Source organism: Balaenoptera musculus, chromosome 1 (genome assembly GCF_009873245.2).
Source record: "Balaenoptera musculus isolate JJ_BM4_2016_0621 chromosome 1, mBalMus1.pri.v3, whole genome shotgun sequence".
In the NCBI taxonomy this organism is placed as follows: Eukaryota; Metazoa; Chordata; class Mammalia; order Artiodactyla; family Balaenopteridae; genus Balaenoptera; species Balaenoptera musculus.
Genome location: NC_045785.1, coordinates 25522456 through 25663622, shown reverse-complemented (window position 1 = coordinate 25663622; position 141167 = coordinate 25522456). Strand labels below are relative to the sequence as shown.

Sequence of the window (141167 nt, the reverse complement as noted above, 5' to 3'; positions counted from 1 at the left end):
CTTTCTGGTAGCTAACAAGTTATTGAGTACTGTCTGATGTTACAAGTCTGCTTCTGTCAAGAAGTTGACCTCTTTCTGGAGTGCTGCAAAGGATACCTTCATGAAGACCTCTAGTGGTTATGGACAAACTGTGAAGACCCACAAGGTAACTTTTGCTCTATAAAAAAGGAAAAAAACAAATCCCCTACCCCTGACATCAGGACATATTCTGGCCTGATGGTGCCCTGTGGAAGCACTTGCTCCATCTGGATGGAGGGTCAGTGTCACGATGCCAGCCAGTTGCAAGTACCCAGTGGGGCAAGTACTTGACCCAATGTCCCAAGATCAGACATTGTAGACATTGACCCAGGTTCGGTCCTCACCGAACCACAACAGTCCTCCCACTAATACATGCACAGCGCCAGGGACCTTGTGCTTTACCCAGATGGGTGCCAAGTAGGGTGAGGAGCAGACTCCCTTTTAACGCATGTCAATGCTTTGCATAAAAACAGAGTAGGAGAGAAATGTGTGATGCCTCTTTTTCTGACCTGTGAGTATTCCTCAGGTGATGCCTGGTTAGGAATTATCAGCTGGCTAAAAACAACACTTTTCCTACCCTAAGTGGCCCAATCCATAGGCTGTGAAAAAGAGGTTTCTAAAAAGGTGGCATTCTATGATGATACCCAGCAGGCTTCTTCCCCAGGTCCCTTCCAGCTGCTTGCCTTCTCTATGGATGTTCAATTTCAAGGTGTTCAGTTTCCCAACTTGGTGCCATATGTATTGTGGATAGAGATGTACAGGGACCAACAGACGGATGCCTAGAGCTTGGGTACAATGAAATCACTGAACAGAGTCATAATAGGACAATATATATTCTCCCCAGACTGAATAAAGAATGACAATCATGGCTGCATGTTTAAGACCATGGAGTCCATATGGACATATCCAACTACCAGATTGTATACGTTAACTATATTTGATTTCTGTTTTGGGAAGATGGAAAAAGGCTATTTACTTTTTATTACAGAGATTTTTTGTTTTTTGGGTTTTTTTGGCCTCACCGTGGGTTTGTGGGATCTTAGTTCTCTGACCAGAGATTGAACCTGGGCCCTCAGCAGTTAAAGCGTGGATTCCTAACCACTGGACCGCCAGGGAATTTCCTGGAGAATTTTAATATACAAAGTACATTTGTTGTAAATATCCTGTATGGGATAAAGGAAGTTCCCTAATGGGAAGGAAATAGGACCTGCAACCCATTCCCTCTTTCTCCTGGGATCTAGGGGGAAAGAAATGTCTCTGGTCAAATCTTGTAAACATGCTAATAACTCATGCTCTTGGTAAACACATTAATAGTACTTACTAGCAGAAAAATAACAGAGAATCCTTATCTATGAAATGTTTTTAATAGGATATACCTGCCCTGTCTAAACTGCTTACCGTATATAACCCTGGAATTTATGAATTTATGGGGAGCGTGGAGAATGGGAATATAAGCAGTGTAATTAATCAGATATAAGATGGAGGTGTTCCAGAACCAAAATAATCCCCTCTGTGTAAGCAATGGCTTCCTACACATTGCTCAGAACAAACCTCACCTGTTAAATCTGAAACTAGGACACAGCTTATTGTTAGAGAGGAGGGACACTCTCTCTAAACAGGGAGCTGCATCTGACAGTATTGGACTTCTCCAAGGGAAGAATACTTTGCCTATGCTTTGTAATTGCTTTTATCCTTTAGATCATTAGTCTAGCATAGGGTAAGAGCTATGACTTATGTGAGTCTGATTCAACAATTCAATTCCTCTTATTACCACTCTTCAGTTTTTTTTTTTTAAATCATGAATAGATGTTGAACTTTACACTTCTTCTACCTTTATTGAGGTGAATGTATGCTTTTTCTCATTTAATTTGCAAATTAAATGAATTATATTAATTGATTTTTTAAATTGTCAAATGCATCTTGCATTCCTGGGATAAAATTAACTTGGTCATGATTTATTTCCTTTTTCGTAAATTGCTGGACTTGACTTGCTAGTATCTTTTTTTTTAATCTTTTCTTAAAAAATATTTATTTACTTATTTACTTATTTACTTACTTACTTACTTACTTACTTGGCTGCGCCGGGTCTTAGTTGTGGCATGCAGGATCTTCGTTGCCGCGTGTGAGATCTTCATTGTGGCATGCGAACCCTTAGTTGTGGCATGTGGGATCTAGTTCCCTGACCAGGGATGAAACCTAGGACCCCTGCATTAGGAGCGTGGAGTCTTAGCCACTGGACTACCAGGGAAGTCCCTTGACTTGCTAATATCTTGTTTAGGATTTTTGCATTCATATTTATGATTGAGATGGATCTTTAATTTTTATTCTTGTCCTATCCTCAGTTTTGGTTTCATGGTAATGTCAACTTCATAAAATGCCTTGGAGAATGTTCCCACTTTTTCTCTTCTCTGGAAGAACTTATGTAGGATGGTAATTACTCCGTCTCTGCACAGTCCACCTCTTTAGATACCAACATCTACACTCATTCTTCTTCCCAAACATCAAATATGCTCATCTCCTCCCTGACAGACCACCTAAAGTCCCATCCAGTTACTGCATCTCACTGAAAGTCTCTGTGTGATGTGCAGTCTTCTCTATCAAGTCCAGATGCAGAAAACATGATCTGCCTGTCATTCAACACTCCCAATATACAATGATAGAGAAGAAACAGGAAACCTGCAATTAAAAAAAAAACAACTATCGTTCAAAAAGAAGAGATTGTGAACCCCCAGAAGTCATGGCAATTGTCCAAGGCATTTATTGAAAGCTCTGGGGCAGGAATAGTGAGAATTCCCTGCACAGTCAATATTGTAAATTCTTGATGAGCTCATCAGCCAGCCAGCACCTGGATCTCTTCTCTGGAAGGATCTTCTTAGTCCATTGTTTTCTGTGTCCACATCTGAGGTGGGCATTGGAGAAAATGTCCTTCTTGGCAGCTGCCCAGCTTTTATTTTTGAAGTCTCTCGGCTTCAAACCCACCCTCAAAGCTCTGCTTCGTAATGCCAGAGCTGAGACTCCTGGAAAACACAGTTCTTTTTTGCCAGCTGCCAATAGCGGATCCCAGAGGGAGACTGCAGTTCTGGAACAGGGTGAAGGTGTATCCTTCTTCCTGTCTACTTCTTATTCCCTCCAGCATCACCCCAGCAATGATTTTTCACTCTGGCAGCTGCAGTTTGTTCCAGTAGCGGCGGTTGATTTGGGTTTGTACTTTTCTAACATTCAAGAATCTATTTCAGGGCTTCCCTGGTGGCACAGTGGTTGAGAATCTGCCTGCCAATGCAGGGCACACGGGTTTGAGCCCTGGTCTGGGAGGATCCCACATGCCACGGAGCAACTAGGCCCGTGAGCCACAACTACTGAGCCTGCGCGTCTGGAGCCTGTGCCCTGCAACAAGTGAGGCCGCGATAGTGAAAGGCCCGTGCACCGCGATGAAGAGTGGCCCCCGCACCGCGATGAAGAGTGGCCCCCAGCTTGCCACAACTAGAGAAAGCCCTCGCACGAAACGAAGACCCAACACAGCCAAAAATAAATAAATAAATAAATAATCCTTCCCTCTAAAAAAAAAAACTTAAAAAAAAAAAAAAAAGAATCTATTTCATTGTCCCCCTCTCAGATACCAGTGACTGCAAGTAGCTCCTCTTCTCAGAGGTCTGGGTTCCAGCCAGGGTTGCCAGACTTCACAAAGAAAAACACTGAACAGCAGAGAAATTTGAATTTCCGATAAACTACGAATAATTTTTAGTATATGTATGTCCCCTGTGATATTTGGGACATATTTACATATAAAATAATTCATTGTTTATTTGAAATTCAGATTTAACTGGTGTTTGGTGTTTTTCTTTGCAAAATCTGGCCACCCTAGTTCCAGCTTCTAAATTGAAATGATTCCACACTCTTCCCTGTGATGCCACAGCGGTATGGGTGGTAACTGCTTCTTCTTTTTTTTTTTTCAATTTATTTATCTATTTTATTTCTTTTTGGCTACATTGGGTCTTCGTTGCTGCACGCGGGCTGGGCTCTCTCTAGTTGCGCCGAGCGGGGGCTACTCTTCGTTGCGGTGCGCAGGTTTCTCATTGCAGTGGCTTCTCTTGTTGCGGAGCACAGGTTCCAGGTGGGCGGGCTTCAGTAGTTGTGGCGCACAGGCTCAGTAGTTGTGGCTCGCAGGCTCTAGAGCGCACGCTCAGTAGTTGTGGCGCACGGGCTTAGTTGCTCCGCTGCATGTGGGATCTTCCCGGACCAGGGCTCGAACCCATGTCCCCTGCATTGGAAGGCTGATTCTTAACCACTGCACCACCAGGGAAGCCCCGGTAACTGCTTCTTGAAGTTACTCTTTTTATGATACTTTAATTTCTTTTTGCCTTTTTGGTTCTCTAACATCTGCTTAACAATTATTTATATTAAATGCTCTCTTTTAAAATAACTGATATGTTTTCTGTCTCCAGATTGGATCCTAACTGATAGACCAGTGCAGCCCACTTCCTGGTGATGTAGATTCCAGGACCCAGGAATGGCCTCAAATACAATCCCTCAAAAACTTAGTAGCTTCTAGTCTCTTTGCTTCCGGTAAGGTTGCTTCCATATGTAAACAAACAACTACAGCCCAAACTCTCCTCTAGAGTTGTTGGCTCTTTATTGCTGACCTCTGAGCTCTGCCCATCAACCCCTCTCTTAACTTAATGGCCACTGTCATAGAAACAATAGATGAGCTCATTTGTGAGGGCTGGTAGGTGAAAGATGCTTTAAAAAGGCCTTTAAGCCACAGTCTTATCTCCTTCTGAGGTAACCACTTTGCTGGCACCACCAATGGCCTGTCCAATTTGAGATACAGAAGCAGATGGCTTTTTCAGCTGTGCAAGGGATCAAATTATGGGGTTCTAGTCAATTTAGATTTCAGGCTTTAGGCAGAGTTCCTTCCTTAGTAAAGCTATGCTCCAATCATCTCTTCTTGCAAACTGGCTGGCTCTACTGTGAGTTCCTCTTTTCATCAAAGAAACACACCAACAATCTGAATTTTCCTACCACTGCCCCTAAAGCTACTGCCTCAGTTGGTTTATGATCTGCTCTCCAAGATAAGACAGGCAACATTGGGAATAAATATTTCACTTCTGTCACTTTATTTTTTTTTTAATTTTATTGAAGTATAGTTGATTTACAATGTTGTGTTAATTTCTTCTGTACAGCAAAATGACTCAGTTATACATATATATATTTCACTTCTGTATTAAAAAGTTCACCTTGGGAATTCCTTGTGACAGTCCAGTGGTTAGGACTCCACACTTTCAGTGCTGACGGCCTGGGTTCAGTCCCTGATGGGAAAACTTAAGATCCCACAAACGCACGACGTGGCCAAAAAAAAAAAAAAAATCACGTTTTCCAGCCTGCAAAAATCTGTTTCTTCACTGCCCCAGACCCTAACTCCTCCCTGATTCCACCTTCTCTAGGTTCTGTTTCCTGCAACAACAGATATGAAATTCTGATTAAAGTAGGAATTGTTATGTAATAGAGATCTGAAAAATCTATAACTTAAATTCTGGATTTAATTTTTCTAATGAAAAGAGAAGTCCAGAGGTAGGCAGCCAGGGCTGTGTAGTTCCATAAAATCATCAGGGACTCAGGTTCCTTCTGTTCTCCTGTCTGTCATCTAGCACACAGCTTTCATATTTAAGATTCCCTCAGAGGCCATAGGATAACTGCTGGAGCTCCAGTCATTAAAGCCAACCTCCAGGAAGGAAGAAGGGGAATGTAAAAGGGCAAAAGATATATACTAACTGAGCTAGCCCATCTTGTAAAGGAGTTTTCCTGGAAGACCTACCCAATAATTCCTACTTAGATTTTGTTAGCCAGAATGTAGTCACATGCCCACTCCTGTCTCCAGGAGAGGCTGGAGAATATAATTTCTTAGCTGGGAATATTGCTATCTCAGGATGGTGTTAGTAAGAAAGAAAGTGGGAAATGAATATTGGTAAGTACATCTCAGCTGGTGGGATCAGCATTGACAGGGGATACTAGAGTGTAGCCCACAAGCTACAAGCATCCCTCATGCTGTGGGCATCAGTAAGTATGTTTAAAGAAAGCATGGACAACCCACAAAAATCTGTTTTGATTCTATATACCAGCAATGAGCAATCTGAAAGGAAATCAAGAAAACAATTCCATTTACAATAGCGTCCAAAAGAATAAAATACCTAGGAATAAATGTAATCAAGAAGATGAAAAACTTGTACTCTGAAAACTAGAAAATATTGCTGAAATTAAAGAAGACCTAGTATAGCAGAAAGTAACACAACATTGTAAATCAACTCTACTCCAATAAAAATTTTTAAAAAATCATATTGTGGCTGTATTTTTTAAAAAAAGAAGACCTAAATAAACCAAAAGACATTCCATGTTTACAGATTAGAAGATTTAATATTATTATGATAACAATACTCCCCACAGCAGTCTACAGATTCAACACAATCCCTACTAAAATTACAATGGCCTTTTTTACAGAAATAGAAAAGCTGATTCTCAAATTCATGCAGAACTGCAAGGGGCTCTGAATAGTCAAAACAATATCGACAAAGAAAAACAAAGTTGGAGAACACAGACTTTGTGATCTCAAAACTTACTACAAAGCTACAATAATCAAAACAGTGTGGTACTGGCATAAGGATAGACATATAGACCAATGGAATAGAATTGAGAGTCCAGAGGTAAACCCAAACATCTATGACCAATTGACTTTCAGCAAGGGAGCCAAGACCAATAGGAAAAGAATAGTCTTTTCAACAAATAATTGGTAATTGGAACAACTGGACAACCATGTGCAGAAGAATGATGTTGGATCCCTACCTCACTCTGTATACAAACATTAACTAAAGTGGATCAATGACCCAAATATAAGATCTAAAACTATAAAACCCTTAGAAAAAAACATAGGGGTAAATCTTCATGACCTCAAATTTGACAATGGAGTTTTAGATTTGACACCAAAAGCCCAAACAACAAAAGAAAACATAGTTTGCACTTCAAAAAATTTAAAATTTTTGTTTTATTAAGAATGTGAAAGCAGGGAGTTCCCTGGTGGTCCAATGGTTAGGACTCAGCACTTCACTGTCTTGGCCTGGGTTCAATCCCTGGTCAGGGAACTAAGATCCTGCAAGCCTCATGGCACGGCCAAAAAAAAAAAAAAAAAAAAAAAAAAAGAATGTGAAAGCAACCTAAAGAACTCTTAACAACTCAACAACGAAAGGACAAACAACCCAATTTTAAAATGGGCAAAGGAATTAAATACATATTTCTTCAAAGAAGATATACACGTATGTCCAGCACACACATGAAAAGATGCTCCACATCATTGGTCATTAAGGAAATGCAAAATCAAAACCACAATGAGATGGGAAGCAGCAGCATAGCACAGGGAGATCAGCTTGGTGATTTGCGATGACCTATGACCTAGAGACGTGGGATAGGGAGGGTGGGAGGGAGGCTCAAGAGGGAGGGGATATGGGGTATATGTATACATATGGCTGATTCACTCTGGTGTACAACAGAAACTAACACAGTATTGTGAAGCAATTATACTCCAATAAAGATTTATTATTAAAAAAAAACCACAATGAGATACCACTTCACATCCACTAATATGTCTTTAATGAAAAAGACAGATAATGTAATAACAAGGATAACAAGTATATGGAGAAATAGAACACTTGTACATTGCTGGTGGGAATGGTATAGCTACTGTACCATTTGAAAAGAGTTTGATGAGTTCCTCAAAAAGTTATAGATAGGATTACTATATGACCCAGAAATTCCACTCTTAGGAATATACCCAGAGAAATGAAAACATATGTCTACAGAGAAACTTGTACACAAATATTTTTAGCAGCATTATTCATAATAGCCAAAAAGTAGAAACAATGCAAACGTCCATCAGCAGATACATGGATAAGTAAAATGTGGTATATACACACAATGGAATATTATTCAGGCGGAAGAAGGAACAAAGTACTAATATATGTTACAAGTTGCATGAACCTCAGAAACATGCCAAGTGAAAGAAGCCAGACACAAAAGGTCATATTTTGTTTGATTCCCTTTTATATGATATATCCAAAATAGGCAAACACATAGAGACAGAAAGCAGATTAGTAATTACCAGATAATGGGGGGAGGGGAAAATAAGGATATGAGGTGTTTTTCTGGGGGGATGAAAAAGTTGAAACTAGAGAGAGGTGGTAGTTGTACAACATTGTGAAAATAATAAATGCCATTGAATTTTTTTTTTTTTTTTTTGCCCGTGCCACAGGACTTGCAGGATCTTAGTTCCCCAACCAGGGATTGAACCCAGGCCACGGCAATGAAAGCACCGAGTCCCAACCACTGGACCTCCAGGGAACTCCCTGAAGAGTATATTTTTAAACTGTGAATTCTACCTTATGTGAATTTTACTGCAATTTTGTTTAAAAGCATGGAGAAAACAACTGGTCACAGAGAGTATAAGTTAAGCAAGCAAGTTAGTTAAGTATAGGTCAATTAAGAGAGGTTCTTCGGGCTTCCCTGGTGGCACAGTGGTTAAGAATCCGCCTGCCAACGCAGGAGACACGGGTTCGAGCCCTGGTCCGGGAAGATCTCACATGCCACGGAGCAACTAAGCCCATGCGCCACAACTACCAAGCCTGCGCTCTAGAGCCCGTGAGCCACAACTACTGAGCCCACGAACCGCAACTACTGAAGCCCGCGCACCTAAAGCCTGTGCTCCGCAACAAGAGAAGCCACCACAATGAGAAGCCCACGCACCGCAACAAAGACCCAACGCAGCCAAAAATAAATAAATAAATAAATAAAATAAATTATAAAAACAAAAACAATTGTTTAAAAAAAAAAAGAGAGGGCTTCCCTGGTGGCGCAGTGGTTGAGAATCTGCCTGCCAATGCAGGGGACACGGGTTCGAGCCCTGGTCTGGGAGGATCCCACATGCCGCGGAGCAACTAGGTCCGTGAGCCACAACTACTGAGCCTGCGCGTCTGGAGCCTGTGCTGCCAACAAGAGAGGCCGCGATAGTGAGAGGCCCGCGCACCGCGATGAAGAGTGGCCCCCGCTTGCCGCAACTAGAGAAAGCCCTCGCACAGAAACGAAGACCCAACACAGCCAAAAATAAATTAATTAATTTAAAAAAAAAAAGAGATATTCTTCTAGGGACTTCCCAGGCAGTCCAGCAGTTAAGACTTCGCCTTCCAATGCAGGGGGTGTGGGTTCGATCCCTGGTAGGGGAGCTAAGATCCCATGTGCCTCGGGGCCAAAAAACCCAAACATAAAACAGAAGCAATATTGTAACAAATTCAATAAAAACTTTAAAAATGGTCTGCATCAAAAAAAAAAGAATCTTAAAAAAAGAAAAAGAGAGGTTCTTCTAATACATTTAATCCAAGTTGTGAGACTGGACTAAATTTCTTAGCAGGAGTGTAGAGGGTTGTCTACTGAGCCACAAGGAAGCTTTCTCTCTTCCCTTGCCTGAAGGTTTTCATCCTCCCTTAATTGATAAGACTGAACCCTCATTGCTGGAAAAAACTTAAGTCCCTTCTTGCCCTCTGGCCAGAACCAAAGTCCAAACCTAACACATCTTATAGGATGAAAAACAGACAAAAAAATAGGGAAGAGGAGGTCCACCAAAAGAAAAAATTGCAGCAATTTGCTATTTTATATAATGAAAAAGCAGGAGACTATTTATGGAGGTGGATTTGGAGGGTACTTAAGGAAAGCCTGAATATAATTTCAGATCAAAATGAGTGTATTGATCTGAGTGTACTTACTGGAGAGTCTGCATTCAATGTGCTCCCTCTGACAGCTTGCAGCTGTTATTCTAGCAATTTGAAGTGTTGGTTTATGCAAACGTGGATACAATACTGACCCATCATTAATTTGTATGACAGTAGAAAACTCTTGGCAGAAACCAGAGGAAGGAATTCAAAGATCTCAAGAGGCAGGATGATTTATTGAATTTATATATGCATCTTGCTGACCAAGCCAATATTATATTCCTTAAAAAGGCCCAAATTTCACCTCCTTTACCAAAGCTAAAGGACAACTGATGAGGGAAATGCCAAAATCATTAAAAAGCACTCTCCTGACAGTACTCTGTAAGCCAGGAATGGTGGTAGATGGGTCTACAATTGAAATAGACTCTCATCTCAAGGACGATAGGAGGATTCTAGGGTGGTAGAGCCCAGGTGGTGGCAGTTACCCACCAAATACAAAGTGGGAAGGGTTACCAATAAGGAGCAGAGTGGGCATGAAATCAGAGTGGTTTGATCCACAGAAGTCTTTGGCAACAACTAATCATAAACAGCCTACTAAGTTCCCAGTTAGTTTTTATAACACTAACAGAAAAAAAAAAATACTTCTGTGTCTAGTGAACAAAGGCCTCTATTGACATAATAGACAAATTTGATCTTTCATCCAATCCCCATACCCTAATTAATTTACAAGTGCACTGACCACTGAGAAAAAAGAAAGTTAAGGATCCTTAAGGAAAGATACAACAAAAATACCATAAGACCATACTGTGAGTCTTTCTCCTTGTCCAAAGAATTTATGCTCAGACACTGGCCACACTTATTCCTAGGCACCCACAATGCCTCTGTGCTGCAAAAGAGTGTGGGCTTATGAAAATGTGTGAATCAGTACCCAGTTAGGAAAACAGAGACCACCCTACGTATTTCAAGAAGAGAGGAATTTAATTCAGGGATTGGTCACAAATATAGTGGAAATGCTAGGAGCTAGGGGTAAAGGGTGGCATTCCCCAGAGCCCAGGAAGTTGCTACCACCCTTGGGCTGATGCCTGCAACCCCACACTGACTACTGACAATGCCAGAGGACCCACTGCTGCCAAAGACAAGGCACCTCCTGAAGCAGAAAGAGTTTCTCCCTTCCCCCCAGCTTCAAACATAACCAAGGGCCTCCCATTGGCAGAACCTAACTGGGACCCAGCTAGCAATGGAGTCTGGGAAATGGAGTTGCAGGCTTCTAGCCCTGGCTGCACAGAGGAGATGACAAAGGTACGGATGAGAGACTAAGTACCAAGAGACAATATGAAGTCTAGGGAGTCAGGCCGTAAACGGAGTTTTGACCAAAGTCCACTTAGGGATAGATCTAGGTCCCAATCCATGTACTAGTTTTTGTGCTCATTTGTATAATTGGAATAGATATCTTAAACCACTGACAGAATGCTACATTGGCTCCCAGACCACAGGTTAAAAGCTTTTACTACAAGAAAAATGAAGTAGATGTTATTGAAGTTCATCATTCCCACCAATATGTAAATTAAAATGAAAAATCCTGAGAGCATTGCAAAGATTAATGCCACCATTAACAACTGTAAATATGCAGACATGGTGAAATTTGTAACATCATTATCCATTCTTCAGACAGTGGAAAAGACAGATGGTCATGAAGAATAATATGTAGACTTAATCAAACAGTGGCTCTAATTGCAAATGCTGTTCCAGATGTGGATTTTGGGGGGGAGTGTATCAGCACAACCCCCAAAACTTGATCAGAAAAAAAATGTATTTTTTCCATTGTGCCAGAGAATATAAGAAGCAATTAGCTTTATAATCTTGCTCCAGAGAAAAGCAAACCCCTCTGCTCCATGCCCTAATTTAGCCTGCAAGAATCTTGATTCTGGGCTTCCCTGGTGGCGCAGTGGTTAAGAGTCTGCCTGCCAATGCAGAGAATACGGGTTCGAGCCCTGGTCTGGGACGATCCCACATGCCGCGGAGCAGCTGGGCCCGTGAGCCACAATTGCTGAGCCTGCGCGTCTGGAGCCTGTGCTCCGCAACAAGAGAGGCCGCGATAGTGAGAGGCCCGCGCACCGCGATGAAGAATGGCCCCCACTTGCCGCAACTGGAGAAAGCCCTCGCACAGAAACAAAGACCCAACACAGCCATAAAAATAAATAAATAAATAAACCCAAAGTTAAAAAAAAAAATTTAAAAAAAAAAAAGAATCTTGATTCTGCCACCGTCTAGATAAGACAGCTCAATGTAGGAAACAGAAACCACTCCAGGTATTTCAAGCAGATCTTGCTTGCCAGTAGCCACTCCTGCAGAAAGATGTCTTCTGCCTCACTTCTGTTTTCCTAAATCTCATCTAGAACGTTAGCTGCAAGGGAGTCTGGGAAATGTTTTTAGCTTTACAACGCCTCAAATAGAAGGATGGTGGAACAGAGGTCAAGAGCCAATCCAAGTATCTATCACTTCATCCCACATGCAGTCACACTGGAGGCCCCATATGGACAGAACACAAAAAGTAGAAAATAGCAGGTACCAAAGGGTACAAGATGAATCCAGTGAAAATATAGCATCATGACACTTCATTAAAATTCTAGAGTCATATGGCCTGAAACACGTCAGGACATTAGCTCCAAAGCAAAGAACAGGGCTGCTGCACTTTAGACTTCCTTCCTCATAGAAGGAGTCCCAATGCTTGGTGGATCGCTTTGGATTTGGGAGGAAACAATACAGCATGCTTGGTCCACTAGTCCTACCCGTCTGCCAGTTACCCGCTTTGAGTAAGGCATAGACAAAGAGAGGCAAGAGAGGCTTCTCCAGCTGTCCAGGCCGCAGTGCAAGTAGCTCAGCCTTTTGGCCCTGATGACCGAACAGATCCACGGCTCACAGTGCCAGGTAAATTAGAATGCTCTATGGAGCCTATTGCAAACACTGATAGAGGGATCTCTGTAGACAGGCCCTTAGCGTTTAGGGGTAAAGCCATGCTTTATTCATAAGAGAGTATTTTTCTTTTGTGAACTAGCTCCTGGAGTTTTAATGGGCTCTGATAGATTGTACACCTGACCATAGGGCTCCAGATGACCTTGTAATCTGAGCTTCCCAACATGAACTGGATGTTTTCTGACCCCTATGCCTGCAGTTCTCAAGGGGAAATGGTCCATGTAAAACCTGGCCCAAACAGCCCTGAAGAGGCAATAAGCAGGTTGTCCTCACTCCCAGTGTGTCCACTCCTGCAACACTGTTACGACTAGTTAGACCCAGGTGATTGGGAAGGAAAAAATGTAGAACTGCTTTACGCATGGCTCTGTACAATGTGCAGGTACCAGCCAGAAATGGAGACTGCTGTGGCTTGAGCACCCCACTCAAGATGACCCTGAAGGAGAGCAGAGGAAGGAAATCGTCCTGGTGGCAGAACATGGAGCGGGGCATATGGTTTTCCACTTTGTCTCGAAGGAGAGATGGCCTGAAATCAGGATCGACACTGAATCCCAGGAAGTGGTTACTGAAGAAACAAGATGAGAGGCTTGGGAACAAAAGTTGGGGACAGAGGCACAAGGACAGACCTGCTGGAATAGGCCCAGACCATTATGTTCACAGCTATGGGATGATTGCACCAAGGCTCCCTGTAAAAGAAAAACTATTAGAGCTTGGTTTTCAGATGGCAGACTCTGAAAGAGCAAGAAATGGTTTTATAGAAATGGTTATGGGGGCTTCCCTGGTGGCACAGTGGTTGAGAATCCGCCTGCCAATGCAGGGGACACGGGTTCGAGCCCTGGTCCAGGAGGATCCCCACATGCCGCGGAGCAACTAGGCCCGTGCGCCACAACTACTGAGCCTGTGCTCTAGGGCCCGCGAGCCACAACTACTGAAGCCCGCGTACCTAGAGCCCGTGCTCCGCAACAAGAGAAGCCACCGCAATGAGAAGCCCGCGCACCACAGCGAAGAGTGGCCCCCACTTACCTCAACTAGTGAAAGCCGTGTGCAGCAACAAAGACCCAGTGCAGCCAAAAATAAATAATAAATAATTAAAAAAAAAAAAAAGAAATGGTTATGTGGCCACAAAGACTAGTGAAGAAAGAAATCCCTCAGCAGGTAAAACTGTAAGCAGTATATCTCATTGTCCACTTTGCCTAGAAGGAGAGAAGGCCTGAGGTCAGGGTCTGTACCAGGTCATGGCCAGCGACTAATGATGTGAGCAGCTCAGTCATAAAGATTGGAAGTTCATGAGAAAGAGGTTTGCAAAAGATGGAGTTCTAGAATGATCCTAGATCATAAGACAGCAGATATGCCATCTGAATGCTCACCTTGGGCCTCCACTGGGGGGAAGCTTTTAATAACCAGCAAATAACATGCTCTGTGGATGTTAACTTGATGGCCTTTTCCCCCAGCTAGTCCAGCTCTTGTTCAATGGGTTCATGGACAAAGGACCATGATGACAGGGGTGGAGATTAGGCATGGGCTCAAGAACAGGGATATCCCCTTACCAAGGCCAATAGGGCAACCACCAGGACTGATACCCAGTTTGCCCAAAGCAGCTAACAGCCCTGGACTCTTGATTTGGTGTCACACCTTAAGGGAACCAGCCAGCTGCTTGGGCAGATTGATTATATAGGACCCCCATGATGGAGGCAGGAATTTGTCTCACTAGAAGAGGCACTTATTCTGGATTTGGATTTGTTTTCCTTGTCTCATATGCCTCTGCCAGAACCTCCACCTGTGGACTAAGTACACAGTCTTGGTATCCCACACAATATTGTTTCTGACCACGGAACTCACTTCACAAGAAAAGAAATGAGACAGTGAGCTGACATCCATAGGAATCACTGGTCTTACCATGTGCTCCATTAGTCAGCCTTCTAGAATGGCAGAAAGGCATATTGAAGGTCCAGATAAAGTACCAGCTGTTAGACAACATTTTGGGAGATAGAGAGCCATCTGCAAGATGCAGTAATGCTATGAACTGTTTCTCCTTTAGCCAGACAAAGAGTTCAAGAACCAAGGGGCTGGATGTAGGGTTGGCTTCCTCTAACAATGCAATTTTTTTTACTCACTCAAAAATTATCTGCTTCTTGGGGACTTCCCTGGTGGCGCAGTGGTTAAGACTCCACACTCCCAATGCAGGGGGCCCGGGTTTGATCCCTGGTCAGGGAACTAGCTCCCACATGCCTGCCGCAACTAAGAGTTCGTATGCCACAACAAAGAAGGCTGCATGCCGCAACTAAGGAGCCAGCAAGCCACAACAAAGGAGCCCGCATGCTGCAACTAAGGAGCCCACATGCTGCAACTAAGGAGCTGGCAAGCTGCAACTAAAGGAGCTCTCGAGCCGCAATTAAGGAGCCCACCTGCTGCAACTTAGGACCCCACGTGCCACAACTAAGGAGCCAGTGAGCCACAACTAAGGAGCCCGAGAGCCACAACTAAGGAGCCCGCCTGCTGCAACTAAGACCTGGCGCACAGGGGACATGGGTTCAAGCCCTGGTCTGGGAAGATCCCACATGCCACAGAGCAACTAAGCCCGTGCACCACAACTACTGAGCCCAAGCACCACAACTACTGAAGCCCACGCACCTAGAGCCCGTGCTCCACAACAAGAGAAGCCACCGCAATGAGAAGTCCACGCACCGCAATGAAGAGTAGCCCCCGCTCGCCGCAACTAGGGAAAAGCCCACACGCAGTGATGAAGACCCAACGCAGCCAAAAAAAAAAAAAGAAAAAGAAAAAAAAGGGACCTGGTGCAACCAAATAAATAAACAAACAAATAAATAAATAAATAATCTGCTTCTTGACCCCATGACTGCAGGGAGGGGAGGTATGTTAAAAGCTTCTAGTGTCCAAAGGGGGAATGCCTCCACCAAGTGATGCAATTTTCCCACGATACTGGAAGTTGAAACTGCCACTCAACCATTTTGAGTACCTCGTGCTGCTGAAAGACAAGCAAAAAAAGAAATCAAGGTATTTTCTGGGGTTCAAAACCTTGCCTATCAAGGAGAAATAAGTTGTTACCACAATGGGTGTAGGAGGCTTAGGGATAGACTCACCTGTATTCCCTAAGGATCATAGTCCTACTACAAATCCTGTGATCAAAGTTACTGCAAGACTACAGCAATTCTGTACAAGAGGATCTGGCTCTTCCATGGAAAAAGAACTTGACCATCTATTGCTGACTGAAGGCAGAAGGAATCTGGGATAGTGAAGAAGGAAAGTCATAAATATAAGATTAGCTTTAGAATAATTCAAGGAGGTGAAGATTACAGCCTCTACTTGAACTTCCTTCCGTGTATATATTTAACATATTTTAAATACATTTTCTTCTCTTTTTTTTGTGGTTTTTTTTTTTGTTTGTTTGTAATTTATTTATTTACTTTTGGCTGTGTTGGGTCTTCGTTTCTGTGCGAGGGCTTTCTCTAGTTGTGGCGAGTGGGGGCCACTCTTCATCGCGGTGCGCGGGCCTCTCACTATCACGGCCTCTCTTGTTGCGGAGCACAGGCTCCAGACGCGCAGGCTCAGTATTTGTGGCTCACGGGCCCAGTTGCTCCGCGGCATGTGGGATTCTCCCAGACCAGGGCTCGAACCCGTGTCCCCTGCATTGGCAGGCAGATTCTCAACCACTGCGCCACCAGGGAAGCCCCTCTTTCTTCTCTCTTTTCCCTACTATTGTCTCTTTGTGGTTGTATATGGAGACTATCTTCACCATTCGGTCATAGATTACAGCTTTTTGAGAAGGGATTCAGAGAAAGCTACAGGGGGAACATCAAGGCATTGGGGTGCCTTTCCTGGGGGGTTAAGGGTATTTTTAATTACAGGAGTGATAGCCGCTTTCTACTCATTGGGAAGCAAGTCTAAGTTTGGGACACAGGGTATATATGTTTGGCAGCAAATGGGGTACATAGACAGTTAATGTTTGGGCCATCCACATTGTAGGGAAGGAAAGACTTTCCCTCTACTTCCCAGGTTCCATAGCTGGGCCCATGAAATAAACTGATACCAGGCAGATTAACAGGAGAAAAGGTATACAAATTTATTCCTTTTTAATATTATGTGCATGGGACATCGCAGGAAAAAAAAAAGTAAATACCAAAAAAAGTGGTGAGATTTGAAAGATTATATACTGCCTTAATAGGAAGAAGGGAGGGAAGAAGTAAGGCACTTAGGGGAGAGAGTAAATGATTTTTTGGGGGAAAGATGAATGGGCCCTTAGGAGAATATATGGTAGATATGACAGTTTATGACAGTTTGTCTGGGTGTGGGGTCAACTTCTAGTCTCCCTATGAGAAAAGTTTATCTTCCCTGGTTAACGAAACTCCAGGGGAGGGAATTTATGATAACTGAGTTCCTTTTGGAGGATTTGTCCCCAAGCAGATGAGGGAGGTTCAGAGAAAGCCTCTCCCTGAATTTGCTGTTTTTCAAGTGCCTTCAGTGCAAAATAATCAATGTATCAAGGCAACATATTTTGGGCTGACATTTCCTGTACTCCTTCAGCATCCAACCGCAGTCTCCCTTTTGGGAAAAACCCTCACTGTCTGTTGTCACAGTAGGAAGGAAATGCTAGTTCTCACCTCGCACCGCTAGGTCCTACAGAAGCAGAGCGGGCTAGCTCTTTCCTCTACCCACTCTCAGATACAGCCATGGAGCAAGCTTATGACGTACAGGTTCCAAGAACAATGCTTGGAAGCAGCTGGAAATATATTACTATTATTGTTATTGTTGTTGTTGTTCTCATTTTCCAACGCAAAAAAAAGAGGCACAGAAAGGTAACGTGGCTTGCTTCCCTGAAGTCGGTCCACAGCGCCACCTTCTGGGAGCCTTGGTGACAGCCACCCTGGGAGCCAAAGTCATCAGCTCTTCTGCAGAAATATCCTTTGCTCTTTGGACCACAATAATCTACCTCCTGAATTGCTGTAAGAGTTACATGAGACAACAGTACCCCTCACAGAAAGGATGCCCTCCTTTTGTAAATTATAAAGTGATGCATAGACTTATCAGAGGCTGGAAGGAACAGGGCTCTGCCCAAGATCGTACAACACAGCGTGTTAGAAGTACAACGAGGACCAGGGGTGCACTGAGAAAAGTTTAACAACTGGCTTGGGGGCGGGGGACATGATTTGTCGTGTTTGTAGATTTGATGATGTAAACACTCCCACCTTCATTGATTTTGAACTACCAATGTGACATCATCTAATGCAGAGTTGGGAAGAGATTACAGTAAGTAACACACCATTATATAGTATTTCTTACATATAGATACAAAAAAATGTAAGTTATTTCAAAAGCATAGATGATAGTGAAATGTATAAAAATATGAGTTTGGGGTATTTATTACCTTTTGTTTTTATGTTATTTAATTGTAAGTTTTTATAATTTACAGTTTTGTAATGGCTGTGTTCAACAATCAGCTCATAAAATTCCCGAAGTTCTAATAGTCAGCTCTAGAAGGCTGAACTAGAACCATTCTGCTGACTTTTAGATATTTCCTGTGCTGCTTCCACCAGCAACTTAGGCATTTTCATTTTGCACTGGGTCCTACAATTTATGTAGTTTGTCCTGCTGCCAACTCTATGCTGGAATTTCCACTGCAGAACCAGGGCGGGCTTTGGAAACTTCACCTCCTAGGATCATCCCGGGCCTGGCTGCCTTCCACTGAGGAAGCCCAGCCTCTCCAGAGGAACCAGAAGGGCATCCTAGGACCGCTCCCGTCAGCCCGGCTGGAGACTAGACGCCAGCTTCGCTTGAATGAGTCCATAGCACCATCTGGTGGCAGCTGGGTGTTAGTGTTCCCTGGGAGCCACAGCTAGAAGGATCCTGGGAAAAGAATTGTTGGCCAGGAGGAATCCAACAATGCAGGAGAGGAGATGTGGGTCAAAGGAGGGTCTGAGGGTCAGGGACGGGATAAAATGATGCATTCATACTTCACCTTAGAGCTAGAAGAGAACTTGGAGGTCCTAAGGATGGTGAAAAAACAGTGCAAGAGAGAAAAAATGATCAATGCCCATAACCCAGGATTAAAATCTACCTCTGCTGACTCCCAATGTAGTGATGTTTCAACATAACATATAATTCAACAGATGCTTATAAATCCTCTACCAGTGCCTAGGACAGGGGTAAGGGGCTAAGACAATAATAATTATCACATTAAGGACTTTATGCCATAAGATATGTTGGGTGTTTTACTTTTTTTTTCTTTTTGGCAGAACTGCGTGGCTTGTGGGAACTTAGTTCCCGGACCAGGGATTGAACCCGGGCCCTACAGCAATGAGAGCATGGAGTCCTAACCACTGGACTGCCAGCGAATTCCCTGTGTTTTACTTATTTTACTTAATTCTCACAACTACCAGGAGTGGTATCCCCATTTTAATGATGAAGACACTAAAGCCAGGGGAAGTTAACTTGCCCAAGGCCACGTTGCTGGGAAGTGGCTGAGCTGGGATTTGAATCCAGATCTGCCTGATGCCATTGAAGGGAGCCAAGGGTCAAGGTGCAGGGATGAACAGATAGAGAAGACCAAAGAGATCCAACGAGAGTCCTACTCAGTCCACACACACTGAGGACCTCATGGGCAAGCACTGTGCTAGGCCTGGAGGTGAGGGAATGAGGCAAGGTGAGTAGAGAGAAGGAGAGGATGCAGTCCTTGTCTGTCTGCAGCTTGTGGCTGGGTGGGGAGGCAGGACATGAGACTGGACGAAGTTAAGGCACACGCTATGTGCAGAAACTTGATTTTATCAGAAAGCCTTGGATTCAAATCAGAGTTCTGCCATTTCCCAGCTGTGTGACCTTGGAAAAAGTCATTCACTCCATCTCTCTGAATCTCTCAATCTCTCTGAATCTCGGCTTCTCCCACTACAAACGGAGATCAGAAATAGTTCCTACCACATAGGACTATTGGGAAGATTACACAAGGTACACTGTGTAAAATGATCACCTGATTAATAAATGGCACCATTAGTGCGTGGTCACTAGGTCACATCACCTTCACAGCACAAGTCACTTCCTTATTCAAAAACCACTGGTGACTCTGCTCTGTCCATGGATTAAGTTTGAATTTTTAGTTCTTCATCCAAGGTTCTCAGGAATCTAGATGTTAATGACCTTTACAGCCTCACCTCCATCTTCTCTTTTCCCTTTTCATTTTAGCCACTCCAGCTTGCTCCCAATTAGACTTGTCTTTGTCCTTACTCTCCTTACATTTATTATTTCACTTGCTCAACAAATATTCTATTCCAGGTACTGTTCTAGGTGCTAGGGGTAGACAGGTAAACAAGATAAATAAAAATCCCTGCCTTCACAGAGGTCATATTTCTAGTTATAGCGGGGCAGACAATTTTTTAAAAAGTAAAAAGTGTAGTACATCAGATGGTGATAAATTGTGTGGAGAAAAAAATTAAGCAGGGGAGAGGAATGGGAATGCTGGGGTTACAAGTTGCAATTTTAAATAATGTGGTCAGGGTGGATAAGAAGATGATATTTGAATCAAGACTTGAAGGAGGTGAAGGTTTGAAGCACATGAATGTCTGGGGGAAGAGTATTCTAAGCAGAGGGAAGAGCAAACTCAAAGGCCCTGAGTCAGGAGAGTGCTGGGAATTTTCAAGGAACATCAAAGTGGCCAGTATGGCTGGAGCAGAGGGAATGAGAGGCCTAGTAGGTCAAGGTCAGATCAACTATGTAGGGTCTTAAAGGAAACTGTGAGGCTTTAGTGGCTTTTCCTCTGAGTGAAATAAGAAGACACTAGAGAATTCTGAGCAGAGGAAGATTGTGATCTGATTTACATACATATTTTTTATCGTGGTGAAATTAATACAACATAAAATTTACCACTTTAACTTTTTTTTTTAATTTATTTAATTTATTTATTTTTGGCTGCTTTGGGTCTTTGTTGCTGCGCACAGGCTTTCTCTAGTTGCAGCGAGCAGGGGCTACTCATTGTTGTGGCACGCGGGCTTCTCATTGCAGTGGGGCTTCTCTTGTTGCGGAGCACGGGCTCTAGGTGCGCGGGCTTCAGTAGTTGTGGCACGCGGGCTCAGTAGTTGTGGCTCGCGGGCTCTAGAGCGCAGGCTCAGTAGTTGTGGCGCACGGGCTTAGTTGCTTTGCGGCATGTGGGATCTTCCTGGACGACGGCTTGAACCCATGTCCCCTGCATTGGCAGGCAGATTCTTAACCACTGCGCCATCAGGGAAGCCCCACTTTAACTATTTTTAAGTGTACAGTTCAGTGGCATTAAGTACATTCACATTGCTGTGCAGCCATAACCACCATCTAGCTCCAGAAAATTTTCACCTTCCCAAACTCAAACTCTGAATCCATTGAACAGTAACTCCCCATTCCCATCTCCCCACAACCCCTGGTAACCACCATTCTATTATCTGTCTCTATGAATTTGACTATTTTAGGCATCTCATATAAGTAGAATATTACAATACTTGTCCTTTTGTGACTGGCTTATTTTACTTGGTATAATGTCTTCATGGTTCTTACATGTTGTAGCATGTGTCAGAATTTCCTTCCTTTTTAAGGTTAAATAATATTCCAACATATGTATATACCACATTTGTTTATCCATTCATCTGTCAACAAACACTTGGGTTGCTTCCACTTCTTGGCTATTGTGAACAATGCAGCTATGAACATGGGTGTACAAATACCTGTTTGAGTTTCTGCTTTCAATTCTTTTGGGTATATACCTGGAAGTGGAATTTCTGGTCATATGGTAGTTCTGTGTTTAATTTTTTGAGGAATCACCATACTGTTTTCCACAGCAGCAGCACCATTTCACATTCCCACTGTCTTATGCTTTTTAAAAGATTACTTTCAGGATGAATTAAGACTAGACTAATGGGGGACTTCCCTGGTGGCACAGTGGTTAAGAATCCGCCTGCCAATGCAGGGGACACAGGTTCGATCCCTGGTCGGGGAAGATCCCACATGCCATGGAGCAACTAAGCCCGTGCACCACAACTACTGAGCCTGCGTGCTGCAACTACTGAAGCCCGCGTGCCTAGAGGTCATGCTCTGCAACAAGAGAAGCCACCGCAATGAGAAGCCCGTGCACCACAACAAACAGTAGCCCCCGCTCTCCACAACTAGAGAAAGCCCACACACAGCAACAGAGATCTAACACAGCCAAAAATAGATAAATAAATAAATTAAAAAAAAAAAAAAAGACTACACTAACGAAGGCAAGAGTGGGGACGCAGAGATACCAGTTACCCACGTGAGAGATGATGGTGGCTTGGACCTGCATAGTAGCAGTGGAGGTGGTGAGAAGCGACGGGATTCTGGTTTTGTTTTAAAGGTAGCACCAACTAGATTTGCCAAGGAATTAGCTTTGGAGTATGAAAAAAGTGAGGAATCGAATTGTGTCCCAGGTTTTTGGTTTGAGCAACTGGAGGGATAGGGTTGCCATTTACAGCTTTGGGGAAGTTTGCAGGAAGTTGAGGTGGATACATCAGGAATTTGGGGACATGTTAAATTTAATATGTCTATTACACAACCAAATAGAGATAATGATCCTGGTGTTCAGAGAAGATGTGTGGGTTGGAGAGAAAATTTGAGAGTTGCCAGTGTATAGATGGCATTTAAAATCATGAGACCTGATGACATCATCTGGGGAATGATTACAGACATCGAAAAGGAGAGGGTCAAGGGCTGAGCCCTAGGACATTCTAGAGACAAGAAGTGGGTGTGAAAAGAAAACAGCAAAGAACACTGAGAAGGAGATGCCAGTGAGGTAGGAGGAAAGTCAGAAGAGCAAGATGTCCTGGAAGCCATGTGAAGAAAGTGTGTGAAGGAGAAGGAAAGTGATCAATAGTGTTAAATAAGATACTGATGGTTCACGTAAGATAAGAACTGCAGGGAATTCCCTATCGGTCCAGTGGTTAAGACTCCAAGTTCTCACTGCCGAGGGTCTGAGTTCAATCCCTGCTTGGGGAACTAAGATCCCCACAAGCTGGGCACTGCAGCCAGAAAGAAAAAAAAAAAGAATTGCAAATTGGCCATTGCTCTCGGCACCCTACCAAAATTGATTCAAAGGACCGTGGGGAGGCAAAAACCTCAGCGAAGTGAGGTCAAGAGAGAATGGAGACAGTGAGTATAGGGAATTCTTTCAGGAGTTTTGCTGTAAAGGGGCGTAGGGAAATAGTGACAGATTAAGAGAGGGTGAGTTTTTGTTTGCTTGCTATTAAGATGCGAGAAATAACAGCATGCATGATGACAGAAATAACCCTGTGGGCTTCCCTGGTGACGCAGTGGTTAAGGACCCGCCTGCCAATACAGGGGACATGGGTTCGAGCCCTGGTCAGGGAAGATCCCACATGCCGCGGAGCAACTAAGCCTGTGCGCCACAACTACTGAGCCCGCGCTCTAGAGCCCGCGAGCCACAACTACTGAAGCCCACGCACCTAGAGCCCACGCTCCACAACAAGAGAAGACACTGCAGTGAGAAGCCTGAGCACCACAATGAAGAGTAGCTCCTGCTCACCGCAACTAGAGAAAGCCCGCGCACAGCAACAAAGACCCAATGCAGCCAAAAATAAATAAATAAATTTATTTAAAAAAAAAAAAAAAGAAAGAATCCTGGAAAGAGGGAAAACAAAATGGCGGGGGGGGGAGAATTACTAAAGCTACACCCATAGACAAGGGATGATAGATAACTAATAAGGACCTACTGTAGAGCACAAGAAACGCTTCTCAATACCCTGTAATGACCTATATGGGAAAAGAATCTAAAAAAGACTGGATATGTATGTATGTATAACTGAGTCACTTTGCTGTACAGCAGAAACTAACATAGCATTGTAAATCAACTGTACTCCAATAAAAATTTAAAAAAGAGAGAGAGACAATGGGATCTAGGCCAAAGTATGAGGGCGCAGATGCAGGCAGGTAGCAGATGAGGCAGTAAGAGCAGGGGAGGCCTCCTCCGGAAAATCTCTGCCTCTCTCTCTCTCTCACACACACACACACACACTCAATCCCCCCTCTCTCTCTCTCTCACACACACACACAAACACTCAATCCTCCTCCTCCAGACTGTCTCAGGATTCCTCCAGACCACATCCAGCTCACGTTGTTTTGAGCTGGGTCGCCAAGAGCTGAGGTAACTAAATGTGTCTCTCCCATTTCCTGAGAGCCCCCCCCCAGAGGCTGCATCGAAGTCACCTCTGAATTTTCCTCCACACACCTCCAAACCCCGGCCCAGAGCTCCGCAGACTGCGCTTGCTGAATTAGCCCGAAGAGACCCCAGGCAACTGCTACGTGGCGGGTTTCATAAAGGGAGGCGGTCCTAGCCCTGCGCTCAGGGACGCAGACATTCGAGCTCCAGGCCGGCTCGTTCCCTTCCTCCCCTCTACTCCCAGCAATCCGAGCCCCCAGTCGCAGGGCTGATCTTGACCCAAAGCGGCCACCATATCGGATGTCAGGGGATACCGAGAGAGGTTCGAAGTTGGTGGGGGTGGGGCTAACACTTGGGGTGGGGCCTGAAGACAGTACTGGGTGAGGATTGGACCGAGCGTTCAGGAGCCGAGTTTCAAGTCCGAACTCTGGACCGAGACTGGACCTAGTTTAAGGAGGCGGAGCCTAATGAGGGAACGGGGTGGAGATTGGGCTGAGGGCGGTGTCGGCGCGAGGATTGGGCCGCGCGCTCGGGGGCGGTGCTTGAGGGGCGGTGCCGTGTCGGAAGTCAAAGGTCAGTAAATAGTGGTGATGTCATGCGGGCAAGATGGCGGAAGGGTGAGCCAGTCATCCAGTTCTCGGGCGTTGGGCCCTGAATTCTCCCAGGGCTGGGGTGCTGGGCCAGGGTCCCCGCGGGGAACAGGAGGCTAGCGCGGGCCTGGACGGAGCTGAAAGGACGGGGTGGAGTCTCAGCATGAGGGGGTGGGGAAGCGGCCTGCGAAGTCTCGGCCCGCGGGCCACATCTAAGGAGGAAACTGAGACCCGATCCTTGCGCGGGCGAGAGTCGCGCTGGGGGGCCGCCAGATGTGTCTGTCTTCCACAGGGAGGACGTGGGATGGTGGCGGAGCTGGCTGCAGCAGAGCTACCAGGCAGTCAAAGAGAAGGTAAGCCGGGCCGGCGCCCTTCCTCCGGCAAGGCCCCGCGCCGCCTCACTGCAGCCTGGTCCGAGCCGTCCCGCCGGACCCGTGTGGGCGCCGGGCCTCAGGGATGAGGCCGACTTGGGCCCTACGGGTAGACAGACCCCAACTTAGACCAGTGTGACTCTAGCTACAGTGAAATAAATACGGTCTTAAAGGCTGCAGCGACCCTGTGGTAGGAATCCGTGGGAAGGAGCGGTTTATGTCCGCTTGGGAAATTCACAACTTCGTAGAAGAGAGAACATTTGATCTCGGCCTTGAAGAAAAAGGATTCTAGCGATAGAAACTTTCTCCTCTAGTCATTTAAATATTAGAGTATATGCCACAGCCAGCACTGTCTGACTCTGTGGTCCTGAGGATACCGACGTTAGCCAAGCAGGTGCAATCCTGGACCTCCCAAAACTCACAGTCTAGTGGGGAAACAGCAGTCCCTGTGGGACGAGTGAGGCTTGGCTCTGCCAGTGGGCAATGCCATTGTGTGTTGCTGTTTCAGTCCATGCTACTTTGTCAAAACCAACCCAACTGAATTCTGGAAAAAGTTAATTACTGTTTAGCTCAAGCAGCTGGGTTGAGTCCTGCTTCAGGGCAGACTCCAAGAGGCTTCTGGCTTCAGTTAAATCAATCCTCTACTCTGGGAGCATTTGTAGTGTAGCATCACTACAGCCCAGCAAAATCTGAGAATGACCTGAGCTGTTTATGTTGTTGATGAAGACTCAGAGAATTTCAAACTGAGGTTTAATAGAAGAGACCCCAAAGGAGCTTGCTTTTCGTTGAGCAGTCTACTGGAAGGAGAGTCTGACGTTCATTTAGCAAATGTTGTGTGAGGGCCTCCTATGTGTTACCTTTAACGTTGGTCTTACCATAACTCACGAAAAATAGGTAGTTGATTAGCCTTCCATCTTTGTTCTCTCATTTGAAGCAAGGGGAATGGGTGTTGTTTCTGCCTTTGACAGTTCCCTGTTTGGAAAGAGAAGACTTAAATTGCCTACTCTTATATGAACCTAGGCAAGATATTTAACCTCTCAAAGCCTCAGTTCCTCATCTGTAAAGTGGGAATACTAATAATACCTACCTGCTAGGATTGTTGTGAGGATTAAATGATAATATATGTAAAGCACTAAGAACAATATCTAGCATACAGTAAGTACTAAATAAGTACTTTTTTTTTTTAATATTTATTTATTTATTTATTTTTGGCTGTGTTGGGTCTTCGTTTCTGTGCGAGGGCTTTCTCTAGTTGCGGCAAGTGGGGACCACTCTTCATCGCGGTGCACGGGCCTCTCATTATCGCGGCCTCTCTTATTGCGGAGCACAGGCTCCAGACGCGCAGGCTCAGTAGTTGTGGCTCACGGGCCGAGTTGCTCCGCGGCATGTGGGATCTTCCCAGACCAGGGCTCGAACCCGTGTCCCATGCATTGGCAGGCAGGTTCTCAACCACTGCGCCACCAGGGAAGCCCTAAGTACTTATTTTTATTATTAAGTATTGAGAGCCACAGGGAAACCTCTTAAATACCTGCAGTCCATTTTTCCTTCCATTTTGTTCTTGGTCTTTCAGTACTTTCCTGGCCTTGCTTCCTTCCCTCCCTATGCTGGCTCTGTCTGGACCACTCAATTCCCAGCACCCCCAATTCTCTTGCACCCCATAGCGTATATTGCCCCAGAAAATACAGCCCTTGGTGCTGTGATCTGCCTCCCTCTGCCCCTTCATTCCTCTGGGTGTGTGTGTGTGTGTTTGCTTGCCCATGGACACTAGTAGGGAAAGTCACGATGCTCTTTGGCCCACCGCAGATTCCCCAAACTCTCTGGGCTTGGGCCCCTCACCCTCCACCCCTGCCCCAGCAACTTTTTTCAATCTCATATTTGCTTCTCCCCTTGCCTTCAGAAACTTTCCCCAAAGCTAACTCTTCCTCAAGTCCCCTGTCCAACCACTTCCTCTTTTACTTCCAGGAGACAAGCTCACCTCCTACTTTTTTTTTTTTAATTTTATTTATTTATTTATTTATTTATGGCTGTGTTGGGTCTTCGCTTCCGTGCGAGGGCTTTCTCTAGTTGAGGCAAGTGGGGGCCGCTCTTCATTGCGGTGCGCAGGCCTCTCACTATCGCGGCCTCTCTTGTTGCGGAGCACAGGCTCCAGAGGCGCAGGCTCAGTAATTGTGGCTCACGGTCCCAGTTGCTCCGCGGCATGCGGGATCCTCCCAGACCAGGGCTCAAACCCGTGTCCCCTGCATTGGCAGGCAGACCCTCAACCACTGCGCCACCAGGGAAGCCCTCACCTCCTACTTTTTAAAATTTGAAGTCAACAACATGATCTCTCTTAACTCCCTCCCCACCCCTGAAGCCACTACACATAGACTTATCTATATAAACACTCAGCTTCACCTACCACTTGCCAAATCCAGTGGTGTTTTTCAGGTCTTATCTTTCTGGACCTTTCTGCTGCATTAGACACTAGTGATCACTCTCTCTTTCCTGAAACTCTACTCCCTTGGCTTTTGTGGCATGATTCTCTCTCAGTTCTCCACATAACTTCTCCAGGCTTTCCTTTCCTGTTTCACGAATTCCTCTTCCTCTGCCTGCCCCTTAAAGGTGGTGTTTGAGGAACCTTATCCTCACACATTGCTCTGTTCACTCAACAAACTCTTTCATTTTAGGAAGACTCCTAATCCTTTTCTGTGAGATTTAGTATTTGAGAAGAGCTCCGGCTGGCCGGGTGTCCCAGATATCCCACAGTCACTGCAGATACTACATACCAAAATCATTGTCACCGTCTTCTCTATAAACCCGCTCCCCCTTCAGCATTTTCTTCCTCAGCTGGCAGCACTGCAACCACGCAGTCACCTAGTTTAGTTGCCAGTAGCTCTTCCCGACTCTTTCTTGTCCTGAGTCAAAACATCTATTTAATCACCAAATCCACCTTTTTTGCCTAGTATTTCTTGAACCAGTCCCATCTTCTCATCCTGACCAGCACTGTCCTTGTTCATTTTCTTCTATTTCCTTTCCTGGGCTATTGCAACAGCCTCCTGACTGGTCTTCCTCCATTTCTGATCTTGTCATTCTTGGACCTATAGTCCATGCCAGTCTCTGGAGTGACCTGTCAAAAACGCAAGTCTCATCATGTCCCACCTGCTTCAGACTTTGGTGGTTCCCCGTCACCAGCAGGGCTGACCAGGCCCTCCAAGGTTGCCGTCTCAAGCTTTATCCCTCACCACTTCTGCGTTACCCTTTATTTTCATTAGGACTGAAGTGCTTGTAGGCCTCAGTAAACCCCAGGCCTCACCACGCCCAGGCTTCCTTATGACTCCTGCTCATTCTTTAAGGCTCAGTCCAGGCCTGTCAACAAGTCTTTCCAACCTCCCCACAATACACCGGTCACTGCTCTGCCCTTGCACATCAGCACTGTTACGTGAGCATTTTCCCCAGTAGACTGTGACCTGGAGGGCTGGCACCATATCTGTTCATATTGGTCCCCTCAGAGCTCACAGTCTTGTGAGGGAGACAACCATTCATCAAATAATCATGTAAATGGTTATATAATTAAAATTGCCCTGGTACGTACCAGTCTAACAAGCACACATTTTTTGAGTGCCTACTTTATGCCAGGCTCTATGTCAGACACTGGGAGAGCATCAGTGAACAAAAAACAAAGGTTCTATGTTTACAGAGCTCACAGTTTATCCAGGAGGATAGACACGAACAGGTAATCATAAATCTAAAGGACAGTAAATGTTAAAGAAGAGAACGTGCAGGTGCCCATGAGCAGGGGAGCCAACCTACATCTGAAGAAAGTGACATGTAAACATAGCCAGGTGAGAGGGTTTGTTCATTGTGTTTGTTCGCTTGTTTTGAAGAGTTAGAACTATGTGTCAAGGAGAGGGAATGATGTGTTCAGATACCCTGAGTTAGGGAAGATGGTAGAACATTTGGGAAACTTTTTGAGGAAGGCCAGCTGGAGCTCAGTGAGGGGCATCGTGGGAGGGGAAGAGAGTCTGCCAGAGGTGGGATTATATGGGCCTTGTAAGTGAAGGTAAAGATTTTATACTTGCCATAGGATACCGTGTAATCACTGAAGAATGTAAAGCAGGGGCATCGTGGTCTGCTCTGACTTACAAAGCTCCCACTGGTGTCAGGAGGAGAAGGTAATAGAGGTATCTGATGCAACCTGGGAAAGGAGTCCGGTTGAAAGAGCAGGTTGGCCTGGACTAAGGTGGTGGCGGTGTGGATGGAGAGAGAATTAATAAATGACTCTTCCACTCCAATTAAGGAGTCCTGAATCTGAAATGGAGGCATTCCCACTCGCAGGGAAGCCTCTGGCTGATAGGTGAGACTGTCCCATTCAGAGACTTCCCAGGATGATGAAAACTAGGCATGCTCTTCTGCAAAGAAAAAATTACCAGAACATTCAAAAACATGCTTTTAAAATGCAGGTGATTATCCCTGTGTAAAATGAAAGGGCTTGAAGGGGTGAGCACAGTGATAGTCCAGGAACGTGTCTTAGAGTGGGTGAGGATGAAGCAAGACAAGGTAAGGCTTAGACAAGAGCTGAGGGCCTGCAGTCTCACACTGGGTTTGAGTGCAGAGTGAGAGTCAGACCGGTCCGACAAGCAAGTATCAATTCTGCCCAAAGGAGCTCTATGGATGAACAGAACCTTGGGGAATGGTGGAACTAAGGCGGCCTAGGAGAGAATCCGATCCAGTATTTCTTTTCACACCCCCTTTGTTGAATGTAAAAAAATCACACACCTTTTTCACTGGTGTTGTCAAAAATTGCTCATAAAAGCTTTCTAAACTATTGCTGTTACCAGTACAACATACTTATAAAACCTTTCACACAAATAATTTCACCTACTGTTTCATGTTTCAACTGAATTTCCCTGTAACAAAAAAAGTAAAAATAGAAAACACTTTCCTTTGATTAAAAAAAAAACACACACACACACCTTCTCTTCGTGTTTGAAATTGGAAACAAAGGTCATGACTTACAGCATAGCAGAGTGATGCATCAAAGTCTGTTTTGTTTTCAGACTGCGTGTGCCCCCTTCCCCATTCTGCTCATGAGAACTACTGATCTCTTCCACCTCCCTCATTTCCCAGGAGAAAACCGAGGGCTAGATGAGAGTTCCTCCTGGCCACATAACTTATAAGTGTCTGGGCTGAGCTCAGTCCCTGTTCTCAGAGCAGCAGGAAGTTCCTCTGTGCTCTCTGCTGTTGGGTAATCCCAGGTCATGGAATTGGGACAAGTAAGCATTGTTTCTGAGCCCAGGCTTCCCATGTCACTGAGTTTTCCATGTTTCTGTCTGATACTAAAGCACAGGGAATAGGAACAAAGGGTGGTGGCACCAGCTGGCTCTGTCATTCCTCTCTGTCTTCCCTTAGTCCTCCGAAGCCTTGGAGTTCATGAAGCGGGACCTGACAGAGTTCACCCAGGTGGTGCAGCACGACACAGCCTGCACCATTGCAGCCACTGCCAGCGTGGTCAAGGAGAAGCTGGCTGTGAGTACCACCTACACCCTCCAAGTGACTTTCCCCCATAGCCTGACCTGCCTGGGACCCTGGTGGGAGCTCCCAACCTTTCTACCGTTAAGTGATTGTTTTTTCCCATAGGCTCCCATTTTGAAAATTATGTCTGTCAAGCAAACAAGCTACATATGTTAAGTAATAATAAGCTTTCCCACTTCTGTATTGTTTTAGCAGATCAGCAAAGTCATTCATTGTAGACAATTTAGAAAATACAGATAAATAAAAGAAAAAGAAAGACCTAGAGATACCCATAAGTCCCTCTCCCAGAGATTAACTACTGTTAATACTTGAGGAGTATATCCCTTATGTATACTTTCTTTTTCAAAACTGGGATCAAATGAACACCATGTTTCATAACCTAGTTTTTGACTTAATCATTGCAAACCTCGTTCTACAGAATCATAAAAATGGCATGGTATTCTGTTATGTGGATTTTACCAGTTCCTAGTTTCCTATTTGTTTTTTCCAGTATTGTAAACAGAGTTACAGTGAACATGCTGATTGCTTAATCTTTCTGCTTAATATTTTTTTCCTAATAAGGTATTGGAAAGGATATAGGGTGAATATAGTTGTTTTAGACCTTTTAATATCTACTGTAAAACTGTCCTCCAGAAAGGTTTTGCCAGCTTATATTCTTACTGGCCCTGGTTTTATCAATCAGAGATGTATAGTGGAATTCTCTTGTGAGATAGGAGTTAGATTCTAAAGTCAGCATGAAACTTGAAAATTGTATATGGTCAAAGATATCCCTGCAAACCTCAAATTTCCAATGAAATATAGTATACTGGTTTTATATTACAGTTTCTCCTTTAGTATTGGAACAGATTTCAGTTTCTTTGATCACCAGCTGAATCAGTTGCCTTGTAATTAGAGGCCATGTTATGAAAAACATGTTATGGAGTTTTTATAGCCAAGCTTCTTTTGTTGAATCTTGTAAAATACTTGTTGAATCTTGTAAAATACTGTCTGCCTGCTAACCACAGCTACTGATGAGCGTGAATAACAAGTAGTAATCGAGCTGAACTGCTGCAAGTCCAGCCAGTAGCAGAGATGCCACTTGTTTCTTTCATTTATTTACTCCTTTTCTCATTCAACAAATATGATTATATATCTGTGCCAACATGTGCCAGGCACCATTGATAGTCTCTAGGTTTAAAATACCTGGGCAGCCTAATCAGGAGTAAATGTGACACTTTTCTACAAGGTTTGCAGAGCCTGGTCCTGTCTCTCAGCCTCCCATCCCTTCTTAACTTATGTATGTATGTATGTATGTATTTATTTATTTATGGCTGCATTGGGTCTTCGTTGCTGCATGTGGGCTTCTCTAGTTGCAGCGAGTGGGGGCTACTCTTCGTTGCAGTGCATGGGCTTCTCATTGCAGTGGCTTCTCTTGTTGCAGAGCACGGGCTCTAGGCATGCGGGCTTCAGTAGTTGTGGCATGCGGGCTCAGTAGTTGTGGCTCATGGGCTTAGTTGCTCTGCAGCATGTGGGATCTTCCCAGACCAGGGCTTGAACCACTGTCCACTGCATTGGCAGGCAGATTCTTAACCACTGCGCCACCAGGGAAGTCCCATCCCATCCCTTCTTGCTCAAGGGCATTCTGACCAGTGTGGCTCAAGATTGGTGCCCCACTTGCCTCTTCTAGGAGGTCCATACATTGGCCCTCAGCTGGTCCCAGGTTTGCTTCTAGACAAGGCTGTCTGTTCTCATCCTACCCATATGTCCTCAACCTTTCATACAAAATACTTCCTGAGCAATGATGATGATGAGATTGTAATATTACAGTACTGCTAGTTATTAAATGTTTGCCATGTGCTGGGCATTGTACACACCTTATCGCTTTTAATCTCCACAGTATATTTATCTGCATTTTATAGATAAGGAAACAGACTCTGAGAGGGTTTAGGTCTCATAACCAACAAGTAGTAGAGCTGGGATTCAGATCCAAGACTGACCCCAAAGCTAGTACCGTTTCCATCACTCTACCCATAAGTCCTCTTCCCCACTGAATGTCTGTGGCATGGATCCTCCCCTGTCAATTTGTGATCAGCCTGGTCGACCTTGAAATTTTGTTGAAACAGCCAGTCAAGGAGCTCTGCTCTGACCTACACAGGCCTACTGTGGCCCTGTTCCACACCCCCATCTGGGGGATGGGGACTCTGGCTGCCCCTCTCTCCTTCTCCAACCCCAGAGATGGGGGTGAAAGGTCATGAGCATTTCCCTGGTCCCCACACACAGTACACTTTGACCCCTGATGCTTCATACCTCCATACCCTGTACCCCAGTTTGCAGCCTGCTCCTGGGCCACTTGCTTCCTCTGTTGGCTTCTCTCTGCAGACTGAAGGCTCCTCGGGAGCAACGGAAAAAATGAAGAAAGGGCTGTCTGACTTCCTAGGGGTGATCTCCGACACCTTTGCACCCTCACCAGACAAAACCATCGACTGCGATGTCATTACCCTGATGGGCACACCCTCTGGCACGGCTGAGCCCTATGATGGCACCAAGGTATTCACTAGCGGCACTGGGCTCTAGCTTCCAACCTGAGCTCACAAAGCAGTACATGTTCATAAAAAATAAATACATGTATATAATTAAATTGGAGAATACCAATAAGCAAGAAGATAATTGTTTCTAAACCCGTAATCCCATCACTCAAAGAGAACCACTGATTCTTCGTTGGTGTATAACCTTCCATTTCTTTTTGCTTGCAAACACTGGTAAAGATAGTTTGGGGTTTTGCTTTTTAATAGAAAAAGCACTTTATACATGCAATTTTGTAACCCACTTAAAAAAAATTTACAATTAACTATTAGCATCTTTCCTAATCACCATCATTTTTAATGTCTTTAAATTCTTGCAAGTGTATATAGCATAATTTATTCAGTCATTTCCTTAGTGCTGCACATTTGGATTCCTTTCAGCTTTCATCCATAATAAGGAATGCTCTGGACAGCATCTTAATGGGCATGATCTCCACACTTGTGTTATTTAAGACTAATTTCCAATAGGAATAAATGTACAGGGGGAGGATATCTTCAAAGCAATTAAATCAACAAGAATGGTAGTATATTTCTATTGCATTTTATCTTCTCACCATTATTCCTCATATTTTGTGGAGCGTTTTCTCCCAGATTCACAGTGTGGTGTCACAGCAGTTTGGCCTTCTTCATAGCATTTTACCACATTGAATTTCAATCCCAAACATGATTTTTCAAGCATGTTTTTCAACACTAGTATTAGCACCACCACTTAGTACACATTTAAGTGGATTGTGAAAAATTTTTAATTATAGGATTTTAAATTATAACAGTGAATCACCAAAATCGCTTGCTGAAGTTGTGATACAGCCAGCCCATGCTTCCTGCAATAATGAGGAAGGAAGGAGGGGCTTTCCGTTCACCAGCTAAAGTTTGCCGCTCCTGTGGCTCTAATGGGAACATAGATTGCAGTTTATTTGGCAGACTGGCTATGAAATTAAGAAATTCTTGATGAATTGTTTTAATTTGAGAGAGTTAAATATTTCAAAATTTGCCAGTAAATTTTGGACTTTATTAATATATTTGCACTAACATTTTTCATATCTCACATAATTCAAAACCATTTTATACATATAATTTTATAGCCTGCTTACCCTTTATTTTCTTAGTTTCCAGGGGTGGAATACTGGGTGAAAGACCATTTTTCTAGGAGCCCCAGTTTTGGACTCCTAGCCCAGTGCTCCACTCCATAGCCCACAGTGTTAATTGCCAGGTGCCCTGTGGGTATGGTAGCCAACAGGGGAGAAGCTGGGTTGTGGTTGATTGGCAGAGAGGGGTTGCTTTCTATCCCCATCACCCCAGAATTTCTGTTCTTTTCTCTTGTTTTTTTAGGCTCGCCTTTATAGCCTGCAGTCAGACCCAGCAACCTACTGCAATGAACCAGATGGTGAGGGGGTAGCGACGAGGGGGCAGGCTTGCTGGGCAGGGAGACCAAGCGGGTCTGGATTGCGCACCCTGTTTGTCTCTGGTAGCAGTGGCCAGGCACCCCCTGTGTAGAGGGACCAGAGTGGGGCTAGTTTGACCCTTAGATCTGGTGGGATGGGTTGATGGTCCCCCTTCCTCCCTGAACCCAGACTGTCTTCATCCCCTTCTACAGAGGCTTTGCTCCTCTCGTCCCTCATCCTCAGCTTAGGCTCCCTCCCAGCCCTGCTGCCCTGCCTGCCTTCCTTTTGGCCCGTTTGCTAAGCTCCTGCTGTGCAGCAAGCCCCAGGCTGGGAACCAGACACCAGAAATGAGTTGAACCCTCAATCAACCCTGTCCAGACCTCCAGGAACCTGCTGTTAGGAGACAGAAACAGGGAATGAAGCAAAGATACTAAAGATAGAGTGACTTGACTGCTTCCACAGAAAGAGGGGAGCAGTGGGATCCCAGAAGATGGCATGTAACCCAGCCTGGGAAACCTAGGATGTGACACCTGAATTGAGGTTTTACCGATGAATTAGAAGTAAACTAATTTTACTTTTAGAAGTGGGGGAAGGGTGTTCAAGCAGGACAACAGGAATTTGAAGTTCTCGAAAAACCTAGGCATTTGGGAAGGCCAGACAAAGGGCGCATGTGAGGAAATGAGGGCAGTGAGAGCTGCCAGGGGCACCAGACTGGAAAGGCTTTGGGTACCAGACTAAGCAGTTGGAATTTTGTCCTAAAAGGCTCAAGATAGTGGTTCTTAACCTTTTTTTAAGTCACAAAGGCCTTTAAAAATCTGTTGAAAATAACAAGCCCTCTCTCAACAGAATTTTATATGCATATGGGAATTCTTTAACCCTTTGAAGCCCATCTTTGGACCATAGCCTAAAATGCCCTCCTGTAGAGAACTGTTGAAGCATTTTGAGACCTGATGTGATCAGATTTTGCATTTTATAAAAGAGCCTTCAAGCAGTGTTTTGTAGGATGAAATAGAGAGGGAGAGATGGAAGATGGGAAGACCAGTTACGAGGCTTGGTAGGAATCCTCATGTCAGAGGTAAAGCCGGAACCAGGGAAGGGGCGGGTGGAATGAAGAGGAAGGTATGCATGTATAAGAGACGCTGAGGAAGTGGAATCCAGAGTGACTCCATAAGGAAGGAGTCTGGGAGGGCCTCCAGCTCTCCAGTGGATAACTGGGTGAGACAGGTGGGGGAGGGAAGAAGATGAGCACACGTTGTATTTGCAGCATATGTGTAGGTGGATGTGTCCAGGCACCTGGACCTCTGGATCTGGAGCCCAGAAAGGTAGCCTGTGCTCCAAAGACACATGGAGGAATTGTCAGTGGGAGGAAGAGGTTGAAACTCGTGGTTTAGTGGAGGTTATCTTGGGAGAAAATGGAAAACAAGAAGAGATAAGGAAAGGAAAAAGAGGAGCCCACTGAAGACTCAGATGGAACAACGAGAGAAGTGGGAGGAAGTACACAAAAGAGTGAGAAGCCAGGAGAGAAGAGGGCTTCAAGAGGAAGGTAGTGGCTCCCAGGGCAGAAACTGTAGGATGGTCACATGAGGGAGGACGGAGAATCTGCTATTGGATTTGGCAACATAGGGTCACTGGTGGTAACCTGAGAGTAGCTGTTTCAGAGAGGAGAGGATTCAGTAGCCAAGTGCAGTGGGATAAAAAGCAAGCAGGCATGGGAGAGAATGGAGACTGCAGCCCCTCCCAGTGATCACTTAGGGGCCATGCCCTGATATCAGGCCTACCCACCCCTTCACCCTGCCTGACCCCCCACCTTGGGCCATATGGCTTTGGAAAAACCTTAAGCTTTCCTCTTTGTCCATGTCCAGGCTTAGGTGTGATTTCTCTAGGCCCAGTGTTCTTTCTCCAGACCCACGGAACTGACCATCAGTGTCTGTCCCTCTGCAGGGCCCCCGGAGTTGTTTGACACCTGGCTTTCCCAGTTCTGCTTGGAGGAGAAGAAGGGGGAGATCTCAGAGCTCCTTGTAGGCAGCCCCTCCATCCGGGCCCTCTACACCAAGATGGTGAGGGCACAGCTGGCAGGACCTCAACCAACTCCCGGCCTGAGGTGTGGGGAGGTGGGAGGGACATGTCCAGAGTCACTGTGGAGTCCTCTGGCCTAGAGAGCAGCAGGAGGCCCTGTGGAGCCAAACCAGCCAGCTCCTGAGCCAAGAATCCACGTGGGGGAAACTGATTTGCCAGGCTTCTGGCAATCACGGTGAGAAATGGATGGGCCAGCAAAGCCTGATGGGAGTTCTTTTCTTCCTCTCTGGCCAAGCTGGGCCAGGAAGGCGGGTCTGGGGGGTGGAAGTGCTCTAAGAATCACTACTCAGCCACTTGTCCCATCTGATATCCAGAGTGGCTGGGAGCTGGCTGATGAGGCCGGGGACATAGACCCCACACACCCACTCCCAAAGTCTCATCTCCACTGTCCCCTCCCTCCAGGTGCCTGCAGCTGTTTCCCATTCAGAATTCTGGCATCGGTATTTCTATAAAGTCCATCAACTAGAGCAGGTATGCTGGCCTAACCAGGGAAGGTACTCCACTCAGCCATGGGGGAAGGGGGCTGGATTTTGTTGAGGGAATAAGGGGACAGAGGGTGCCAAGAGTTCTGCGGTCAGGACCAGAGTCTGGGGAAGAGGGTTCCCTGACTGCTTCTGGCCATCTACTCCCCCACATTCAGGAGCAGGCCCGGAGGGATGCCCTGAAGCAGCGTGCAGAACAGAGCATCTCTGAAGAGCCTGGCTGGGAGGAGGAAGAAGGTAAGAGGTATTGAGAGGTGATGAGAAAGTACCAAGTCCTGCCTGTGGGGGACTGTCTGGGCCATTCTCTCTGAAGCCTGGAGGGACATGGCACCCCAGGGAAGAGGAGGGAATGAATATGGTGTTTGCACATGCCAGGATACGCTGAGCTAACAAGGGGTTGTTTACCAAGGCTGGTGGATCCCAGGTTTAGGTACAGAAATCGCATATGTCAGTTGAAGCAGATTTCCCTGCCAGCCCATGGACCAGTATTTCAGAGTAGGGGATGCTTATTGAAATTCCAGATTCCCTTCTTCCACTTCTAAATAAGACTCTATGGACATGTGGCCAAACTTGTATTTTTAACAAGCTCCACTGGTAATGTTAATGGCCAGCCAGACCTGGGAACTGCTGGCCTAGGGACGGAGCTGAGCTCCCTCTACCTGGTAGCTCAGCTTAGGACAGTGTGTGGGAGCCAGCTGCATGGTGTGTTAACACAGTTACTAAGTGCTTATATTATATGCCCAACCTGTACTATAAGCTTTACATGTATGGTCCTTACCACAACTTCATTATCCCTCTTTTGCAAATGAGGCAGGTAGGTTAAAGAAGAGTTAAGTGGCTCGCCCAAGATCATGCACCTGGGATATAGCAGAGCCCAACATGAACCTCAAACTGACTGATTTTAAAGCCTTGGCTTTCTAAGCTATAATATTATCTTGGGCTGCACTGCTAGAAGCTGACTGCCCACCAGGCACGTGCTGTGCCTCAAGGGTGGGAGAGACTTTGACCAACAGGGATTATCTGCAGAAGAACTGTGATGGAGAGGGAGGTGAGGAAACTGGCACCCATTAGTTTTGGTTAGAGCAAACTTTGGTGGGAACCTGAGGTCTGTTTTCAGAGAGCTCCAAGGTTGTTTTGGGGCTAACCAGGGTACATCACTCTCTTTCCCTACCTTTCTCTCTTGACAGAGGAGCTTGTGGGCATTTCACCCACATCTCCAAAAGAGGCCAAGTTTCCTGTGGCCAAAACTCCCACATCCCTTGAAGGAGGACCTGGCCCCCAGAGCCCCTGTGCAGAGAGTCTGGTGACCCCGGTTGAGGCTCCAACAGAGGTGACTCCATCGGAGAGCAGTGAGAGCATCTCCCTCGTGACACAGATTGCCAAACCTACCCCTGCATCTGAGGCACCAGTGCTGCCCAAGGACCTGTCCCAAAAGCTTCTAGAGGCATCTTTGGAGGAACAGCACCTGGCTGTGGATGTGGGCGAGACTGGACCCCCACCCCTAGCTCAGTCCAAGCCCCACACCCCTGCTGGCCGCCCCAGCGGTCCAGAGCCCCGGCCTCCAGCCAGAGTAGAGACTCTCAGGGAGGAGGTACTCACAGACTTACGGGTGTTTGAGCTGAATTCAGACAGCGGGAAGTCTACACCCTCCAACAATGGAAAAAAAGGTAAGCCAAGGCCAAAGCCCAGGGAGCGTGTGCGGGCAGGGCAGGTGAGAGTTGCCACCTCACAAGGCAGACTTGTCTCCTTGTCCCATGTGAGGATCCTAGGAGCAGATGGCCTTCATTTGTGCTACTGATGATGATGATGATGACAGCTACTATAGGTTGAGTATTTAGTATACTCTATTCCATCAATTCCAAGATGCATTTATTCTCTGAAATTAGGATGCATCTTACAATTGTTGGGGTTTTAGATTCAACAAAATAAGGTTTATGTCAAATCATGTGTTAAGGATGTAATATTGCATTTAATTTCTCAGTTACCAGGGGAGCATGTTAATTTCCAGTTTACAACTCACAACTCCATATAACTGTCCTCATTTTACAGATGAAGAAAGTGAGCCTCAGAGATGTTAAGTAACTTGCTCAAATTCACACGGCCAGGAAGTAGCAAGCCCAGATTCAGACCCAGCTCTGTCTGACCTGAAACCCATGCCCTTAACTACCACACTGTGTCAGTTTCTATCCTTTTGAACAGTTCAACTTTGGGGTGGGAACTCCTGTACTCCTGTAACATTGATTGCTGTCAAGGGTCTTCTTCCATGGATGACCTCAGGAAAGTCAGTTAGCTTCCCTAGGCCTGTGTTAATTGTTATTATTATAAAATATATAAACAAAACTTACATGTACAGTTTAAAGAAGAATAAAATGAATACTCATGAACTTGCAGTGACCCAGCTTAAGTAATAAAGCTTTAGTTTCTTATCTGCATAATGAAATTTTAGACTGTAGACACTTTGACTTTATGTCAAGGGGAGACCTCTCTCTAACTCCTGCAATTAAAGGACAGTGATGGCTCTGGTGTCAGCTTGTTTTGCCACATCCAAAATACCTCTCCAGAGATAGCCAGTTGTCAGCAAGACTTCCCCTCAGCTCCTTACACACAGGCATCCTGTCTGCCAACACTCAGCACCAGTTGGCCACAAAGCTTGCCCAGCAGGTGAGCACTGGCCTACTGGCAGTGAGGGGCTGGCTTACTGCAGTGGATGGGAAACAGGCTGATTTCCAGTTTCCAACACAGTGTTTTCCTTCTGACTCTGATTCAGTGAGGTCATCCATTGAGCTCCTACCTACTCTTTATAAGACACTGAGGAGGGCGGGGTAAAGGCTGCAGTCTATGATGAGCCACGAAGCAGTATGAGACAGGCTTGGTACAGGAGTTCAGAGAAAGAAGGAACCTCCGCGCATCAGCAGGTGTTTCACCAAGGAGACAGGCATTGTATAGGAGAGTTGGAGAGTTTGGGGCAGGTGCGCGGGGAGCGGTAGTCCAGGCTGAGAGGGCCTACAAAGTCCCCCACATGTCAGATCGTGTGTTAAGGACATGGGGACATGGGGCACATTGAAGGGGGTGACCAAAGCCCACGTTTCTGTATTGTTCCCAGGAGAGGGAGGAACAAGAACTTAAAATCTTAAGCCGAATTCAGAAAGTTGGACTTGGTGCCACAAAGCAACAGGGCATGCTGCTCATATGCCCAACCTGTAGTAAAAGCTTTACATGTAGAGGCTAAGGGCTCAGGCTCTGGAGTTCAGACAGTTCTGGGTTCAAATCCCAACTTTTCTCATGAGCCATGTGACTTCAGAAAAGCTACTGATCTTCTCTAAGCCTCCGTTTTCTCCTCTGTAAGTTGGGGGTAATTATTTCCTGATAGGTCCTCAGTTAGGGAAGAAATTTGGGTAGAGCCCTGCTTTGGGGAGATGATGAAGATAATAAGAGGTACCGTTCTCTGAGCACTTTCTGTATGTCTGTATAGCTCTGTGCTAAGCACTTGATATGCATATCACTCAATCTTCACAAAAATCCTGAGATCTGTGAGATTTTCCTTTTTTTTTTTTTTTTTTTGTTACTGGTAGGAAACTGAGATCAATCACCCATCCAGTAGGTATTTAGAAAAGTGTGACATTGCCTTTAGGAGAGTGAAGAGTAGGTGATGGACCCAATAGGTGGTGTGGGGTTGCTGGGTGGATGGTACGAAGGGTCCATTTGAGATAACGGTCGTGAATTTTAAGAGACACCAGTCAGCACAGTTGTACTTTTGTCCAGCCACATTCAGTTGCTCAGGTGCAGGCACAGAGCAGATGGGGAGTTGGACTTAATCAGGGTTCAAGCTTACCCAGGTGAACTCAGAAAGACAAGAGTCCAAGTGTATGCAAGAAGCGATCAGAATGATGGTTCATGGAATCTGAGCTGGGTAAGGGAGGGAATAACAGTGAAACAGTTGGAAGGTTAAAGAATTATTGTTTCCATTGGGAATTGGGCTGTTGGAGAGCGTGATGAGAAAAAATGAATGGTGGGTAGAGACTGGAAGAAATGAGATTATGGGGAAGATGCAGCATGAGCTCTTAACAGTGCGCTATACTGCCTCTAATGCACTGGGGGATTCGCAAAAGGAGGACCTGGGGATTCAGTGCAGAAGACCCACCAGAAGTAGTTGTAGTCACTTAGTGGGGGGAAGCTGGGGTCTTAGACTAGGGTGGGACAGTGGGGACAGAGTAAAGGGAGGAAGAATCTTAAAAGAGGCTTGGAGGCAGAGTGACTCCTTCTCCCTCTTGTGTCCAGATGACATGAGGGAGGCTTGGTCTCTGGATACAGCAGTCTCTGGAGGTGGCCCAGCCACAGGGACCTCTAAGGTCCCAGGGTGATGCCTGTCATTGCAGAGCTGCTTCCCACCTGTATTTTGTGCCGAGATCCATTTGAGCAAGGAGACTAGACTTACCCTGCTCAGGCTCCCTCAGCAGGGAGCAGAGAGGGGAGATGAGGGCAGGCCCTGTGGCCTGCGGACTGGAAGGAGCTCTGGGCTTAAAGCGCCACTTCACAACTGACTGACCTGGGAGTGGCTTTTGCTTCCATTTCTTCTCTGGAGAAGCAAAGAGCCAATTAAACAGAATAAAATGAGCTGTGAGTGACAGCACCACGAGGTTAATAATCACCTGAAAACTCCCCTTTCTTACAAACAAAAGAAAACAGTAGAACTTCATCATGAAATCTTAAATTGTTGTTGCATAGATCAGTTCTCTGCCACGTGCACAGTGTAAAGGAGAGCTTAGTACTCTCATTGTGTGACAGGACAGGATGGTGGGAGGAGGCAGGTGGCAGAGAAAGCCCAGATTCACATCTCTGCCACTCAAAGCCTTTGTTTCCTCACCTGTAAATTGGGACTGTTAATACATATCCCAGAGGGTGGGTGTAAAGTGCTCCAAAAATGTTAGCTGATGCTTTCTTTTTTACCCCGAAGGGTCTGCCCTAGCATTTAAGCCTGAAGAGGAGAGTTTCAAATCCCTGGAGGGCAACCTGGGGTTAGGAAAAGCTGTCATGACCACAGACAGCCACAGCTCTGGAGGGAGAAATCAGCCGGGAGTCCAGCTTCTAACCCACAGGAAGCCTGCACTGACAGGGAGCCAGACGCAAGCCACCAAGAGTGTCCTGAAAGCACAGGGAGCCTTAGATGTGGAGTCAGAAGAACTGGGTCTTGGTTGCACATCTGCCCCTGACTGGCTGTGGGACCATGTGCAAAATTACTTAACTCTGGGACCAGGCCTTTAACAGCTCCATTTGTTAAATATCCACCGTGTATATATGTTAGGCACTTTACATGATACTGCTAATTTTAACACTGTTGTATCTCAACTGCAGGCCAAGGTCTATACAGAATCATCTAGGTACCTGTTTATAATGCAGAATTCTGGGTCACCACCTACACCTGCTGAATCTGAATGAGGGGGATGGGAAAGCAGGAATCTGCGTTCTAATAAGCTCCTCCAGTGGTTCTTTGCAAAGAGGGTGGTTTTATCCTTACTTTATAAATAAACTGAAGCCCAGAATAACTTGCCCAAGACTACACAATAGATAAAAGAGTTAGGGTTCCACCCAGGTTTGCTTGGCTCCAGAGACCCTGCTGTTACCACACCACTTATGGCTAGCTGGGTGACTAGAGAACAGTGCAAGAACCCTAATAAGGAACGCGGAGGCCAGGCTTGGGGAGGTCTCAGAGCCTGGGTGCATGGTGAGGAAGAAGCTGGACAGGAAGAAACAAGGTATTTACAGGTGGTGTCATTGGGGGATCAGAGCTTACTCTTTTTAAAGGTGCTTTTTAAAAAAATGATTACAAAGTAATATGTGTTCATTTAAAAAAATATATTACCCCATGACCTCATCACCTAGTGATAACTATTGTTAGTATTCTTGTGGGTATTTTGCTTATTCTCTCTGTATGTGTGCATGCATCTGTGAGCGTATTTTTTTTTAATGGAATCATACTGCATATACTCTTTTTTACAGGAACGATTTTTGTAGTTTTCTTCTTACTAATAACTTTCACATGTACATTTTTTTTATATTGCCGGTAAGAAAGCATACCCAAATATGAATGTTTGGAGCAGTTGTCAAACCTTAGCAGGCATCAGAATTACCTAGAACAGGGAGGAGTAAATGTTTTCTGCACAGAGCCAGGTCACAAATATTTTAGGCTTTTGGGGACATACAGTTTCTGTCCCAACTCTGTCGTTTCAGCATGAAAGCAGTCATAGACAATATGTCAACAAGTGGCCATGGCTGTGTTCCAAAATTTTATTTCGAAAGCAGACAGTAGGCTGGATTTGGTCCACAGGCCCTAGTTTGCCAACCCCTGATTTAGAGAAAGAGTCCACGAATATTTACTGAGTACAAACTATTTGTTCTAGTCACTTGGAATACATAAGAAAACAGAAGATCCCCGTCCTCGGGAGCTCACATTCCAGCTCCTCTACTATTAGACAATGAGCATAGTGAATCTGATTATGTAATACACTAGAAAGTGGTAAATACAATAGAAAAAAGAACAACCAGAGCAGAGTGAGGGGTCAGGGTGCAACTGAAAATAGGACAGTCGGGGTAGGCCACATTTAGGTGGTGAGATTTGAGTAAAGGTGTGAAGGAAGCGAGCGAGTTGGCCTGTGGGTATCTGAGGAAGAGTTCCAGGTACAGGGAACAGTCCTTGCAAAGGCCCTAGGTGGGAATGTGCCTGGTGTGTTTCAGGAGTAGCAGGATCAGTGTAGGTAGAATGGAGTGATTGAGGAGGAAGAGGTTCATTGTTTATTTCTTCCGGAAGATTTCCATGGCCCCTAGGGAGCTTCTGGACCACAGTACTTCTCCACTATTCAGTAACTTGCTTTTTCTCACTTAATAGTTTAAGACTATTTTGCCATGTATATAAATGTTCTATAGCCTAACCTTTAAAAGCCACATAATGTTCCATCATATGACTATACCGTTTATTTTTGTAATTCCCTATCAGTGAACTTTCAGGTAGTTTTTTAAGTTTTCATCACTGTAACAGCACTACAGTGAACATCCTTTTGGTTAAATTTTTTTACTGAATCCAGGATTTTTCCTTAAAATAGATTCCTAAAAGTGGGATCACTGAGCCAGAGAAAACAGAATGTAAAGACCTTTGGTGTGTATTTGTCAGGCCTTTCTAAAGAGTTCCATCACCCCCAGCTACAGCCTCTTCACATCCCCCTTCCTGTCTCTCACACTATGGGTCATGGTTCCAGGCTCAAGCACAGACATCAGTGAGGACTGGGAGAAGGACTTTGACTTGGACATGACTGAAGAAGAAGTGCAGATGGCACTTTCCAAAGTGGATGCTTCCGGTGAGGTGAGTGGGCCTGGTTGGCCACAGGGAGGCAAGTGCAATGATTCCAGGTCTGAGGACTCTCCCTGCCAAGCCCGACTGTCCCCTCAAGGTGGATCCCGCTCCTGTCTGAGGTGGCAGGCTGCGGGAAGGAAGCTAGGGCCTCCCACTCAGGCCCTGAACAGTAGTCCATTAGCAGGGTCCGCTTCCCCTCAATTCCAGGGGGATGGATGGGGGAGTTCTTGACATTAGCTCCTATCAGAATCACCTGAGGATCTACTAAAAAATACAGATGCCAAACCCTGCCCCAGACCTTTTGACTCATGGTCGCCAGGTGTGGGACCTGAGCAGATTTCTGGCCTTGGAGACAAAAGACAATGTGATCACTTAACCTGAGCCTCTGTTTCCCCATCTAAAATATGGCACTGATCATTATAATCTCATGCTGTGGTAGATGATGCATGTGCACACCTTAGGCATAGTGCCTGGGGACATGGGCGCACTAATAGACGTTCCTGAAACCACCACAAAACAGTTATAAGCTCAGAGGCCTATTCTTATTCTTCACTTCCTCTCAGAATCAAGGATGGTCGTTTTGAATGAGGGGCTGGGCAAAAATCTCTCATAGCTAATAAGGGACAGGACGGAGGCTCCAGCCCACACATCTGATTCAAGTCAGTGTTATATCCACTGTCACACAAGAACCCCATGATTCCTTCCAACATGTAGCTCAGGAACCTGCTATAAAGAGGTGAACAGAGTAGAGAGAATGGGAAGGGCCTTGTTTTTCATGCTGAGAGACTGAAGCCTGGAGGGAGATAGTGACCTACACAAGAGTATTTTACACCTGTGACCTCACTATACCCGGGGTAGAGAAGGCCCATGGCACCTCTTATGCCACGTGGCCTTCATGGCTTTGGTGTCTTTGCAGCCCTCTTTAAAACCCGACATACGATATACCTGAACAAAATCATTCTATAACCCATCATATCAGGGGATCTGCTGACAGCAGGCCAAGAGAGGGTTGCCTGGGGAGACTTCAGCTGGGAATTAGGGTGCTGGAGCCCCTAGTGAAGGCCCTGCGAGCACCTGTAGTCCAGTGCCACGCTTGCTTCTGATCACAGCACCACTGTAAAGTTCCCTGCCTCTCAGGGCCATGTTCTTACCTGCTCCGCAGGAGACAAGTTCTCCTTCAGGGATTGACTGACAGGCTTCTTGTAGGCAGGGCATCCCCTTGTGGTGTCCAGTGTTGGTTGGTAGAAGCATTTCCTTTGAGTCTGGAACCATCAGAGCAGCAGGCCCACCGCTTGGGCAGAGAGCAGCTCTGCTCCCCAGACATTCCTTGAAGCGAGTGGTTCGCTCTGAGAGGAGGCCGGGTATGGCCCGGGAGAGTTGGGGCTGGGGCTGCGGGGAGGGCTATCCCAAAATGGAGGCAGCCGGGGAGCTTGGGTCTCAGCTTGACTCAGAGGAGTAATACGTGTTTGTGCTCTCCATTATCCCCTCCCTTTGCAGCTGGAAGATGTAGAGTGGGAGGACTGGGAATGAGGGGAGCCAGAGCAAGCCGCTCCCCTACCCACAGCACTTCCCACCTCCCTCGCTCGTCTCCGCCCGGCCCTGGAAGACACTGACTAAGAATGTCCCCCAAATGGCCTCTGTCAGCCAGAGCTCTAGGCAGATTCTGGGTTGTTCTTTGTTGGCCCTTTGGGCCTCTGCTCACATCTGGGAAGGGGCTTGCTAAATCCAAACCAGGAACTCTGACTTGTGCCAACCATAGGATGACCCGACGGGGAGGAAACCTACCCCCCTCACCAGAAGAGCCTACACTTCTCTGCTGAACACCCACTGTTCCTGGGGACTCTTGCTGGGAAGTCCCAACGGATAGCCCTAGCCCATCTGCCTGTGTAGGCAGAGGCCAAGCTACCAGTCTCTTGGAGGACGCCGAGACAACACACTCTGTCACCCATAAGCAGGCAAAGAAGGCCATGCCACCTGCCCTTGGCTAGACAGGGATGGTGAACACATTTTGGTTCCTATCCCAGCAGGTAAGAGGCATTCATTTCTGGGAAACTTGCCTCTCTTAGGAATCTCCCGCTCCCAGGCATCTTCCATTCCTGGAAAGGTTCCTTGTGGTTCAGAATCTAGAGACCAAACTCCCTTTTACCCAGTCCAGGCTGGTATGTCCCCAACGCCTTTCCCAAGGCTTCTTCATGTCACATGCACCCGAGTCCTTAGCCCAGCTGTGCCACCTGCAAGAGTCTGCTCTTGCTCTTCTTCCCCTCCCCAAGAAGGGAGGGGGCCACTTCAGGCCCTTCTGTGTGTTACCTGGCGGGATACCTTGTCCAACCAGCTACCCACCTCGACTCCCCTGTAGCTTAGGACACAAGCCAGCTACCAGCGGTACAGAGCAGTGATCAAAGCTGAGTACTTACAACTCTGGTAAGCCCATCTTCTCCACCTCAACCCTTCTGCGTCTTGGAAGGGATATGCTGGGGGTGAGCTTCTTGAGACTGTCATCAGGTTTCTGCAAAAGCTCTTCTTCCTGAAGGCAGATCAAATCCTTGTGGCTCTCACCCTCCACTCTGGTAAAAGCTGCACCTCTCTTGGGGGAATGAGGGGCTGCAGGAATCCCTGGAGACCCTGGTGCTTCACGATGCTGCTCTGGTGATTCTTGTACATAATCTGGTGTGTTCACCAATGATTTAAAGTGATTGTGGTCAGGGACGCCAAGAGAGTGGTGGTCACTTCCACTTCAAACCTTCGATGAGGGGGTGGGATGGAGAGAATGCTGAATCTTTTTTTGATGGGATGGGGTTTTTCTCTTTGTAATTATTTCTTTAGTTTAATTAACCTTTTGGTTGTTTGTGCAATATTATATATTTTAAATTATAATGTATCTCCCCAGAGTATTTTGTAGCCGGGAAAAGAAAAAAGGAAAAAAAAAAAGAAGACTCTAACAGCTGTTAGTTTTGTAATTAAAAAAGAAAGAAAAAAGAACTTTGTCCTGAACCTTTTCCAGACTTGCCGTTAACAGCTATTAAAGAGATTCAACAGAAGCTGGAAGGTGTCTGGGGCTCTGTTCTTGTACCCTGCGGCAGCTGCCCCAGAGCCAGGGCAGGAAGCACACTGTGCGCAGGGTGGCTTCCTGCTTGGAGCCTGGGGGTTAGGATGGGAGGTAGCCTGGGTTCTGAGGAAGTCCCTTGTCCTCATCCCAGGCTCACCTTGGCCTTTGGGGTGAGAAAGGGACAGGGCCCCCAACAGGCCTGTCACCAAGACAAGGAGTCAAGAGGCCGTTACTGCATTCCCAACGCTTCTGCTTTTATTTGGAAAGGAAGTTGCAACAACAGTGGTTCCAGTTGCTCTTCGTCATTTTTCTCCTCTCCTCCCCCTGTATGTGTATGATTCTGGGGTCTATTTTTAATTAACTTTAGTTAAACACCTGTATGAAAATCACTTGTCAGCTATAATAAAAGGGAAGTCTGAATGAGGCCCTCTGGTTCCATGAAGATCTTTAAAGGGAAAGGGAAGTAAGGCTGGAGAGGGTGTAGGTAAGTTTTAGGATAAGTAAACTTAAAGTGTAAAATATATATCACCATTTTAGAAGCGGGTTTTTGGGTTTGCTTTCTCCCCCTACTTTATTGGGGACGACTTGCCATTGCTTTTATCAAGTGCTTGCTAGCCATGGATGCCAACTAACTTCTTCGATTGAAGGCCGGAGGAGCATGTCTGGTTCCAGGAGCCGCCTGAGCAAGTCCTGGCATTCGGCCGAGATGCCCAGATGAGTGGGGAAGGACACCCTCTTCTGCTGCTGCCACAGCATCTTGGGGATGTCTGTGTCATCAAAAGGTAGGCTGGCACAGAGCATGACGTACAGGACCACGCCCATGCTCCAGACGTCACCCTTCTTGCTATCGTGGGGAATACCCTGAAGCACCTCTGGGGCGGCATAGGCTGTGCTGCCGCAGAAGGTCTGGCTCAGCTCCCGGCATGATTTGGGCAACACCTTGGCGAAGCCAAAGTCTGTCAGCTTCAGGTTGAAGCCCTGCAACAAAGCGTTCTCGCACTTGAGGTCCCGGTGAGCCACACCACAGCCATGGCAGTAGCGGATGGCCTCGACCATCTGACGGAAGAGGGCCTTGGCCCGGCTCTCGGGCAGTGGCCCCCCATTCAGCACACAGTCAAAGACATCCCCTCCTTCAGCCAGCTCCATCACCAGGTAGATTTTCCCGTCGGCAGACTCCAGCGTCTCGTACACTCGGATGATGTTCTTGTGGTCCAGGGTGCGGACAATCTGGAGCTCCCGAGGCAGGAATCTCTGGATAAACTCTACGGAAACAAGGGAAAAGAGATGGAGCATCAAGTGCAGAAGGGCCTAACTCCTCCCTCCTGTCTGCTGCCTTCCAACTTCTGTCTGCCTATCTCCCCACCATGTCTGGGTCTTGTGCCTTGGTTCCCTTTCATAGTCTTTAATGTCTGTCTGCTTGGACACTGCAAAGAATGTTCACCTCTATTGTTTTTGTAGTTAATTACTGAAAGGAACTACTCCCGGTCAGCCTCAGGGACTGTTGTGAGCAGCCTGTGAGACCATGGATATCAAAGTGCTTTTAGACTTTTAGACTTTATTAGGGACTTTTAGACAAAGCTATTGAATCTCAGTTACGAGGCCTGATTTGCCCACAGCGTGGTGAGCCCGCTCCTCTCACGTCTGCCTCCTGACCCACAGTTCTTTCCATGAGCCCTGTCTTTTCCCCATCTCTGCCTTCGTTGACTCCAGCTCCTGCCCTCTGCTAGCCCTGGCCATGGCCTCGCCAGTCTCTGTTCCCCTCCTGGAATAGGAAAGGCCTAGTGGGCTCCAGCTCTGCTTCTGAGGATCCTTCACCTCCTTCCACTTTAATCTTGGATTTTAGAGGGTGTGATTTTCCTGGACTCCCAGCATCCCTGTGTTCCCCACTGACCTACCCCAGAGCCACAGTCTCTCTTGCTTTCCTTGGTTCCAGACTAAAGGGGAGGAGGGAATGATCCTTCTGACTGGAGGAAGCAGCTACCCACCTCAGCCAGCCCTCGCTTCCTCCAAAGGGGCCCAAGCTCACCTTCTGGCCCTCCCATCTTGTCTATAATTTTAATCGCCACTTTTCTTTGGTGTTTTTTGGAAACTGCTTCTTTGACTTTTGAGTAGGTCCCTTCCCCAATGGTCTTGCCCAGCTGGTACCCATTGTAGAGCAGAAAGTCCTCCATGCTGTCTAGCACCTCCTTCCTTCCTATCACCCTCTCAGCTCATGCTGCCTCTGCGAGGCAGCTCTACTCCACCATCGCCCTTGGCCTGCTCCTTTTCATCCGCAGCCGCCCCCAGCGCTGTAACATTCTCCGTCTGGACACACCAGCCGCGGGTGGTGGGGAGGGAGAGGGTCAGACATTTTAAAACTCTGGCCCAATTGTGATGTAGATGTTGTGTGACTCTTGGCCAAAATGGGCAATGCCCCCTGCCTGCCCTCACCACCACCACCATACCCAGAACGGGTTAAGTCACGGCTGCGCTCAGCCCCCGCGCCAGGTAGTGAGTGAGTCGCAGCCCCGCCTGTGGGGGGCGCTCCGGACGTCTGCGCGCGGCCCGGGATGCCGGGCTCCTTTCTGTGGACACAGCCTCCTGCTCCCCCATCGGGCAGCTGGGGGTCTGCGCGACCCATGGCAAGAGCCCTCCAACTACCGGCTCGCGCCGCGCTAAGTGCCAGGGCGGCGCGAGGTTCCCCGGCGGGAGGAACGGGTTCTATGAGGTCAGCGCGCCACAGCCCGTGTCACAATGCAGCCCTCCCCCTCGACGCCCGGGCCCCCACGCGCCGCAGACACCTGCCAGGCTCCGCCTGGACCGGAGCGTCCTCACGCGGCCAGGGCTCAGGCAGCTGCTTCCAGCCTGGGACCGGCCTCGGCCTCCGGCAGGTAAGGGACGGGCCACGGGGCGGGCGCGGGGAGGGGGCGCCCGGCGGCCCGCGAGCTGCCTGACCGCCACTCCCCGCGCAGAGCGCCCCGGGGCCCGGACATGAGTGCCCAGGAGGCCCCGCAGGGTCGGAGATTCCCCATTGAGGCCGGAGACTCCCCTGGCTTTGCCGCCCCCCGCGAGTCCCAGGACAGCTCGGAGCGGGTAGCTACGGAGCACAACCCGGTCAGGTGAGGCCGGCGCCCCTCCCCGCCGCCCCACCCCGGCCCACTTTCCGTCCCCCGACCGCCCCACCCCCGCCCCACGTAAGGTCCCACATCCACGCCCGAACCTCTGGGACCCCAAGTGCACTCCCCGATGCGTCCCGTACAGGATGAGCCGGCCCCCGCCTCAGCGCCCCCTGTCGCGCCCCGCTTTCCCCAGGCCGCTTCGACGCTGCCCCGGCTGCCACTGCCTGACGCTGCTGCACGTGCCCATCGACGTCTACCTGGCCTTGGGCGGGAGCCCCCGGGTCCGCGCCACCTGAGTGCGCCTGTGCACCGCAGCTCCGCTGAGGTCGCGCGCGCCGAGCACGAGACAGTGATGCACATTTTAAAATAAAAGAACGGATGCACATTTTAATAAAGCACAGCATAAACTGTTCTTTCCACTCCGGGCTGGCCGTGTATGCTTATCCCGTCGGATCGGGCTGCCCGCTGCTCCGCCTCATCCAAAGGCATCTTCCCTTCTGCTGCCTCCTCACTTGGACCCAGCCCCAGGGGCCTGCCCTTCCGATTCCGCTTTCTTCTCCCTGGACACCAAGCCCTTCCCCCATTTCTTGCTGGTCATGATCCCTTTCAGTGCCGCCTTTCTGCTCAGGCTCTCTCTGCCCTCATCCATCTCCCCAACACTCTCCTTGGTTCTCCAGTAAAATTAGCATTACTGTGCTGGACTCTGGGGGCCCAGAGAAGCTTGGGACTGGAGGGGGTGGACAGAGAACTTAACGAGAATGGCCACCCACACCAGGCTCATTTAATTCTCCCAAGATGGAGTTTGGTTTTGCTACCTGCTGTTTTGTGACCCTGGGCACCTCTGGTTTTGTTGAAGGGGTTAGGGGCTGCCCCGTCCCTGTCCATCTTGAGCCTTGGTTTCTCCTAGGACTGGTGGGGCCAGAAGACTGGGGAAGAAGTCGTTTGAAAAACTTCGATTCCTTATTGCTTTTTACAGGTGAGGGAACTGAGCCTTAAGCAACGTGCCTGGGGTCCCCCAGACGACAGGTGATGCTAGTGCACTCCTCAGCGTCCTCAGACTTGAGGCCCCAAAATACATGCATAGGAGGGGCCCATGACAGGAAGGCTGCCTGGAAGCTGAATATTTCCCACTTTCCAATTTTGCTTTAATGAACCTGTATTATTTTAATATTGGAAAAAATGTATGTAACCCAAAGGTCATGTTCAGTCTCCTGTCCCCTGAGATTTAAGTACGATTGACTCAACACCCCTCCTCTAATCCACATGGAGTAGAAGTCTAAGCCTCCCAGAGCACTTCAGATCCCGTGGTCACCAGAAAGGGCCACCCTTTTCAACTTCCACGACTTTCCTCCCAGGCAGTCCCAGATGTAGGAGGCTTATTGAAAGAAGAGAGGATGTTTGTCAAAAAGGATCTACTTGGACTTTAGACTTGACCATTCAGTGCCCCGGTCCCTTAACATCCTGGCTCTTAAAAGCGCCTCCATGCCTTTCTTTCCCCTTCACCAGAATAATCCCTGGCTTCAGGCCATAGTGCTGGCTTCTCTCTCCCTCCCTCCTCTCCCCCTTCACCCTTACCTCCTGGAGACGCCCCCCAACCTCCGCCCCGCCACCGGGACTCTCTGTTCTTCTATTAAGTGAAGTAATCCAGCTGCTTCAATCCCCACCAAACTCCATGCAGGTCCTAGTCTGCTTAACAACCCATTCTGCTGCTCTGCAGAAAAAGGGCCTCCCTGCCAGTAAACAGTACTCACCCTCCTTAGGAGGCCCTTGTAATTTTAGAGAGAAAAAAAACAGCTTCTGTATTGATAAGGTCTCTCCATTGCAAGCAACTGATGTTAGCTTAAGCAAAAAAGGAATTGATTGTTTCAAGTTGCTGGGAAGGATATGTTAGTGATTAAAGGAAAAACTATAGGAACCAGGGCATTCATTGGGCTGGAATCAAGGATTCAACCCCACCAGGACTGTTGCTTTGTTCCTCTCATCCCTGATTATCTCCTCTGGGCAGGAAACATGGCAACATGGCTGCATCAGCTTAGAAATCCCAGGAAGGGGGAATTCCCTGGTGGGCCAGTGGTTAGGACTCTGTGCTCCCAATGCAGGGGGCCCAGGTTCGATCCCTGGTCAGGGAACTAGATCCCGCATGCATGCCACAACTAAGAGTCCACATGCCACAACTAAGAAGACCACATGCTGCAACTAAATAGTCCACATGCTGCAACTAAAAGATCCCGCATGCCACAACTAAAGATCCCGCATGTTGCAACTAAGACCCGGCACAGCCTAAATTAAAAAAATTAAAAAATTTTAAGTATCCCAGGAAGGGAGACCTGCTTTCTCCCAGTCTAGGTATACCTATCCCTGGGAAGGCCAGTGATTGGCCCTTCTTAAATCACATGCACATTCCTTGGGCCAATTACCACTGTCAGGGAGATGGGAGACTACAATTGACCAGGCTGAGCCACAGGTAAGCCTACACTTGAGATGCAAGCACAGCCAGGTGATTGACAGCATCACCAGAAAATAATGGGTAATGATGGAGAAAAAACATTCCAGGAGCAGAGACAGCTTATGTAAAGATCAAGTACCCCGGGAGGAAAAGAAGCCCGAAAAAAAGGGATAGAGAGTGGCAGGGGCCAGTGTAACAACTCAATTTGAAGGCAATGAGGAGCCTTAGAAAGTGTGACCAGGAGTTCTGTGTGACTGGGTTCTCCTTCAGGCTTTGTCCCTGTTTCATTCAATACAAGTCTACCAGCCAGGCCTGTGCAGGACACTGGGGATTCAGCGATGAACCTGACAGACATGGGCCTTGACCCTCATGGAACTCACATGGCCTAGCAATGACCTGCTGGGAGGCAAATCCCTTCCCTCTGGGCCCATTTCCTCACTAGTTTAAAAAAAAAAAAGCACCAGTGATCTCTATGGACCTTGCCAGCCCACAAATGCTGAATCCTTCCCATTCTTCCTTTCTCTCTTATCTCCCTCACTTCCTTTCTCCAATCTTCTTGACACTCCTTTCCTTTAAAAAAAGATTTACTGGGACTTCCTTGGTGGCACAGTGGTTAAGAATCTGCCTGCCAATGCAGGAAACATGGGTTCAATCCCTGATGTGGGAAGGTCCCACATGCCATGGAGCAACTAAGCCTGTGCGCCACAACTACTGAGCCTGCGCTCTAGAGCCCGTGAGCCACAACTACGGAGTCCACACGCCATAACTACTGAAGTCCGCGCACTCTAGGGCCTGCGTGCCGCAACTACTGAAGCCCATGCACCTAGAGCCCATGCTCCACAACAAGAGAAGCCACCGCAATGAGAAGCCTGCTCACCCCACTCGCCACAACTAGAGAAAGCCAGCACGCAGCAACGAAGATCCAATGCAGCCAAAAAAATTTTTTTAATTTTAAAAATAAAATTAAATTTAAAAAGATTTACTAGTGGCTTGGTTAGGATTCCGGGCTTTCACAGCTGTGGCACGGGTTCAATCCCTGGTCAGGGAACTGAGATCCCGCATGCTGTGTGGCGTGACCAAAAAAGGAAAAAGAAAAACAAACAAACAAAAAAGATTTACTGCTACCTCCCGTATGCTTGGTTAGTGGGGGATGCAAAGAATACAGACAAACACCTTGCCAGTGGGCCAGACCCTGGGGCTACATAGCTCTAGAATGGCCATGAGCAAGGGGAAAGGGCATTCCAGGTGGCAGGAACACTGGACAAAGGCCTTGAGGCAGGAAAGTGGAGGACAATTTCAAGGAACTCAGTTCAATCAACTTTCACCAACACCTACCTGGGCCACACGAGGTGCTGAGAACCCAGGCCTTTATCTGACAGATCCCTTGCCCTTGCAGAGCTCAGAATTCAAGGGATCCAGGGATGAGTTAACAGAAGAGAAGCTGAATCAGGGAGGCCTTGTGTTTGAACTTTGTTCTGTAGGTGACAGGTAGAATGACAGGCTCCAACCTGGGTCACTTCACTCTATTTTTCTTCTCCTTTTCCATCATGTTCTCTGTTGCTTCTTCCTTTTCTCCCCCTGGAAAAGTCACTGGCCTAAACTCTAGTCCTAGATTTGAGTCTTGATTGCCATTTACTAGCTGTGCAAACTTGGGCTACATACTTAGCCTCTCTGAGTCTCTATTTCCAAATCTGTAAAATGGGGCTAATGAAACCTGGTGGAAGCTTTCAGTAAAGTCATGCACATAGAGCACCAGGCAGGAATGTCGGGCACCACTAGCACTGAGCAAGAGAGGCTGCTGCTGCTCCTACCTTTGGCTTCAAGGGGCAGCAGAGAGCCAGCCAGCCGTGTCCCCAGGGGCTGGGTGATGCCCAGCCTTGGAGAGGGTTGGGGAATCTCTCTCGCCTCCCTCTGCCAAGTTCCTGGCAGTCCTGCTCAGGTGCTGAGGAACTTGGTGGGGGGGGGGGGGTCGTCATTTCCAGGGGAATCCCCAGGTGGGAAAGGCAGAACTGCCTCCCTCACCCTAGAGGGTAAAGCTTTCCCCAGATCCCCAGGCAGGACCCCCTCATCCCAGCCTCATTCTCAGCTTGAGGAATGAGGAGGGGCCCAGGGGAAGGAGGATACTTGAATCACTGCCTTCCCTGACTTCTCTCTCAGACACCTTATTAGACAGCCCCTCCCTAAGGGACCCTCTTTTAGAAGGAGGGGGCGAAGTACAGATGGACCCTCCCAGGTTACCATGGAGATGGCAGGGAAAGGGTTGCTATATCTCCATGGCAACAATTGACGTCAGCGCTACTCTTTCCCATCGCTTGATATGAGAAGGGGGCAGCCACCCCAACCACAAGCAAATCCCCCACAAAGCCTCCTCCCTTTACTGAGCCAATCAACCAAGGGGTCGACAGGCTTAATATAGCACAGGAGTTAAAAGCACAGACTCTGATGTCAGTCAAACCTTGGTTCAAATCCTCTTTCTGCATCGTTTTAGCTGTTTGAATTTGAGCAAGTCCCTTAACCATGGAAGTCTAGTATGTACAACGGGGATAGTAAGCTACATGCCTCCGAGGGTTAATGTGAGGACTGCAGGGGATCATGCAGGTAATAGACAGTGGGCCAGCTCGTGGGAAGTGCACACTGATGTTAGCAACTCTCTAGAATCCTGGGGACTTGTCAGGGCATTGTGGCTTCTCAGATATAGACTTGAAGCCCCTAAAAGGCCCCCAGAACTCCTAAGGACTGGGCCCTGAGTTTGAGCATTCAGAACTGGGGGGTCTCAAGGTGAAGCCAGAGACAGTGGAGCTTCCAGACTCTGAGGAAACCCCAATGCCACTTTCCCTGCAACCCCATCACATCTGGACCCTGACCCAACTTCCTCTTCCTCCCCCCGCCCACCTCCTCCTAGGCCTCCTTAGCAGGTATCTAATGCTCGGGACTCCATCTGCTCCTCTAGGAGAAAGCAGGGATGAGGGCCGTGGGAAGACTTCAGGCAACCTAACACCAGGTAGATCAGTGGGTTGGACCCCACAGGAATATGGGTGTCCCAGCTCCCACTGGCCTCTCCTCACCTGCCCTTGGGGTAAGGACACTGGAATCATTCTCACTCCCTCTCTCTTCTCCAATCCCCAGTTCTGGTGCCCACAGTCTATTCTGCTCCAATTCCAACGCACTGCCCTGAATCAGACCCCCATCGCTACTCATCTTGATTACTCCAGCAGCCTCCTAACCGGTCTTGTGCTTCCTTCCCTGCTTGATTCCTCTAGCCCAGAATTATTCTATAAAGACCACAACCCAGCCATGTAATTCTCCTATTAAATCTCATCAATGGCTTCTTTACATCACTTGTCCAGCCACGTGGACACCCCTGAGTTCTTCACAAAACCTTCTTCCCACCTTTCAGCACATTGTTCCTTCTGCCTGGAATAGCCTCCTCCCATCCCCCTTACCTCTCAGATCTCCACCAATTGTCACTCCTCAAAGAAGCCTCCTCTGACCACCTGTCCTTCCCCTCCCATAGCACCTGCTTGTCCCACTGTGTACTCATCTCTTCCTTGATCCCTGTTGAATGCCTGTTTACCCCATTACACTATGGACTCACGGAGGGCAGGGGCTGTGTCATATTCATCCTAACATTCCGGGGCCTAGAATGGAAGGGTTCAGGAGTTGGTAGAATGTCTGCAGATTAGACTGGCTAGTGAATGACTGCTTGATCGGTCTACAGAGAGGCCGAGCACTGAGAGGAGAAGGAATAGCGGAGCCAGCTGGGGGATCTGGGATGGCTTCCCTAAGGAACCGACACTGGAACTGAGATGAGAAGCAGTTACCCAGACAAGGACATGGCGGTGGGAAATATCCCTGGCCCTGGGACTTGTCTGTGCCACGAGTGAACGTGGTGCTGAAGACACGGTGAAGAGGGACACATTCACGTTTTGGAAAGACAACCCTGGTTGCTCTGTGAGAACAGACCACGTAAGAGATTGAGAGCAGCAGCGGGGAGATCGTTCAGGAGGCTGCTGCAGCCTCCCAGGTGAAAGGCGATGGGGCCTTGGACCAGGTGTTAGCCGTGGAGACGGAGAGAAGCAATTGGATTTTAGACATATCCTGGAGAGGACAGGATTTCGCAACTGCTTGAATATGAAAAGGGAGGGACAGGGAAGAGTCTAGAACCAAGCCCAGATTTCCAGTTCAGGCAACCGAGAAAACGGCCAAGCTGGGGACCATGGGAGGAAGGGCAGGTGTGGGGCATGTTTGCTGTGAGGTGAAACATCCAGGGGGACGGGGCCAGGAGATAGGTGTTGGGCAGGGAAGAGAGGCTTGGGCTGAAAGAGAGAAGTGAGTCTCTGACACAGGTGGGCACCAAAGGCATGGGAATGCATGAGATCCCCTGGGACAGACCGTAGAAGGCCCAAGAACACCCATGATTAGGCAGTGAGTGAAGGATGAGAAATTTGCCATGTGGTGGCAACCACACGGTTGCAAATAAATAGCAAAAAAATCAAGAGTCCACAGTGTCCAGAAAAACAAGGGCACAAAAGTGTTTCAAATAGGAGGGAGTGTTTGTGTCGAAGTCAGCCACTGCTAAGGGGTCAAATCAGATAAAGACTCACGAGCATCCCTTGGATTTAGCAACAGGGAGGTCAGTGGTGACCTTGACGAGCTGTCCCTGTGGAATGGCGGGGGAGGAAGCCAGACTGCAGGGGTTGGGTGAGGAAGTGGAAACGTGTGTACACAACTCTTTCAAGAATGTTGGCTGTGAAGGGGAGCTGGAGAAGGACCTGGGGTCGAAGGAGGGCTTTCTTCTTTTTCAAACACAGGAAAGACTAGAGCCTGTTTGTTTGCTGCTGGGAAGGAGCCATCAGGGAGGGAGAGCTTGGAAATAGGTAAAGGAGGAAGGAATGAGAGGAGGGAAATTCCCCAAGGAGGGACAAGAGGAGGTGGAATCCCCAAATATGACCACACAATTGGCGGGGGGCAAGTCAGGGCCGTACAGGGCTCTGGGGGCTCAGAACAGCTGCCCACTCTCCCCAGCAGCCAGTGTGAGTCACTGGGGGGAAATAGCTCAAACAGGCAGTGTGGGAAAGGGAGCGGGGCCAGCATGCTCCTCAGGATCCCCAGAGGGTGGGGCAGCAGGGACCAGCCTGGGCTCTGAGCCCAGAACCCCATGCTCTGAGCAGGACAAGGGCACAGAGAGGTTGTCTCACCCTTTGTAAGGATGGGCAGAGTAGTAGGAAGCCTGGGTCCTACTACTGGCTTTTCTCTGCCCCTCTCTGAAACTGTTTTCCTTTCTGCAAAAAATGTGGGCTTTTAATTTTTTTTTTGGCGGGAGGGTGGGGGGGTGGGGCTGGGGGAGGTGTCAGGGACCCTTTCTAGCTTCCTTCCAGAAATATATGTGTGTTTGAACTTTGCAAACAGTTTCGGGCCTCCTAAGTCTCCACAAACTCATTCCTGGCTTCCAGATAAGAACTCCTGAACTAGAGGTGGCTGAGGAGCCTACTGCTTCTGATATATGAGTGCCCCAGAGCAGGGGAAAGGCTCTTGTAAGGGCCATGGGGGCAGAGGTGGGAGGCTCTTAAGCCCGGGAGCAGTGAGGCCTTTTGAGGTGTGGTTTCTTCCTGAACACACCATCAGGGGTGTGTAAGCAGAAGCTGGAGGCCCCTGGGTGAAATAAGGAAGGGTTTATCCAAACGGCAGCTGACCTTCCTATCCTGGGCCCCCTCTTGCTGCCTCTGCCTGTCCTTGCCTTTCTGTCCCTGATCCTGGGGGAGGAGGGTCTCAGGGGATCCTCCAGCACTGGTGACCAACCCCCTCCCGCTGAAGCAGCTGAAGAGAGACCACGGACTAGACCCCGCCAGAGGGGCTGGCGCTGCCCCACCCCGCTCTGCCAGCTGACGCCTCCTGCTAAAAACAGCGGGGCCGGGGGGGACTATGGGTTTTCAGGCCTCCCCCTCCAAGTCCCAGCAGGTATTAAAGAGGCCGAAGCCGGGGCAGGCGGACTGGACACTATGCTATTCACCGAGACTGCCCACTTCGTGGTGAATTTTCTTCTCTCTCGGTGAGGGGGCCCGGGGGAGGGTGCCGGCGCGATGAAGGGCCCCGGTCTGGCAGTTGGGGGGGAGGAGGAGTCCAGATCCTTGGGAAGGCCCCGAGGGGGGCCTCCAATCCCCCTCCCCACCCCTCTACATGGGCCAGGAGTGACCCCGACCCTCGCGCCGCCGCGTCTGACACGAGGCGGCCGCCTACTCCCCGCCCGTCGTGCCTCCTGGGGTGACCGCTGCCCGTCTACCCCGCAGGCGCCCCCGGGCCACGCCCCCGCACCGCCTTGACCAGGAGTTGTGTTTCTGGGGCTGCCGGGGCCCGGCCATGCCGGCGCCCGCCGCCCACCGCAGCCTGGGCGACTACTGGCTGAGCCCGCAGCGCCGCCGCCCGCCAGGCGCCGCCTGGCGCTGGCCGGCGCGCAACCTCCTGCTGCTGCTGCCGGGTGCCACCGGGCTGGCGGACGTACCCTCGGCGCGTTGGCCCAGCTGCTACGGCGCGCGCCCGCGCCTAATGTGAGCGCGCGGGGCGGGGCGGAAGCCCTGGGTGGGAGGGGCGGTGCCTACGGCAGGGGAGGGGTCTGTGGGAAGGGGCGGATCCCCAGACGCGAGGGTCGGACAGGGGTTGGATAGGCTGGGCTTGACTGTACCTAGGAGCGGGAGGAGTGGGCGGAACTGGGTGGGAACGGCGGGGCCTGAAGCGGCTGACCACGGAAGGGACTAGGCGAAGCGGACGTAGACCCAGAGGGGGCGGGGAGCCTTGCCGCCGTCCTGTCGGCCCAATTTTCCCTCCCTCCAGGTGGAAGCACCGGTGGCAGAATATTAACTACCAATATCTGGGCAAGAGGAAGAGACATCTACTTCCCCTGCGCCCGTGAGAGCCGGTGAGGGGCGGGGCCAGAAGAGGGCGCGATCTCGGAGGGGCGGGCCTAGAGGCGGGGCCTGACGGAGGTTGGGGTGGGGAAAGGGTGATACCCGGGCACGAGGTTGGTCCGCCCTGCCTTACAGGCTCGAGGACCCAGAGGGGTTGAGCCGCAGTGAGAGAGGCCCTGCGGGCCGGGCGTGGGTTTCTTCGGGGTTATTCATCCCTGCCCTTCTCAAACCACCGCAAACATTTTTTGGAAAATTGACAGATTCGACTATATTAAAATTTCTGTTCATCAAAAGACAACTAAAGGAGTAAAATAGAGTTCCAAAGAGAGCTCTTCAAACATAATGCCAACTTGGTGCCCCGCGCAGGGAGTGTGGGAACCAGAATAGGTCATGACCTTGGGCACCAACTGGGTCGGTTCCAGGACAGGAGTCACCCCAGCCCCAGGCCTGATGACCAAACTGAATGACCTAAGGGAAGCGGCCTGCTTGAAGGACACTGTCCTGTGTGTGTCTGTGTGTGCTTCATATTTTGGGGCATCTCTGAATGTTTACATCACCTCTGAGCATGGCTCTTTTTCTCTGTGTGTCTGTCTATCCCTGGTCTCTGTGTCCATTTATTTCTTCAACAAATATTTATCAAGGGCCTATTTTAGAGGATTGTGCCAGGTTGATACTCTGAGTCATTGAGTTCACTTTGGTGAAAGGAACAGTTGAAGTCCCTGTCCTCATGGCACTTACATTCTGGTTGGGAAGACCACAATAAAAAGAAGTCAGAGGGGCTTCCCTGGTGGCGCAGTGGTTGAGAATCTGCCTGCCAGTGCAGGGGACACGGGTTCGAGCCCTGGTCTGGGAAGATCCCACATGCCGCGGAGCAACTGGGCCCGTGAGCCACAACTACTGATCCTGAGCGTCTGGAGCCTGTGCTCCGCAACAAGAGAGGCCGCGATAGTGAGAGGCCCGCGCACCGCGATGAAGAGTGGCCCCCACTCGCCGCAACTGGAGAAAGCCCTCACACAGAAACAAAGACCCGACACAGCCAAAAATAAAAATAATAAATAAATAATAAATAAAAAATTAAAAAAAAAAAAAAAAAAGAAGTCAGAGATATGGGGACTTCCCTGGTGGTCCAGTAGGTAAGACTCCGTGCTCCCAATGCAGGGGGCCCAGGTTCGATCCCTGGTCAGGGAACTAGATCCCACATGCATGCTGCAACTAAGAAGCACACATGCGGCAACTGAAAGATCCCGCATGCCACAACGAAGATCCTGCATGCCGCAACTAAGACCCGGTGCAGCCAAAATAAATAAATAAATATTTAAAAGAAAAGAAAAAAAAGAGATAAACAGTGTGCTCTGTTTGAGAAGATCGAGGTGGGCCAGGTGCTACATTATATGGAGTGGGCAAGGACTGTGTCTTGTTCACAGATCTAGAACAGTGCCTGACTCATAACTGGGGCTCACTAAAGATTGCATGAATGAATCGGTTGGCCAAGAGGTCCTGTCTGAGGAGGTAACTCTTAATCAAGGCTTGAAGGATAAGAGATCAGCCACTCCAGACCTGGGAAGAGTGTTCTGGGTGGAGGGAACAGCATGCATATGTCTCGTGGGTGGCCCTTTGCCCCTGGCTGTCTGTCCTGGAATACCCCTTTGGCTATGTCTCTGTTCCTGTCTGTTGTCTCTGTGATCTTGGGAGCCATGGGGCAGGTTTAAACAAGACCCCTCCAGGCTCTCTGGAAGTGAGGTCACTGCTGAGCTCATGCACTCCACTGGCCCACTCTGGCCTAACCAGCCTAGTCTGGACATTCCCCTGGAAGCAATCCCTCCCCTCAGCAGCCTCTGTCCCACGATCTCTGGCTCCTTCCCAGGATAGCATCCTGCAGTCTGGAAGGAAGTCCTTCGTCCTGTGTAACCACAGTCCCTGCTGGGGCAACCGCAGCCCTTTCCTCTCATTCTGCCTCATGGGCCAAGAGGAGGAGATGGGCTGGCCCTGCGGCAGCAGATCCTGCCTGGACAGAGAGCCCAATAAAGACCTGACAGAGTGGAGGTGACAACCCCTCTGCAGCCCCAGGGAGGTGAACCTCAGAGGGAAAGAGACCATCACTCATCTTAGGAGCCTCTGCCACATCCATTATTTCATTTAATCCTTCAATATCCCATTTTTTAGATGGAAACTCAGGCAGATCCAGAAAGGAAAACACGGCAGAACTGGGACCAGAACCCAGGTCTCTTGATAGAATAGTTATAATCCTAACAACTCATATTTATTCCACATTTACTTTCAGCCAGTTATTATGCTAACACTTCGCAGGCCTCATCACAACCCTTTGAGGTGGGTACCATTGTTATTCCCATTATTCTCAGATAAGGAGACTGATCAGGGCTCAGAGCCATTAAATGACTTGCCCGAGGACACCCAGCGAGTTCACAGCAGAGCTGGACGAGACCCCAGACAGTCTAGTGTGCTCAGCTACACAACCTGTGCCCCAGGTCCCAGAGGAGTGTCATGGATGTCTGTTTTCCAGGGATTTGGGAAGACAGGCTTCAGGTTCATCTCATCATGGTCCCGAGGCTAACTTGTGCCAAGCCAGGATGAGCAGGAAGATGGCCTGGGAACACTGCACAGTCCTGTGTCCCCTCTCAGTGGATGAAGATTGTCCACCTTTGCCCTATCCCCTGGCGTCTCCATGTTTCCGCCCTCCACTGCTCGAATAAAGCAGCTTTCACTGCTCTCTGGCTCTCCCTACTTTGGGGGATGATGATCTCTGTTCTCCCCATCCACACACACTGAGTTAGACTGAACCCACAGGGCTGGGAGGGCCTCTGTAGCCACCCCTGAATGTCCCACTGCACCCATGACCACCCCCCATGGGGTAGACTGGGTGAACCCGACTTGTTCCTGCTCCCCAGACTCTCACAGGCCATAGAAAGAGAAAGGCAGAGACATACGCCAGCTCGGTAAAGTGCCACAGAGGGTGACATTAGTTTGTTTGGGGCACAGTGACTCCTCTGGAAGATCAAGAAAGCCTTTTGGAGGGGTACCTTGAGCTGAATCTTGACAGATGGGCAGGCCCTACACAGGGAGTAGCAATCCAAGAAGAACTGGCAGCGTGGAGAAAGGCTTGGTGATTTGCAGCCTGAAATGGTATCATCAAAGCGGTCATCCTGCTGAGAGAACCGTGAGACTGGCAGCCAGGTGGGCTCTGCCTAAGATGAAGCTAGCTGGGCCTGCAGCTTCAAAGACCTTGAAGGCCAGGCCAAGGAGGTGGACATTCTCCAAGAGGAAGTAGGGAGCCATGGACAGGTTTAAAGCAAGGGAGGGACATGGTCCCATCGTGGCATCTCTAAGCCTAGAGCCCTCCCAGGGTCTCAGAGTCCACTCTGGTGGGCAACAAGTGGCCTCTGGCCCTCAACTAGGTCCAAGGCCCTGAGCACCTGTCCCTGTGTTCCCCTTTACACACTCTCGCAGGTCCTACCTGGGACTGAGGCTGGGAGTGGATCCCGCTCATGCCTCCCTGCAGGGGTTCGGCAGAGGGTGCCGATGGCTAAAGGAAGGAGTCTTCGGGTGTCCACCCTGACTCACGCACACTGTGGTCAACAGCAGCCCCCTCCCCACTCCGTAAGACCCACTTATGACCCCTCCCCTGCCCTGTTGGGAGGGGTCTCAGTCACATAAACAGGTGACTGCAGGGCAGCTGCCCCCACTCTCCACACCCAGCGGACCCCTAGAGCCGTCTCCCTTCCTCCTCTAGCCCCTCTCCCTCCACATGGAACCTCGCCCCCATCTCTGGTTCTCTCCGCTCCCTGAATGTCTCTGCACTTCATCTCCTCTGCCCTCTGCCCTTGCCTAGTTCAGGCCACCTTTGCCATTGTCTGGACCAGTCTAATCAACTCTTCCCTGGCTTATCTCGCCTCCAACTCTGTCCTTTCTAATCTGTGTCCTGAGCCTGTTTTTCTGTGTCTTGTAGGTCCCTGTGGGACATCCGGGGTGATCTCCAAGGGCAGCCAGAGTTCTGGAGAGATCTGGGCTGGAGATAGAGATTTCATAACGGTCAGCATATAGATTCTCTCATAAATACACATAGAAAAGGATAGAGGAGAGGGACTTCCCTGATGGTCCAGTGGTTAAGACTCCGCACTCCCAATGCAGGGGGCACGGGTTTGACCCCTGGTCAGGGAACTAAGATCCCACATGGCACGGCCAAAAAAAAAAAAGGATAGAGGAGAGAGTGACAGAGACAGACAGACAGACAGACAGACACACACACACACACACACACACACACAGGGGGATCTTCTCTTCTTCTCTCCAACACACATTTCATTCCAGATGCATAGATCCTAATGACATTCCAAAGGCACCTCAACTCAACCTGTCCAAAGCTGACCTCTCCTTTTCCATGGTGCCCCGCTGCTCCTCCCTAGGCCTTCTGTGTATGGCTTGGCACCTCCTTCCACCCATTTCCCAAGCCAGACCCTCAGGCGCCATCCTCGGTCCTTCCTCCTCACTCCCAACATCCGTAGTCCTTTGCTAAGACCTGTCACTTCTGCCCCCTGGACACCACCTATACCTCTCCCCCTCTGTCTTCCTCCACATTCAGCAGCATTTGACATGGCAGATCACGCATTCCTTCTGGAAGCCATTTCCTCCCTCAGCCTTCAGGATACCCCTGCTCCTGGTTCTCTTCCTTTCTCTGCCCACGAGCTGAATCCCCCTGCTGGTCCCCCACCCAGAGTCTCAAAGTTGGAGAGCCCCCGGCACTGTCTTCTTGAGCTGCTCCTCTCGGTGGATCCCATCCAGTCCTGTGGCTTCAAATTTGGTAGGCCAGACTTCCCTGGTGTCACAGTGGTTAAGAATCCGCCTGCCAATGCAGGGGACACGGGTTCAAGCCCTGGTCCGGGAAGATGCCGCGGAGCAACTAAGCCCGTGCGCCACAACTGCTGAGTCTGTGCTCTAGAGACCGCGAGCCACAACTACTGAAGCCTGTGCGCCTAGAGCCCATGCTCCGCAACAAGAGAAACCACCACGATGAGAAGCCCACTCACTGCAACAAAGAGTAGCCCCCGCTCTCTGCAACTATAGAAAGCCCGCATGCAGCAACAAAGACCCAATGCAGCCAAAAATAAATAAATAAATAAATAAATAAATACATAAATAAATACATAAATAAATAAATAAATAAATTTATTTAAAAAAAAATTGGGGGAGGCCTCCAAGCTCGCCTCTGAAGTCCAGGTTCATAGTTCGATTAACTGCCAGCCTGATGTCTCCACGGGGACCCTCATAGTCATCTCAAACTTAAGCTCCAAGGCTACACTCGCAGTCCCGAGCACTGAGGATAGAGTCTAGCTCAGGAAATGTTGGTGTTGGCTGACTCTCCCTTCTCTCTTTAGTGCAGGTTCTCCATCATCACTTGCCTGGATTATTTCAACAACCCATCTTGTTTCCCTGCTGCATAGCAGGGAAGAAGGACAATGCTACATGAATGCAGGAAGGAGAACAGCGTACAGCTTGGGGAAAAGCCCAGAGTGCGCTATGGGGAATCAGACAGGGAGGACCTTAAATATAAGGCACAGACTTTGTCCTGAGGGCAGTAGGGAGCCATGGAAAGGTTTAAAGCCAAGGGGGATATGCTTGATTCTACATTTCTGTCACTCTTTCATTCATTCCTTCACTCATTTACTCCATCAGTCAACAGATATTTATTGAGCACCCTCTACTGGAAAGTGACCCTGAGGCAGAAAACAGCTAGAGGGCCTAGACTTGTGCAGAAAGACAGGTGAGAAAGCTGATGAAATGGCCCAGGTCCAGGTGAGAAGGGCCAGTTATGGAGGTGGAGACAGGGGATGATGAGCTGACGGGGGTGGCCTGGTGATGCAGCCCAGGTTCCTGGTTTGGGAAACCGAGTGGTGGGAACCCTAAGCCCAGAGGTGTGGAGCGGGTGGTGGGAGAGCCATCCCTTCCTCCTGGGGAATCTGGAAAGTCCTCAGGAGTGGTTTAAGAGAAGAGTAGAAATTCAGCAAGTAGAGAAGTGGAGAGAGACACTGTAGGTGGAGGGAACAGCCTGTTCAAAGGCCCTGGGGTGGGAGAGGCTCAGCTCTGAGGAACTAAAAAGTCAGGAGAGTTAAAGATCAGTGGGCCAAGGAGCAAGAGGAAGGAAGTGAGGCTGGGAGCCCGATCTCTCTGAGCCACAACATGGAGCATTGAGGGCCAGTCCCTGGGATGTAAGGCCTCCCTGTGCAGACAGATGGGAGGGAAGGAGAATGTGAGAGGCTGGGAGGAGACAGACAGATGACGTGTGCGTTGGAGGGGGGTCCAGAGTATGTCTTTTCTGGGAAAAGTCACCAAAAGGAGGTCCCCGGGGGATACTTCTGGGGTGTGAGAGGAAAGAAAGAAAATCCTCAGGGTTCTGGGGAGAGGCAGATTCCTTTACCATTTAAGGAATTGACTGAGCCAAATAAATTTCCCTCTGAACACTTCAGCATCCTTAGAACAGTCCTCCACCACCTGCCCCAGAAGAAAGCTGATGGAGGGGGCGCAAGGTTATCCCAGGGTGGTCCTAGACACCTACCTCCTCTCCCTAGGGCAGGAAGGGAAGAGAAGGGAAGGGAATGGCCCTTGCCCAGCATTTCACGTAATCGCACTTGGGAACATTGTCGAATGTTCCCGCGTGCTCTGCGCCTCAAGTGCTTGGTTCTCAGGGCTTTACGTCATGGTACTAGGTCATTTGTCTCACAATAACCCTGAGCAGTAGGTATGATCATCATTCCTATTTTACAGATGAGGAGACTGAGGCTCAGATAGGGCCTAAAGCCACACCGCTGGGATATGACGGAGCCAGCTCTTCACGACTACAGTTGCCTCTGCACAGCAGTACCTCACTGAACCCTTTGCCACAACTTGAAGTGGCACCTGGTGTCCTTGTTTTACAGAGTGGGCGTTGCGAGGCTCAGCAAGGGGAAGGGACTTGTCCAGAGTCACAAAGCTGGAAGGTAGCTGTAGTCTGGATCCAGATCATTTGGGGGACGAAGCTGAATGGGAGAGGTGACGGGTTAAGGTCTGAGCAGTGTGGAGAGGAAAGGATGGGACTGGGAACTGGACTAGGAGAGAATTTCAGTTTTCCTTTTAAAGGGACTTCCCCTAAATGGGGGGTTTTGGTTGGAAAGTTGTTAGCAGTCCACATTCCACTGGTTTGGCCACCTCTTCCCCCAAAGGCACCCAGGATCTGAAAAGAAACTGAAAGTTAGGGAAAGGGGAGGGAGGGAGGAAGGGAGAGGCTGAGGGCAGCCCTGAATAACTGGGTTGAATTTCTGGTGACCTCACTGAGCCTGGGGGAGATAGGCAGGCAAGCTGGGATTACACACCTTTAGCTATTGGAGAAATTGAGCCCCAGAGATACAGCTCTATTAGATAGTGGCTGGGACCTGTCCAGTTTGCACAGCCACCCCCAACACACACACACACACACACACACACACACACACACAGAGACCAGGGGAAGAGGGAGGGAAAGGGAGAAATGAAAGCTTTGGGTGGCCTAAAATCCTGAAAGGGAATTTCCAGAATCCCTTGTCTCTGTGATGTGGTGACTGGTTGGATGGTGGGTCCCAGTGAAGGGCCCCTGAGGTGCCCCAGTATCCAGACCCAGTTTCAAGGCCCAGGATTGGCAGGAAGGCTGCACACCTGGGTCCTGCTGACAAACAAGCCAGAACCCAGCGTGCCCAGGGTGCTGGGGAGTCAAGTCCCAGGGATCCCAGCCCTGCAGCTGCCTTGCCTCTCCCTGCCGACATCCCTAACTGCTTCTCCCAAATTGGAAGCATCAGGACCCTGTGTGGAGGCCTCCAGCTGAACCCAGCACGGCCACGCTCCTCTGAGTCCTGACCTCCTCCTCTTCTGCTCACATAAACACTCCGCCTCCCTGGGCTTCAGTGTCCTCCTCTGTAAGGGGGAACAATGATGCCACACATCTCACCGGGTCACGAGGTAACGTATGGAAAGCAGTTGGCACAGGGCTTGGCGTACAATAGGCATGTAATCAATGCTGGCAGCTATGATTATTATCACCGTTGGTCATTCCTACCTTATTTTTAAAAAAATAAATTTATTTATTTATTTATTTTTGGCTGCATTGGGTCCTCACTGCTGCGCACCGGCTTTCTCTAGTTGCAGCGAGCCGGGGCTACTCTTTGTTGTGGTGCGGGGGCTTCTCATTGCGGTGGCTTCTCTTGCTGCGGAGCACAGGCTCTAGGCGCTCGGGCTCAGTAGTTGTGGCACGCGGGCTCAGTAGTTGTGGTGCATGGGCTCAGTTGCTCCGCGGCATGTAGGATCTTCCCGGACCAGGGCTCGAACCACTGTCCCCTGCATTGGCAGGCGGATTCTTAACCACTGCTCCACCAGGGAAGTCCCCATTCCTACCTTTTTAAAACTCTCCCGTGTGGTCAAGGATCTCATGATTCTGTCCTCTAGGGTTTTTCCTCCTCCTCCCTGCTGGCTCCCTTCCTGGGGCCCTCTCTTGCTGCTGGCCCCACCAGTGGCAGAGCTCCCACCGCCCGGGGACTTCCTGGGTGACCTCATGCACTGCTTGGCTCCAGTCACCCTCTTACTAGCAGCAACCAGAGATCCAGATTTCCTGGGGTCAGTTCTGACTGAAAAACTTCTATCTGTTATCCCTTTAAGGTCACCAGCCAGACCCTAGCCTTTGGGCCCTGGCCTTTGGCTCAGGAAACATGATCACATATCTATGTGCTGAAACATATAGACTTCAGACTTCCTCCTGGATGTCCCCCGCAAATATTCCCTGGGCACCTCCAACTCAGCAAGTCTAGATTCAGCAACTCCCTCCCAAGTTTGTTTTTCCTCTGATGCCCTATCTCAGTCATGAATCCATTCTGGCAGGTGTCACCCAAAACAGAAATGTGGGCTACAACATCATCACTCCCATATCCCCACCCCCATCCCGGTGCCAGCCAGTCCCCAAATCCTAGGATCCTGTCCCTTAAATCTTGCTCCAGACAAGGCCTCTACCTTCATCCCCACCCCATACAAACCATTTGCTGTTCCCCTTTGTGCCCTCGGAGCCCTTCCTCCATCCCCAGCGCCCCCCCCCAACAGGCCCCTCATCTGACCCTGCTCTGGCTCTTTCTTTTCCTCGGAAGGCATTGCCAGGAAAGCCCTGAGGGCAGGGGCCCTGCGTGACTCACAGCTGACGCTCTGCCATGCAGGAGCAGAAGGAGGAACTCCAGTCTCCATGAGTATGAATCACAGAGGCCAAGCTGTCACTGTGCAGATGAATAAACTGAGGCCCAAGAGGAGAGAGGACTGGCTTACGGTTAAAGCAGGAGGCAGACCTGGGGCCAGAACTAAAGTCTCCGAGTCCAGCTGATGCTCCCGGGAAGGAGATGGGGACCCTGGGGCTGGGAACTGTGCTGTGCCAAGTCACCGTTCCTGAGGCCTCCACTGGGACCTGGCCATCCCCTGGTGTCTCCTCCCCTCTCCAGGCCTTGGCATATGCTGGTCCCTCCCCTAGGAAGTCCCATCCTCCATTTCTGACAAGATACTGCCCTCACCCCTCACCTCGCATCTAACCTGATCACCACCACAGGGCCCTCCTCAGAGGCCTCAAAGTGTCCCCACAGCCTTCTCGATGAGGCGGTGCTCTCTTCTGCCTTCCTTCAGCCCCACCCAGTGCTCTCCCAGGGTCCCATTCCCTTCTGTCCATGGGGACTAGGAGCATCTCAGGCCAGGACCAGCGTCTGAGCCTTCACTGGAGAACTGGGACAGATGGGGGATGTGCGAAACAGTCTAGACTCTGCAGCTTCCCCCATCCATCCTAGAGTCCCCCTGTCTTGCCCACTCCTCCTTCCCCTGCCACTCTGCCCTGGCAAAAGCTCACATCTCAAAGGTCCTGAGCATCACGACCTGCCTGGCTGAGGCACACACAGCCACTCACACAAACACCAAGTAGCCACTCTCTTATGCACATAACTCATAGTTACACACCCGATCACAGCCAGACACAGTCACCAACACAACTTCAAGGACGGACAGGCACATACCCAGAAAGACTCAGAAAGTCATCGAGAGTCACCAAGTCTCTCTCTCTCACCCTAAATACACATCGCCAAACAAAGATGCAGACTCACACAACTACAAAAGTACACACCTGGTCACACACACACACATACACAGAGTCACAAAGTCTCTCACACACAGACAGATACCGAGCAAGACACAGTCACACACAGAGAAAAACAGACGCACACAGTTGCACACAGGCCCCTGGAGATACAGAACAATGGGCGCATTGTCTGGGCGGGCAGCAGCTGGGGAAGAAGGAGCCGAGTGTGGATGGAGGAGGCCGTGGGGTCTGCTATACCACCCCCACTCACACCCGCAGCATCCTAAGCCTCTTCCCTCTTCCAGAAGCCGGATTCGGCTGGGACCTGGATTTGCTGAGGGATTCAGCTCCCAGGTGCCCCCTCCCCAGCCTCCTTCGATGTCTGGTGGGGGACGCTTGGGCTCCCCTGTGGACCAGCCTCCCTCTGGGGCTCTGGGGACTCGGGGTCCTTTAGCCCTGATGCTTCTCTGTCCTCCTGGAATCATCCCGGCGATTTGCCTCTCATCCCCAAGGGGCAGCGCCTGGAAATCGGGAGCTTAGCATCTGCTCCTAACCTCGGACTCCAACTCCTCCAGGACTCACACACCCTCCATCTGAGCCCTGCCAGCCAGTGCGGGCCGCGCCTGGCAGCATTGTGGGCTCCCTATTGTGGCCGAGACAGAGACGCGGGTCACAACGTCCATCCCTTAGTGGCGGTGGGTAGAGAAGTCACCGTCCTGTCAGTGAGTTGCAGTGGGGCATAGTGCCCCTTCCTCTCCCCAAAGCTAGCTCTTCTCGCCTCCCACGCTGACCAGGCAGCCCCAGATCTCAACAGAGACTCCTTCCAGGACTTTCCTTACAGCCCCCAGCCCCTTTTTGCAGGTCTCTCCAAACTCTTTCTTACCCTCAGCTACTGGTATCTGCTATGTGCCCTTGGACATGTCACTTTCCCTTTCTGAACCTCAGTGTCCTAGTTTGTAAAATGGGGGGTGCTAATGAAGCCGAGAGTATTCTGTAGTCTCAGAGTGGGGGTGGGGATGGAGGCTACAGGAATGAGTTGGTGTGTAGAAGCCACCTCAGCTCTCCCCGCCCCTCTGTTGTCAGATCTGTGGGAGTTCCTGATTTCTCAGGCCCTGGGGTGTCTCCACACCTCACAGCCTCAGGCCTCCCAGGAGGCCATACTTGTAGGAGGGAGGGGGCAAGGGAGGGACGTGCTGAGCTGTCCAGGACACAGCCTTGCTTTTGCAACACTTTGCTTCCTCCAGCCCCCATCCCCTTCCTCCTGGGGGCCGAGGACAGGCAGCCAGACACACAACCGGGGCCAGCCAGGACTCTGGGATTCCCCCTGGCCCGGACTAGGGGGAGTGGCAGGAGACTCCAGCTGGAGAGTCCCCAGCCTCCTCCACCCTGCCCCTGTCCCCGGGCTCCCCTACTCAGGTGGGGCTGATGGCTGGACTGGGCAGCTTGGGGGCTGTCCTGAAGGGGCCATCCAAGGCTCCTCCTCCTCAGGAACTGGAGTGTTTTAAGGTTTGTTGAGCGCCCCCCGCAACCCGCGGGCCTCCTCTGCCGGCTTCGGGGAACCCTGATGTAGGGGAGCAGATGTGAAGGGAGAGCACCGAAGTCAGACAGGTTATGTCCAGGTCTCTGAGCCTCAGGCTCCTCGGCTTTCAAATGGGGATGGAGATGCCCCTCAAGATCACGGCACCACCCCAGATGGGACTTTGTCATGGTCCAGGCTGAGAGCAGGAGGGACCAAAGGTGAGCTTATCTGTGGGGGCTTAAGTGTGACGGGCCACCAAGAGACTGAGAGGAGGGATGAGGGACAACCTCACCAGTCTGACCAGAGTGACCCTGCGGTGGGTCAGACCTCCCAAGCTGGCCGGGACAGGCAGGCACGTGGGCGGGACCTCGGACCGGTCTCCCGGCCTGAGGGGGCACAAAACCCAGCTAGGGCCCTGCGACTTCCATGACCACATTCTCTGGAGCATAACTCGGGACCAGCCGGCTGACGAGCCTGGGCATGTGAGCCCTTCGAAGAGTTCTAGGGGGAGACTGACAGGGGCTGCCAATGCGGGACCAAGGCGATGGGGGCCACTCCAGGAGCTGGGGCGTCCACCTGAGAGGTGAGCGGTGAGAGGAGGGGATGACTGCTCTGTCCTCTTTCCTCTAGGAGCCCCCCTCCACCCAGCTCGCCTCTGGGCTCGCCTCAGGGACCCGCCGCTCTCCTTCCCACCCTGGACCCCACCTGCCCCCGGGAGCCGTGTGGGTTGGGGGGACCAGACCGCCAGCGTCGCCCACCGCTCAAGTGGGGCCCACGACTTGAGCCCGCCTCCGCCCCTCGATTGGGCGCTCATTTAAATGTCCGGCTCCGCCCCGAGCTCCGGGCGCATATATATAGGCGGCTCGGCGGGCGGCGGGCGGCATTCTGGCGCGGAGCGGAGCGGCGGCGGGTGCAGCTAGCGGGTTGGGCGCGGAGCGGGGGTGCAGCTCGGTTTCCCCCCGACACCCCTCCCCCTCAGGCGCGAGCCCCACCCCTCCGGCGGCCAGGCCCACCCGACCGAACTATCCCCTGCGGCGCGAGCCCGGGGCGGCTCCGGGCGCCCCCCAGCAGAACCCCCACCATGGGCAGCCAGAGCTCCAAGGCTCCCCGGGGCGACGTGACCGCCGAGGAGGCAGCAGGCGCTTCCCCCGCTAAGGTCAACGGACAGGTGGGTGCGCTCGGCAAGGCCCGACTCGGCCCCCTCCTCTCGTACCTCGCCCCCTCTAGGGCCTCGGGCCGGGGCCGCGCGCTTTGTCCGGCCCGGGACACGCGGCGCCCCCTCCCCCGCCCGGTCCCTTTGTTCTCGGCGCCGCAGCCCCCGCGGGCGAAGCGAGGGGAGGGGCGGGGAGGGGGCGCCGGCCGGGCCCCGCCGCCTTCTTTGTTCGCGGCCCCGGCCCCCGGCGCTGCCCCCCGGCCGCCCGGAGTGCCGCGCGGGGAACAAAGGCGCTGCTGGGCCGCGCCAAGGGGGCGCCCGGGGGCCGCGGGGCGGGGGCCGGAGGGGAGGGCACTCCCCCCGCAGACTCGACCTCGATAGCCCACGGCTTTTTTTTAGGGAGGAGCCGCGAGGTGGGGAGAGCCTGAGGTGGGTGGGGGCCGTTTACACAAAGCAGGAGGCTGGGAAAATAGGCCGTCCAGGTGCGGGGAACAGCGCCCCGGGGCGGCTTCCCGCCCAATATCGGCTGCACGGCTCGCCCGCCAGCCCGGGATACGCGGCCGCGGGCGGCCCTGCGTGGAATAGAGAGCGCGCCCCCGGGGAAGTGGGTGGGGGCCCCGGGACCCCAGCGCCTCCTGCCGGCCGCGGCCCCTGCGCGCCTGTGCGGGGCAGGAGGGAGAGGTTTGACGGGATGCCGGCTGTGGGGTGAGGCTACAACCAGGCTCTGGGGGTGCGGCGGAATGAGTCGGGACCCCGTTGCGTGGAAGAGGTCAGAGGCGGGCTGGGGGAGGGGAGTAAGAGCCCCGGCCCTCATTGCTGTCTCCTCTGCCCTGCAGGAGAACGGCCACGTGAAAAGCAATGGAGACTTATCCCCCAAAGGTGAAGGGGAGTCGACCCCCGTGAACGGAACAGAGGAGGCAGCCGGGGCCACTGGCGATGCCATCGAGCCGGCACCCCCTAGCCAGGGCGCTGAGGCCAAGGGGGAGGTCCCCCCCAAGGAGACCCCCAAGAAGAAGAAGAAATTCTCTTTCAAGAAGCCTTTCAAATTGAGTGGCCTGTCCTTCAAGAGAAATCGGAAGGAGGGAGGGGGTGATTCGTCTGCCTCCTCACCCACAGAGGAAGAGCAGGAGCAGGGGGAGATCGGTGCCTGCAGCGAGGAAGGCACTGCCCTGGAAGGGAAGGCTGCCGCCACCCCTGAGAGCCAGGAGCCCCAGGCCAAAGGGGCAGAGGCTAGCGCTGCCTCCAAGGGAGGAGACACAGAAGAGGCAGGGCCCCAGGCCGCAGAGCCATCCACTCCCTCGGGGCCGGAGAGTGGCCCTACACCAGCGAGCGAGCAGAATGAGTAGCTGGGTGGGGGCAGGTGGGTGATCTCTAAGCTGCAAAAACTGTGCTGTCCTTGTGAGGTCACTGCCTGGACCTGGTGCCCTGGCTGCCTTCCTGTGCCCAGAAAGGAAGGGGCTGTTGCCCCCTAGCCACGTTCCCTCTCCTCTCCCTCCTGTGGATTCTCCCATCATCCATCTGGTCTTCCTCTTAAGGCCAGTCGAAGATGGTCCCTTGCAGTTTCCCAAGTTAGGTTAGTGATGTGAAATGCTCCTGCTCCTGTCCCTGCCTCCTTCCCTGTCCCCACCTGTCCAGAAGGCAATTGCTGGTTTTCTTCCCCAATTCTTTTCCAAGTAGGCTTTGTTTACTCCCCAGATCCCTGAGCCAGAGGTGGGGGTGCCTACTCCCACGCCCTGAGTGTCCACCTTCCCGTTGTTTGTAGTCTCCTGTGCTGGGCCTAGTGGTCCCTGGGCTGGGGAGGACACTGCCCCTGTCTAGGTTTTTCTAAATGTCTTACTCAAGTTCGAACCTCCAGCTTGTGAATCAACTGTGTCTCTTTTTTGACTTGGTAAGCAAGTATTAAGCTTTGGGGTGGGGGGGAGGTATGTAATGTGAAACAACTTCTTGTTGTCTTTTTTTTTTCCCCCTCCCATTGTTGTAAATAACTTTTAATGGCCAAACCCCAGATTTGTAATTTTTTTTTTTTTTCTAACTGCTAAAACCATTCTCTTCCACCTGGTTTTACTGTAACATTTGGAAAAGGAATAAATGTTGTCCCTTTAGTGGTGCTTTTTAATGAGTGGTCTTCTGGGGTAGGGTGAGAAGATTGGTCTACCTCAGACCTTGAGGGGGGATTGAGACAGGTAAGTTTGTGGGGTTCTTTTGTTTTTGAGGGGTTGCCCAGATCCTCATGGACACCAGAAGGGCAGAGAAGTGGAGTCGAAATGAACCCAGGGATATTACTAGGAGACAAGCTCAGGAGGGTGTAGAAATGTACCATTTTATTACAAAGATTCTCACAAAAACGAAAATAGTATCTCAAAAAGGAAACTAGACTACCAATCTCCATCTGCAGAATTGGGAGGACAGAGAGGGCAGGCAGTGTGAGTTTCTTGGCTCACTGGGGGCCAGTGGGAAGGTATGAGAACAGAATCAATCTAAAAATGGCTGATGACAAGAGCCTGAGAACAACAGGGAGTCCCTGAAGACCCAGCCACCCCTTCTAAAATGCTCAATAAGGGCACCTTTTCAAAGCTACTAAGCAGGCACTTCAAGATTTTGTCCTATGGCTGCTTTAAGTGTATCCCTTCCACCCAGGTCTGGCATCCGTTATGGTTCAAAATTAAGAGTTTGGGAGGGATGGGTGGCGAGGCAACTACTAGAAAAGCTCACCTAACACGTGTGCCCTGAGCTCAGGGCCCTGGTTCCTGTCTAGTCCCTGGGGATATTTATATTTAATATATTTTTATATAAATACACAGAGAAATAGAAAATATAAAATCTGAGGGGTTGTGGGATAAAGGTGGGCAACTTGGCAAGCAGCCAGAACTGGAGAGGTCTGTTCAGGCCAACTTGACCTCCTCCTTGACCCTGTGGAGAGAGCAGAGAGTGGCATGAGATAACCCACCCTAGAGGCTTTGAGGCAAAAGTGTGGGTACAATGACTTCCACAGGACCCCGGCTGCCCAGGTGACTGCTAAAGGCTGGGGCTTCCTAGCTCTGCCTAGAACTGCAGAGACAGACAGACTGGTCCCTGAAAGAGGCCTTTGTAAGCTGGACCAGCTGTCCCTGCGCCTTCCCTCTCAGCGTGGTGGGACAAAGGGGCTGGTGCTCCAATGCCAGGGAGATGACAGACAGCTCCTTCCTCACCCTTTGGCTTCTTGCTTCTCCTCCTTGGTTTTCTCCTCTTCTGTGGCTTCTAGAACATAAGAGTGCAGGGATGGCCAAGGGCAGCCCCTCTGGAAAGACCCATGGGATCTCCACTTACTCTGAAACCCCTTCCCCAACACTACAGCTCACTGGACATACAAAAGAGAGAAAAGCCCATTCCAGGCCCTCCCAGCCAGCCCTGCAGAGGACAAACAGGTTGGACCGGTTTCCCAGCCTGCTAGAGCCTGAACCCGGTGGGTGGAGGCAGCCCCCTGGGAAACTGGGGTGAAGCACTGAGAAAAGGGCTTGGGTGGTATGTGAGAGCCACGCTCCTGACCACGGGGAGCCCAGGCATGTCCCTGGCTCTGGAGCCTGGCAGGGCTCAATCAGCCAGTGAAGATGACGAATTGAGTTTCATTCTTTTGTGGGCCCTGCCACTTCTGGGAACCAGTGAAAGGCCCAAGTAGCTAAGGAAGAGCCCTAAGGAGCTGGCAGGGCCTGAGTCAGCTCCCTCCTCCCAGTGCCCTACATAAATTCCTCCTCCAGGGCCTGGGGCTCAAGATCCAAGTCCTGGCCCAACCCAAACCCACCTTTCTTCTCTTCTGGGTCTTTCTCTTTCTCATCTTCTGTTTTGACTCTCTTGGCTTTTTTGAAGTTGGAAGAGTTCTTGCGACCGCCTTCTCCCTCCTCGTCAGAGTCGGAGAACTCTTCCTCACAGGCAATTCGTTTGTCCGAGGAACAGACTGGGAGGTAATGGAAAATATGGGTGGGAGAGCAGATTCTTTATCTCAGGGTCTGCCCAGCGCTTTCTTGCATGTTCCCCCAAAAGACACCAAGGGAAGGGGACCTGGACTCTCTATAAATTATCCCTACAGGCACAGGTACTTGGGTTTCTCAACAGGTGGGCAGCTTGGGGAGAATGTGGAGCCAGGAACAGTGGAGGGAAGTCAGAACTGCCTGCAGAGTGGGAAGGTAGAGGCCCCTGGGTCTGGGTCTTACTTGAAATGCGCTTGTCAGGGTCTTCTTCATCCTCATCGCCACTCTCCTCTGGAATGGCATCCTCAGGAATGGCCTGCATTTGGACCCCAGGTGCGTGGGGCAGCATTCTCAGGTTCTCAAACAGTCGCTGTCTATGGCCAATGGTAGAGAGGTGGCTGGGCTCTGGTCAGGGACCAACCAGAGCCTGGAATGTTCAATTGGGGTGTGGGGGAGGATATACTCACTTGATCTTTTCCAGGTACTCATTAGTGTTCTGGTTAGTCATATTGGAAGGACTGATGTGAAGTTTGAAATCTGGTCCAAAGTATTCGAAGTAGTCGTTGTATGGAAGCTCTAATTGGGGCGGAAGGTGAGAGAGTTAAGAGACCTGGCCACCATGGGACCCTGAGAAAAGCATTTGTAGGTTTATGTGGACCTGTGAGCCCAGCTATCAAACAGAGGAGCATGCCTCCAAGATAGGGTGAGGCTTGGGTACCTATAGGATTTCAATTTTTTTTAAAGCCATTCTCCAGTGTCCACACCAGTGGTGTGTTTGTGTGCATGCGCACGTGCGCGTGTGTGTGTGTGTGTGTGTGTGTGTATGGAGCAGGCTGAAGCCCCTGGTTTAGAAAAATTTAGGCAATATTCATTGCGAGCACTCCCTCACTTACTACCCCAGTTACCCTACAGAGTATGAATTCCAAAGCTATAGATAAGCACTGATACTTTTGTCCAGACTAGCAGCTGAGGGACAGGGGACAGGGTCAACTAAAGGACTCAGAAAAAACTGACAGCTATGGTCTGAAAACCACAAGAGGACAGCAGGAGAATCACAGTCTGAAGAGGAGAGGTTGTAGAGCCAATGGGAAAGGGGCTGTGAACTCAAGGACACGTGAGCTCCCGCGCTGCCCAGCCCAATCTGGCCCTGCAGCTATTACCATTAGGGATCTCCGTGTCCAGGGCCACAGCTGTTTCGTATGTCCAGCACCGGGCGACATTACGAATGGTGTAGCCACCTCCTCCCAGCATCAGCATAGGCAGGTTGAAGCTCTTCACAAATTCCACACACTTGGCGTGCCCTTTGGTGGGAGAAGGTGTGCCAAGTTACAGGAGCACCCAGCAGGACCCTGCCCCCGGGTCTCTATGCTACCTGGTCTCACCTTTGATGGTCAAATTGAAGCAACCTAACCGATCGCCAGACAAGGAGTCAGAGCCACACTGTAAGACGACTGCACTGGGCTGGAACATCTCCATTACTTTGGACATGACCTGAAAGGACACAACCTGGTCACTACCAACCTCAAGAAAAGCTATTTGAGGTTCAGGCTGAAAAGTGTAGGTGCAGCACTTTCTTCGGTTCCTTATCACTCACTCCTACCTTTCCACTCTCCCTCAGGCTGAGCGGTAGAGAAAAGGGAGTACCAGCCTGGGCTTCTCATTTCCCCAATTTGTTCAGTTTTCCAATTTGAGAGGATCTCCAAGAGCCTTCTAGCTCTAATAAGGACCCTAAAACAGCCTCCTTATCAATTCCCTAGATCTTTCCCTTCTTTTGCTGCTCCAAGAAGCCCTTCTGACCCTTAGCTGCATCTGCTCTATGCATTTGGTCCTACAGACTTTGAGCCTTATACTGTGAGGAGGCGCTTCACTTTTGTTTATCTCATTCTCACAACTAGATTCTAATGTAACTGAGGACAGAGACCATAACTTAGGCTTTTCTGTTGCCCTTACTACAAGGTACATAGTAGGCACCTGGTGTTTGCTAAACGACTACCTAACCTAACCTAACTAGGTTACTACTCTAGTAATGGTTCCTTATTGCTTACAGGTGAACATTTAACTCCTCAGCATGGCATTCAAGGCTCCCTTTGAAATACTGACCCCGACAAACATTTCCTACCACATCCTTCAACATTCCTCCCCCACATCATACTGGCCTACATACTACGTATTGGCACCTCTATGCTTCTGCTGGTGCTGTTCCCTCTGCTGAATGCCAACCCTCCCCTCCAGCCCCCGCCTCCTTCACATGGGTAACTCCTCATTTCTCAAAGTCCAGCTCAAATGTCACCACCTCTGTGAAATCATCTCTGACTACCCTTTCCCCAGCCCAGGCAGCAGTTTCTCTCTCGCTCCTCTGTTCATCCCTCAAAAACAGCACTGACCACATGCTGTTGGGGACGTGCTTGCCTCCCACACCACAGACTGTGAGGTCTTCAAGGGCATGGATCATGTCTTAGCTATTCTTGTATCCAGCAGAAGGCCTGACCCACAGAAGGCATCAGTAAATATCTGGATGAATTTTGTTCCCCTAACTGGCCATACAGCATGCAATCCAGGGTTCAAACACATCTCATTTCCAGCCAGCCTCTCAGTGGGGAGAATTCCCGAAGTACACTGGAGGTGCTTTGCTACCCCTCCCTTAGATCAATCCTGCTTATAGCCCAGTGGTGGATAAGCCTAAGCCACTTACCGGCTTGAAAATGGCCTCATAGGACTCGTCATCAATCCCATCTCGGAGCGGGTAGTTAACAGCATAATACTTGCCTTTGCCAGCCCCAATATCCTAATCAAGAAGCACATTAAAGTAAAACTGAAACATGATGAAGCTAGGAGGAAGTTCAAGGATGAGGGCTGGAAGGCTAAGGAAAGAAGCAGTGGTTCTAAGAGAGATAAGCTGGGCCCATGAGGTGGGCCAGGGACAGAGCAGGTTAGCACCATTTCCCTCACTAGTGGAACAAGTCTCACTCACGTCTCTGGACACACCACTGAGTCTGCACCCAGGCTGAGAATCATTTATGGGACCAGAGACTGAATATCCTACCACACAGCATGAGACCTCTCCCTCTGGACTGGGTTAAAGGTGGCTGGGGGCTGGACCATAGAAATAACACCCACCCCACAACAACCCTTTCCTTTCCAGAGCGCTTTACTGCTCACTCCTCTACCCACCACTCTCCTCTCTAGGGAGGTGTGGAAGGAAAGCAAAAATGGAAGAAGAATTCTTCAAAATTGTAAAGGCTCAGTTATTATAATGCTTGCCATAGCAAACAACTGAATTAGTGCCACTTTTTCACCCAAGGCCACTGGCATGGCAAAATGGCTGGTTTCATTGTATTCATGCTCTCACAAGCAGAACAGTTTAATGAATCAGCTTCCAGGGATTCTTATCCTGAGGTCCATGGATGGGCTTCAGTAGGAGGAGGTGTCTATTAACTATTTGATATCAAATGTAAAATTTCATGTACTTATGGGGAGAGAGTACGTAGCTTTCAGTCAGATGGTCAAAGGGGAGGGTAACCTAAAAATATTAAGGACCCTTGAGATGGTCCATAAAGGTCCCAATTCCTAGCCCATGAGAGAGAACCTGATGTTTCTAGCCTAAAATTCAAGCTGTCTGGGACAGGTGAATAGTGTAATGCAACTCAGCTGTGGCCAGGAGGGAAGTGCAATAGTCAGGAGACCCCCACCCCTTCCAACCCTTTATGTACCATCATTCCCTTCCTCCAGAATAAGAGAGGGAAAGAGACCATGGCAGGTGTCCCAGGCTGGGGTGTGGTATTCTGAATGGCAGAAGACGCAGGAAGTGGTTTTTGGTGACATGAGATAGGAGAGTTAAGAGCTGGCAGCTGAGGGTGAGCTGGTTGGCCCCTGAAGGGAGTTCTCACCCGTAGGTCCCCAGTTCCTGGGAAGTACTCTCCATATTTATGAAAGGACACAGTCATGACTCGGTCTGTGGTATAGAAGGCCTCTTCCACGCCATCGCCGTGGTGAATATCAATGTCAATATACAGCACCCTCTGGTGATACCTAGGATCAGAAGGGGGTCAGGGGGTTCTGGGGGCTCTTTGGGAGTGGGACGCGCCAAGGGCGCCAGGTCCCAGCTTACCGGGCTGGCTGCCTCCCTCAGGTATCTCTAAGCACCAGAGACGTGGAAACTGGCTGAAGGAAGGTGGAAGAGCGGCAGGGTGTCTCCAGAGGCCTGACCAAGCCGATCAAGTCCGATCTTCCTACTCTACAGCCAGGGTCAACTCCAGCCACACAGGGACACTCTGGAGGCAGGATCTGAGCAGCGCCTGCCCCTGATCTTGCCGTGGGCTCAGATCAAATCAAGACCCCGTCAAGGAGAAGATGGCCAGAGACACTCACCGAACACATCCTAGCCAGCACACTGCTAGGAAAAGCAAACTAGGGAGGCAAGCCCGGGGGAGAGGGAAATGGGAACCTGGCCTAAGGTGCTCCTCCAAGAGACAAGGCCAGGAAGGCATACTTTAGCAGTTCCAGGATGGCCAAGACGATATCATTGACGTAACAGAAGCCAGATGCCTCGGACTTCTTTGCATGGTGTAGGCCCCCAGCCCAATTCACAGCGATGTCCGTCTGCTGCTTATTAAGTTTCACGGCACTTGCTGGACGTGGGAAGAAAGAACACAAGCCTGTTATCAAGCCACTCTCTCCCTTTCCCCCAAGAAGCCAAGGGAACCCAGTGAGAGGTAGGACCTGCCTATTCAACAGCTGTATTGTACAATTCACAAGCCAGTCCTCTCCCCCTACCCTATTCCAACAGGAATAAACATGATATTGGCTACTCTAAAAAAACTGTTTTCTGAACTGAAGGTGGTAACTCACTAGTAGGCCTTAAAATTGGTTTAGTGGGTTATGATTAGTATATATATTTTTAAATGAGACAGACTAGAATAAAAATATCGGAATAACAGTAAAGGTAACCACTGTTTGGTGAAACTGGCTTCAGAGTGAGAGAGGGTGTTGTGCACGTGCATGCATAACCTGGATTGCAAGTGTAAATACTTCTAAATGTGGTTCATGGTCAAAATATTTTGAAGATATCAAATGTAGTAGAGGCTTAAAGTACAAATAGGTCCAAGAAGAAGTGAGAGAGAAATACACACTATGTGTGCAAGTGCCTTTGTGGCAATATAACTTTAACAGCAATAAAAACATAGAGGGAATTCCCTGGCGGTTCAGTGGTTAGGACTCCACGCTTCCACTGCTGGGGGCCGGGGTTCAATCCCTGGTCGGGGAACTAAGATCCCCCAAGCCGCATGGAGTGGCCAAAAATAAATAAATTTAAAAATTAAATAAATAAAAAGATTTACTGAGTAAAAAATGTAGGCACAAAACTATACATATATATGACACGTTTTTTGTAAAATATAGATGTATATATGTTATGTCCAAATATATGCACACAGAAAAAAGCATGGATGTACAAACACCAAAATGGTAACGATGGTTATCTGTTGACAGTGTGATTGTAGTCAATTTTTTTCCCTGTGCACTTCTCTGTTTTCTGAGATTATATTAGGAGGTGGTAGCGAGGGGGGAGAAGAAAAAACAATGATCATAGAAAAATAAACACTTGTTAAGAAAGGGTAGAGTGGGACTTCCCTGGTGGTCCAGTGGGTAAGACTCCGCTCTCCCAATGCAGGGGGCCCAGGTTCGATCACCTGTTGGGGAACTAGATCTCGCATGCACGTCGTAACTAAAGATCCCACACGCTGCAACTAAGACCCAGTGCAGCCAAAATTAATTAATTAATTTAAAAAAAAAACAAAAAAACTTCCTATATTTTAAAAGAAAAAAAAGAAAGCGTAGAGTGATCCTGGAGGTAATCTAGACATTACTAATGGAAGTGGGAGATGTGTGGGGAGTATTTCTGACCTCTAAAGGTAATTACCATGCTCTTTTGTAAGACACAGATGATGACACTTCCCATTTTTATAGCACTGTACAGTTCACAAGTTACTTTTATGTACAGCATCTCAACAAGCCCATGAGGTCTGCAGAGAGTTCCTGTATATAGGATGTCTTGGTAGGAGAGGACAGCCAAGGACACCTGTCTGTACCATGTCAGATTGAACCTGGGCTGGGACTAAACCAGAAGGACATTTCCAAGACCTAAGGTAAAAACTCACAGGACCATTTTACATGGTCACAGGTCAGCCTCACTGGGACAGTGGCCTAAAAGACAGACCTCACTAGTACAACCCAGCACAGCCTTTAAGGAGGGATGTATATTCCTTACCCACAGAGCCACCAGTAGATAGCTGACAGAACTCAAAGAGGCCATCAAATACCGGACAGTCCTCACCAACGTTAACTTGAAAAAACATAGGAAAAGATTAGTTTCCACAATTTCCTTTAGTTTTTGTTTACATATTTATGAGCTGATGGAAAAAAATGCAGAATTTGGATTCAGAAGGCTTGGGTTCTTGTCCAGGCTCTACTACTTACTGGCTGTGTGACTGGGTCCAGTCATTTAACTTTCTTGAGCTTTGGTTCATTATCTGTAACTAGCAATAATGACATCCACCTTACCCAATTGTTGAGAAGATTGATAGAAATCTTATATGGGGAAGCATTTAGCAAGTAAGTACTTGGAAAATGTTGGTTCATTCCTGAGGGAGAAAAATATGGGCTCTTATTCCAGCCTGGGTTTGTTCCTGGACCTCACTCCAGCTGGCCAACAAGGAAGTGAAGAACAGAGACCTATACTGTCATCCACTGGATGCTTAACAACGTGCCGGACACTATGCTCAGTGCTTTAAGTACCTGGTGTCGTTTATCCTCACACACCTGAGGTAGGATTTGGTCCTATTTTATAAATGGGGAAACAGGCTCAAAGAGGTCAACTGTCAGTAAATGGCAGGCGGTATTCAAGGATTGGTCTGCCTGTCCTAAAAGCCTACGAAAATATACTCTGGCCTCTTCCCCAGTAATTTCACATACACAGTCTCATTTGATCCTCCTAACAACCCCATAAAAGCTGGATGAGACAAATATCAACCCCACTGCGCAGAGGAACAAACGGATGTGGAGAAGTTAAGTGACTCGCCCAAGGTTATATAACCAGGCAGTGGTAGAACCAGAGTCCAGGTGTCTTGACTCCCACAGTCCAGTGCTCTTTCTACTATACCAAGTGACAACTGGAGGAAAGTTATTTCAGGCCTAAGGGGTAAAAGTACAAACTAACACATAATGTGGAAACACATGCGAACAATAATGCAAATAAAATGAAAAAGACAGGAAGGGAAGCACACCTGAAGGCTGTAGACTCAGAGCTACAGAGGAACCTTATGGCTCCAAGTCTGCTCTCACAGAAAAGGAAACTGCTGAGACATCAATGATACACAGAAGTTAGAGGCAGGGGTGGGGCTAAATCCTTGTTCTCTTGTCCCAGCCTTCCCATTGCATGCACTATTATCAACAGGGGTTCCCAAAGTAGAGCAAGGAGGAGGAGCCCTAGGATGAGGAGGGTAGGAGAGCCCAGCTTAGACTGTGGTGACCTCTTGAGACACAGCTGAAGCTCAAGGTTTGCAATAACCACAAGAGTTACCACCTCTGGCACTGCCCTAAACTTGGAGGGTGCTCTGATCTGGTGCCCTGCCAAGCACAGTGCTCCGAGGAAGGGTGGCGTGCGTATGGGGGTAAGCAGTAGGTGGTTCTCTCCCCCACTTCCCAGGTAAACACTGGGAGGCTGTGTCAATAAGAACTTTGGTCCCTGAAGCCAGGCTATTTATTTATCCATCGGCAATTGATTTCCCTCTCTGGCTGCTTCCTCCTTCAGTGGGTTTGGGCTGTCTGGGTTTCCAAGCTTTGCTTATACTCCTATTTGAGATGTGGAGCTCCCATGACAAGAAATTGGTATTTTAGAAATGAGAAAAAATATATTCCTTCAGGCCCCAAACCAACATGTGGCTCAAATGGCCAGTCCATTATTCCCAGCTCAAGGGAGCTGTGTGATTACAGATGGAAAAGGCGTAAAATGGGAGAGCAGACCCTCACTTGGGACTAATCTGTGAGACTAGGGAGGACTTTTCTATGGGTTTTCCCTCTTCCCACTATAAATACTTCTCTCATTCTTAGGCTGGCTTTAGACTGACGGGGAGCAATACTGGGTGAGAGATGGGGAGGCAGACGTAGGTCAAGAAGGCACTAAAAAGCATACTGCAGAAAGAGACACATGGGATTAAACATTGACTTCAGGATAGTGCTTACACCTTGGTGGTGGTGGGAATGGGGTGGAGAGGGGAGTAGAAGAGAAAGGGCATGTGATCAAAAAGAGGTGCCCGGGGGGCTTCAACTGTACTGGCAATGTTTTCTTTCTTAGGCTGGTTGTAGGGACATGGGTGATCATTGCATTATTTTTTATATTTTGTGTGTGTGTGTCTGAAATATTTTATGTGCAACATATTTTAAAATAGTCCAGAATCAGGAAACCAGAGTTCCATTCTCCATTCTACCACTATCTTGCTGTGTGACCCTAGGAAAGTTATTTCACCTCCCTGGGTTTCAGTTTATACATCTACAAAATGGACAAGAATGCCTCCAAATTTTACCAGCACAAGTCCCTTTTATCATGTTTCTACCATAAGCCTCATGTTTTGATAGACTATCTGCCAAAAATAAAAATTGCATTTATTTATGTTCCCATTTTTAATTATTAAAAATTATGTCAGAACTTCTGATTAAGATTCTCAAATTCTCAAAGTGACCACAAAGCATTTAAATTACATTCTAGCCAAGAGCAAGGAAACCTGACTTATTTGGTCTTATTACAGGTATTAACTTCCTAGGTTAGGTGTTGGTAAATACTGAAAAAAGAGCTCAGCTCTTCATCCCTGTTATTGTCCCTGTAGACACCCCTGGTTATAAAGCACTGCACTAGTGACATCTCTCTGAATCAAGTCAGTAAGGTGTCTCGAAGTCCTTAGAGAGCCTCATCCTTTTTTTTTTTTTTTTAATTTTTGAATTTTATTCTATTTTTTAAAATATTTTCTTTTTCTTTTTTTTTTAAATTATTTTGTGTCCCTCATGACTTTTAAAGAGGGCTCTTTTTTTTAAAAATTTATTTTATTTATTTATTTTTGGCTGTGTTGGGTCTTCGTTGCTATGTGCAGGCTTTCTCCAGTTGTGGTGAGTGGGGGCTACTCTTCGTTGTGGTGTGCAGGCCTCTCATTGCGGTGGCCTCTCCTGCTGTGGAGCACAGGCTCTAGGCACGCGGGCTCAGTAGTTGCGGCACGTGGGCTTCAGTAGTTGTGGCTCGTGGGCTCTAGAGTGCAGGCTCAGCAGTTGTGGCACACAGGCTTAGTTGCTCCTCGGCATGTGGGATCCTGCAAGACCAGGGCTCGAACCTGTATCCCCTGCCTTGGCAGGCAGATTCTCAACCACTGCACCACCAGGGAAGCCCTATTCTATTTTTTTATACAGCAGGTTCTTATCAGTTATCTATTTTATACATATTAGTGTATATATATCAATCCCAATCTCCCAATTCATCCCACCACCACCACTCCCCCGTGCCACTTTCCCCCTTGGTGTCCATACGTTTGTTCTCTACATCTGTGTCTCTATTTCTGCCCTGCAAACCGGTTCATCTGTACCATTTTTCTAGGTTCCACATATATGCGTTAATGTACGATATTTGTTTTTCTCTTTTGGACTAACTTCACTCTGTATGACAGTCTCTAGATCCATCCACGTCTCTACAAATGACCCAATTTCGTTCCTTTTTATGGCTGAGTAATATTCCATTGTATATATGTACCACATCTTCTTTATCCATTCGTCTGTTGATGGGCATTTAGGTTGCTTCCATGACCTGGCTACTGCAAATAGTGCTGCAATGAACATTGGGGTGCATGTGTCTTTTTGAGTTATGGTTTTCTCTGGGTATATGCCCGGTAGTGGGATTGCTGGACCATCTGGTAATTCTATTTTTAGTTTGTTAAGGAACCTCCATACTGGTCTCCATAGTGGCTGTATCAAGTTACATTCCCACCAACAGTGCAAGAGGGTTCCCTTTTCTCCACACCCTCTCCAGCATTTGTTGTTTGTAGATTTTCTAATGATGCCCATTCTAACTGGTGTGAGGTGGATACCTGATTGTAGTTTTGGTTTGCATTTCTCTAATAATTAGTGATGTTGAGCAGCTTGTCATGTGCTTCTTCTCTCTTCTTTGGGGAAATGTCTATTTAGGTCTTCTGCCCATTTTTTGATTGAGTTGTTTGTTTTTTTAATATTGAGCTGCATGAGCTGTTTATATATTTTGGAGATTAATCCTTTGTCCGTTGATCTGTTTGCAAATATTTTCTCCCATTCTGAGAGTTGTCTTTTCGTCTTGTTCATAGTTTCCTTTGCTGTGCAAAAGCTTTTAAGTTTCATTAGGTCCCATTTGTTTATTTTTGTTTTTATTTCCATTTCTCTAGGAGGTGGGTCAAAAAAGATCTCACTGTGATTTATGTCAAAGAGTGTTCTTCCTATGTTTTCCTCTAAGAGTTTTATAGTGTCCAGTCTTACATTTAGGTCTCTAATCCATTTTGAGTTTATTTTTGTGTATGGTGTTAGGGAGTGTTCTAGTTTCATTCTTTTACATGTAGCTGTCCAGTTTTCCCAGCACCACTTATTGAAGAGACTCTCTTTTCTCCATTGTATATCCTTGCCTCCTCTGTTATAGATTAGTTGACCATAGGTGCGTGGGTTTATCTCTGGGCTTTCTATCCTGTTCCATTGATCTATATTTCTGTTCTTGTGCCAGTACCATATTGTCTTGATTACTGTAGCTTTGCAGTATAGTCTGAAGTCAGGGAGTCTGATTCCTCCAGCTCCGTTTTTTTCCCTCAAGACTGCTTTGGCTATTCGGGGTCTTTTGTGGCTCCATACAAATTTTAAGATTTTACGTTCTAGTTCTGTAAAAAATGCCACTGGTAATATGATAGGGATTGCACTGAATCTGTGGGTTGCTTTGGATAGTATAGTCATCTTCACAATATTGATTCTTCCAATCCAAGAACATGGTATGGTATATCTCTCCATCTGTTTGTGTCATCTTTGATTTCTTTCATCAGTGTCTTATAGTTTTCTGCGTACAGGTCTTTTGTCTCCCTAGGTAGGTTTATTCCTAGGTATTTTATTCTTTTTGTTGCAGTAGTAAATGGGAGTGGTTCCTTAATTTCTCTTTCAGATTTTTCATCATTAGTGTATAGGAATGCAAGAGATTTCTGTGCATTAATTTTGTATCCTGCAACTTTGCCAAATTCATTGATTAGCTCTAGTAGTTTTCTGGTGGCATGTTTAGGATTCTCTATGTATAGTATCATGTCATCTGCAAACAGTGACAGTTTTACTTCTTCTTTTCCAATTTGTATTTCTTTTATTTCTATTTCTTATCTGATTGCCGTGGCTAGGACTTCCAAAACTATGTTGAATAATAGTGGCAAGAGTGGACATCCTTGTCCTTTTCCTGATCTTAGAGGAAATGCTTTCAGTTTTTCACTATTGAGAATGATGTTTGCTGTGGGTTTGTCATATATGGCCTTTATTATGTTGAGATAGGTTCCCTCTATGCCCACTTTCTGGAGAGTTTTTATCATAAATGGGTGTTGAAATTTGTCAAAAGCTTTTTCTGCATGTACTGAGGTGATCATATGGTTTTTCTTCTTCAGTTTGTTAATATGGTGTATCACATTAATTGATTTGCATATATTGAAGAACCCTTGCATCCCTGGGATAAATCCCACATGATCGTGGTGTACGATCCTTTTCATGTGTTGTTGGATTCTGTTTGCTAGTATTTTGTTGAGGATTTTGCATCTATATTCATCAGTGATATTGGCCTGTAGTTTTCTTTTTTTGTGACATCTTTATCTGGTTTTGTTATCAGGGTAATGGTGGCCTCATAGAATGAGTTTGAGAGTGTTCCTTCCTCTGCAATTTTTTGGAAGAGTTTGAGAAGGATGGGTGTTAGCTCTTTGCTAAATGTTTGACAGAATTCACCTGTGAAGCCATCTGGTCGTGGACTTTTGTTTGTTGGAAGATATACATTTTTTTTAATATGTGGTTCTTTTGTGTATTTTTTTCTCATTTATTTTTGGCTGCGTTGGATGTTCATTGCTGCACGCAGGCTTTCTCTAGTTGCAGCGAGCAGGGGCTGTTCTTTGTTGCGGAGCATGGGCTCTAGGCGCATGGGCTTCAGCAGTTGTGGCGCACGGGCTTCACTGCTCCACGCCATGTGGGATCTTCCCAGACCAGGGGTTGAACCTGTGTCCCTGCATTGGCAGGCAGATTCTTAACCACTGTGCCACCAGGGAAGCCCCTGTTGGAAGATTTTTAATCACAGTTTCAATTTTATTACTTGTGATTGGTCTGTTCATATTTTCTATTTCTTCCTGGTTCAGTCTTGGAAGTTTATACCTTTCTAAGAATTTGTCCATTTCTTCCAGGTTGTCCATTTTATTGGCACTGAGCTGCTTGTAGTAGTCTCTTATGATGCTTTGTATTTCTGCAGTGTCTGTTGTAACTTCTCCTTTTCCATTTCTAATTTTATTGATTTGAGTCTTCTCCCTCTTTTTCTTGATGTGTCTGGCTAAAGGTTTATCAAGACAGCCTCATCTTTTTTTTTTTTTTAACATCTTTATGGGAGTGTAATTGCTTTACAATGTTGTGTTAGTTTCTGCTTTATAACAAAGTGAATGAGCTATACATATACATGTATCCCCATATCTCCTCCCTCTCGCGTCGCCCTCCCATCCTCCGTATCCCACCCCTCTAGGTGGTCACAAAGCACCGAGCTGATCTCCCTGTGCTATGCGGCTGCTTCACACTAGCTATCTATTTTACATTTGGTAGTGTATATATGTCAATGCCACTCTCTCACTTCATCCCAGCATACCCTTCCCCCTCCCCGTGTCCTCAAGTCCATTCTCTATGTCTGCTTCTTTATTCCTGTCCTGCCCCTAGTTTCTTCAGAACCATTTTTTTTTTTTTTAGATTCCATATATATGTGTTAGCATACGGTATTTGTTTTTCTCTTTCTAACTTACTTCACTCTGTATGACAGACTCTAGGTCCACCCACCTCACTACAAATAACTCAATTTCGTTTCTTTTTATGGCTGAGTAATATTCCATTGTTTATATGTGCCACATCTTCTTTGTCGATGGACACTTAGGTTGCTTCCATGTCCTGGCTATTGTAGATAGAGCTGCAATGAACATTGTGGTACATGACTCTTTTTGAATTATGGTTTTCTCAGGGTATATGCCCAGTAGTGGGATTGCTGGGTCGTATGGTAGTTCTATTTTTAGTTTTTTAAGGAACCTCCATACTGTTCTCCATAGTGGCTGTATCAATTTACATTCCCACCAACAGTGCAAGAGGGTTCCCTTTTCTCCATACCCTCTCCAGCATTTATTGTTTGTAGATTTTTTGATGGTGGCCATTCTGACTGGTGTGAGGTGATACCTCATTGTAGTTTTGATTTGCATTTCTCTAATGATTAGTGATGTTGAGCATCCGTTCATGTGTTTGTTGGCAATCTGTATATCTTCTTTGGAGAAATGTCTATTTAGGTCTTCTGCCCATTTTTGGACTGGGTTGTTTGTTTTTTTGATACTGAGCTGCATGAGCTGCTTGTAAATTTTGGAGATTAATCCTTTGTCAGTTGCTTCATTTGTAAATATTTCCTCCCATTCTGAGGGTTGTCTTTTTGTCTTATGTTTTCCTTTGCTGTGCAAAAGCTTTTAAGTTTCATTAGGTCCCATTTGTTTATTTTTGTTTTTATTTCCATTTCTCTAGGAGGTGGGTCAAAAAGGATCCTCCTGTGATTTATGTCATAGAGTGTTCTGCCTATGTTTTCTTCTAAGAGTTTTATAGTGTCTGGCCTTACATTTAGGTCTTTAATCCATTTTGAGTTTATTTTTGGGTATGGTTCTAATTTGATTCTTTTACATGTAGCTGTCCAGTTTTCCCAGCACCACTTAATGAAGAGGCTGTCTTTTCTCCATTGTATATTCTTACCTCCTTTATCAAAAATAAGGTGACCATATGTGTGTAGGTTAATCTCTGGGCTTTCTATCCTTTTCCATTGATCTATATTTCTGTTTTTGTGCCAGTACCATACTGTCTTGATTACTGTAGCTTTGTAGTATAGTCTGAGGTCCAGGAGCCTGATTTCTCCAGCTCCGTTTTTCTTTCTCAAGATTGCTTTGGCTACTCAGGGTCTTTTGTGTTTCCGTACAAATTGTGCGATTTTTTGTTCTAGTTCTGTGAAAAATGCCATTGGTAGTTTGATAGGGATTGCACTGAATCTGTAGAGAGCCTCATCCTTTTTACCCCCACCTTCAATGACAAAAAATCTCAGACCTCATTTTTCAATGCACAACTTTAGAATGCTGGTTTCAGGAAAACTGGAGCAAACTGGGAGCCAGAACCAAACCTGCGCACTCCTGAGGGCCTAATATGTTGTCTGCCTTGAAAGATTTGAAAATAAAAGCAATAAGCTATAACAGCAAAAGCTACTATTCACCGAAAGTCAGTGCTTTAAATACATTATCTTGGGCTTCCCTGGTGGCGCGGTGGTTAAGAATCCGCCTGCCAATGCAGAGGACACAGGTTCGAGCCCTGGTCCAGGAAGATCCCACATGCCACGGAGCAACTAAGCCCATGCACCACAACTACTGAGCCTGCGCTCTAGAGCCCGTGAGCCACAACTACTAAGCCCGCGTGCCACAACTACTGAAGCCCATACTCCTAGAGCCCGTGCTCGGCAATAAGAGAAGCCACCGCCACGAGAAGCCTGCACACCACAACGAAGAGTAGCCCCCACTCGCCACAACTAGAGAAAGCCCTCATGCAGCAACAAAGACCAAACACAGCCAAAAATAAATAAATAAATACATTATCTTACTCATCCCCCCAAACTCCATTATGAAATAGGCACTACTGTCTTCCTTTTAAAGAAGGTAAAACAAGGCTCAGAAAGGCTAGGGGACTTACTCAAGAACACAGAGCTAAGTAGCAGAGCTATGGGATTCAAACCAAGACATCAAAGCTCATTCTCTTGCTTTAATACCAAGCTGCTTCTCTAATGAGAGCCCTCTCTACTGAGAGTGGAGCCTGATCGCTAGCCTAAATAAGTTATGGAACGGCCCTAAAGCCATCTAAAGCAAAGGAATGAATCTGTCTCACCTTGGAAGGAAATAAGACCCTGTCAATTCAGACAGTAAATACCTCACTTAGATGGGGTAGCAGCTCCTGGAGTTGTGGGTGGCAAAGAAGCTTAATGCTTCAGAAAAGGTCTCTGTGGTTCTCTAATCATTACCAGTGCACAATTATTGTAACAAATAAATTTCTGCCTTGGGAATCAGACTACCTTGTGGCCAGTAGCAACAAAAAAGTGCCACAGATTTCTTGGTATTTCAAAATAAGTTGTCACAAACTATTCAAAACTTCTTCTAGACAATACTGTTAAATTGTTTTATTATGAGATCTTAGGTGCTAAGGGATAATTTCTAAAATAACACAAGTGAGAAATCAGGGATGATAGTTTCTTCCCAAATTTGAACATAATTTTTCCCCACAGCTAAAACAATCCCCATAATTCCTATAAGCTGAGTGTGGCTTCTGAGATGTGACCTGTTCTGAGTTTCAAGTCCCAAGGGGCAGGGGCAGAATCACCTTAACTCAAAGATTACATCACCTAGAGTCTAAGTGGCTGCTAAGTTCTTAACTAATACTCACATAGTGAGAGCAGTTACAGTTGCATGGGATGACATCCAGTCCATTTTACAAAAGAAAAATCTGAGGGGAAGTGACTTGCCCCAGTCAGTTAAGAGTCAGAGCTGGGACCTATACTGCCTGTCTCCCCCACCCAGGTCAGTGCTTTTTCCATTACAACAATTACAGTTTGGGGGGGATAATGTTGTGAATCTAACTGGACAAAGTTCAATCTATTCCTTACAATCAGGAAACAAAGAAAACCAGTCTTGAGACAAAAGAAACACTTTGGTACCCTCAGGAAGCAGGGGAAATCAGGTGTCAGCTGAATGGGGCATACAAGGGAAGGTAGGGTGAGTCTCTCCAACTTGAAGGGAGATCCAACTGGGGGCTTGACAGTAGGGAGGGAACAGAATGGACTTACATCTCTGCATCTGCTTGCTGTACTCAGACATGTTATCTGGGCGGATGGAGCGCAAGAATTTGATGTAGTCATCACTGTGATACTTGGTCATCTCCTCAGCATTGGCTTTGTGAGGGCGCTAGAGGGCAGAGGGGAGAAAAGAGCATGTTATTCTTGACTACTGCCAGTCTTCACTCAGCACTGAGCTAGGTGCTGTACAGAATAAAAAGAAATGACTGATTAGATTCAGGCCTCAAGAAACTCACAATCTAGTTAAGCAAATAAGATTATCAAAAGAGATTCCGTATCTCAAGACCTAGATGGCAACTCAAGCTCTATTGCCTAGGCAAGTCTATCTTTTTTTTTTCCATTTTTTAATTTAAAAAATTGTTTTAAGTTTTTAATTGTGGTGGCAAGTCTATCTCTTGAGCCTCAATTTCCTCATTTACCAAATAGGGATAACAACATCTACTTTACAGGGAAGTTGTGAGAATTGGATGAGACTGTTAAATCTCTTTGTAAATTGTTTTACAAATCACTTTCTTTTTAATATTAAATATAACAATATATAATTATGGGCCAAATGGCTCTAAGAGTTCAAGAAGAAGGGATGACTAGTAATAACTGAAATAGATGGGAAATCCTTTATGAATCATCATCACACCAACAATTCTGATCACATCCTCCCCATGAAAACTTCCTTGACATAGTAATTTCCTGGTTATCCCAACATTCTGATTCAGCCTGTCCTCTTTTTAAAAATTCTCTTCCTCTCCTCCCTTAAAGGTGGGTCTCCTTCAAAGACAACCCTCTTCTTTTCTAATAATCAATACTTTTATAAAGCATTTTCAATACAGCTAACATTAATTATTTACTCTGTGCCAGTCACTGTTTCAGGCACAACCTTTTAAAGTTCATACTATTATTATCTTCACTTTGCAGTAAGGAAACTACAGCAGAGAGCGGTTAAACATAATTTGCCCAAGGTTACATGGCTAGTAAGACGGAATAAGAACTCAAGAGGTCTGGCTCCAGGTACTATTTGACTCTCATTTAATCCTCACTTAATATAATGAGAAATATTGAGATTGAATGACAGATACTGTTTTATTAAAAAACACCCACAGAGGGCTTCCCTGGTGGTGCAGTGGTTAAGAATCCGCCTGCCAATGCAGGGGACACGGGTTTGAGCCCTGGTCTGGGAAAAGCCCACATGCCATGGAGCAACTAAGCCCGTGCGCCGCAACTATTGAGCCTGCGAGCCACAACTACTGAAGCCCGCGCACCTAGAGCCCGTGCTCTGCAACAAGGGACGCCACTGCAATGAGAAGCCCGCACACTGCAACAAAGAGTAGGCCCCACTCGCTGCAACTAGAGAAGGCCCACGCGCAGCAATGAAGACCCGACGCAGCCAAAAATAAATAAATAAAGTAAATAAATTTATAAAAAACAAACACACCCATAGTGACAGAAGCAAGTAGTGGTTCCAATACTAAGTTGTTTTCACTATACGAAGCCCTTTACCCTCTTGGCAATGTCGTCAAAGCTCTGCTTTGACTACTCCCTTCTAGATAGGTGACTGCCCAGACTTTCACTCCATCTTGATGTTCTGAGCTTCAGATTCACAATTCCAACAGCTTTTCAGCCAGCTCCACTCACGAATCCTACAGGCACTTCAAATTCAACTGGACATAACAACTTGTTGAGAGCCTAGAGGCATTCAAATTTAACTTTACTTCCAGAACTTCTCTTATGCTATTTTTGTTAATGATACGAACATCCACTCTGACTGAAAACATAAGTGTCATCTTTAACTCTGCCCTTGCTTGCCTTCCATTTCAATCCATTGCCAATCCCTTTCATTATACCTCCATAATCTTGACTGTATCCACTACCTTATTTCTCCTATGCCCCTCTTTCCCAGGTTTCCTATTCTCCCCACCATCCACTCTGCTGCTCAAGACAGAAGTCAGAGCATCACCCTTGATTCCTCTTTCCTCATCTACTACATTCAACTTCTCTTGAAACTACTGCCAACATATCTGTCAAACCTGTCCACTTCCATCCCCAGGCCACACATTTTTGGCTTGGATTGTGGCAACAATCTCCTAACTGGTATCCCACCCTCAACCTTAACAATCGTGAATCTATTCTCAATCCTACAGCCAGAGTAATCTGTCTAAAATTCAAACTAATCATGTCACTCCCCTCTAAAAACCCTTCAGTGGCTTCATTACTCAAAAGATCAAGACCAAACTCTTTAGCCTGGCTTGAAAAACCAAAATAATCGGGTCCCTGCTCACCTCTCTAGACTCCCTCTAAATATTCTATGCTCTAGCCTAGGGAACACCAAATTCAGAGCACTTATAAGGGCCAGGCAGTTTAGCTAACTTGATACTTAAAACAAACAAAAAACTAGTGAGCAGAGGACAAGGTTTTACACAGCTCTAGCTGATTGCTGCCATGAAAGAATTTGGGCCCAATTGCCAGAGTCTTTCAGGTTAAATTTCATTGTTTTCAAAGGTTGGATACTAACATAAAGTTCTTAAAAATACTTTGTGGGTTAGGGGTTCAAGATGGCGGAGTAGAAAGACACGCGCTCACTCCCTCTTGCGAGAGCATTGGAATCACAACTAACTGCTGAACAATCATTGACAGGAAGACACTGGAACTCACCAAAAAAGATACCTCACATCCAAAGACAAAGGAGAAGCCACAATGAGATGGCAGGAGGGGCGCAATCACAATAAAATCAAATCCCATAACTGGTGGGTGGGTGACTCACAAACTGGAGAACACTTATACCACAGAAGTCCACCCACTGGAGTAAAGGTTCTGAGCCCCATGTCAGGCTTCCCAACCTGGGGGTCTGGCAACGGGAGGAGGAATTCCTAGAGAATCAGACTTTGAAGGCTAGCGGGATTTGATCGCAGGACTTCCACAGGACTGGGGGAAACAGAGACTCCACTCTTGGAGGGCACACAGAAAGTAGTATGTGCATGGGGACCCAGGGGAAGGAGCAGTGACCCGACAGGAGACTGAACCAGACCTACCTGCTAGTGTTGGAGGGTCTCCTGCAGAGGCAGGTGGTGGCTGTGGCTCACCATTGGGACAAGGACACTGGCAGTAGAAGTTCTGGGAAGTACTCCTTGGCGTGAGCCCTCCCAGAGCCCGCCATTAGTCCCACCAAAGAGCCAGGTAGGCTCCACAGTGTTGGGTCGCCTCAGGCCAAACAACAAACAGGGAGGGAACCCAGCCCCACCCATCAGCAGAAAAGCAGATTAAAGTTTTACTGAGCCCTGCCCACCAGAGCAACACCCAGCTCTACCCACCACCAGTCCCTCCCATCAGGAAACTTGCACAAGCCTCTTAGATAACCTCATCCACCAGAGGGCAGACAGCAGAAGCAAGAAGAACTACAATACTGCAGCCTGTGGAAGGAAAACCACATTCACAGAAAGATAGACAAAATGAAAAGGCAGAGGACTTTGTACCAGGTGAAGGAACAAGATAAAATCCCAGAAAAACAACTAAATGAAGTAGAGATAGGCAACCTTCCAGAAAAAGAATTCAGAATAATGATAGTGAAGATGATCCAGCACCTCGGAAAAAGAATGGAGGCAAAGATCGAGAAGATGCAAGAAATGTTTAACAAAGACCTAGAAGAATTAAAGAACAAACAAACAGAGATGAACAATACAATAACTGAAATGAAAAATACACTAGAAGGAATCAATAGCAGAATAACTGAGGCAGAAGAACGGATAAATGACCTGGAAGACAGAATGGTGGAATTCACTGCCGCAGAACAGAATAAAGAAAAAAGAATGAAAAGAAATGAAGATAGCCTAAGAGACCTCTGGGACAACATTAAACGCAACAACATTTGCATTATAGGGGTCCTAGAAGGAGAAGAGAGAGGGAAAGGACCCAAGAAAATATTTGAAGAGATTATAGTCGAAAACTTCCCTAACATGGGAAAGGAAATAGCCACCCAAGTCCAGGAAGCGCGGGATAAACCCAGGCAGGATAAACCCAAGGAGAAACACGCCAAAACACATAGTAATCAAATTGACAAAAATTAAAGACAAAAATTATTGAAAGCAGCAAAGGAAAAATGACAAATGACATACAAGGGAACTCCCATAAGGTTAACAGCTGATTTCTCAGCAGAAACTCTACAAGCCAGAAGGGAGTGGTAGGATATATTTAAAGTGATGAAAAGGAAGAACCTACAACCAAGATTACTCTACCTGGCAAGGATCTCATTCAGATTCAATGGAGAAATCAAAAACTTTACAGACAAGCAAAAGCTAAGAGAATTCAGCACCACCAAACCAGCTCTACAACAAATGCTAAAGGAACTTCTCTAAGTGGGAAACACAAGAGAAGAAAAGGACCTACAAAAAACAAACCCATAACAATTAAGAAAATGGTAATACAAAAATACATATCGATAATTACCTTAAACGTGAATGGATTAAATGCTCCAACCAAAAGACACAGGCTCGCTGAACTGATACAAAAACAAGACCCATATATATGCTGTCTACAAGAAACCCACTTCAGACCTAGGGACACATACAGACTGAAAGTGAGGGGATGCAAAAAGATATTCCATGCAAATGGAAATCAAAAGAAAGCTGGAGTAGCAATACTCATATCAGATAAAATAGACTTTAAAATAAAGAATGTTACAAGAGACAAGGAAGGACACTACATAATGATCAAGGGATCAAACCAAGAAGAAGATATAACAATTATAGATATATATGCACCCAACATAGGAGTACCTCAATACATAAGGCAACTGCTAACAGCTATAAAAGAGGAAATCGATAGTAACACAGAAATAGTGGGGGACTTTAACGTCTCACTTACACCAATAGACAGCTCATCCAAACAGAAAATTAATAAGGAAACACAAGCTTTAAATGACACAATAGACCAGACAGATTTAATTGATATTTATAGGACATTCCATCCAAAAACAGCAGATTACACTTTCTTCTCAAGTGAGCACGGAACATTCTCCAGGATAGATCACATCTTGGTCACAAATCAAGCCTTGGTAAATTTAAGAAAATTGAAATCATATCAAGCATCTTTTCTGACCACAACACTGAGATTAGAAATCAATTACAGGGGAAAATACGTAAAAAACACAAACACATGGAGGCTAAACAATGCGTTACTAAATAACCAAGAGATCACTGAAGAAATCAAAGAGGAAATCAAAAAATACCAAGAGACAAATGACAACGAAAACACGACTATGCAAAACCTATAGGATGAAGCAAAAGCAGTTCTAAGAGGGAAGTTTATAGCAATACAAGCCTACCTCAAGAAACAAGAAAAATCTCAAATAAACAATCTAACCATACACCTAAAGGAACTAGAGGAAGAAGAACAAACAAAACCCAGTTAGTAGAAGGAAAGAAATCATAAATCTCAGAGCAGAAATAAATGAAATAGAAACAAAGAAAACAATAGCAAAGATCAATAAAACTAAAAACTGGTTCTTTGAGAAGATAAGCAAAATTGATAGACCATTAGCCAGACTCATCAAGAAAAAGAGGGAGAGGACTCATATCAATAAAATTAAAAATGAAAAAGGAAAAGTTACAACAGACACTGCAGAAATACAAAGCATCCTAAGAGAGTACTACAAGCAACTCTATGACAATAAAATGGACAACTTGGAAGAAATGGACATTCTTTGAAAGGTATAACCTTCCAAGACTGAACCAGGAAGAAACAGAAAATATGAACAGACCAATCACAAGTAATAAAATTGAAACTGTGATTAAAAGTCTTCCAACAAACAAAAGTCCAGGACCAGATGGCTTCACAGGTGAATTCTGTCAAACATTTAGCAAAGAGCTAACACCCATCCTTCTCAAACTCTTCCAAAAAATTGCAGAGGAAAGAACACTCCCAAACTCATTCTATGAGGCCACCATTACCCTGATACCAAAACCAGATAAAGATACTACAAAAAAAGAAAATTACAGACCAATATCACTGTTGAATATAGATGCAAAAATCCTAAACAAAATACTAGCAAACAGAATCCAACAACAGATTAAAAGGATCATACACCATGATCAAGTGGGATTTATCCCAGGGATGCAAGGGTTCTTCAATATACGCAAATCAATTAATGTGATACACCATATTAACAAACTGAAGAAGAAAAACCATATGATCACCTCAGTACATGCAGAAAAAGCTTTTGACAAATTTCAACACCCATTTATGATAAAAACTCTCCAGAAAGTGGGCATAGAGGGAACCTATCTCAACATAATAAAGGCCATATATGACAAACCCACAGCAAACATCATTCTCAATAGTGAAAAACTGAAAGCATTTCCTCTAAGATCAGGAAAAGGACAAGGATGTCCACTCTTGCCACTATTATTCAACATAGTTTTGGAAGTCCTAGCCACGGCAATCAGATAAGAAATAGAAATAAAAGAAATACAAATTGGAAAAGAAGAAGTAAAACTGTCACTGTTTGCAGATGACATGATACTATACATAGAGAATCCTAAACATGCCACCAGAAAACTACTAGAGCTAATCAATGAATTTGGCAAAGTTGCAGGATACAAAATTAATGCACAGAAATCTCTTGCATTCCTATACACTAATGATGAAAAATCTGAAAGAGAAATTAAGGAACCACTCCCATTTACTACTGCAACAAAAAGAATAAAATACCTAGGAATAAACCTACCTAGGGAGACAAAAGACCTGTACGCAGAAAACTATAAGACACTGATGAAAGAAATCAAAGATGACACAAACAGATGGAGAGATATACCATACCATGTTCTTGGATTGGAAGAATCAATATTGTGAAGATGACTATACTATCCAAAGCAACCCACAGATTCAGTGCAATCCCTATCATATTACCAGTGGCATTTTTTACAGAACTAGAACGTAAAATCTTAAAATTTGTATGGAGCCACAAAAGACCCCGAATAGCCAAAGCAGTCTTGAGGGAAAAAAACGGAGCTGGAGGAATCAGACTCCCTGACTTCAGACTATACTGCAAAGCTACAGTAATCAAGACAATATGGTACTGGCACAAGAACAGAAATATAGATCAATGGAACAGGATAGAAAGCCCAGAGATAAACCCACGCACCTATGGTCAACTAATCTATAACAGAGGAGGCAAGGATATACAATGGAGAAAAGAGAGTCTCTTCAATAAGTGGTGCTGGGAAAACTGGACAGCTACATGTAAAAGAATGAAACTAGAACACTCCCTAACACCATACACAAAAATAAACTCAAAATGGATTAGAGACCTAAATGTAAGACTGGACACTATAAAACTCTTAGAGGAAAACATAGGAAGAACACTCTTTGACATAAATCACAGTGAGATCTTTTTTGACCCACCTCCTAGAGAAATGGAAATAAAAACAAAAATAAACAAATGGGACCTAATGAAACTTAAAAGCTTTTGCACAGCAAAGGAAACTATGAACAAGACGAAAAGACAACTCTCAGAATGGGAGAAAATATTTGCAAACAGATCAACGGACAAAGGATTAATCTCCAAAATATATAAACAGCTCATGCAGCTCAATATTAAAAAAACAAACAACTCAATCAAAAAATGGGCAGAAGACCTAAATAGACATTTCCCCAAAGAAGAGAGAAGAAGCACATGACAAGCTGCTCAACATCACTAATTATTAGAGAAATGCAAACCAAAACTACAATCAGGTATCCACCTCACACCAGTTAGAATGGGCATCATTAGAAAATCTACAAACAACAAATGCTGGAGAGGGTGTGGAGAAAAGGGAACCCTCTTGCACTGTTGGTGGGAATGTAACTTGATACAGCCACTATGGAGACCAGTATGGAGGTTCCTTAACAAACTAAAAATAGAATTACCAGATGGTCCAGCAATCCCACTACCGGGCATATACCCAGAGAAAACCATAACTCAAAAAGACACATGCACCCCAATGTTCATTGCAGCACTATTTGCAGTAGCCAGGTCATGGAAGCAACCTAAATGCCCATCAACAGACGAATGGATAAAGAAGATGTGGTACATATATACAATGGAATATTACTCAGCCATAAAAAGGAACGAAATTGGGTCATTTGTAGAGACGTGGATGGATCTAGAGACTGTCATACAGAGTGAAGTTAGTCCGAAAGAGAAAAACAAATATCGTACATTAACGCATATATGTGGAACCTAGAAAAATGGTACAGATGAACCGGTTTGCAGGGCAGAAATAGAGACACAGATGTAGAGAACAAACGTATGGACACCAAGGGGGGAAAGTGGCACGGGGGAGTGGTGGTGGTGGGATGAATTGGGAGATTGGGATTGACATATATACACTAATATGTGTAATATGATACATTATATGTATCATATATGATATTAATATATGTTATATATTAATATGTTATTAATATAGTTAATATGATATTAACTAATAAGAACCTGCTGTATAAAGAAATAAATAAAATTCAAAAAAAAATACTTTGTGGGTTAAACAAAAATGTTTGAGGGGCTGAATTTATCTCATGAATTAATTGTACCAATCTACCGAGCACAATTTTACTAGCAATTCTCTAAGGGAATTCTCTCCCATCTTTAGGCCTTTGCACATGCTATGGCCTAGAATACTGTTCTCTTCACACCCTCTATTCAACCTTTAAGTGCAACTGAAAGGTTAATTTCCCCAGAAAGCTGTCCTTGACCCCCAGAGTCTCAGTTAAGTAACTCTCTGAAGTGCTCCCCTGAGAACTCTGTACTTCTCTTGTCATCACATTCAAACTGCACAGAAATTGTGCTTGCTTGTTCTACTCCGGGAGGCCAGGAGCAGGTCTATCTTTATTCTAAGAAAATAGCACAGGGGAGTTCACACGTGGCTTAGTGGTTAGGATTCTGGGCTTTCACTGCCATGGCCCGGGTTCAATCCCTGGACGGGGAACTGAGATCCCACGTGGCTTGTGCACAGATGCCCAGCACTTAGTAGGTGCTCAATAAAAATCTGTTGTCATAATAAATTAACTCTCATTTAGATTAGTTTTTGGTTTCCTTATTGGTTCCATTTATATCCAGCCTTACCCTGTTCCAATCCATCTTCCATAACGGTGTCACAGAAATCTTTAAAAAAGTCAATGCCCTCCTCTAGAACATTCAAGGACAAAAGAAAACATTCTAAAGACTAACATAGTAATCAAGGAACTCTGCAAGGTTCCTTTTCCAATCTAATTCTCCCCCTACCCTCTTTCATAATATTATACTCCAGACAAACAACTCTCCCGCAACAAGACCTACAGAGCTTCCCACCACAGTGACTGTAATCAAGCCTTCCTACTATTTGAAATTCATCCCTATCCCAAATCTCTGAAGGACAAAGCCCATCTCAAAAACTGCCTCTTTTACAAAGTAAAAGCAAATCTCACCCTAAGAACCCATCTTCATCCCAGGCCACAAAGTTCCAAGAAATATGACCTCACAATCAAAAACCACAAGGAAACAAAGCACCAGAGGTAAGAGCCCATAGAAACAACTAATAGCAGAATCAGATCCTCAGGGACCTTGGATATAAGTTTAAATAAAAAAGAACAGCACTGAATTTCTATACACCAGTAAGCAATTAAAAAATAAAAAATTCAGAAGACACAATTTATGATAGCATTAAAGAAAGGAAGTACTTGGAAAAAATCTAATAAAAGATGTACATCACCTTTATAGAGAAAATTACAAAACTTTATATTGATAGCTAAAATCTCAACTGCCCATCAACAGTGGAATGGATAAAGATAGTATATTCTACAATTAAATAGTACACAGCAATTAATATGAATAAGCTACAGCTACACACAAAAATGTATATTGTATAACTCCATTTATATCAAGTTCAGCAAAATTGAACTATATTATTTAGGGATGGATAATTAGGTAGTTAAATTATGATGAAGAGCAAGGAAGCATTAACAGAAAAGTCAGGATTCTAGTTACCTCTGGGGGAAGAGAAGAGGCTGTGATCAGGAAGGGACATATGTAGGTTTCTGAGGTACTGGCAATGTTCTATTTCTTGAACTAGTTTCTGTTTACATGTATGTTTACTTTATATCAATTTGTTAAACTGCATATTTGTTTTATGCACTTTTCTGTGCATGTGTTATATTTCACAATAAAGAAGCTAAAGGAAATCTTTATGTGAGACATTTAAAAAGACCTAAATAGGGACTTCCCTCGTGGCACAGTGGATAAGGCTCTGCACTCCCAGTGCAGGGGGCCTGGGTTTGATCCCTGGTCGGGGAACTAGACACCACCTGCATGCCGCAACTGAGAGTTCACATGCCACAACTAAGGAGGCCACGTGCTGCAACTAAGACTTGGCACAAATAAATAAATAAATAAAAGACCTAAATAAATGGAGATATACCATGTTCATGGATTCAAAGACTTAATATTCTCAAGATATCAATTTTCCCTAAGCTGAGGCATAGAGTCATTGAAATTTCAACAAAAATCCTAGCAGATTTATTTGTAGCACTTGATGAGTTAATTCTAAAATTTATACAAAAGTACAAAGTGCAAGGAGCAAGTCACTTTTTTTTCTTTTAAAGAACAACAAAGTGGGAAGACTTAATACTAGATATCAAGACTTCATAAAAAGCTATTATAATTAAGCCACTGTGGCAATGGCATATAGGGCAATAAACAGACCAAGTCAAGAGAACAGAGAGCCCAGAAACAGACTCAAACATAGTACCTGGCACTAAGTAGGTGTTTAATAAGTATTTGTGGAATAAATGAATAAATACGGACATTTCAGACACAAAAGTGGTGGCACTTAGCAGGGAGAAAACAGACTTTTCAACCAATCAGCTGGGACAATATGGGGGAAAAAATTTCAGTGGATTCCCTACTTCAAATCATATTAGGGAATTCCCTGGCAATCCATGGGTTAGGATCCCACGCTTTCACTGCAGGCAGCACTCCTGGTTGAGGAACTAAGATCTCGCATGCCGCGCAGTGCAGCCAAAAAAAAAAAAAAGATACATAACAAACCATATTACATAATCAATTCTAGAAACAGTACATATCTATATGTGAAAGGTAAACCTATAAAGATTTTAAAAGATTAACATAGAAGAATACTTTAAGGGTTGGGAAGGATTTATTAAGACATAAAAAGCACTTATAAAGAAACAACAAATATGACTATGTTAAAATTAAAAATCTCCGGACTTCCCTGGTGGCGCAGTGATTAAGAATGTGCCTGCCAATGCAGGGTACACAGGTTCGAGCCCTGGTCCGGGAAGATCCCACATGCCGCAGAGCAACTAGGCCCATGCGCCACAACTACTGAGCCTGTGCTCTAGAGCCCACGAGCCACAACTACTGAGCCCACGTGCCACAACCACTGAAGCCCACGGGCCTAGAGCCCGAGCTCCGCAACAAGAGTAGCAACCTCAATGAGAAGCTTGTGCACCATAACGAAGAGTAGCCCCCTCTCCTCAACTAGAGAAAGCCCGCACAGCAAGAAGACCCAACACAGCCAAAAATAAATAAATGAATAAATTTTTTAAAACAATTAACAATCTCTGTTCATTAAAGATACATTAGATTGAAAAAACAAAACCAAGTGTAGAAAATACTTACAGCAATATACTGACAATGAACTATATATACCAGAATATATAAAGAACTACTACAAATTGTTAAGAAAAAGAAAGTCAAACAACCCAAGAGGAAAATGGGCAAAAGACATGAAAAGACATTTCACAGGAGAGGACATACAAATGACTAATAAATATATAAACAGATGCTCAGTTTCACTGGTCACTAGCAAAATGCAAATCAAGACCATAATTACATATTGGTTTTTTTACATCCATTTGATTAGCAAAATTTAAAGTCTAATTCTAAGTGTAGGAGAGGATGTGAATCACGGTATCTCTTATATATTGACAGTTCATTCAACCACACTGAAAACCAACTTGGCATTTAATATGCACATATTCTACAGTCCAGCAATTCCACTCCCAGAGGAAGAGCCGTAAGAAAATTTTGCCTATATGCACGAACAGACATGTACAAGAATATTCATAGTAACACTGGTCCTAACATTAAAAACCTAGATGGGCTTCCCTGGTGGCGCAGTGGTTGAGAATCTGCCTGCCAATACAGGGGACACGGGTTCGAGCCCTGTTCTGGGAAGATCCCACATGCCACGGAGCAACTAGGCCCGTGAGCCACAACTACTGAGCCTGCGCGTCTGGAGCCTGTGCTCCCAACAAGAGAGGCCGTGATATTGAGAGGCCAGCGCACTGCGACAAAGAGTGGCCCCCGCTTGCCGCAACTAGAGAAAGCCCTTGCACAGAAACGAAGACCCAACACAGTCAAAAAATTAAAAAAAAAAAAAAAACCTAGATACAAATTAAGACCACAGGAGAATGGATAAATTGCAGTATACTGACATCATGAAATATTATTCAGCAGAGAAAAATTAAAGAATTATAGCTATATGCAACAAGGTGGATGGATTTTAGTAGTTATAATATTGTGAGAGATAAGCAAGTCCCCAAAGACTACACGTAGCATGATACCTTTTTTAAAGAATTCAAAAACAAGTAAATAAATACTATAACTTGTTTAGGCACGTAATACATGATAAACATAATAATATGATAGGCAAGAGAATGATAAACATGAAATTTAGAAGAGTGATTGGGTCGTAGGAATATGGAAGTTCACTGCATTATTAAAATATTTAAGTAAAATGAATGAATAAACAATAAAATAAAATTTTTAAAAAGAAGGCCAAGCATGAACCTTCTTTGGATGCTTATAAGCCAAGGATAATGATTAACCCAATTCTGTGTATCCAAGGTCCAATTAAAACAGAAACAAAACAATAACCAGACAATCAAAAAGAAAAATGGGCAGAAGGCTTGAATAGGAACTTCAATAGGGAAACCTGTAAAAAGATCCTCAACCTCACCAGTAACAAGAGAAACATAAACTGGCAAAAAAATTTAAATATAACAAAATCAAGTGTTGGCAAGGACTAGGAGCAACTGTAATTCTTCTACACTGGTGGCAACTGGAAACCATTTTGGCATTATTTAATAAGGGTGACTGTGTACCTATGTCCTGACCCAGCAATTCTACTCCTAGTACATCCCCTTGTGAAACCGTAGCATATATGCATCCAAGAAACATGCTCAAGAATGTTCACAGCAGCAGTGTTTGTAGTAGCTCAAAACTAGAAACAAACCAAATGCCCACCAATAATAATAAAATAGACAACTTGTAGTATATTCTTTCAAAGAAATACAGTGAAAATAAATACAGCTACATGTATCAACATGAATGACTCTTAGGAACATGCTGAGCAAAAAAGGCAAGTCACATAATAAATACTGTATGGCTCCATTTACGTAACATTCAAACATGTAAAAGTAAAACATGTATTATTTAAGAATACATACGGGTAGGGACTTCCCTGGTGGTCCAGCGGTTAGGACTCCACACTCCCAATGCAGGGGGCCCAGGTTTGATCCCTGGTCAGGGAACTAGATCCCGTATTACCAAATCCCACATGCCGCAACTAAAGACCCCGAGTAACGCAACTAAGACCCGGCGCAGCCAAATTAAATAAATAAATAAATAAATATTTTAAAAAGAAAAAAAAAGAATACATAATGGTAAATTTATAAAGACAAGCGAGGAAATAATAAATCCCAAGTTCACGGCAGAGGTTAACTCTGGGGAAGAAGACAGGATCAGGGAAGGGCATACAGGAGCTTTAGCAGTCATGGAAATACTCCTTTTCTTAAACTAGGTGGTATTAATAATAATGTGATTCTTTATACCCTACATATATTTTATAAAAATTCTTTCATATCCTTTCAATATTTTATAAAAACATTAAAAAAAGAACAGAAGGCAATGAATAAGAAGACTGGGACTATACAAAATTAGCATCCAAGGCAAGGAAGAGAGCAGGATTTTTATTATGTAAATAGGAAGATGCCTGGATGAAAAGTGAAGATGTAGACTCTGGGACAGATTAATTAGACATGTAGAGACAGAATTGGAGAAGGAACCAAAGAGGGTGAAATTGTGTGAAAAAAACTTCAATGAAAAAAAAAAAAAAAACTTCAATGTGTCTCCTTCAGGTACAGAAACTTCTATGAGCAGTCTAGGGAACTTCTTTCAAGACTGACTCTCAAAAGCCATTAATTTCAGGACACTAAAATAAATGGCTCTTTGTGCTTTGGGAAAGGGATGCTAGAATCATAGCCCAGAGAAAGGAGAAGAAAGAAGGGATGAATGCAAAGAAACACTACTGAGGGGAAGAGGACTAACGATTCATACTCAATAAAGAGGTAGAGCCAGAGAAGGAAAAAGATCACATGAAAGAGAACAAGGTCTAGAGATTTCAGAAAGAGATTATACTAGGGTTTTGCTTTAGAAGTTTACAATAAGAATACCACACAGATGAAGTAATCTCCAATAAGGTATTATTATCTCCTATGATAGCTACTGTTGGTTGCTTCCCAAAGAGCCATTCTTTCCCTTCTTTCTTGTTAAGAGATCTCAATTTGGTTGCGTGTACCCAGCCCCAAGAATCAAATTGCTGGTGGATGGTCTAAGGACAGCAAATGACCCAAGGAGATTTAAGGGGAAATCTGTGAGGAAGCTTCTAGGATGAGTTTTCCTCTTTAATAAAAAATAGAGGGGCTTCCCTGGTGGCGCAGTGGTTGAGAGTCTGCCTGCCAATGCAGGGGACACGGGTTCGAGCCCTGGTCTGGGAAGATCCCGCATGCCACGGAGCAGCTGGGCCCGTGAGCTGCAATTGCTGAGCCTGCGCGTCTGGAGCCTGTGCTCCGCAACAAGAGAGGCCGCGATAGTGAGAGGCCCGCGCACTGCGATGAGGAGTGGCCCCCGCTTGCGATAACTAGAGAAAGCCCTTGCACAGAAATGAAGACCTAACACAGCCATAAATTAAAAAAAAAAAAAAAAAAAAAAAAATAGAGTGTGGGGTGAGGGCAGTGGAGAGTGATCCAAATTAGGGTTGCTGTAAAGATTAAGGAAATAACAAGTAGCTCTGGCTTGGTACCTAGCAATTACCAATAAATGTTAGTTAATTTTTCCTCTCACTTAAAGATAGGATCAATTTTTTTTTTTTTTTTTAATATTTTCTTGGGGGACTTCCCTGGTGGTGCAGTGGTTAAGAATCTGCCTGCCAATGCAGGGGACATGGGTTCGAGCCCTGGTCCAGGAAGATACCACATGCCGTGGAGCAACTAAGCCCATGCGCCACAACTACTGAGTCTACACTCTAGAGCCTGTGAGCCACAACTACTGAAGCCCCCATGCTCTAGGGCCTGCGTGCTGCAAACACTGAAGCCCACGTGCCTAGAGCCCATGCTCTACAACAAGAGAAGCCACTGCAATGAGAAGCCCGCACACCACAACGAAGAGTTGCCCCTGCTCGCTGCAACTAGAGAAAGCCCACGCACAGCAACGAAGACCCAACACAGCCATAAATAAATTTTAAAAATATATATAAATATATTTTTTTTTTCTTTTTTTTTTCTTGGCCGCGCCGTGTGACACGTGGGATCTTAGTTCCCCGACTAGGGATAGAACCCTTGCCTCTTGCATTGGAAGCGTGGAGTCTTAACCACTGGACCGCCAGGGACGTCCCAGGATCCATTTCTTTTTTTTTTTTTTTTTAATTTATTAATTTATTATTTATTTTTGGCTGCATTGGGTCTTTGTTTCTTCGCCCCTTGGAGGGGTGGGGGCTGGGGAGGCTACTTTACATTGTGGTTGCACGGGCTTCTCATTGCAGTGGCTTCTCCTGTTGCGGAGCATGGGCTCTAGGCACGTGAGCTTCAGTAGTTGTGGCTCCCAGGCTCTAGAGCGCAGGCTCAGTAGTTGTGGCGCACAGGCCTAGTTGCTCCACCACACGTGGGATCTTCCTGGACCAGGGCTTGAACCCATGTCCCCTGCACTGGCAGGCGGATTCTTAACCACTGCGCCACCAGGGAAGCCCAGGATCCATTTCTTAATACCTCAATATCACTCATGGAGGTTGATATAGTCCCTGGGGTATGACAAGTACTCAACAAAAATCTGTTAAATGAAAAAAAGAAATAGTGCTTAAGGTAACACTTGAAAATGGGTAAGATATAACTGGACAGAGTAAATAATCCTCCCAATCAGGATGGGGTGGAAAGAGGCAGAATCTGATCTGGCTGACTTGGAGGGGTTCTGAGGAGGGGAGTGGCAGGAAAGGAGGCAAGCTGAGGTCAGGTCAGCATGGTGTAGGTGTGCAACAGGCAGCGCCATAAGGCCTTGATGCTTACTATTCCACATTCAGGTAACGTCTCTTTATCTAAATGCTAGTCTACCCCCTAGAGCTCCTGGAAACCTCTGCTACCTTTTATGTTTTTCATTCCCAGATGCCCTTCACACCTGAAAATGCTCTAGTCCCAAGATCCGTCTGCTCCTCTGTCTACCTTCCCTCCTTGCTTCCCCAGCTGCCTCCTCCAGTGGCTCTAGAGACATGACACGGCCATCTGGGACAGAGACTTATCTCCTTTCAGTCTCTGGAATGGTGAGGAAGGATACTGCTGTTGCTAGGTTACTTAAGCTGTCAGCACAGACTTTTAACAAGACTCTTATGCTCTAACTGTAAGACAACATAGGGGCCTTCCCTGGTGGCGCAGTAGTTAAGAATCCGCCTGCCAATGCAGGGGACACGTGTTTGAGCCCTGGTCCAGGAAGATCCCACATGCCACAGAGCAACTATGCCCGTGCACCACAACTACTGAGCCCGTGTGCCACAACTACTGAAGCCCACACGCCTAGAGCCTGTGCTCTGCAACAAGAGAAGCCACCGCAACGAGATGCCCACGCACTGCAACGAAGAGTAGCCCCTGCTCGCCGCAACTAGAGAAAGCCCTCGCGCAGCCCAACGCAGCCAAAAATAAATAAATAAAAAAAAAAAAAAAAAAAAAGACAACATAGGCCTCCAGCCTCTCTTTATTTTCTCATTTGGACCCTTGTGACAGCCTCCTAACTGGCCTCCCTGTTTCTAAAATGCATGCCTGTTCCTATCTCTCATTTAAAATACTTCACTTGTGGAACTTCCTTGGTGGTGCAGTGGTTAAGAATCCACCTGCCAATGCAGGAGACATGGGTTCGAGCCCTGGTCCGGGAAGATGCCACATGCCGTGGAGCAACTAAGCCCGTGTGCCACAACTACTGAGCCTGCACTCTAGAGTCCGCAAGCCACAACTACTGAGCCCATGTGCCACAACTACTGAAACCCGCGCACCTAGAGCCCGTGCTCCCCAACAAGAGAAGCCACTGCAATGAGAAGCCTGCGCCCCACGACGAAGAGTAGCCCCCGCTCACCGCAACTAGAGAAAGCCCGTGCGCAGCAACGAAGACCCAACACAGCCAAAAATAAATAAATTAAATAAATTAATTAAATAAATAAATTAAATTAATAATAAAAAATAAATAAATAAATAAAATACTTCACTTGTTCTTCACAGCTTCCAGAAGAGGTTCAGACTGGGAACCTTTGGACCAAATTTGGTCCACAGATATGCTCATGTGCTTTTGTTTGTACACATTTAAAACAAACAAACAAACAAACTTGGGCCAACATTTTAAACCTGGGAGATTTTACATAATAATCTAAAGTTCTGGCTTCTCTTTAAAAACTGATAGATGGGGCAAAAGTCATCAGCTGGAGCTGAGTCAAGATGTTAGACAGTCCATACTCTCTAGTAACTAGAGACTTGGCATCTAGTTCAACACAGTTCCAATCACTCTTTTTTTTTTTTTTCTCCAGCCATTGGATTTTTTGACCCTGGCGCCACAGAGTTGCTTAGTACATCCAATCCTTGCTGACCTCTCCAGCTCTAGCTCCCCTCTCTCACACCTGTGAACTTTATACTACAGCAATACCTGCACACTGAACTACTTATATTTTCCCCAAACACACCATATTGTTCTTACCTCTCTGCCTTTTTGTATATGTTCTTTCCTCGGCCTAGAATGCCAGTCCCCTCCTGAACTCCAGGCTAAATTCTATTCAATCTTTAAAACACTGCTCAGATATCACCTCTAGAAAACATTCCAAGGCTCCCTTCCACCTTCATACTTTATTATCTCTGCACCTTATACATTTTTTCACTGTTGCACTTACACACTGTAGTACAATTTATCTGTGTACATGTTAGTCACCAGCACTAGAGTGAGCACTTAAAAACCAGCACCAGCACTTAAAAACAGAGAATCTCTATCATTTACAGTGCCTGCCACATAACAGTCACTCAACACATTTGATAAATGAGTAGTTGAAAAAATGAGATAATGAATGACATATGGGGAACCAGAGCTGACGAGGTTAGGGAGGGGTGACATTCCCAGTAACTCACATATATTTCCATCTTTCGGTAGAGACCATAGTTAAGGAGCAAATTGTGAGTCATGCGGATTCGGTGAGGCTTCATTGGGTGGCCTTGTCCATAATAGTAATTTCCAACATCCCCTGAAGAAGAAAGAGTGACAGTTTCAGTGACACAGTTAGACATACACTCCCAGGAGAACCCATGAATTTTTACAACAAATTTCTAGGCAAACTCTCTTTCTGGTTCATCCTAGGCTCCAAGATTCTCTCCCACCTCAAGGAAGGGTAACTCCAAAAGAAAAAACAAACAAAAAGCAGGGGACCTTGGTGAGATGAGCACTTAAGGATGTCTGTCTAGCCCAGTTTTTTCCCCTGGAGCCTACAGGCACTAGGATAGTGTGAGGAGGTCATTCCAAAGCTACTGGGGAACAGCAGCGAGTGAGGTGACTCACCTCACTATATCTCCAAGGTATTCAACTCCCACAACTCCCAAAATAACCATCACTACTTAGAATTACTGTAAGCCACAGTTCACCTCTTGCACATCATGACACTTTACGGTGTCAACGTACACTCACATTCATTTTCCTACTGGATTCTCACAAAAATCCTGTAAAACAGTTAGGACAGGGAGTATTATTCCCAGTTTATAGATAAGAAGACTAAACTCACCATCTCTTGATTCATCGATAGCAATAACCTTCTAATTGGTCCCTCTGCCTTCAATTCAAACTATCTGCCACACGGTTACCAGTTATTTTCCTAATATACAGCTTTGATAACATCACTCGCCTACTCAAAAATCCTTAATGGTTCCCCATCCCCTACAGGATAAAGAATAAAGAACAACTTCAGTAGCCTGGCATTAAAGGAGTTTCTTAATCTACTTTTCCAACTTCCTACCACCACCACCCTGCCCCAGCACACACATGCGCGTGCGCATGCACACACACACACACACACACGCACGCACACACGCACTCTCTCTCTCGCGCTCGCTCTCTCTCTCTCTCTCTGTTCTAGACCTGAGCAGGCAAATTATGGCCCTTGGGCCAAACACAACTAGCTGCCTGTTTTTTGTATATAAGATGTTATGGAACACAACAATGCCCATTAGTTTATATATTATCTATGATTACTTTCACATTATAATGGCATAATTGAGTAGTTAAATAGTTACCACAGAGACCACCTATATGGTACACAAAGCCTAAAATATTTACTATCTGGCCCTTTACAGAAAGTTTGCCAATCTCTGCTATAAACGCACTAGATTATTATCAGCTTCCTGAACATGGCATTCACCTTCACACCAAAGTATCCTTTGTTCAGACTGTTCCTTTGACCTGGAATGTCATTCCTTCTCTGATGATCCTCATACTACAAAGCCCAGCTCAAGCTCCAACCATAGTCCTGATCAGAATAAATGGTCTCTTCCTCTGCATGCAATTTATATATGGCATGTAATTTTGCTTTGTATCTAAATTATTTACATATCTATTTTATGTCTACAAGACTAGCTCCTTGAAGGCAAGGACAAATATGCCCTGTACATCATAAAGGCTCAATAAAGATTCAAGGAACTGAGGTGAGACTCAGAGAAGTTATGTGCCTGCTCAAGATCACACAGCTAATGAATGATCTGGGAGTCAACCCTTCTAACTCCGAATCCGGAATGCTAAAAACTACATTGGGTTTCCCAGGTACCTACTTCAGTTCGCACTTAATCTAAAGGGCTCTGTGAGTCTACTTGGTAGAAAGTTCTTGGAACAATATTTCAAAATCACGTGAATTGCACACCCAAAGTTCTCTCTTTGGAAGTCCATCAGGATGAGGCAGATCTTTCAGCACCAGTGAAAAAAAGGCGCCAACCTCTTAATCATTGATTGGTAGTGCCAGAAACAGGCTTCATTCCAGGGAGCAATGCACTGCGGGGAATGCCACCAACAGCATCCAAGCCACACTCCAATTCTCTTTGGCACAGACATGGCCTGGGATAATGGGAAACTTCTAAACAGTTGGATATTTAGGATCTCATCCTCTTCTCTCTCTTTTTAAATAAACCTTATTTTATAGAACAATTTTAGATTTACAGAAAAATTGCAAAGAAGTACAGAATTCTTAGATACTACACTACTATTTCCCCTACTACTAATATTTTACATTAGTAAAATAAAAAGTATTTGTTACAATTAATGAAGGAATATTGATACATTATCATTAACTAAAAGTCCATACTTTATTTAGATTTCCTTAGTTTTTACCTAATGTCCTTTCATCCTCTTCTCTTAATCTTAGTGAGGCCTGTGCTCTCAGCCAGAGCCACAAGCCAGAGCACAGCATGCAGTGGCATTCAAGGGGGACGCTTGTCCCATACAGACACAGATTTTGAGACGCAGTAGCAGGGAAGGCAGGCAGAAAAGTTTGTTCCCAGGGCTCCTCAGACAACCTTATCAGCCATGGTGGGGGGTAGAACAGGTTCTCAAGGCATTGGCAGAGACATCCAGATGCAGACCCAACTTGTGGGCAGTCAGGAGTCACAAGGTCATTACTATGCGATATAACTGGCTTCCTGCTTACCCATATCTCTGGCCTATCAACCCAGAATCCAGCCAAGGTTTAGACTTGGGGAACTAAGATAACTTATCTAGAAAGCTAAGGGAGTACCTGAGGGTGGGGCCCAAAGATACCATTTTCCTTAACAGTTTTTAATCAGGTTGCTGAGAGACTTTAAAAAGAAATAATGCTTTTATATAGAATTGGCCCTCCCCATCCATTAACCCTGGCTAAGGAGGGCCTACTATACTATGCAATTTTATGTAAGGAATTTGAGCATCCTTTTGATATTTGCACTGGGGTCGTGGAACCAATCCAGCTTTTTTAAACTTTTTAAAACTTTTTTAAAAAGAGCTTTTTGCACTGTTCTCATAGTTTCTCAATTTTATAGGGGAGTGACCTGAGGCCCGGAAAGGTAAAATGACTTGCCCAATACTTCAAAGCTTCTGAGTGGCAGAGCCAAATCTGAGCCCCAAACTAGTGACCTCACTGCAAAACTCACAAGTAGTTTCTCAAAAAGTAAGAAATTTCCCTTCTCTAAAGACTGATGTCTTTCCACTTTTTCTCTGTTTAAACTGAGAGTGTAGAGATCACAAAACTGTGCAAACTGATAAGGCTACAAAGTCACAGACGCCAGCCTCAAATGGGCCCTCATCACTGTTCAGCAATCCTTCCAATTTTTTTTCCTGGCTCCCTCTTTCATAACAGCTATCTCTCTTCAAGATTCCTACTCTACCAACTGCCCTCCCCCACTCTCAGGAAAAGGAATATTCTCTTACCTCATCTTGAAAACTCCCTCCACTTTCTCCCCATCATCTCCCCTTCAAACTTATCTATCTCTGAACTTTTCCTTGCCACTTAACCTCTCGTCCCAGAGGAACTTCCCCTTGCAAGACTAGCGTCCCTACCTGTGCTCTGGTTTCCATCTCACCTGGTCTCTTCTCAGGGATCTCCATCATTACTAGCTCCTCTCTCCAATATCTGGCTATTTTCCATAAGAATTTGCATATACTCAACTCTCAGCCACTACATCACCCCTTTATCAACAACCCTCTCTCTCTGTCCCAACAAGCTTCCTTTAGAAGATCGGCCTAGGAACTTCCCTGGCAGTCCAATGGTTAGGACTCCATGCTTCCACTGCAGGGGGCACGGGTTCGATCCCTGGTCAGGGAACTAAGATCCCGCATGCTGCGCAGCGCTGCCAAAAATAATATTAAAAAATAAAAATAAAAAAAGTTCAACCTAATGTCTCCTCTTAACCCATCCATTCATTCTTCAATCTACTGCAATTCAGCTTCAGTTCCAAACCCTGCACAGGAAACAGCTGTTGCCAACACTTGGCCACTCCCTCCCTCTTTTGGCTACTGTAACCCAACACTTTTTGGTTCACTTACATCCCTGGTCATTCCCTTTGTATCTTTATTCATTTAATCAACAAGTATTTCTTGAGAAAATATGTGCCTACTATGAGCTAGGCACTGTTTTGGGGACTGAGTGTACAAAGGTAGACAAAACATGATCCCTTTCCCTAAGGAGCTTACTGTCTTTAAGAAGTATGAACAAGTAAATGGGCAATTCCAATACACAGTGACAAATGCTATGGCAAAGAAGTGCAGAGCATGAAGAACGCTAGACTTTTTCTCAGTCCACTTCCTTAGAATTCCGCCCTGGACCCTCTTCTCTTTTCAACCTATACAACTTCTTACATGGGATGCGAGGGTGACTGCGTCCTCCTCTATAAATAAAATTATCACCTGTATGTATGTATTCTGACAATCACCAAAAATCTCTATCTTCTTGTTTGTCTTCTAAACTGCAGACCTGAATGAATGGCCAACTGCCTACTGGACACCTCTACTTGGCTACCCCCCAGACATCTCACCAAATATTTCTTTAAAAAACAAAACCCGGAACTTCCCTGGTGGCGCAGCGGTTAAGAATCCACCTGCCAATGCAGGGGACACAGGCTCGAGCCCTGGTCCGGGAAGATCCCACATGCCGCGGAGCAACCAAGCCCGTGCGCCACAACTACTGAGCCTGCGCTCTAGAGCCCGCAAGCCACAACTACTGAGCCCGCGCCTAGAGCCCGTGCTCTGCAGCAGGAGAAGCCACCGCAGTGAGAAGCCCGTGCACCGAACGAAGAGTAGCCCCCGCTCACCGCAACTCAAGAAAGCTGGCGCACAGCAACGAAGACCCAAAGCAGCCAAACAAGTAAATAAATAAATAAATAAATAAAACAAAACCCAAAGTTATCAACTGATACTGCCTTCTACAAACACTCAGCATCAAACTGCCCAAACCAGAAACTTGGGATCCTTGTCTTCTTCCTTACTTCTCCATTCATGAGTTTAATTTCTGTCACAGAGTGATAGTTCCAAGGTATAAATCTGATGATGTCACTAACCTGCATACAACTTCAATGATTCACAAGTGCCCTCAGAATAAAGTCCAACTTCCTTAGGGTGTTATGCCCAGCCCTTCATGATCTGGTCCCCATTTACTTCTCCAGCCTCATCACTTGCAACCTTTCTCTCACCCCTGCTCTCTACCTTCTAACACTGTGCCCTCAAATCTATGCCTCCACCGTTCTGTACATACACCTGCCGTTTTTCAAACGTGCTGTCCTCTCTCTTACCTCTCAACTTGCTCTTATTTTTGCCCTTCCTGGGCCTGGCTAATAACTCCTGTTCATCAGGTCCTAACTGAGACGGCACCTCCTTGCCTGACTCCTCAGGCTGGGCGGGTGTTTCTTCTCTGTGCTCCCAGAACACTCTGAGCTGTCCTTCCTCCCAGCCTGATAGTGGAGAGCAATTCTTTGTCAATGTCTACCTGCTCCTCCAGACTGAGAGGAAGGTGACAAGTGCTTTGGTCTTCCCATGGCCCCAGCCCCTAAATGCTACCTAGAACAGAGGAAGTTGCTGCTCCACAGATCTCTGTTCAATGAAAAAGTTTGTTGTAACAAGTTGCATCCTTCTCCTTCCAACCTCAGGGGTCCCATTTCCCAGCAGCAACTGCAGGGCCTGCTAGGAGATGGGGAGGGATGCTGGTGAGCTCTGATGGCCTCTCACCAGAACATATGAGGAAGGAAAGGGGCAGTGAGAGACCTTCGGATTCTCAGCAGTAACATGTAACCCTGAAACCTTCTCCACCAGATTCTGCCTCCCCCCTCGGACTCAGCCTCCCCTCTGGGAGGCCGCCGCAAACTCCACATCAGACTTCATTAGTCCCCTCCAAAGTGACCTCAGGTTTCCCCAGGCGACCCTCTCAGCCTCGACCTCCTTCCCCTCAGCCTCCTCCCTCAGGCTCCACCTCCTTTCCTCTTAGCCTCCTCCCTCAGCCCCGACCACCTTTTTTCAGCCTCCGCCCTCAGCCTCGACCTCCTCTCAGCCTCCTTCTCTCAGCCTCCTCCCTCAGTCTTTCCCCAACGCCTCAGCCTCCCCCCCTCAGATCTCCTCGGCTCCCTCTCCCAGATCCCGCCTAGCCCGGCCCCGCCCCCGCCCCCGGCGCGAGGACTGTGCTCACCGTCGTAGTAGTAACAGACTTTCCTCCTGGTGCCCTGAGTCTGCGCCATCTTGCTCGCCTCCCGTCCCTCCCGTCAGTCTGTCCGTCCACCCTCCCGCCCGCCGCCGGCTCCGCTCAGCGTCCGACCCAACAGAGAGGGGGCGGGCCTCCAGCGCGTTCCGCCCGTCCCCGCCCGGGCTCACCTATAGCCGCGCAGCCCGGGCACCGCTCCAGCCAATCAGAGGCGGCGGGACGGCCCGGAACTCGGCGGGGGGCAAGGGCAGCCCGGCGAGGCCTCGGAGGGCCCCCTGGGCCTGTACCAAGGTCCGCGACAGGGGGTGGGGCTGCCCTAGGACCGTACCATTCGTCCCGGGGGAAGAAAGCCGGACTGCAAACTTCGCTGTCCCATTCGGCTTTGGGAGAGTGCTTGGAGATCAGAGACCAACTTTGTCATTTGACAGAGGCCTACGGTGGAAAGTGACTTGCGCAAGGTCACTCAGCTGAGTTTGGAGCAGGAGAAATAAATTGACAAAGGACAGGAAACTGCTGTAGGCCAAACGCTGTGCAATAGCTTTACCGACATTATCTCAGTCATCTCCGTTATTCTTCACGACGGCTTTGGAGGGGGGCTTTTTAATCACCATTTAACAAAGATAACGAAGTTCGGAACTTTGTGACTTCCTCAGAGTCACACAGTAATTACGTTCAATTTTCAATCGTAATTTTTTGAATGCCTACTATGCACCAGAGGCACATTAAAAAAGTGGCAGGGGGCTTCCCTGGTGGCGCAGTGGTTGAGAATCTGCCTGCCAATGCAGGGGACACGGGTTCGAGCCCTGGTCTAGGAAGATCCCACATGCCGCGGAGCAAATGGGCCCGTGAGCCACAACTACTGAGCCTGCGCGTCCGGAGCCTGTGCTCCACAGCAAGAGAGGCCGCAATATTGAGAGGCCCGTGCACCGCGATGAAGAGTGGCCCCCTGCTTGCCGCAACTAGAGAAAGCCCTTGCACAGAAACGAAGACCCAACACAGCCAAAAATAATTAAAAAAACATAAAAATAAATAAATTAAAAAAAAAAAAGTGGCAGAACCCAGCCTTTCTTACTCCAAAGCCTACGTCCCTGATGCAGTCACCTAGGAGAACTGAGTGCCTTTAGATGGGAGGAAACTGATTGTCCCCTTATACTGGGAGCAGAGTTTCTCAGGATACTGAAGCTATTGATATTTTGGATAATTCTTTGTTGTAGGGGACCGTCCTGTGCACTGTAGGATTTTTAACAGCATCCTTGGCCTCTACTTATTAGATGCCAGTAGTACCCTGCCCCCACCCCCAGCTGTGACAACAGAAATTGTCCTCAGACGTGGTAAAATGTCTCCAGGGCAAAGGGGAGGGGATTGGAGGGAGTGTAAAAGTGCCCCCCACCCTACCCTTGAGAACCACTGCACTAGATCAGTCATCAACTAATCATTATTGAAAGCTACAGACTGAAAAGCACTGTGATGGGCTATTAAAATAACAACTACAACAATATTAATATTTAGTGAGTGCTTACTATGTGCCAAGTAAGTTACTCATGATCCTATAGTCAATAGATACATTTTTTATGCCTCTTTACAGCTTCAAGACTGCTTGGGCACTTGTGTTCCTCACCTGGGAACTGCATTTGGGCCACTAATTACAAACGTAACAGACCTAAGACTTGGCACTTCTATTATAGAAGCAGCAAAAGACCAGGGAATAAACCCTATTCCCAGTTCTGTGTTGCTGCTTCCTAGCCAGGAACCTTTCTGGGCCCCCATTTCCCTCTTAGTAAAATGGAGAGTGTAAGAAAACAAAGTTCACCAACTCTGTGGCTGCAGCAGTGTCCAAAGGAGGAGGAGGGTGGGGATCAGATGAGGTCATGGGTGTGGCAGCATTTTATAAAATGCAGAACAGGAATCACAAACTCAGACGCCTGCAGAGGTCACGCAGGTGATGTAAATGAGTGGATTTATATTTATATTGGTTCCGATTCAAGTACTTTGCTTGTTTTTAATATTGCATTCTTTTTCACTTTCTAAAGAAATATGTCCTTCTCCCCATCTTTCTTCAAACACACTGCCATCTTCAGGGATCTTTAATTTTCCCACTTCTTAATGGAAATATGGGTGCAAAAATTTTTTCATTTTCCTCTTTTTATAAAAACAGCCCGAACATGATGATAAATAACCACTAACACTCAGGTTCATTGTCTGGGAGCAATAGAGTGTGAAGGGGACTCTGGCAATGGGAGAGCTCATACCCCACCTGAAGGCATTGGCCACTTACTCAGCTCCATGAGGACAGGTAAGCCCAAAAGAGCCAAATCTTCCTATTTTTTTCAAGAGAAGGCAGAAATCTGGAGTTTTATGCAAAACTACCCCAGTTTTATAAACTGACTGCTAACTCAGTCTACTTTCAAGACAGCAGTAAGAGCCATCCTTTTAAAATGTAAGTCAGATCATGTCATGGCTCCTGCAAAGGCCACAAGGCCCCAGGCCCCATAGGATCTATCCCCCTCCCTCAGGCTACCTTTACCTCTCAGAGCTTGCCAGGCAAGCTTCTGCCTCAGGCTGTTCCCTCTGCCTGACTGCTCATCCTGCATACCACGTGGCTCACTCCCTCACCTTCAAATCTTTGCTCAAAATTCACCTTCTCAATGAGACCTTCCCAGACCACTCTCTTTAAAACTACAAACCTCCCCCAAACATGACATTCCTAATTCCTCTTACCTTGCTCTTTTTTCCCTTTAGCACTATCACCTTGTGGCATACCATACCATTTACTTCTTTGTGATGCTTACTGTCTATCTTCCTTTACAGAGTGTAAGCTCCAGAGATTTTATCTACTGCATATCCTATGAGCCCAGAATCATGCCTAGCACACAGTAGATGTTCAATAAATATTTGTTAAGTGAGTGAATAAACTCAATGTTTAAAAACACCTTGAGGGTGAATCAGAACATATCTAAGGTCAAATATAGTCCTTGAATCAGTAGCTCTCAAAAATGCTGTTGCATTTATATAATGGGAGGGGGGAGTGTCTTGGGACACATCTACTCTCTAGGAGGTTCTGGGTAGGGGTTGCCCATAATCCTTTGGGGTGGACGTTTGAAGGGGTTCAAAGAACCCATACAGCAAAGTATAGGGACCTCCTCTTGGCCCCCAACATCAGCAGGGCTGGAAAAAGTTCAGACACCCCTTCATCCCATCTTTCACCCCAATTCAGGGTGCCCCAGTTTCCATCTTCTGAACGCTCATTCCCCACTCCCAAGGAAAAGGAGATTGGAGTGGGGAGCAGAAAGATGTGCAATCTTCACCAACAGACATTTATTGAGCTCCTTATGGGTGCCAGGCACCAAAGAGGAGCGCACAGAGGTATTAGATAAGGTCCCAGCCCTCAAGGAGCTTCTTGATGACCAGGGGAAAGGAAAGGGGGGTGGGGAGAAGCTGGTGTCAATCACAGGCCTCTCTCCTCTCTTTGGTGGTCTCAGAAGTGGGCGGGCCCAGAAGGGGACAACTTGGACAAGTGTCCAAGACATATATGCACAGGCCACACATGTACAAGACACATGTGCAGAGCCCACCCAACTACAGAACCCGTGTACAGGACATGAGAAGTGTATGTGTCGCACGTGGGCGGGATTCACATGCAGAGTCCATATGTGCATAGGCCACGTGGGTGTAACACAGGAACTGCATCTCCCCGAGCCAGGTTGGCTAGGTAGGGGGAGGGCTCCAAGCCCCAGCCAGCTAGGCTCCTCAGGGCTGCGGCTGGTACTGGCCCTCTGTGGCTGTGAAGAAGTCCTCCAGCACACTGCGCAGGTAGTCAAAGGTGGGCCGGTCTTCCGGGAGCTCCTTCCAGCACAGCATCATAAGGTGGTACAACTCATCTGGACAGTTGTCAGGTTGTACCATGCGGTAGCCTTGCTCCAGGTTCTGAATCACCTCAGGATTGGTCATCCCTAGAGGTTGATGGGAGAACTGACATCAAGGCTCCAGGCTTTGGAAGCCCACAGGCAGGGGTGATGGTCAAGATATTTGACAACTGGTATGGTGTGAACACCAATCCAAAGGGATCTTGGTCTTCATCAATGGTAAGGTATTCATCTCGCGGTACCTGCTAAATGTCAGTCGTGCCACTTGTTCTGTCTGCTATGGCTTAAACACTCAATAACGCACACGTGTGGCTGTGAGACTTTGGGTGAGCCATGACACCTCTCTGAGCCTCAGTTTCCTCATCTGGAAAATGGGATAACAGTAGCTCCTACCTCATAGAGGTGTTATCAGGATTGAAAGAGAAAGTGTATATATAGCATTGAGGATGCTGCCTGGAAGAGGAGATGCAGCATAAAGAGTACCTGTAATGATGATTATTTGGTAGGGAAGGATGGAGTGGTCAGGGCCCAGGGCAGGATGGGGGCCCACAGCCAGGACAATGGGGAGGCTTCTCCAGCTTTGAGAACAGGCACACGAGATGCTGCATCAGGAATCCAGATGGACCCTGGACCCCAGCAAGGCAGACCCTGCATGGGGCAGAGAAGATTCACTAGGCCCCTCCATGACCCAGATGAAATCATCTTTGGGCCACTTCCCTCCCTTGGTGCTGATCCTGGCCCCCATAGTAGGCTCTTTGCATGTAGACCCCAAGAGGAGCTGCTCTGGAGAACTGCATGGGCACAGCAGAAATATAGCTTCCTGTTTCTAAATTACCTGTATGGCCTCTGGTTTCTCCTTCATTCTCTTGAGAAGAGACTGTGACAGGCAGTCCCCAGAGCCTAACCCCTAGAGGGTCCTAGCAAAACAGAAGTTTTACTCCTACAAAGCTTCAGACTGGACCCTAGTCAATAGAGACCTCTCTTCCCCAGGCCTTTCCCCTGGGGGGCCTCTAGCTATGTGTCACTCAGATTTCAAAATCAGGACACTGAAGGACATAGGCCAGGGAACAAGGGTACAAACCTATTGGCTACACCCAGCCTAAATACAGCCCACAGCCCACAGACCTACTTTGGCTTCGCCCCTTATAGTGTTTTTTTTGTTTTTGTGTGTGTGTGTGTGTGTGTGTATTATTATTATTATTATTATTATTATTTTTGGCATGCGGGATCTTAGTTCCCCAACCAGGGATCGAACCCATGCCCCCTGCATTGGGAGCATGGAATCTTAACTGCTGGACCACCAGGGATGTCCCCCCTTTTGGCATTTTTAAACAATCTGAATCATCACCAATATTTGGAAATGGGAAAATTTTCCTAAAACTCCAAGTTTTGGCTTCTCTTGAAAAAACAAAGATCTGTTTTTTGGGCCCCCATGTCTTAATAGCAACCATCTGCTAGAGCAGATGCAAGTTCACCCAGGTCCCCATTACTCCCCATAGTTTCCCTGACCCTGAAGCCATGTGTCAGTTGCCATTTATCATCATGCTTTCACTGCCTTTATTCTTCTAATAGAAAAATTCTCTAAGGGAGCAGTGTGAGCTCTTGGCAGGACAACGAGTGTGTTTCTAGCCCCGGTGCTGCCGCTGGACTCTGTGATGGGGCAAGTCCAGGGCAGGGAAGGCCTGCATACCCTCACCTGATTCTAAGGTGTCTTTACCTTCCCAGGAGCAAAGTTCTGTGCACACTGATGGGGATGTGGGAAGCTTCTGCAAGTCCGACCACTGTGCTCCATGACCTCCTTACCCTGTCTTTGTATTCTATTTCCTTTCCCCAGAGTTTCCTAGCAAGTTCCTTCCAAAAAAAAATTTTATTCCTGTCTTGGCTGAATTCAAGAGTAAAGGACTGTCCAGGAGATAGAGGGAGGAATGGGAGAGGGTGGGAATTAGCTGTTTACACATCTCTCTCACTCTACATGGAAGGCTTCAGAGGGACGGGAAGTCAGTGTTTAGTGAACACCTACTATGAGTCAAGCTCTTTCACAAATAATCTTGTTTCTCATATCATGAAACTGAGGCTCAGAGAGGTAAAGTCACCTGCCCAAGTCACTTGCCCATAGTGATTAATAATAAAACCTAACACCCTTGAGTGCTTCGTATGGGTCAGGTACTGTTCTAACCTCACGTTTTACAACTGGAGAAAAAAGGAATGATCTGATCAAAGCCAAACAGAAAGCATCAGTGGCAGACCTGGTAATAAGAAGCAGGTCGCTTGCCTCCCAGGCCAGATCCTCTTCTACATATTAGGCTGCCTGTGTTAGAACTAAAGAAAAGAGCTGGGATTGTTGAGGGAAGAGAGATCCAGAGACAGAGATGGAAGCCAGGCCTGGGAGATGTGCACCTAATTGGGGATGTAAGAGTGCCACCCCTGAGATGATGGAGGAGAAGCAGCTAGAGAGTTTCAGATTCTTAGCCTGGGAAGAAGTAAGTGGAAAGACATGAATTTGCTGCCCTTCCCCATCACCCTTTCAGCTCCTGCCCTTGACCCTGACCTGGGTAAGGGATGCGGCCATGAGTGACAATCTCCGTCAGCAGGATCCCGAAAGACCACACGTCCGACTTGATGGTGAATGTCCCATAGTTAATGGCTTCTGGTGCTGTCCACTTAATGGGAAACTTGGCCCCTGGAGGGAGGAAGTGAGGTCACCTGGGTCTGCTTGGCCAGACCCTGCAGGCCCCAGACTTCCCTCATATCCCATACCTACCCTCCCTGGCTGTGTACTCATTGTCCTCAATGAGGCGTGCTAGGCCAAAGTCTGCGATCTTGCAGCTCAGGGTGTCAGACACCAGGATGTTGGCGGCCCTCAAGTCACGGTGGATGTAATTCCGCTCTTCAATGAATGCCATGCCCTCTGCAATCTGCAGGCCAGGTACAGGTCAGCAGTCCTGGGCCAGACATCCTTATCCCACTGCCCTGTGCCCATGCCCAGCCCCTCCCCAGTCTCCTTACTTGGGCTGCCATGTCCAAGAGTTTGTTGATGGTCAGCTTGATGCCTGCGGAGGTCTTGAGAAAATCCACCAGGCTCCCTGTGGGCAGAAGCCAGAGTTGCTGACCCAAGTTGCCCCAGGGGAAAGCCCCCAGACCCTTCTCCCCTAACTGGGAGTCTAGAAGCAGTGTCTGATGTGTGGAAAGGAAGAGTAAAAGCTGAAACAGGAGGAGTGTGTGTTCAGAGTGAGGATGCCCGGGATGTGTGATGCCCTTTTCCCGGGGACTAGGGGGCTACTTGCAGGGGTCTGCAAGCTTCTTGTCACCAGTGGGGTGGAGCCCAAACTCTTCAGCCAGTCATCCAAAGCCCTGCATGGTCCACATCTGTAGTTTCTTCTCTTCCCTCCACTCCTGCCTCTTTTACTCCACCCATCCTAGACAATTGAGAGATTTTCCACATAGACCCCTGGGTTCTCACCCCAAGGTCTCTTTGTCCCATGTCTCATGCTAAAAATTCTTTTTGTTCATGGCCCAGCTAGACAATTCCTCTAGAAAGCCTCTCTAGATCCTACCAAGCATAATAAATTACATCATCATTTACCTTCCCCATGGTATACTGGAACTTTCCTATGGCACAAACTCTGGTTTTCCTAGTATGCATAACTGATAGCAGCAATCAATCAATGTTCCCAGCCCACAGTAAGCAGCAATAAATGTATGCTGAATGTAGTAAATGGAATATGGAAAGAGGTGTCCTGGAGGACTGAGAGACCACCTTTCTGGTAGCAGAGGGTAACTAGGAGAAGACCAGGGATGGGAGTGGCTAGAACAGAGCTAGTGACCACTCGTCCTTCTCAAGAGATTAAAACCCTATGTGAAGATGACAACAACTTGAGTGTCTCCACTGTGAGTGCTGAATTAGTCACTGAAGGCAAAGACCTCACCCAGAGGCAGCAAATATGTGGACATAAACTGCTATTCCTTCATTGTATCCATGGCAGATGTTGCTAATCAATCCCAGTGCTCACTTCCAAGGAACCTCAGAATCCTTCTCAACACAGAACTCCAAGCAACTACCAATTGAAGGTGGTCCACTATTTGCCATTTCCAGAATCCATTAGCCAATTAACAGCTTTTTTCCCTTCCTGAAAGAGGGACAGATCTTATACTCCCCAAGAATCAGAGCCAGATAACAACAAACTTACTAAGCTGTTACTATATGGCAGGCCCTGTTCTAACTGCTCTATATGCATTAACTTTCATCCTCACAAAAACCCTATAAGGGGACTTCCCTGTGGTTAAGAATCCGTCTGCCAATGCAGGGGACACAGGTTCGAGCCCTGGTCTGGGAAGATCCCACATGGTGCAGAGCAACTAAGCCCATGTGTCACAACTACTGAGCCTGCACTCTAGAGCCTGTGAGCCACAACTACTGAAGCCCGTGTGCCACAGCTACTGAAGCCCACGCGCCTAGAGCCCGTGCTCCGCAACAAGAGAAGCCACTGCAATGAGAAGCCCACGCGCCACAACGAAGAGTAGCCCCTGCTCGCCGCAAGTAGAGAAAGCCTGCAAGCAGCAACAATGACCCAACACAGCCAAAAATAAATTAAAAAAAAAAAAAGACCCTGTAAGAAAGTTGCTATTGCATTATTATCACCATTTTACAGATGAGGAAACCATGGCAGAGGGAAGTGAAGTGACCAAGCCCAAGGCCACACAGTCCTGAAGCCAGGATTCTAACCCAGGCAGTCAGACTCTAGAGCCCTTAATGACTACTCTTATTTCTGGATAAGCCTGTTTAGATTTCTGCTGTTATTCTTGGGGGAACTGAGCATCAGAGGTGGCACAGCGACTTGGCCCAAAGCTGGGCCTAGAAATTCCTATTTACCTTCCTGGGGCTCTCAATCTGTCCGACAGTGGACCGAGGGAGGGGGAGGGGCTCACCCAGAACTGAAAAGGAGGGCTTTGGAGCACTCCCAAGGCTCAGGGGCAGAAGGGAGAGAGACGGGGCCAGGGACCTACTCATCTCCTGAGATCAAGCATCCTTAGATCAAGGTGGGGTTTGAAGAAGGCAAATAGGACTGACTGCAGGTTAGAGAAGAAGGGGGGGGTGGGGGGGCGGTGAATGCTCTTCCGGAGCCTGCCACCTCAAGCTGGGCTCCCAGACAGGGCTCGAACAACACACCCTCTTCTCCACACGCGCTATAGTCGCCCCTGGAAGTGAGTCTTTGGGGGCTCAGGAAAATTCCTCTAAATAACCTCAGTGCTGAGCCAGGCCTATCTCCTCCGCCCTCCAGCAGGGGCAGAGGAGACGGCAGTGCCCCCCAGCGGCCGCGCACGGCGGCGGCGCCCACCATTCTCCATGTATTCCGTGATGATATAGATGGGCTCCTGGGTGACCACCGCGTAGAGCCGGACCAGCCGCTGGTGTTGCAGCTGCTTCATGAGGTTGGCCTCGGCCAGGAAGGCATCGGGGGACATGCTGCCCTGCTTCAGGCTCTTCACTGCCACCTTCGTGTGCCCGTTGTAGTACCCTGGGGCAGGGAGGGGTTGGGGGAGTCACTTGGAGCCCATGCCCCCAGAGCCAGGCAGCTGCCCCGAAACAGGGCACTGTCGTGGGACTCTCACGACCTTCGTAGACGCCTCTCCTCCCCGCAGTCCTGGAGGGCCTCACTCACCCATCCACACCTCTCCGAACTGGCCAGCCCCCAGCCGCTCCACCAGCTTCAGCGTCTCCCTGGGAACCTCCCACTCATCCTCCCACCACGGCTTCTGGGGCTTCTGGGTCTGGCAGGGGCGGCTCAACCTCGTGCACAGCCCGTCCGAAGAATCTGTGAGGACAAGGGAGGAGGGTAAGGCTGTCAATAAGGCGGGACTGGGGGTGGGGGCCCACCCAGTCCCCACCTGGGGAAATGGACGGGCAGGGGAGGTGTGTGGAGCTGTCACCTGATCCCTGGGGCTCCAAGGTACCGCACCTCACCCGCTGCGGGGCAATGAAGGAGCATACTGAGAGATGGGTGGAGGGTACCCCGAGAGGAACTGGGGGAGGCAGGCTGATAGGGCACAGGGTCTAACCCTAACCCTGCCGTGCTCACTCATGTAATGGCGGACCAGCTCATGCAAGCCAGGAAAAGTGATGCGGGGGGAGATGTAGAAGCCGCCTTTGTCCAGGTTACGGATCTTGTAATGTTTCACCACTTCTCCCTGGGTCTGGTCGAAGTCCCGGATGGACAGTGAAAACGATCCTGAAAAAAAGAAAGGATGAAGGAACGCAAAAGAGGGGGGCGGTGGCCTCCAGCGAATCGCACCTCCGCCGACGCGCCACCCCCCCCCGCCCCCCCCATTCCACACCAACCCCGCGGGCTCCTCGCGCCCGGACCTCTGCTCGCTGCCCCAGCCCGAGGCCCCGCCCACAGCCCCCCGGCCAGCCCAGCCGCTCACCCGTGGTGCTTTCACTCTCTCGGATCAGGAAGGAGCCGTGCGTGTTCCCGGGCGCCAGGAGCTGCCTCTCCGCGTCCTTGCGGCTCAGGGTCTTGAAGAACCAGCTGCGCAAGGCAGAAGCGAGGGCTTCTTTCGTCTGTTGGTCCGTTCTTCCTCCATCACCCTCCAGCATTCACACACCCCTAGCATCTCTCCTTTGCTCCGAGGTCCCTGGATCTACGCCCAGCAATCCCCCACGACGAGTCCCCACTCACGGTTCGGGCTCCAGGCTGTTCGCTCTGGCCACAAAGTTGAAGGGGATGTAACCTTCCTGGCCCGTGGTCACGGACTGCGCCTTCCACCACTCGCCGTTCCTGCGCGACAGCGGCGGTTAGCACGGTCTGCTCAGCCTTGGACTTGGCTGGAAACCCTCCCTCAGAGCCCCCAGTTAGGCCATGCCACCCCACCCTCCAGCTCAACACTCCAGAGCCTCCCATTTTGTCTTAAGGGCACCCACTGCAAGCCAGATCAGGGGCCACAGGGGGGCTGCGGTACCGGAGATCCCTGCTCCCTCACACTCTACGGCAGGGCAAGGATGGATGGGGTGAAGGGGACACTCACTGCTCCAGGATACGTAGCTGTTCACCCTTCTCGAAGCCCAGGTCTCCATCGTGGGAAGGCTCATAGCTGTGCAGGGCGATAACCAGGTTGTCTGTAAAGACAGGGGGAGTCAGGGAGAACCTGCTTGGAATAGGCTGGGAGCACGAGTTCAGGAGTTACATGGTAGCCCACAAGACTGAGGGGGAAGGAGGAAGGACAGGTGGTGAGTAGGTGAGGAGGAGATGGAGGCTGACAGCCAAGGGTCCACAGGACTTATCTTCCAGGCCCTGCTGGTTGAAGTCACCTTGCAGCGGAGAAGCTGGGGGGTTGGAGCCCTCGTAGGTGACCAGTGGATCCCGCACTTCAGAGCCATTCCAGATGGACAGCTGTGGGGTGGGGAATGAGTGGAGTCAGAGAGCTGGAGGCTGGGTCAGACCCTGGCTTGCCTCCCCACTGCCCTGCTCTCCTTCACTTCGGCTTGGCTGGGTCTTATCACTGAATTTACCAACCACTTGCTGCGTGACCTTATGAGAACCCCTTTCCCTCTCCGGGGTTCTTTTCCTTTCCGTTGTAGGGGAGAGGGCTCGCTGTTATTTCAAGGACCTATAGTGGTGGTCCGTTTCTCTCTTCCGGGTTGTACACCCCACCCGACTCCCTCACCAAGCCCCCTGTCTTGCCTCTTACCATGGCCTTGCCATCCAGTGGGACTATGGGGTAATGGCAGTTCTCACATACATCGATGTTTTCCATCCAGTCATCTTCAGGGTTTGAGCTGCAGCTACAGCCCATGGTCCCTGGGGGAATGGAGAGGGGGCTGAAAGGGCTCCCCCAAGATCTACCCCTGTAACATCAGACATGCTAAGGCCTAGCCCTGGGAACTTCCAGAAGGACCCAAGATTGTCAGCCCCCCAGCCCCCATTCACCAGCCACAGAAAAGCTGAAGTGGGGTCCTAGCTCCCAGTAAAGTCACACATGCCCTCCTGCTGAGGCCTAGGCCCCGCCCTCCCACCTGGGCTGGGCAAACCGCCACAGGCACCTTTGTTAGTCTAGTTGCCCACTTCCTGCCTCTCCCCCCTCCCGCTCTCTCTGCCCATCCCCCAAGTTGGGGGACTACCTACTAGAGATCGCATACACTTCCCCAAGCCCTAGGGAAGACCTAAGTTTTGATCCTCCCCTACCAGAGGGGTGTGTGCGCCCCACCTCCTAATTACAATTCCCCTTTCCAGACGAGGAAGCTGAATAAGAGACCCTTTCTCCCGAATGTCAGCCATCAGGCCTCTGTTGCCCCAAAGCCTCCACACACAAAGTCTCCTTCAGAGGCTTCTTTCTGCTTCTCCCCAGCAGAAAACACTTCAGCGGCCCTCTTGGCCATAACTTTTACTTGTTTGCTTGCTTTAGCAGTGGAAACTTTTTGTCAGATGAAATCAAGCAGAACCTCATAGATAAAGCAGGTAAAAGTGGGGCTGTTCTGCCTGAAGCAGAGTGTGGTGCGACCTCACTCTGAAGCTCCTGGGAGTCCCTGCAGCACCTCCTCCCCCAGGACTGCTCCTCAGGACCGCTTGGAAACAGTAGTCCTCAGGTAAAGTTTAATTTAATTTACCGTGCATTCAAGAACCTTTAATATCAGAATCAAATCCACCTCCTCAGTCTATTCTGCTACACACACACACGCACACACACACACACACATTCACACAGCCTGTGTTCTGAGCTAGTCTTCCCCAAAACTTCACGCTCTTTTCTTACAACGTGCCTTTGTTTATGTGGTTCGCCTGCCTTGGAATGCTTTTGCCCATCTGTTGAACTCTAACTCAACCTTCCAGCCTCAACTCAGATATCACCTTCTCTGTGAAGCCTTCCCAATGCCCAATGCTCTTTGCTCCTACAGCATTCCACTTAGACCACAATCATCAACTTAGGCACTGAGTGCCATGATTACGCTAATTTATGTGTCAGTCCCCCTGCCTCTCCTACCCCCTTGATGAGATGGGGGATTTATCAAGAGCAGAAGCTGTGTTTTATTTGTCTGAATGTCCCAGCACCCAGAACTATTCTTGTTAATAAATGTTGACTGGTATGTGGAGGGTTGATGCACAGATTCTCCCATCTACAGAGGTCTTAGAAACCACCAAGTCTAACCTCTGATTTTAGATGAGCAAACAGAGGACCAGAAAGGCCTGCTTAAACTCACACAACTGTTTGGGGCAGAATAAAGCTAGAGTTGCTAATACATGCTGGGACCAAGTAGAAGTGGGGACCAGTGGTGCTTTTTTGGTTAGCAAGACTTAAGGTCCGGGGCTTCCCTGGTGGCTCAGTGGTTAAGAATCCACCTGCCAATGCAGGGGACACTGGTTCAATCCCTGGTCTGGGAAGATCCCACATGCCGTGGAGCAACTAAGCCCGTGCGCCACAACTACTGAGCCCACGTGCCGCAACTACTGAAGCCTGTGCGCCTAGAGCCTGTGCTCCACAACGAGAGAAGCCACCGCCATGAGAAGCCCGCGCACCACAACGAAGAGTAGCCCCCGCTCGCCGCAACTAAAGAAAGCCCGCACGCAGCAACAAGGACCCAACGCAGCCAAAAATAAATAAATTAATTAAAAAAAAAAAAAGACTTAAGGACCTATGTCAATTATATCTTAATTAAAGAAAGAAAAAAAAGATTCAAGGATGAGCCCCGGAGTTATGTTCAAATTCTGGTTCTGATACTTATTGTGTCTCTTTGCTGAAATCATTCTTACCCAGCCTCACTTTGCCTTTTCTGTCAACTGGGGATCGTCATCCCTTTCTCATAAGCTTAGATGAATGTTGGCTTGATTTAGAGCTGAGAAAGACTTATACCAGTGTCCATTCTGCCCTACCAACCCCTGCTTTGGAGGGTGGGAGAATGGGACTGGTAAATAATCCTCTTGGCTTTAAGCTCACGTTTCTTTTTTTTTTTAATTTAAGTTTTATTTTATATTGGAGTATAGTTGATAAGCTTATGTTTTTTTGTTGTTGTTGTTTTTTTAATTTTTTTTTAACTTTTATTTATTTATTTATTTTTATTTTTGGCTGTGTTGGGTCTTCATTTCTGTGCAAGGGCTTTCTCCAGTCGTGGCAAGTGGGGGCCACTCTTCATCGCGGTGCGTGGGCCTCTCACTATCGTGGCCTTTCTTGTTGCGGAGCACTGGCTCCAGACGCGCAGGCTCAGTAGTTGTGGCTCACGGGCCCAGTCGCTCCGCGGCATGTAGGATCTTCCCAGACCAGGGCTCGAACCCGTGTCCCCTGCATTAGCAGGCAGATTCTCAACCACTGCGCCACCAGGGAAGCCCTAAGCTTATGTTTTTTAAACTGAGATACTTATAACCTTTCATGGGTGCCGGAAGTCACGGGTGTGTACCTCCCAAAGCATGAGTGTTAAACACATAGTTAAACCTTATTCACGTAGTTAAACAGACATAGATCTATTACAAATAGAGGAAAATACAAAATGTACATGGAATTTTAAGCCAAATCAAGAGACTTTCAAGGAAAGGTGTACACGCATATACTCTTCCCCCTACTTTAGGAGTCCTGGGGAGACATTTGAGAAATCTTGCTCAGCTCTGTGGCTGCAAATGGCTTTTTTATTTTTTTGATTGCTAATTTTATTATGGCTAAGAACTGATCAGCAGCAAAAGCCTCCAGAAAAGAACTGATAACAACCTGGAACCAGCCTAAGATGAGCTGAGCTGTCTAGTAAGGTCCTGAGCAACCCATTGTTTGTGATATTCAAATAGGCCTTGGAAAACCACATGTTGGTTATATTACACAGAGAACACCAACATCAGATGAGGTGTCAACTTAGATCAGTAAGGTCCCTTTCAGGCTTGACATTCTCAGAGGCTTTGAAAAAGGGTAAGAGAAAGATGAGAAAAGTTTGGGGTTGAGAAAATGGGATGAACTGGGGTGCAGCAGTGAGGGGAGGCTGGTAGACAGGGCAGAAGGAACCTTCTGAAGGCTGAAGCTCGTAGGGCTGGAAACTGTACCTGTCCAGGCTGGGGTCACGTGGGGAGGGAAAAGGGGCCACAAGGCCTTGGGCCAGGGACCAGGAGAGCATGTAGGCAGAACCTATATCCTGGATAAATCTCGGCCTGCCAGAAAGGACTGGGACCAGATATAAAAGAATAAATATTACCATTTGCAGCAACATGGATGGACCTAAGATTATCATACTGAGTGAAGTAAGCCAGACACAGAAGGACAAATATTATATGATATCACTTATATGTAGAATCTAAAAAATAATACAAATGAACTTATTTACAAAACAGAAACAGACTCACAAACATAGAAAACAAACTTATGACTACCAAAGGGGAAAGCGAGGGGGGATAAATTAAGAGTATGTGATTAACAGATACACACCACTGTATATAAAATAGATAAACAATAAGGATTTACTGTATAGCACAGAAACAACAAGGATTTACTGTATAGCACAGGGAACTATGTTCAGTGTCTTATAATAACCTATAATTGAAAAGAATCAGAAAGAAAAATGTATATATGCATAACTGAATCACTTTGCTATACACCTGAAACTAACAAAATATTGTAAATCAACTATACGTCAATTAAAAAACTAAATAAATAAAAGGACTGGGGCCAGGAGTGAGAAAAAGTTAAGCTGTGTTAAATTAAGCCAAAAGGTACTCAGTAACTCTGCTGGGTATCTGACCCCTAGTGTTTCCTTTGTGGCTTATTTAGTGCTCCTGGAGCCCTCCAGCTGCAGGTAGCAGGCCCTGCCCTATACAAAAGTGTGAGTTTTGGAGTATAGGGCCTGGCAGCAATCAGAAGACCCCAAGACCTGGCAATGCCAGAGGTTATTTTGGTGAGTGGCTCTCAGCCACTGGGAGCTACATGCTCCTATGAGGCCCGAGGATAATGTTGAAGGTTATTTCAATATTTCAAAAATCTGAAGGGAAATGGTACTATGATTTGTTTCTCAGTATGACAAATTTCATTATCGTTTCTTCAATGCATACTTAAGTCTCTGATGAAAATTTGAACTAGAAAACAAGAAAATTAGTACCTAAATGAGGTCGTTCAGTCAGCAAAACCCTCAAAATCATGAGATCCGTGGGGGAAGAGGGGAAAAGTACAACAGGGGAAGGGCAAAGGAGTCCTTGGAGGGAAGAGTTGAGAAGCACTCATGTAAGTCACCAGCCTCATTTTAAAGATGGAGAAGGTGGCGGATCAGAGAAGGTAAGTGATTTTCCCAATAGCACGTGAAGGCTCTTGGCAGAGGCGGGACTCCAATCAGGCCCCACCTCCTTTTTCAAGGTACTCTGCTCTATTCTTCCCTCCCTGGAGACTAAAGTGGGCAGGGAATCCTGAGAGGTCATGCAGACAATGGAGCAGGGAGGGAGGTCTGACAGAGTGGGGTCCACTCTCCATCAAGATGTGATCATTGTGCTGTTAACACAGGCCTTTCTCTCTAAGGCAATTCTCCCTCTATCTGGAATGCATGTTTCTGAGTGTACATTTACCTGCTTGGTGAATACAAGTCTGCACATATTGAGGCATGTGAATCATTGAGCATCATGCTTATGTGTACATACCCGTGGGTATGTAGGAGCCCCTGTGTGCAGACGGATGTGCAACAAAATGGGGGCATGTATAGTTTGTGCGTGTCCCTATGTAATTGTGAGGTCATATATGCATGTATTTATTTGTACAAAATGTGGGTCCCATCCTAGTCTGATTCAACCAGGTTAATAAATGAGGTTGGCAAAAAGAAAATCAAAATTAAAGCTTATGGGCTTCCCTGGTGGTCCAGTGGTAAAGAATCCACCTTCCAATGCAGGGGATGTGGGTTGGATCCCTGGTCTGGGAACTAAGATCCCACATTCCGCAGGGCAACTAAGCCCGTGGGAGCAACTACTATGCTCGTGCACCTCAACTAGAGAGCCCACGTGCTGCAAACTACAGAGCCCACGCGCCCTGGAGCCTGCGTGCCACAAATGGAGAGAGAAAACCCGCACACCACAACTAGAGAGAAGCTCACGCACCACAACTGGAGAAGCCTGCGCGCCGCAACAAAAGATCCCACGTGCTGCAAGTAAGACCCAACGCAGCCAAAAAGATAAAGAAAATAAATAAATTTTAAAAAATTAAAGCTTAATATAAATTTCTCATAGAAAGAAAGGAAGGAAGGAAGGAAGGAAGAAGGAAGGAAAGAAAGAAAGAGAGAGAGAGAGAAAGAGGATGAAAGAAAGAAAAGAAAGAGAGAGAGAAAGAAAGAAAAAGAAAGAGAAAGAGGATGAAAGAAAGAAAGAGAGAAAGGTGGGAGGGAGGGAAGGAAGGAAGGAAGAAAGAAAAAGAAAGAGGAAACAGATCCAGAGAATCCCCAGGACTCTCAGAACCAGTAACAAAGGCAGATTCTGTGGTGAATGAAACGGGACATTCTCTTCTCCCAACTCAGGAATTCAAGGTCAATAGGTGGAATTTTGTAGATTCTAGACCTCCTCTGACTAGCGTCTGAAATGTTCTCGGTCAAACTCAAGATCTGTCCATGGTTCACAGAGCACTTTGTGCCAGTTATAAAGGGCCACCCCTCCCTGGGGTTTCAAACTTGGAGAGTGGAGTGAGAGCTAGATTTCAGGTACCATTCCTCTTGTCTCTTTGCACAGAGCCCAACACACAGAGTGGCCCTTCTCACTCTGTGTAGAATTGATCAAAAATCCCAGGCTGCGTGAAGCTCCTGGACTAGAGTTTCTGATCCCAGGGTTGTTTAGGAATCATATCACAATGAGCTCTGATTCTTGCCAATTTGTTCACTTTTATCAACTCCATAGACGTCTCGCCTGGCTGGGCCTAGAATGTGTTTTGTCCCCTTAAAAAAAAATGTAACACTTTTCCTCCCCTAAACTGTAAACCAATTCATTTATTTTTTTATTTTATTTTTTTTTTATAATGAGTCTCAGACTAGACTTTAAAACCTTTGAGTGTGTTTTTTTGGTTTTTTTTTTTTTTTTTTGGCTGTGTTGGGTCTTTGTTTCTGTGCGAGGGCTTTCTCTAGTTGCTGCAAGCGGGGGCCACTCTTCATCGCGGTGTGCGGGCCTCTCACTATCATGACCTCGTTTGTTGCGGAGCACAGGCTCCAGACGCGCAGGCTCAGTAGTTGTGGCTCACGGGCCTAGTTGCTCCGCGGCATGTGGGATCTTCCCAGACCAGGGCTCGAACCCGTGTCCCCTGCATTAGCAAGCAGATTCTCAACCACTGCACCACCAGGGAAGCCCCCGATTCATTTATTGAACATTCTGTCCAAAATGTGTGCCAGCTTCTTGCCTGGGTTTCTTGGGCTAACGCTTTATGTCAAGGGCAGGCAGGCTTTTCTACTGCAGACCACTGTTGTACTCTGGGCCACCCTGTGGCAAAATCTGTCAGGAATAATTTTAAACATTTTCTTGGCCTTTTTCTTTGGCCAAGATTTGGTTATTGGCAAAGTTGCATATGTTCAATGAATAGCCTTGGCTGTGGATGCCTGCACAGAACCCTCACCATGGTACTTGAGAATCAGTGTTGACAGGCATGGTAAATAATTTCTAGTGGGTAAAACAAGGATGTCTCCTGAATTCCCTCCTTTTTCGTGTGTTCCTCTTTGATATAATACCACTTTGGAATAAACTCTGTAAATTCACAGAGTTCACAAAAACAGAGAACAAAAAGATAAGCCTTCTCTTATATGCAAACAAGATGGATTTATTCTCACAAACTGGGAGTGGTTTAAACATAGAACTGATTCTGCTAGTTAGTTATTGCCATAAACAAGGGCTATAGAGCAATTATTCTAAAGCTGGTATTTTTGATAGAGGCCCTCCAACTAGTAACTTGTATGTACCTAGTAATTTCTTTTATTGAGCCCCCTTCCTCATGTACCTCTGTCTGTATTTTGCATCATGGGGGTTTTATCAGGAGGAAGCCTTACTTACAGTTTGGCGATCCACACCACTTTATTAAAGTTTCTGGAAGTCTGCAGGTCAGGGAGGCTCAGCTCATCATATCCATAACATAGTGAACCAAGTTCATTCCCAAGGCCTCCCAGTCACTCACTGACAGAGGGCCTTTGGGCAGGTTACTACACCTCTCTGAACCTCCCTCAGTTCCTTTATCTTCAAAATGGGAATAAAAAAGGGACATGCGTCTAGGGCTGTTGTGAACATAATATGTGATATGTAGATGATCTCATATAATAAAGTACTTAACATGGTGCTTGGTACATAGTAAGAACTAAGTAAATGAAAATAGTTATTTGAGGCCTGCATGGGTATTTCATTACCCCAGCCTTAAATACATTCATTTTCCTTTCTGATTTTTGGCATTTCCACGAACCACTTTTTCACCTTTAATATATTTACCTCAAATGGAAACTTCACTACCATAAATGGAAAACTAGAACACAACATTGTAAATCAACTATACTTCAATTAAAAAAAAAAAAAGGAAAACCAGTATCACCAGCCATAAATAGAAATCTGTATATATTAAAATAAACACATACTATAACACCTAAATTCACATTTGTAAATGTTCATTCATTACCCCCCTAAAATCACTCACCCACATCAGTGATGCACAGGCCATATCTAGGGAAATGCCACACTGTGAGACAGAACTCTGGGCTTAGGCCTCTGTTGGTAAGTTAGAGGAGACATGACTTTCTTCCTACTTGGCCAGTCTATCGACAAAAATTTAATGGGTATGTCTTATATGCCAGGCTGTGATCTAGAGCTGGGGACACAGAGGTGAGCAGTCAGAGAGGCTCCCGTCCACTTGGCCCTGCCTGCTGTGTTAGAGGTGGGTGCCCCTCTGGCGGGTCACTCCATTTTCACAGGAGGCAGTAAGGCCTGTCTTCAGCTCACTGATCGGTAACGTCTGTGACCCTGACAAACTGACAACACAAAACAGCAGTATTTGCCAGGAAGTAGCATCTCAAAATCACCACCATCACCCATTAACCGAGTTAACGACATTTAGCCAAAACCGCTGAAAAGATGAGGTAGATCTCCATGTGTTGACATGGAAAGACGTCCCAGATATAACACGGCAAGCAAGTTACAGAACAGAATGTAGAGTTTAAGTCTATTTGCATTTAAATATGGATATATAGGGGATTCTTTTAAGCCAGGCTCTGTGCTAAGCCTTCATTTGCATGACTTCATGTAATTCTCATAATAATCCTATGAAGTAAGTGCTATTATTACCCCCATTTTACAGATGCAAAAATTGAGGCCCAAATGGGGTAAAGGTATTTGTCTGAGGCCTCATAACAAACAAATAAGTGGTGGAGAGGCGAGCTGAACCTCCGTCTACCTGCCTCCAGAGATTAGACTCTTAACCAGTATGCTTTCCAGCGGCCACACATAGGAAAATCTGGAAGGACGTGCACCAAATTGTCCACAATGAGCATAGCCCAGGAGTGAGATTGGAGGGAGCTGTATTTCTTATATGCCTTTGTATGTCTCTGTACTGTTTAAATTTTTAAAAACAGCCATGTGCTAATTTTGTAGTTGAAAAACAAAAAACAACAAAGCCCCCACGAATGCAAAAACTCTGCTAAGAGACACAAGCATTTGAGGAGAATCAACTGTACAGCTTGCCCTTCCACTCCTCTCCTTGTCTCAAGAGGTGTAGGCATGGAATAGGGGATACAGGAAAAAAGGTTCTGCGACCACAGAAGTCTGAAAAACACTGGGTTAGACAAAATCAAACAGCCACCTTCGTTGGGGAGACTTTCAGAGCTTCAACAAGCTAATGCTGATGGTGAAGTTAATGTGGGACATTTTGTAGCTTAGGCCATGTTGATTTGGCCTCAGACCGTTTTCTTTCCAGGTGCCTCATGGGACTAGCGTTCTTTAGAACAAACATTGGAAATGCAGCTCCAGGTGCTTTCAAACCAACACCTGGATGGTATCTTTGTCCCACCTGCCCCCATCCCACCCACATACTCAGCTCCCCTCAGCATCGCTTTCACTACGTTGAGCTTGGCCTTGAAGCCATCAGCTTGTGGGTGTGTGGATGGATTTGTAAGATCCAGTGTATGATGTATCTGCGGTCCCTGCCTCTGCCTCTGAACATACATGCACACATACATTTTCCAATGATGATACGGATGGTGTTTTGGCTAGGGAGGGAGGGTTCATGTGTGTGTCTGTGTGAAGCTGTGTGTGGGACCCTCCTCTAAGACAGACCCTGTGGCCCAATCTAGAGTTCTCACACCCACTAGTACACACAGGAAACAAGCTCATTTGCAAAGCCACACCACAAGTGTGAAGGAATGGGTGGCTCACTGGCCTGCCCAAGGTGCTGAGTAGGAGTAATTCTGGTGTAGACATCCCCCCCACCCTTTGGTGCACAATTTGCAGGAGAAGGGGGTGCCTAACCTCCGTTAAGCACCTACTGCATGCCAGGTACTACCCAGGGCACATCACAGCCATTATTTTCTCTTTGATTCCCCACAGGCACTCTGTAAGGAGGGATTTATTATTGTCTCTTTACCAGTAAGTAAACTGGAGTTCGGAGAAATGAAGCCATTTGTTCAAGGAAATGGCAGAACTGGAACTGTGCCTGGGTCCGCCTGGCTCTGAAATGCATGTCCCTCACGCTACACCAAACCCACTGGCTCTCTTGTGTTTGGTCTTGCCCTGAGGCCTCTGCCCTCCTGGGACCCAAGAAACAACCCAGGGACAGCGACCTTGGCTTCATGTCCTAGGTACTCTGCAGAATGGGCCTTTATCCTTCTCAGAACTACCTTGACTCTTCCAGGAAGCCTTCCGGATCACCTAAGGGAAGCCTTCTCCCATCCTCTGAACCCTCCGCCTATTCTCTTGCTCCATCACTTGGCCCTTTTTCCCTTAGAGAAGAATCTCTGTCCCTGAGCCCCGAGGGCGAGGGACCCTGAATCATCTATCAGCACAGGCTGGGTGGGAGAGGGGACGGCTTATGCCGGTCCAGAGTCTGGATGAGGGTAGGGAGACCCAGCATGTTTTTCAGGCCCCACAAGAGGCTGCAGGCCTTGGAGCTGGGGACAAAAGAGAGGTTGGGACATGATGACTCAGTGGAAACTGTGTTTCAAGAAAAACTCCAAAGGCGGAGAGGGAGGCAGGGGAAACCTGCAGAGTGTGGCTCAGGTGGGGATTTGCCCCATAAACAGCAGGCTGAGAGCTAGAAAGTGAGGGGGTGGGCAGGGAGCTGACTCTGCTTCCCTGGGCCTCCACCTTCCTGGGGTTTGAAGCAGGAATCAGCAGGACCCACTGGCCCTACACATACAGCAGCAGTGGGAGGGGGGCTAGAGCAGGAGGGAACAAAGGGAAGAGGGGAGGACTTCCTGCGGACACAATGGCAACTTTCCAGATGGAAGTCCACGCGGTCCTTGCCCAGGGCCAACTACACCCCTGTCCGGGATAAAAATAGCCCTTCCTCTTCCCGTCTCCCATCATTCTCTCACCCCCCAACTTCCCAGAGTCCGGTCAGATACTTCCACCCGGGAGGCCCCATGCCAGACGATAAATATCCCTTCACATGCCCATCCGTTCCCAAAGGAAGACTCCTCCTTCTCTCAAAAAATGTTGGTCACTGAGGCTAAAATCACTTCTCATGTGTCCATGTGGATGCTCTGGGTGACTCCTCTCTCTCTCTCAGGAGAGTCTTGTCATTGGGGTCTGCCCCAGCAACCGGAAGGATTCTTGGGACCCCTGACTCAAGCCTGCCCATCACCTTGCTCCATAGGGCGGTTGTGTCACACCCTAGGCCATCACCCTCTCTCAGGGCCATCACCCTCTCTGCCTCTGCCTTGCTGACGGACTGCAGGGAGGGAGTGCTTTGCCCCAGTCTGGGCCTCAGGAGGCTCATCCATCATGGGATGAGGGACTGGATTTAGGGATTTCTGAAGGCCTTTTTAGTACCTGACAGTCCATGTGCCAGATCCCCCCAAAAAATGCTCCACGTGAGGTGGGGCCTGATGGCAGGCAGTGTGACAGAGGCAAGAGGTAACAACTACGCAGGAAAGAGGTGATCCAGCTGTTCTGCCTGTCTTCCACCTGACCTCCAGCCAGGTTTTTCTGTCCCCCAGCCTGAAGGGCTGCTGCATACCTGGGGAGCCTGGCCCCAGGCCCAGCTGCAGCCCTCTGCTATCAGGCCCCCCCACCGCAGCCCCTAGACCCCTGTTCCCAGTACTCCTTACCTGCCCAGCCCAGGAGCCCTCTGGCCCCATTCACATGGTCTTCCTGGCCTAGCCTGGCTGCCCAGACACAGCTTCGGCTCCCCTCTCCGTCGTAGCCACTGCGTGTCTCCCCGCGCCCACGTCCCACCCTGACTTCCTGCCGCCTCCTGAGGGCCCCAGCAGCCCAACCACAAGCCTCCAGCACCCCAAGCTTCCTGCTGCCATAGCCCCCCGCCTCTCAGCCCTCAGGGGTCCTATACGTCTCCAGTCCAGGCCCTACTCACCCTGAGGGTGGCACTTGGAGGTGAGGGAGGATATTTGATAGAACTTCCCCCCGCCCTCCCAGGGTGCACCTGGACAAGAGATTCAAGGGCAGCCTTGAAACCCCACTGAGCGGGAGGCAAACAGACGCCCACTCAGCTTTCAGGGAAGGGCAAGTAGCACTGCTGTCACAGTCTGAGAGCAGGGTGACCCTTTCATTACAGTCGGAGGGCAAAACTAACATCACTTCAGAGTCTGAGGAGAGGACAGCATCCCTGTAACATCACTGGAGAGCAGACACCCGTGTTCCAGTCAGATAGATACCGGGCATACACAGCTGCTAGACACAGCAGCGGAACAACAGCTGTGCCATCTCAGGGCTCAGGACGATAGTTTATTATACGCAGAGGGTAGGCTAACACCCCTCTTACGGACAGAACACTGGACAACAGGCTGTTTAAGAAAGCGGGCAGGACAACCTCTTGTCTTTAAGGGGGCAGAGTAACAGCCTCTGTTGGGGGCAGAGGGCAGGACAACCCCCCCTAATTATGGTTGGAGAGTAGGGCAACCCTTCTAACCAGGTAGAGGCGAGACCACAGCTCCTGTCAGAGGCACAGGGCCTGACACCACCTCCTGCAACAGGTGGGAGACAGAACAGACCTGCCCAGGCACCCAGGTGCAGGCAGCAGACTGGCCGCGCCTTCCGTTATAGGCAGGAGGCTGGGACCTTGTCACA

The 141167-nt window shown here is 47.4% G+C and overlaps 6 protein-coding genes across 12 annotated transcripts; 3 read left to right on the top strand and 3 right to left on the bottom strand.

Moving 5' to 3' along the window:
* Window positions 1-24474: 24474 nt before the first annotated feature.
* Window positions 24475-47251, top strand: BSDC1 (BSD domain containing 1). Of its 6 annotated transcripts, none has more exons than XM_036854528.1 (11): window positions 24475-24512; window positions 24778-24838; window positions 30245-30361; window positions 32726-32893; window positions 34258-34312; window positions 36252-36367; window positions 36789-36857; window positions 37027-37105; window positions 38056-38535; window positions 44119-44222; window positions 45711-47251. In XM_036854528.1, exons 1-11 carry the CDS (start codon window positions 24502-24504, stop codon window positions 45741-45743), a joined length of 1293 nt encoding a protein of 430 aa, XP_036710423.1. In that variant the 5' UTR covers window positions 24475-24501; the 3' UTR covers window positions 45744-47251. The 6 variants fall into 6 exon arrangements, 5 of the variants coding, with proteins under 5 accessions (XP_036710423.1, XP_036710415.1, XP_036710436.1 ...); XR_005020211.1 differs by having other exon boundaries at window positions 24489-24512; window positions 44034-44222; window positions 45711-47141; XM_036854520.1 differs by having other exon boundaries at window positions 24489-24512; window positions 45973-47141.
* A 585-nt stretch (window positions 47252-47836) lies between these two features.
* Window positions 47837-49458, bottom strand: TSSK3 (testis specific serine kinase 3). The gene is made up of 2 exons (XM_036854565.1): window positions 49286-49458; window positions 47837-48521 (listed from the first exon to the last, which is right to left on the bottom strand). Exons 1-2 carry the CDS (start codon window positions 49428-49430, stop codon window positions 47860-47862), a joined length of 807 nt encoding a protein of 268 aa, XP_036710460.1. The 5' UTR covers window positions 49431-49458; the 3' UTR covers window positions 47837-47859.
* A 510-nt stretch (window positions 49459-49968) lies between these two features.
* FAM229A (family with sequence similarity 229 member A) lies at window positions 49969-50747 on the top strand. Its single transcript, XM_036854550.1, has 3 exons — window positions 49969-50129; window positions 50211-50357; window positions 50551-50747. The coding sequence occupies exons 1-3, from the start codon at window positions 49993-49995 to the stop codon at window positions 50651-50653; spliced, it is 387 nt and encodes a 128-aa protein (XP_036710445.1). The 5' UTR covers window positions 49969-49992; the 3' UTR covers window positions 50654-50747.
* Window positions 50748-72223: 21476 nt separating this feature from the next.
* Window positions 72224-74593, top strand: MARCKSL1 (MARCKS like 1). The gene is made up of 2 exons (XM_036836879.1): window positions 72224-72506; window positions 73328-74593. The coding sequence occupies exons 1-2, from the start codon at window positions 72420-72422 to the stop codon at window positions 73835-73837; spliced, it is 597 nt and encodes a 198-aa protein (XP_036692774.1). The 5' UTR covers window positions 72224-72419; the 3' UTR covers window positions 73838-74593.
* A 193-nt stretch (window positions 74594-74786) lies between these two features.
* HDAC1 (histone deacetylase 1) lies at window positions 74787-117250 on the bottom strand. Of its 2 annotated transcripts, XM_036827987.1 has the most exons (14): window positions 117107-117237; window positions 111057-111169; window positions 92595-92712; window positions 82701-82775; window positions 80925-81063; window positions 80323-80464; window positions 79128-79220; window positions 77818-77926; window positions 77596-77736; window positions 76903-77011; window positions 76679-76809; window positions 76270-76422; window positions 75680-75728; window positions 74787-75401 (listed from the first exon to the last, which is right to left on the bottom strand). In XM_036827987.1, exons 1-14 carry the CDS (start codon window positions 117153-117155, stop codon window positions 75374-75376), a joined length of 1449 nt encoding a protein of 482 aa, XP_036683882.1. In that variant the 5' UTR covers window positions 117156-117237; the 3' UTR covers window positions 74787-75373. The 2 variants fall into 2 exon arrangements, with proteins under 2 accessions (XP_036683882.1, XP_036683892.1); XM_036827997.1 differs by lacking the exon at window positions 82701-82775 and having other exon boundaries at window positions 117107-117250.
* Window positions 117251-120411: 3161 nt separating this feature from the next.
* LCK (LCK proto-oncogene, Src family tyrosine kinase) lies at window positions 120412-140317 on the bottom strand. Its single transcript, XM_036860141.1, has 13 exons — window positions 140192-140317; window positions 128668-128777; window positions 128288-128369; window positions 128005-128095; window positions 127659-127757; window positions 127405-127508; window positions 127059-127208; window positions 126642-126794; window positions 126318-126497; window positions 123988-124064; window positions 123743-123896; window positions 123530-123661; window positions 120412-121068 (listed from the first exon to the last, which is right to left on the bottom strand). Exons 2-13 carry the CDS (start codon window positions 128770-128772, stop codon window positions 120866-120868), a joined length of 1530 nt encoding a protein of 509 aa, XP_036716036.1. The 5' UTR covers window positions 128773-128777; window positions 140192-140317; the 3' UTR covers window positions 120412-120865.
* Between the last annotated feature and the right edge of the window lie 850 nt (window positions 140318-141167).

What these genes read in the sequence shown, in the direction of transcription:
- TSSK3 (XM_036854565.1), bottom strand. Translation starts at nt 49,430, where the DNA reads ATGGAGGACTTTCTGCTCTACAATGGGTACCAGCTGGGCAAGACCATT. An exon ending in CAAGATGGGAGGGCCAGAAG is followed by an intron (nt 48,522 to 49,285) that starts GTGAGCTTGGGC and finishes TTGTTTCCGTAG; the next exon opens with AGTTTATCCAGAGATTCCTG.
- MARCKSL1 (XM_036836879.1), top strand. Translation starts at nt 72,420, where the DNA reads ATGGGCAGCCAGAGCTCCAAGGCTCCCCGGGGCGACGTGACCGCCGAG. An exon ending in CCGCTAAGGTCAACGGACAG is followed by an intron (nt 72,507 to 73,327) that starts GTGGGTGCGCTC and finishes TCTGCCCTGCAG; the next exon opens with GAGAACGGCCACGTGAAAAG.
- FAM229A (XM_036854550.1), top strand. Translation starts at nt 49,993, where the DNA reads ATGCAGCCCTCCCCCTCGACGCCCGGGCCCCCACGCGCCGCAGACACC. An exon ending in CCGGCCTCGGCCTCCGGCAG is followed by an intron (nt 50,130 to 50,210) that starts GTAAGGGACGGG and finishes CTCCCCGCGCAG; the next exon opens with AGCGCCCCGGGGCCCGGACA. An exon ending in ACGGAGCACAACCCGGTCAG is followed by an intron (nt 50,358 to 50,550) that starts GTGAGGCCGGCG and finishes CGCTTTCCCCAG; the next exon opens with GCCGCTTCGACGCTGCCCCG.
- HDAC1 (XM_036827987.1), bottom strand. Translation starts at nt 117,155, where the DNA reads ATGGCGCAGACTCAGGGCACCAGGAGGAAAGTCTGTTACTACTACGAC. An exon ending in AGTCTGTTACTACTACGACG is followed by an intron (nt 111,170 to 117,106) that starts GTGAGCACAGTC and finishes TTTCTTCTTCAG; the next exon opens with GGGATGTTGGAAATTACTAT. An exon ending in GAGAAGCAAGAAGCCAAAGG is followed by an intron (nt 75,402 to 75,679) that starts GTGAGGAAGGAG and finishes CTCTCTCCACAG; the next exon opens with GGTCAAGGAGGAGGTCAAGT.
- LCK (XM_036860141.1), bottom strand. Translation starts at nt 128,772, where the DNA reads ATGGGCTGTAGCTGCAGCTCAAACCCTGAAGATGACTGGATGGAAAAC. An exon ending in AGAGAGTGAAAGCACCACGG is followed by an intron (nt 127,209 to 127,404) that starts GTGAGCGGCTGG and finishes TCTTTTTTTCAG; the next exon opens with GATCGTTTTCACTGTCCATC. An exon ending in TCTTGGACATGGCAGCCCAA is followed by an intron (nt 123,897 to 123,987) that starts GTAAGGAGACTG and finishes CCTGGCCTGCAG; the next exon opens with ATTGCAGAGGGCATGGCATT.
- BSDC1 (XM_036854501.1), top strand. An exon ending in GGGCCCTCTACACCAAGATG is followed by an intron (nt 36,368 to 36,788) that starts GTGAGGGCACAG and finishes CCCTCCCTCCAG; the next exon opens with GTGCCTGCAGCTGTTTCCCA. An exon ending in AAGTCCATCAACTAGAGCAG is followed by an intron (nt 36,858 to 37,026) that starts GTATGCTGGCCT and finishes CCCCACATTCAG; the next exon opens with GAGCAGGCCCGGAGGGATGC.